This window comes from Triturus cristatus, chromosome 3_2, assembly GCF_964204655.1.
Source record: "Triturus cristatus chromosome 3_2, aTriCri1.1, whole genome shotgun sequence".
NCBI lineage: Eukaryota > Metazoa > Chordata > Amphibia > Caudata > Salamandridae > Triturus > Triturus cristatus.
This window is the reverse complement of record NC_140584.1, coordinates 430,674,948-430,819,126: the sequence shown is the minus strand read 5'-3', so window position 1 is coordinate 430,819,126 and position 144,179 is coordinate 430,674,948.

The following is a 144,179-nucleotide window of genomic DNA, read 5'->3' as shown; positions in this document are numbered from 1 at the left end:
CTGCACAGTCATCTATTCCTCAAACACACACACATACTGGTTGGATTTGGCATGAGGGCGAGTGATGGTTCAGTATATAAAATTTTATTAACAAGAGATTTCACAAAAATGATATGCACTGTCAATAATTAAATGGACAAAAAAATGAACCAGTGACTCGAAGCTCGTGAGCTGTAAAGCCACGACAAGGCACCAACCGCTTTACAGGCCATTCACACACCTTTGATACGTGATACACACAAGACCATTCACACCACCAGGCACGAAAGCAACACATTAAAACATTCAAAAAAAGGGACAAGGTACACCCTGCTTCCGAAAGACAAAAAAGAGAAATATTACTGCACAGCCATCTAATCCTCAAGCACACACACATACTGGTTGGATTTGGCATGAGGGTGAGTGATGGTTCAGTATGTAAATTGTATTGACTTCACAAAAATGAAATGCACTGTTAATAATTGAAAGGACGCGAAACTGAACCATTGACTCACAGCTTGTGATCTGTAAAGCCACGACAAGGCACCAACCTCTTTACAGGCCATTCATACACCTTTCATACGTGTGACACATACAAAACCATTCACACTTCCAGCTGCAGGCCAATCACATTACAAAATTCACACCAGCAGACAGCACAATTCAAGGGCCCATCACTTTCACACGCCCACATTCCTGACACAGCAACCACACAAGCTGATGGATTGCGTGGAGTGGCGCTAAGCTAGCAGTGTGTGTAGTGACCAGCAGCAAGTCACTACTCGCACACCGCCGGCCAAGCCAGTCCACGCACACCGCCAGCCAAGCGCCAGTCCATGCACACCGCCAGCCAAGCGCAAGTCCACGCACACCGCCAGCCAAGCGCCAGTCCATGCACAACGCCAGCCAAGCGCCAACCACGCACAACGCCAGCCAAGCATCAGTCCATGCACATCGCAAGCCAAGCACCAGTCCACGCACAACGCCAGCAAGCACCAATCCATGCACAACACCAGCCAAGCACCATTCCACGCACACAGCCAGCCAAGCACCAGTCAACACACACCACAAGCCAAGCGCCAGTCCACGCATACCGCCAGCCAAGTGCCAGTCCATGCACACCGCCAGCCAAACACCAGCCTACACACACCACCATCACATTTATGATTTTTTTTATAAAATTGCAAATAGATACAAATCTACTAACACAAAATCTGAAACTAAATACATTGCACTAATGCCGAACTTGAAACATTTTTTTGGAAACAATACAGACAAGGCAGTTCACTTTACCACTCATGGATGCTCCCAAAAATTATTTTGCGTGTGGTACGCTCTAAAACAAGCAGGCACACACAGCCCAGGGTTAGAAGGACACTCGGGCAGAAAAGACGAGTCTCTTTCCGCAAACCTCTTCGCCAACAGACTCTACATCTCCTAGTGGGAAAGTCTTTTGAAGATGTCTAGGAATGTAATCAGGAAAGTGGCGATCTTTCAATCGAGCCACATCCTCCACAACTCCAACTCTAGGAACACTTGCCTGTTCCACAACAACAAGGCTGCCTATCACAGAGTGCTGAAACTGAACAAATGTCAACTTTGACTCAGGAGAACACTTCTTGAACACAACAAAAGCATTGAAAGTTGCTAAGTTGAAGAGATGAATGGCCAACTTCTTATACCAAACAAAGCCTTATGAATAGCAGTGTAAGGTTCCAACCTCTGATCTACTCTGTCAACACCACCCATGTGCTTATTGTAGTCTACAATGCACACAGGTTTGCGCACTTCAGCACCCTGACCCCAAAGTGAAGTACTCTCATCATGGATGGTAGTCAGCATGTACACATCCCTCCTGTCCACAAATTTCACAGCTAGTAGTTCATCACTACGCAAGGAACTGCACTGTCCCCTCGGAAGTTTTTTGCAAACAAGCTCTTTTGGATAACCTTTACGGTTAGAGCGGATTGTGCCACATGCAAAAGTCTCCACTTTAAACAATTCCTTAAACAATTGCACAGCCGTGTAGAAGTTATCAAGGTACAAATGGTGGCCTCTGTTAAACAGTCTTCTAGCAAGAACCCACACAATTTTCTCTGAAACTCCAAAAGTGGACGGACAACCAGGGGGGTCAATAGTGGAATCTCTACCAGTGTACACACGGAAATTAAAAACATATCCTGTCCTACTCTCAGACAACATATACAGCTTAATTCCATAGCGTGCCCTCTTGCTGGGGATGTTATGCCTTAAAACCAAATGGCCCTTGAACAAGACCAAAGACTCATCAATAGATATTTCTTTCCCTAGAGTATAGATCTCTGAAAATCGATCTACAAAGTGATCAAGAACAGGACGAATCTTAAGAAGACGGTCACAGTCAGGGTGAATACGTGGCAACGTCAAAGAATTATCAACAAAAAATGCAGCATATGTAGCAAAAGTAGATACTGATCACGAGTCATAACTGCAGGAAATATGGCTGTTGCCATCAAGGGACGGAATATGAAAATGTTCACAATCCACTCTACCCCCTGCATCACCGCTAAAGGCAGGCAACACGGGCTGCACCATGTTTGGATCAACCCAGAGTCTAGCACTTCCAGTAGGAAGCCTAGCAGCCTCAGGCTGCAATCCAGAAGCCTCTTGCAACATCGAGACACAGCAGTATCCTCCTCTAAAACAGGTACTTTATCCGCACTGAGAGTTGCTTCATCTACACCAAGAGTACCTTCATCTGCACTGAGAGAACCTTCATCATCCAATGATTCCATGTGGAGAGAAAACTCACTGCCAGAATCTTCCCCTCCCTCCTCTCCCTCAGACGCTCTGTCAGTCTCATAATCCTGCTCAGAGGAAGATTCAAGAAGCATACCAACCACCTGTTGAGCAGTCATTCTACAGCTAGCCATAATGCTTACTAATAAAGGTAACTTGTCAAACAAGTCAACAACAACAAACACTTTGTAAAATAAGTAATAAACAAAAAGCACCTTTATCAAAAACACATATATACTCCAAAACGATACCACTCACTTGCCAGAGGCAGCTAAACTCACCACCACCTTCTCTGCACAGACACAGTATGGATCAACAATATCCCACCAAAAAATAAAAATAAAAGAAATTACACATAAGACCATGCAAAACACATCGCAAAGAATTTCATGCTCAAAACACTAACTAAATATGCTGACATTATGACACCACTTACAAAAAAAATCATTCATACATTACATATTACTCATTTGGAGTAAATACAACAAAAATGTTTTTCTTACCAAAAAAATGCAACTACGCAAAACTGCAGAACAACTACTGTCGAAACCGCAAACAGGAATCAAAAGTTTTACACTAGAATAAAAAGGAGAAAAAAACATTACAATCACATATGCAAATAATGCACTAGTCCACACACAATCCACCAGCCAAGATAAGGGGTAGGTGGACCTAAGAGTATAAATTAAATATTCACCCCCGTAAAAGGGGAGCAACCCTTGAGGCCACTCCCCAACACAAAAAATAAAAAAACCCTGGTGTCTAGTGGCTTCTCTGGGGGCAGATGGGCCTAAAAACATGATGCTATTCTGCCACCCAAAGAGGGCAGAAATGGCCACAATCATCCTCCCATAAAGGAGAGCAACCCATGTCCAAGGGGCCGCTCCCCAACATTTAAATAAAACCCTGGTGGCCAAGTGGGCCTATAAAAAAACAAATCAGCCGATCTGCCCCTCAGGGTGGCAGAAACGGGCAAATTAATGCTCCCCAAAGGGGAGCAACCCTTGCCCAAGGGGCCACTCCCCACAAACAAATCCCTGGTGGTCTAATGGGCCTAATATTTTTTTTAAACATGGCGATCTAGCCCCCTGGGGACCAGAGACATCCACAAATACTGACCCCAAAGGAGAGTGACCCTTGCCCAAGGGGTCACTCTCCACAAATAACTCCCTGGTGGCTTAGTGGGCCCTAAATTAAAACATTGCAAAATCTGCCCCCCCATGGGGGCAAACAGCCAAAAACATATCCCCCAAAGGGGAGTGACCATTTCCCAAGGGGCCACTCCCCACTAAATACTCCCTGGTGGTCCAGTCGGCCGTTTTTAATAAAGGCAGGGTTGTGTGCTTGCACCAACCCTTTTCTCACTCTTTCTTAAAGGGCTAATAGGAGAGCTTCTTGCCGTTAAGGACATTGACTCCCCAAAACTAACCAACCGCAAATTTCCTGCCCTAATGTTTGCAGACGACACCCTGCTCCTCTCGAAATCACCAATGGGGATGCAGCGTGTATTAGAGGAGTTTTGTAAAAGGAGGACTTTGGTAGTAAATATTAAGAAAACAAAATATATGGTCTTTCACGCTGACTCCACAAACTGTCCGCACCCAAGAATGGATGATGGACCTTTAGAAAGGGTTCCTATCTTCGATTATTTGGGCCTCACACTAAATGACAAAACGGGGTGGGGTCCCCAAATTAATAGAGCTAATTTAAAGCTAACTCAGGCAGTCGGGGGGATTTTAAAGGTTCATAAGAGATGCGCCCTAAAGGTTATAAGTCCGCCTATAGAAATCTACAAGGTTCAAGCTAGGGGGGCAACTATGTATGGGGCCGAACTTTGGGGACATAGCTTAGTTAATGCCCTCACTATAACAGAAAATAACTTTATGAGACAAATCCTGTGTTTGCCCAAAAGTACTCCTTTAACTCCCCTAAGGATGGATTTGGGCATCCTTCCTATTGCAGACAAATTGCTTCACACCCACTGCTTTATTGGCGACGGCTGTGGAGTACGCCAGAGTTAGGACATTATAGAGAGGAACTAAAGGCTGTAATGTCCACTCTGGGGGTAGGTAGTATCCCGTGGTTCTCCTTTATCAGAGACTCATTCCGTGCGATAGGAAGGGAGGACCTATGGTCGGCACCAGAGGAGTCATGCTCAGCTATTTCAAAAAAATCCTTGGTTTGTGTATTGAAGGAGTATAAATTGTCATGCATTTTACAGACCGCTAACTCTTCTAGTTTAACCTATTGGTCTCTGGACATAAAACAGCAATATAAATTGGAGCAGGTGTTGGATTTTATTCAACCACCAACAGCAAAAAAACAGTTTTTGCAATTTAGATATGGGACGCTACCGCTCCATGCACTTACCAACAAATGGGCAGGCGCTACCACCCACCTTTGCCCAGGGTGCCTAGTAGAGGAGGAAACTGTAATTCATGTGTTGTTCTTCTGCTTGGCATTAGTGGGCAAGGTTAAAGTGGGTGACTCAACTGTGTAGGAACCTAGGTATTAGAAATTATAAGGAATCCTACAGGGTTTTAAACTCTGATACCAACCCGGTTTTTGTTGTTGCAATTTCTAAGTTCCTCTTTGCAATGTGGTGTAAGCAGAGGTATCTTTTGAAAAAACGTTGTGAGAATTAGTAATACCCGCTCACGCTTGTCAACTATTGTGACCCTAGTTTTGGCAAAAACCTAGCCTGTAAGTGTAGGTATTGTATTAAACAACTGATACGAGATTTATTAAGACCTGCTTTTAATTGGCTGCTACTGTGATTTAGGTTTTATATAAAAACATAGGCTGTGAATTTCTTTTTAACTTAGTTTAATTTATATTTTTAATGATTGGTTTGCACTGATTATATTTCCCATAGTGATGATTATCATTTTATTCCCCTGTTTCCCAATGAGTGATTATTACTGCTATCTATGCTTGTACTATTTTATAATAAGTGGTTCTTATGACATCGTATTCTTTCTTGATATTAATTTTAAGTGGTTGTGTATATGTATGTACTTTTATGGCCGCAATAGTCGAAATAAAGATTCATGAATGAATAAATGAATAAAACTTATTGAAAATCTGCCCCCCCCGGGGGCAGACATATCCAAAATTAATGTGCCCATAAGGAGAGCGACCCTTGTCTAAGGGGCAGCTCCCCCAAACAAAACTGACTATCAAAAACAAAAAAACATGGCCCCCAAAGGGGAGTGACCCTTGCCCAAGGGGTCACTACCCAATAAATAAAACCCTGGTGGTCTAGTGGGCCGTTTTTAATAAAATGTATTGAAAATCTGCCCCCCCCAGGGGGGCAGACACATCCAAAATTAATGTGCCCATACGGGGAACGACCCTTGCCTGAGGGGCCGCTCCCCCAAAACAAAACTGACTATCAAAAATTAAAAAAGATGGCCCCCAAAGGGGAGTGACCATTGCCCAAGGGGCCACTCCCCACTAAATAAAACCCTGGTGGTCTAGTGGGGCGTTTTTAATAAAATGTATAAAAAATCTGCCGCCCCCAGGGGGGCAGACACATCCAAAATTATTGTGCCCATAAGGGGTGTGACCCTTGCCTCAGGGGCTGCTCCCCCAAACAACAAAAACACTCGACAATTAAAAATCTGCCCCCCCAGGGGGGCAGACACATCCAAAATTAATGTGCCCATACGGGGAGCGACCCTTGCCTAAGGGGCCGCTCCCCCAAAACAAAACTGACTATCGAAAATTAAAAAAGATGGCCCCCAAAGGGGAGTGACCATTGCCCAAGGGGCCACTCCCCACTAAATAAAACCCTGGTGGTCTAGTGGGGCGTTTTTAATAAAATGTATTAAAAATCTGCCGCCCCCAGGGGGGCAGACACATCCAAAATTATTGTGCCCATAAGGGAGTGACCCTTGCCTCAGGGGCCGCTCCCCCAAACAACAAAAACACTCGACAATTAAAAATCTGCCCCCCCAGGGGGGCAGACACATCCAAAATTATTGTGCCCATACGGGGAGCGACCCTTGCCTAAGGGGCCGCTCCCCCAAAACAAAACTGACTATCAAAAATGTAAAAAGATGGCCCCCAAAGGGGAGTGACCGTTGCCCAAGGGGCCACCCCGCACTAAATAAAACCCTGGTGGTCTAGTGGGGCGTTTTTAATAAAATGTATTAAAAATCTGCCGCCCCCAGGGGGTAGACACATCCAAAATTATTGTGCCCATAAGGGGAGTGACCCTTGCCTCAGGGGCCGCTCCCCCAAACAACAAAAACACTCGACAATTAAAAATCTGCCCCCCCCCAGGGGGGCAGACACATCCAAAATTAATGTGCCCATACGGGGAGCGACCCTTGCCTAAGGGGCCGCTCCCCCAAAACAAAACTGACTATCAAAAATGTAAAAAGATGGCCCCCAAAGGGGAGTGACCGTTGCCCAAGGGGCCACCCCGCACTAAATAAAACCCTGGTGGTCTAGTGGGGCGTTTTAAATAAAATGTATTAAAAATCTGCCGCCCCCAGGGGGGAAGACACATCCAAAATTATTGTGCCCATAAGGGGAGTGACCCTTGCCTAAGGGGCCACTCCCCCAAACAACAAAACACTCGACAATTTAAAATATGCCCCCCCAGAGGGGCAGACACATCCAAAATTATTGTTCCCATCAGTGGAGTGACCCTTGCCTAAGGGGCCGCTCCCCCAAACAAAATTGACTATCAAAAACTAAAAAGATGGCCCCCAAAGGGGAGTGACCGTTGCCCAAGAGGCCATTCCCCACTAAATAAAACCCTGGCGGTCTAGTGGGGCGTTTTTAATAGTAGTTATTAAAATTCTGCCACCCCCAGAGGGGCAGACACATCCAGAATTATTGTGCCCATAAGGGGAGTGACCCTTGCCTAAGGGGCCGCTCCCCCAAACAACAAAAACACTCGACAATTAAAAATCTGCCCCCCCAGGGGGGCAAACACATCCAAAATTATTGTGCCCATAAGGGGAGAGACCCTTGCCTAAGGGGCCGCTCCCCCAAACAACAAAAACACTCGACAATTAAAAATCAGCCCCCCCCAGAGGGGCAGACACATCCAAAATTAGTGTGCCCATAGGGGGCGCGACCCTTGCCTAAGGTGCCACTACCCCAAACAACAAAAACACTAGACACTTCAACAACAACAAAAACTGGAGCTAGTGGGCATTCCTGCTGCACGATCGCACAATCGTGCAGCAGGAATGCACAAAAAAGGCATTTTAGTTAAATGACCCCCTCCCCATCCCCAAAACTTACCTGTTTGTTCACCGACGTGCAGGAAGCAAATGGCGTCCTGCATGTCAGAGAACAAAGAGGAACCTCCAATGACGTCAGTGCGCCTTGCGCGCTGATGTCATTGATGACGTTTACGGGGCTTCCTCTGCCTTCCCCGGTAAAAATACCAGGATCGAAGTCCCACGGGGAGCGCTAGCGCTTCCCCCATAGGTGGGTGTCATAACGAGCTGGACTCGTCATGAGCACACGCCCACTGTGTGCCATGATGAGTCCAGCTCATCATGAGCACCCAAAGGGTTAAAGTTCACTCAGGTAACTATAACTGCTTAATTTCTATGGTTTTGTATGAGTGATCCTTGAGCTAATTATAAAGTCTCCTTAAGTTTTGTCTTTTTGTGAAATAAGATATATATATATATACATACATATATATATACATATATATATATATATATATATATATATATATATATATATATATATATATTACCTACTGGCGGTCGCCAGTAGGTAGTTATAGTTAGGACCACGTTTCCATAGGAAAACCTCAACATTCTATTTTGAATAACTTTGGCGCCGGTCGACGAATCCTCGCGAATTTCTCAAAATAGGTGGGGCGCTACGCTCCGCTCCTACCTTGAAAGTCTCGGGGGGATCCGTCAAGCGGGGGCTGAGATAAAAGGGGGGTCCCAAAACGCGTTTTTCCCATGCATTTTTCCATAGGACCTTTAGAACGAGCTACAGCCCGAACGGCTGAACAGAATTACTTGAAATTTGGCAGAGAGGTAGTCCCTAGGTCAAGGAAGTGCCTTTTGTAGGTTTGGTGTAAATCTGTTCAGTAGATTCTGAGAAAACAGCCTTTAAATCAATATATATATCTGAGCCCGCTTACGGTACGCTTACCGTACGCTTACGGTAAGCGTACGGTGGCGTGCGCGAGCGCGATTCTGATTGGCTCTTAGATCTTAGTAAACATTCGAATCGGTCGAAACCAGGAAGCGGCGGCCGCCATTTTGTGTATTTCACTCTGAAAAAAAAGAGTGAAAACAAGGAAAGGGGGCAATGAGGAGAGTTACAGACCCCCTAACATTTGTAAGGGGGTCAAAGAAGGACAGAAAAGTACAAAAAAAACATTTATTGATTTTAAAAAAAATCACGGGGTACGCGTACGGTAAGCTTACGGTAAGCGTACGGTAAAATAAATAAATAAATAAATAAATGAAAAGCAGATTTAAGAGTTTAGATATTAGGGAGCTCTAAAAAGAGCTATTGTGTTTATGAAGTCATTTTTTAAGTGGTACCTACAAGTAAGTACCGATGCAGAGTCTAAGGTTCAAGAGGAAGACTCTGTTCCCTTCATCATTGAAGTGCACACCATCTCCTCTATAAATGTCTTGCATGTCATAACGCAAGTTGTTGTGGTAAATGGCACCCATACCATAGTCACGGAGGAAAGCAGAAACAGATTTGTTGACGTGCTTTCTTGCTTTGTCAATCTGTGGACAGAAATGATTGGACCAGTTCCATTTTTGCCTTTGGCATATGTTGGAAAACACAAAGGCAGTTTTAGGGAAAAGTGTAAACAGTTGTGCAAAGGTGTCCTTCATAAGCATTTCCAGACCTACCCCAGTCAAAGTGCCTAGGTCATTGCCACCACAGTGCACTATTATGAGGTCAGGGTGTTGGATTTGAATGAAGGATTTCACCAATGGCATCAATTGGTGCCACTTTAACCCTCTCTGACCAATCCATTTAATGTCTACATTTGGCAAAGCAAGGTCTCTCACCATACCTGTTTTCTCTGCAAACTTTTCACTCCAGAAGACATAGCTGTGCCCTACAATCCACACTGTGAACATCTTCAAAGGAGAACTGGATGCACTCAGGAGGTGTCTTTCAGTAGAATGGCAATATGAAAAGAAAGACAGTTTGGAAATGGAGGCATACATATTTTTTACAAAACAAAAAGAACTGATTGGCTGTTTCATACCATTCTAGAATAAAAACTAGGCTGTATGTGTAAATTAATAGAAGCATGTTTTGTATTGGTAAAAAAAAATGTGTAACCAAAGAACAGTACTATGGATTTGCTGTTAGGTTTGAAAAGTCAAGCACTCTTGCTCTGTGGAATTGAAACATTGTTTGGCGAACTTCTGACCTAACTCAACACAGCAGTGTTCCATGAGCTGTTGCTATGGTAGCAGGCAGAAGTCAAGTTGGGGGAAGGGTACTAGGCAGAAGTCAAGTTGGGGGAAGGGTACTTTTGGAAAAGGGTTGGTTTTCAACCAATAGAAATGTGTGATTACATTTGAAAAAAAGGGGGAAGCACTGAGATTTGAAACTTACAAGTATATGTGTGGAAAAATAGAGGGAAAGTTTGCCATTATCTGGTTCTGCTGAGAGGAGAGAGGTGAACACAACAGAGATCCTGGCTCTGATAATCTGCTGTTTGAGTGTCACATTTCTTTCACAACTAACTAATTTTAAAGGTGAGTTTACAGTTTGAGAGGGGATGTATGTGGTAACTTAAGAAATGAATAATAGAAATGGAAATTGTTTTTGTTGTAGTTACACATGGTGGTTTCATAATGTGTCAGTCTGTAAAAGTGATTTTCACTTGCCCCGAAAAAAAAAAGAGCAGTAAGTGTGCTTTCAAATTGGCAAAGAAATTTCGTTTTGGGACTAATGTGAAAACATGACTCTGTGTGCAGAGAGGAATTATAGGCAGAGATTTATTGCGTCTTGCTCTGGTGATTTCACAGTTGCATTAGATGGAAAGGGGGAGCGAATTTTTGGGGGAAGAAGCAGAGTCTTAGCACACACCCATGTGCTTGCCATGTATAGTCATGCACAGTATTTACAAGCGAGTGGGGTTTTCAGGTTTCAGTCTGTAATGCAAATACATTCAGCATCACTAAGGCTGGTTGCCCTTGCTGGAGTGTAGGCAGTCACCGAGAATACACATGGTGGTGGTCTGAAAAAACAGTTTGGACATGTGCATTTAAATAAATCAAAAAAAGTGGTTTCATAATGTGTCAGTCTGTAAAAGTGATTTTCACTTGCCCCGAAAAAAAAAAGAGCAGTAAGTGTGCTTTCAAATTGGCAAAGAAATTTCGTTTTGGGACTAATGTGAAAACATGACTCTGTGTGCAGAGAGGAATTATAGGCAGAGATTTATTGCGTATTGCTCTGGTGATTTCACAGTTGCATTAGATGGAAAGGGGGAGCGAATTTTTGGGGGAAGAAGCAGACTCTTAGCACACACCCATGTAAATATGTGTACTGTATTATAAAATGTTTTAAAAATATTAATACTTTTTTCTTTTTTTCCAGATAGATATAGAAAATTTTCGAAAACTACAAACATTTTTAAAAATATTTTTAAAAAAAACAAATGAATAAATATTTTTTCAGTGAGTATGGTAAGTCAATAATAATAATTGTAGTCTCTCAAGGACCTTGTAATGTGTTTATTGATTTTTAGTGTTTTTTTTTTAAAAAAAAAAAAAGTACGCGCACCGTACGCGTACGGTAAAAAAAAAAAAAAAAAAGTTTTTAAAAACATATGTAAAAAAAAGATGAAAGATAAGGTTGGCTCTTAAAAGAACCGTTGTGTTCATGCAGGGACAGAGGAAAGGAAGCATGGGAAAATTATTCAAAGCGACAAATGTGTTGATCTATTTTGTTGTTCACTAGGGAAACACTGGTCTCCCTATAGCAAATTAGATCTTGACAAAATGTGCATCGAATATCAACCTTCCGAAATCGAGGGTTGATTTCCAGAGGGCCAGCAAAAGGAGATTCTCCCCCCACAGATGAAGGGCTCACCTGACCTGCAGAAGAAGGAGTCAGCCCTGCAGATGATGGTTCAGGCTGAGCTGCTGTGGATGTACTGGCTTGTCTTTCTGAAGAGTTACCTCCAAAAAGATGACCATGTGTCCTTCTGTGTACATCCTGGAGGTGTCTCTTCATGGTGTGATTCCCAAAGGAATACTTCCTGTTAGGATTACCTCTAGAAAGTACACGCTTACACAGCTTACAAGTCACTAAGGGTGCATTTACCTTTTGCTGGCCTTCAGGAAAAGTAAAATAATCCCATACATAAGAGGGCTTTTGTTTCCTCGATCTCTGCCTCAAGACAGTGCTGCTAGTGCTAGCCTCACTCTCAGAAGAGCTCTGCTGTTCTGCCATCGTATCCCAAAGACAAACCAGCTCCTTCTCCCAAGGGATCACAAGCAGAAATGAGGGGAATGGGTGTGGTGTAGGAGAGTTCTAGAACTGAAAGTAGTTTCAACCAATCAAAAGTTGTGTTTCATGATCACATGACCTACCGTACGCTTACGGTACGCTTACGGTACGCTTACGGCAAAAGTGCGCATGCGCGTAAAAAAGACACGCGCTTGCGCGCATGCGCATAACAATGACTCCCGGCACTTCCGCGTAACGTGCGCGTGTAGCGTACACGCGTACGCGTCCCACGCGGAGTACGCGCGGCTACGCAAATTGCGTAACTATACGCAAGCAGCGTAGGAAAATTACGGACGTTGCGTAAACCGTACGCTTACCGTGAGCTTACGGTACGCGTACTAAAAAAATTAAAAAAAAAATAGAAAAAAAGTACTGCAAATAAATTTTACATGTTTATTTTAAAAAATATATTAAAAAAAACATATTTAAGAATTTTAAAAATTTAATCATAGTCTTTATAAAAGGTAAGAAAATTAAAATAAAAATATGTTAGAAAAAATAGAAGAAAAAAAAAATTAGCATTTAAAAAAGCTTGCAAATTCACTGAAAAAACCATGGGTTTCACACACGTTATAGTTAGGAATTAGCATTTAAAAAACCTTGCAAATTCACTGAAAAAACCATGGGTTTCACACACGTTATAGTTAGGAATTAGCATTTAAAAAACCTTAGAAATTCAGTGAAAAAACCATAGGTTTCACACACGTTATAGTTAGGAATTAGCATATAAAAAACCTTAGAAATTCAGTGAAAAAACCATAGGTTTCACACACGTTATAGTTAGCTGGACATTTTACTCGTAAAAAACCAATGAAATTCCCCCGTTATAGTTAGTTCAGCTAACTATAACTCGCGCGCCCGCAATGAACTGCTGATGACGTCACATATTACATCACTCATGACATGGTCAGTGACATCACTCATGACATCACTGATGACATCTCAAATGACATCACTGATGACCTCACTGATGACATCATCCAGTGAATGTGTGTTTTTCTGAAAATTAAATATGTTTTATATATGTATATCTCAAGGTTGATGGAAGAATAAATGGGTATAATACTGTCTAAATGGATGATTTCTTTTTGAAAAATTGATTATGTAACTGACTGATTAAGTGTATCATAGTGAATACATGGCTTAGTGAGTAATGTTTAAATATATAAATATCTGTATCATTTTTTCACTTTGTGTATAAGTGGCTGCATGGGTTGGTGAGTAGCTACATGGGTGTCTATATAGGTTATTAGTTGGTTTTTTGAGTATCAGTCTGAGTGTCTGCATGGTTCGGTGGGGGGTATGACGTACTGCATAGGTGCATGAATGAGTGACTCACTGTTTGTATGTGTTGAACAGAGCATGTGTGCAGGACTGCATGGGTGGATGAGTGTATCTATGGGTGTGTTAGTGAGTGAATGACTGTCTCAATAGTGTCTTTATGAGTAACTACATATGTTTAAAACTAGTATATGTGACTATTGGTTTATATATGTGAGTATATGTGAGAGTGAGAGATTGAAAGAGTTCCTGTATGAATAAGTATGTATTTCCATAAGTGATTGTTTAAAAGACTAAGTATGTGTAAGTTTCCGTAGAAGTAAGTGTGGTGGTGTGTGTATAACTGTATATGCAAGTAAATGTATGTTTGATTCTTTATTAGCATGAGTGACTATGTGTGTGAGTAGCTCTATGGATGAGTGGCATTGTGTTACAGGATGTATAGGTGTATGAGTACATATGAAAAGTGAGTACATGTATGAGTGACTGTATTGGACTGTTGGTGAATGAGTAGATGTGTATGTGGATCTTAGAATTACTGAAGAGGTTGTTGTAACTGTTATTGGTATGTCCATTGTTTTGTAAATTTTAGTCTCTATTTTTGAATGTGTGTATCAAAGGTTTTATTAGGGGAAGAGGAGGTCTGCCACTCTATCACAAGGATGATGTCATCAGTGAGGTCATCAGTGATGTCATTTGAGATGTCATCAGTGATGTCATGAGTGATGTCACTGACCATGTCATGAGTGATGTAATATGTGACGTCATCAGCAGTTCATTGCGGGCGCGCGAGTTATAGTTAGCTGAACTAACTATAACGGGGGAATTTCATTGGTTTTTTACGAGTAAAATGTCCAGCTAACTATAACATGTGTGAAACCTATGGTTTTTTCACTGAATTTCTAAGGTTTTTTATATGCTAATTCCTAACTATAACGTGTGTGAAACCTATGGTTTTTTCACTGAATTTCCAAGGTTTTTTAAATGCTAATTCCTAACTATAACGTGTGTGAAACCCATGGTTTTTTCAGTGAATATATATATATATATATATATATATTATCTACTGGCGGTCGCCAGTAGATAGTTATAGTTAGGACCATGTTACCATAGGAAATCCGCAACATTCTATTTGGAATAACTTTGGCGCCGGTTGACGAATCCTCGCGAAATTTTCAAAATAGGTGAGGCGCTCCGCTCCGCTCCTACCCTGAAAGTCTCGGGGGAATTCGTCAAGCGGGGGCTGAGAAAAAAGGGGGGTCCCAAAACACGTTTCCCCATGCATTTTCCCATAGGACCTTTAGTCCGAGCTACAGCCCGAACGGCTGAACAGAATTACTTGAAATTTGGCAGAGAGGTAGTCCTCAGGTCAGAGATGTGCCTTTTGCAGGTCTGGTGTAAATCTGTTCAGTAGGTCCTGAGAAAATAGCATTTAAATCAATATATATATCTGTAAGCGCGCTCCGTGCGCTTACGGTAAGCTTACCGTACGCGTACGGTGCCGTGCGCGAGCTCATTTCTGATTGGTGGTTACATGACTGTAAACATTCGAATCGGTCGAAATCAGAAAGTGTCGGCCGCCATTTTCTGTCTCTCGCACTGAAAAACAAAGGTGGATAACGTGAAAAGGGGGCAACGAAGAGAGTTGCAGACCCCCTAGCGTTTGTCAGGGGGTCCACGAAGGACCAAAAAGTACGAAAAATACATTTAATAATTTTTTTTTAAAATCGCGGAGTGCGCGTACGGTAAGCTTACGGGTGTGCGCACGGTGAAAAACCAGAAATAAATAAATAAATAAATACATAACTTAGCATTTAAAAAACCGTACAAATTCACTGAAAAAACCATAGGTTTCACACACGTTATAGTTAGGAATTAGCATTTAAAAAACCTTGCAAATTCACTTAAAAAACCATAGGTTTCACACATGTTATAGTTAGCTGTACATTTCACTCGTAAAAAAACAATGAAATTCCACGTTATAGTTAGATCAGGTAACTATAACTTGCGCGACCGCAATCCACAATGTGTCATTTCAGATGTCATCATTGATGTGAAGAGTGATGTCACTGACCATGTCATGAGTGATGTAATATGTGACGTCATCAGCAGTTTATTGTGGGCGCGCAAGTTATAGTTACCTGATCTAACTATAACGTGGAATTTCATTGGTTTTTTACGAGTGAAATGTACAGCTAACTATAACATGTGTGAAACCTATGGTTTTTTAAGTGAATATATATATAGTTATAGTTAGGACCTATTTTCCATGGGAAATCCGCAACATTCTATTTGAAATAACGTTGGTGCCGATTGACGAATCTTCGCGAACTTTTCCAAACTTTTGGCTAGCTCCGGTCCGCTCCTATCCTGAAAATTTCACGGTGATTTGTCAAGCGGGGGCTGAGAAAAAAGGGGGGTCCCAAAACATGTTTTTCCCATGCATTTTCCGATAGGACCTGTTGACGCAGCTAAAGCCCGAACTGCTGAACGGAATTACACCAAATTTGGCAAAGAGGTAGTCCTCAGTTCAGACTCGTGCCTTTTGCTTAAATGGTGTAAATCAGTTCAGTAGTTCCTGAGAAAATCAAAATCAAAATCACATATATATCTGGGCAGAGCATAACCTCACATCTCATCGTGAGATCTGATTGGCTGTCAGCACTTCATCCAAGAAGTGTTGGCAGCCATCTTGGGACCAATATACATGATAGCACCTCATTAAAAAGCATTGCAGTTAATAGAAGGTTTTAAGACTTTAGTTACATTATAAATCATTTGTTGATGGTACCATACTCATTTTAGGAATTGTGGTGTGTTCTAAGGTGATTTTACCATGTGAAAAAGCCTTTTTCTGTGATATCATGAATCATGTTTGAGAGAAAACCATTTTCTCATGCTTTTCCCACAGAGGTTTGGAAAGTTATCTATAAGCTAAACTGAGAGCATATTTTCTGTAAATTCACATTATCTTTCTCAGTCATGTGAGAATGAAGTTTGACATTCTCAGTAAAACATGTACATCCAACAAGGGCAGAGACTGTCAGTTGATTCCTTTGTGTTCTACTGCAGCTTCCCAGAGTGTTCTAAAGAACAACTAGAGCGCTAACAGTCCTACTTATGACAAACGTATTGCACACCTGAAGCCATCTTCAATGGAATAAAGTGGTAACTCTTAAAATATTTAATTTAAAAAGGAACACAATGAGGGGGCTCATTTTGCCATAGAAAGTATGATTAGTGCTGCAGAAAGAAAAATTAGGGCACATTTTGAGTGACTTCTCAAATCCTCTTCTATTTCATTAAAAAATTCTGACATGCAGAATGAAACATGCACTTTCAATACCAGCAGCAGACTTCCCTGGTGAGCAGCAGCTTTACTACAGTGATCTAATAAGCAACTAGAGTGCTAACATTCTGAATTTATGGCAAATGTGTGACACATCTGAATTAACCCTGGGCGTAGTTCGCGAAGTAGCACTACGCGAAGATACGCAAAGTGCATTTCGCACTACGCGAGCTACGAGTAGCACTTCGCGAACTGCGTAGTACCCTGTTCGCACTGTGCAAGATGACGTTTTCAATGATTGCACAGTGCGGACAAGCATCCGGCACTGTGCAATCATTGAAAACGGCATCTTGCACAGTGCGAGCTGTAGTTTTTTGCTTCTCGAGTAGATTTTTACTCGAGCAGCAGATTTCTCAACGCGGACTGGTAGTTTCTCATCGCGAGCGGTAGCGAGCATACGCGACCACTCGCAATGAGAAACCTGACCTCCTCGTGTTGAGAATCTCGCCAGGATGTTGCTGATCGCGAACAAGGAAAAAGTCTCGCCGGGATGTCATTTTGCTTGCTCGCAGTCGCCAACTTGATGTTGAGAACCGCGAGCAAGCAAAAAATGACCGCTGCACTACGCAATGCTACGCTACGCATGTTTGCACTGTGCTACGTGCTATTCGCGTAGTGCGAAGTAGCGCAAACTTCGGAAACTACGCGAGCGTAGCGTAGTGCTTTGCCCAGGCTTAATCTGAATGCCTTCTTGATGGACTCAATGTAAAAAACTGAAAGTATTTCCTACTGAGGAGACTGTAGTAAACGAGGAAATTAGGAAACTTCATAACATATAAGTCTCTCAAAATGGCCGCCAGAGACAAAAGAGCCCAAATGTAGCCCAAATATCACCCAGATGTAGCCCAAATATAGCCCAATGACAGAATGTCCCAAAGTGTTCTAACGAACAACTAGAGCGCTAAACAGTCTTACTTATGACAAAAGTATGGCACACCTGAAGCCATCTTGATTAGAAAAAAGTGGTAACACTTAAAACATTTAATTTACAAAGGAACAAAATGAGAGGGTTCATTTGGCCATAGAAATTATGATTAGTGCTGCAGAAAGAAAAATTAAGGCACATTTTGACTTCTCAAATCCTCTTCTATTTCATACAAAAATTCTGACATGCAGACTGAAACATGCACTTTGACTACCAGCAGCAGACTTCCCTGGTGAGCAGTAGCTTTACTACAGTGATCTAATGAGCAACTAGAGTGCTAACAGTCAGAATTTATGGCAAATGTGTGACACATCTGAATGCCATGCCTTCTTGATGGAACCAAAATAAAAAACTGAAAGTATTTCTTACTGAGGAGACTGCAGTAAATGAGGAAATTAGGAAACTTCATAACAAATAAATCTCACAAGATGGCCACCAGAGACAAAAGAGCCCAAATGTAGCCCAAATATCACCCAGATGTAGCCCAAGTATAGCCCAATGACAGAATGTCCCAGAGTGTTCTTAAGAACAACTAGAGCGCTTACTGTCTTACTTATGACAAAAGTATGGCACACCTGAAGCCATCTTGATTGGAATAAAGTGGTAACACTTAAAACATTTAATTTAAAAAGGAACACAATGAGGGGGCTCATTTTGCTATAGAAAATATGATTAGTGCTGGAGAAAGAAAAATTAGGGCACATTTTGAGTGACTTCTCAAATCCTCTTCTATTTCATTAAAAAATTCTGATATGCAGACTGAAACATGCACTTTTAATACCAGCAGCAGACTTCCATGGTGAGCAGTAGCTTTACTACAGTGATCTAATGAGCAACTAGAGTGCTAACATTTAGAATTTATGGCAAATGTGTGACATATCTGAATACCTTCTTGATGGAATCAAAGTAAAAAACTGCAAGCATTTCCTACTGAGGAAACTGCAGTAAATAAAGAAATTAGGAAACTTCACAACAAATAAATCTCCCAAGATGGCCACTTGAGGCAAAAGAGCCCAAATGCAGCACAAATATCACCCAGTTGTAGCCCACATGTAGCCCAATGACAGAAGTGTGCAAAACATTTATTTTTTGTGTATTTGCAGTTTTATATAGTGCAGACTTGTCAGGTATTGGAGTGCTTTACATGAGCATTGGTTACATCACACAAGGTCAAATTCATTTTGGTTGTAGACATGGGGAGATTAAGTGATTTGACCAGGATCACAGAATGTTGAGCTGAAGCAGAAACTCCAACCTGGTTCCCCAGTTGCAAAGTCTGCAGCTCTGGAAGTAACACCACATCCTCTCCCCTAGGTGCAACATTTAATCAAGTGGTCAACTGGATAAAAAAAATAAAGATTACAAATAATTTAAAAGTTCTTTGTCGCTCTTTGAAAACTCAGAAAATATGTCCTCATTTTAGTTTTTTAGAGCACTAACCATAATTTTGATGCAAATAAGACCCTCTCAGATATGTAATTTCTAAAGGAAATGCTCTAGGTATTACAGTTTTGATTACATCAAGATGACGTCATGCGTTCCACACTTTTGTAATAAATATAGAATGTTAGCAATCTAGTTGTTCATTGGGATACTGTTGAGAGGCAGAGGCCAGGGGCACGGACTCTGAAAATTGAAGGCAGGTAGGAGAGTGCAGAGGCAACAATTTGATCACACTGGGCAGGCAGGAAGGGCAGTGGCAGCACAACAGACTATGGAGGACAGTGGAAAGGGGGTCAGGGGCAACAAACCAACAATACAGGACTGGCAAGAGAGGCTGTGGCAATATAATAGACCATTGTGGGCAGAAGGAAGAGGCAGTGGTAGTACAACCATACATGCCAACAGACCCATTTCAGCCAGGAAACGTCCAATTTTTTTAAGCTCAAATGGGCTTTATTTGATCTGTCTCCTGTCTACAATCTCCTCTTTTTCAATGTAACTCAAAGGGGAAAATCAATGCCCCAGTTTTTTTTTCAAAATCTCCCTCTTACCAAGTTCAAAATGTTCGCAAGTATGGTACATTGGATCATGGTAGGCAGGGGGAATTGGGGTAGGGACATGGACTTGGATAACAGAGGACAAGAGGGACATGGAGAGGTGCCCCAAACTGACCCTACAGGACAGGCATCAGGGTTTGCAGCAGCACAATACACCACACAGGGCATGCGGGATGGGAGTGCAGCACATCAATCCATAGAAAGCAATAGGGAGGGGACAGGACCATGCGTATGGACAACAGAGAACAAAGGGGAAAGAGGCAATGGCAGCTAGCTGACCATAATGGACAGACAGGAGAGAAAGCTGCAGCATAACAGACCATAAAGGGCAGGAGGGACGGATCAGGGGCATTACAATGGAACAGACAAGCCAGGAGGGAGGGAATAGGAGTCTGCACATGGAAACAGAGGGCTGCGGGCAAGGGGGCAGGACAGGAGCAGCAAGATGACCATGAGGTCAGGCAGGATGGGCACTAGAAACAAGACACACCATGGAGAGCAACAATGAGACTATGATGGCATACACACAGACCATGGAGGGAAGGTGGGTGGGGGTCATGGGCAGCTAGCTGACCACACAGGGAAGGTGGGTGGGGCCATGGCAGCACAGAAGACCATGCATGGCAAGCGGGAGGGTTAGTGGCAGCACAATGGCTATGATGGGCAAGAAGGAGGGTGCAGGGGCATGCACAAATGACCATGGAGGATAGAAGGGAGGGTCAGGACCTGGGCACAGACAAGAGAATTCAGGGGAAGGGGCCTCACAACAGACCGTGCGGGGCAGGCAGGAGGAGAAGTTGCAGCACAACAGACCAGGGAGGGCAGAAGGATGTGGCAGTAAAATGGACCATGGAGGACAGGAGGAAGGGGATAGGGGCATGGCATGTGGACAGGCAGGGTGGAGGTGGCAGGGACAGGTTGCAGTCATCTGACAATGCTAGGCAGGTGGGAGGGGAGTGGCAGCTCAACAGAACACTCAGAGTAGATAGGAGTGGCAGGTCCATGGAACATGGTGGGCAAAAAGGATGGAGCAGGGGCATGCACAAAGACATCGGAGGGCGGGGGGAAGGAGAATAGGGGCAGCAAGCTAAGCACAGAGGCTAAGCAGGAGGTCAATGATGGGCCATAGAATTGGGCAATGGAGGGCAGGAGGAGTGGACTGGTACATCATGCTAAATGGAGGGCAGTGGCAGCACATCAGACCATGCATGGCAGGAGGGAGGAGGCTAGTCCATGGAGTCAGACAACAGAGGATAGGGAGGAGGTGGATGGGGCAGCAAGCTAACTGTTCAGAGAAGGTGGGTATTAGGAACTTTTATTGTTTTTAAAATGTGTGTCTGTGCGAACTACTTAAAATATGAACAAGTATGCAGCATAATCTCACTTTTATTCAGGAAGAAGAGGACGTTTGTGACTGTGACTCTGGGCTCACTTGGCAGAAACACCCCCTGACCCTCCATCCCCCATCGCAAGATGTAATGCCCGTGAAAATGGTAGGTGGACGCAGTTTTATATAGAACATAGTCCTGAGAGCACAATTGAAAATGAAAACTAGATATAGTATATGGTATAAACTATGCACCAAAAAGTGTGATATAAGATGAACCGGGGCATGAAATATAATATGCAATACATTGTGCGCAATGACAGATTAATTGGAGAGCGCGATATAGCACAGGCACTAGCACGTGCTATGCGTTATGCGCCTTGGAGTGTAATATGCACAGGGCAGTGTTGTGTAACCTAGGCAACCGTTATCAATAACTGGCTAGTCTCTGCCAGTAACATCGTCGCCCCCTACAAATTCTCTACACTCAGGCGACCTCATGACGCTCAGCGTTGGTTCTCCGAGGATCTTAAATTAAAAAAACTCTCTCTTCGACAAGCGGAACGCTGTTGGAGACGAAACTACTCTCCAGATAAAAAATGCATCTTTATTGGGCTCCTAAATGAATATAAAAAATCTATCATTGTGGCCAAATCCTCATATTTCCCCTCAAAAATCATGAGCTCCACCACCAAAACAAAGGATATCTTCTCTATCGTGAATTACTTATCTCTGCCCGATAGAATAGCTGTCAAACCTTCACCAACTCAACACCTTTGTGACACACTTAATGATTTTTTTGTTCAGAAAATTATCACTATCAAAAGGAGTATTCTTCTGCCCACCTCTCCCACAGTCTTGGGGACCTTGCCGAAGAATATGCAAGTACTAGATCAAATACCCCTGATCTCCAAAGAGGACTTCTTTACACTTTTAAAAAAGGCCGGCTCTGGCTCCCCTTTAGATCCCTGTCCCCCCCCCTTTCTCCAGGAAGCTTTCTCTTCCTGCCCCGATCCCCCTCTTGCACTCCTCAACAACTCCATAAAATCTGGTGTTGTCCCTGACTCCTTTAAAGCGGCAGAGGTCATTCCCATTCTAAAGAAACCTAATGCCGACCCTGCTAACCTCACTAACTACCGCCCCATTTCCCTTCTTCCTTACCTTAGTAAGATCTTAGAAGCTCATGTTACGCGTTGCCTTAGCTCCTTTACCGAACTTTCGTCTTTTCTCGACCCCCAACAGGCTGGTTTTAGGCCTGCCCACTCCACCGAGCAGGTCATACTTGCTGTCATGAATGAGCTTAGAAAGGGAACCGATGACAGTCGTTCCCAGGCCCTTGTCCTTTTGGATCTCTCTGCCGCCTTTGACACGGTCGATCATAAACTCTTGATCAACCGTGTCAGGGATGCTGGCATCCAGGGCATGGCTCTAAAATGGATCGGTCACAGGCTGTTTGCCTTGATACTTTCTCTGCTAGGAGGGCCAGTTTGACCTGTGGTGTACCTCAGGGGTCTTCTATATCCCCTCTTCTATTTAATTTGTACATGGTCCCTCTTATCCACTCCCTTCGCAACTTCGAGGTAGCTTGCTAACTACGCTGACGACCTCCAACTTGTGTTTAACATCAACTCCTCCCCTACGTCGATTACCAGCTTCCAGGCCACCTTATGTTTCATTAGAGATTGGATGAACGCCAGTCAACTTAAGCTCAACCCGGATAAAACCGAGCTGGTTCTGAGCGGTACCTCCAATCCCTGGAACAACAACTTTTGGCCTCCTACATTAGGCAACCCCCCTCTACCTACTAAGTCCGTTAAAAGTAGGGGTGGGCGGAATTAGCGTAATCGTGATACGCAAATCTCCGCGAAAAGGTAAAAATCTCCGCGAACACGCAGAAATTCCGCGAACACACGGAATTGCTTGTTCGCAATGCTTTTTTCCTGTTCGCAATCGCTGTTTGCGTGCTCGGGGGAAATATCTCGCGAACACGCATTTTGAGAACGCGAACAAGCAAAAAATTTCGCGAAGTCGCGGAACGCAGATTTTTGGGCAATTTCGCGTTCTCCGCGGAATGCAAAATTACCCAAATTCCGCAAATTCCGCGAGCGGAACGGAATTTACCGCCCAGGCCTAGTTAAAAGCCTTGGAGTTATTATTAGTAACGACTTGACCATGAAATCTCAGATCAGCGCAGTCACATCTTCATGCTTTTTCCATCTTCGCAGAATCCGCAAGATCTCGAGATTTCTAACCACCGAGGCTCTTACTGTGGTTCTCATGGCTCTAGTCTTCTCTCGGCTAGACTATGCCAACTCACTCTACGTTGGTATCCCTGTGTATCAACTGCACCGCCTTCGATTGGTCCAGAACCAAGCTGCTCGGCTTATCTTTCATCAACCACGTTCTCAACACATCCATCCCCTGCTGAAACGCCTTCATTGGCTTCCAGTGGCCAAGCGCTGTTTGTTCAAACTGGGCTGTACTACTTTCAAAGCTTTAACCAGTCTTGGTCCGGCATTTATTTCCTCCTTAATTTCTCGCTACACCCCTTCTCGGGCTCTTCGCTCATCTCATGCCAACCTTCTCACTATTCCTCGCTATAACCGGAAAAAACACGGTGGACTCACTTTCTCTTTTTTGGCTCCCCAAATATGGAACTCCCTCCCCTTGGAACTCAGATCTGTAACATCTCTTCCGCGTTTCAGAACCCTCCTGAAAACTCTTCTATTCACTCAGCCTTACCTATAACCTCTTGGCTCAGAACACTGCTGCTACAGCGCCATGAAACCGCTTTGGTGTACGAGCGCTATATAAATAATTTTAACATAATATAACAAGTAGTCTCTAAAGTTGTAATATAAAATATGTGCTGGGGAGTGTAACATTGCATATGCACTGTGACAAAGGTATGGATCCCAGATTGTAATATGTATGGCATAGCGCTGTGCGTTATAACATAGGCATTGAGGAAGGCACGTTAGACGGGGCAATATAACCCATGACATGACATATTCACGGGGTGGTGTTACAGTCCACATGGGCTAGAGAGTGTCATAGCATACGCACTAGCTGGTGGAATACAACACAGAGGTGTGTGGCACTCGGCGGGCACTAGTGGGTGTAACACAGCATTGAGCTCAGCCAGGAGCACGCTTTGACTCTCAAGTGAGGTTCGTCTCCTTTTCAGAGAGTAAAATAAAAAGTATTACACATCCGGCGGTGGATGTGTGTTTTATTAACAGCGAGGGGGGTTTCTTGCATAGTTTGGTCGAATTTTTGTCGAATCCCCTTTGAATGGCTTGGTGTGCGTGTGTATTAAATGTGCCCGTCAATAGCTACCCATGTTTGTATAAATAAACGACAAGGGTGTCTACTTGGAGAGTACCCACCAGCGGGGGTGACGGGATTAGGCACGGTAGTGCGTCAGACACGTCAGAGCTTCACTAGCGGTGTAATTACATTCCACGTGGATTCATTGTATGCATAGTCGCCTTTTAATGAATATCACACAAATCGTCATGGTGATAGGTACATACGGTTTGTCCAGCATGTCCTAGGTGTTTCTATAAATATATATTTTTTTTAAATAATAAAAAACAAAGGCCAGCCCCGGGGAATGGGGTCCCCGGGGCCATAAGTGGCCTGAGGAGGGGGGCAACGCAGCCCCCCTCCTAAAGAATAAAAAAAAAGAAGGCCTTGACCCGGGGTTGGGGTCCCCGGGGCCGATTAAGGTCTTGGGAGGGCCAAATTTATTTATTTCAACAAAAAAAATTAGGGTGCATGCCCTGGGGGATGGGGTCCCCAGGGCCAATAAATTATAAAAAGAAGGGGGGCCACACAGCCCTCCTTCTTAAAAAAATAAAATAAATAAAAGACCGGCATCGCACCGGAGGCCACGCCCCCTCCTTGCAGCACTCTGCAAATGCGCCCCCTGGCCAGTTGTAAGTTGGGGAATTAATTCCCCTTCAATACTGAGGGTCCCTGAGGGCCAACTAGACCAACAGGTATCTCCAGTATGCACCAGGGAGCTGCGTTGCAGACAGGTGTTCTGAGGCCATGCCCCTTTTTACACCTCTGTGCAACACAGTTTTGTGGCGCTTACTGGAGGTACCTAGTGGGCTAGTTTGACCCTAGGGACCCTTAGGATTCAAGGGGACTTAATCTCTCAACTTAGAACGGCCACAGGGGGCGTTTAAACAATGGTGAAGGGAGGGGACGGGGCCTGAGGTGACGTGTGCAAACACGCCCTATGGAGCGTTTTAAGTTTGGGAAATAATTCCCCTTCAATCCTGAGGGCCCCTGGGGGCTAACTAGCCCACCAGGTGCTTCCAGTAAGCGCCACTGAGCTGCGTTGCAGAGAGGTGGTGCAGGCTGTGCCACTTTTTACACCTCTCTGCAATGGCGCTTACTGGACGTACCTAGTGGGCTATTTTGCCCCTAGGGACCCTCAGGATTTAAGGGGACTTAATCTCCCAACTTAAAAAAAGGCCACAGGGTGTGTTTACACAGTGGTGAAGGGAGGGGACGGGGCCTGAGGTGACGTGTGCAAACACGCCCTGTGGCACGTTTTAAGTTGGGGAAATAATTCCCTTTCAATCCTGAGGGACCCTGGGGGCCAACTAGCCCACCAGGTGCTTCCAGTAAGCGCCACTGCTCTGCGTTGCAGAGAGGTGGTGCAGGCCGTGCCCCTTTTTACACCTCTCTGCAATTGCGCTTACTGGCTTTCCATAGTGGGTTATTTTGCCCCTAGGGACCATCAGGATTCAAGGGGACTTAATCTCCCAAATTAGAAAATGGCCACAGGGCGTGTTTACACAGTGGGGAAGGGAGGGGACGGGGCCTGAGGTGACGTGTGCAAACACACCCTATGGCGCGTTTTAAGTTGGGGAAATAATTCCCCTTCAATCCTGAGGGCCCCTGGGGGCTAACTAGCCCACCAGGTGCTTCCAGTAAGCGCCACTGAGCTGCGTTGCAGAGAGGTGGTCCAGGCCGTGCCACTTTTTACACCTCTCTGCAACGCAGCTCTGTGGCGCTTACTGGAGGTACCTAGTGGGCTAGTTGGACGCTAGGGACCCTCAGAATTCAAATGAACTTAATCTCCCAACTAAAAACAGCCACAGGGCGTGTTTACACAGTGGTGAAGGGAGGGGACGGGGCCTGAGGTGACGTGTGCAAACACGCCCTATGGTGCGTTTTAAGTTGGGGAAATAATTCCCCTTCAATCCTGAGGGACCCTGGGGGCCAAGTAGCCCACCAGGTGCTTCCAGTAAGCGCCGCTGCGCCGCGTTGCAGAGAGGTGGTCTAGGCCATGCCCCTTTTTACATCTCTCTGCAACGCAGCTCTGTGGCGCTTACTGGAGGTACCTAGTGGTCTAGTTGGACCCTAGGGACCCTAAGGATTCAAAGGGACTTAATCTCCCAACTAAAAACAGCCACAGGGCGTGTTTACACAGTGGGGAAAGGAGGGGACGGGGCCTGAGGTGACGTGTGCAAACACGCCCTATGGTGCGTTTTAAGTTGGGGAAATAATTCCCCTTCAATCCTGAGGGCCCCTGGGGTCTAACTAGCCCACCAGGTGCTTCCAGTAAGCGCTACTAAGCTGCGTTGCAGAGAGGTGGTCCAGGCCGTGCCACTTTTTACACCTCTCTGCAACGCAGCTCTGTGGCGCTTACTGGAGGTACCTAGTGGGCTAGTTGGACCCTAGGGACCCTCAGGATTCAAATGAACTTAATCTCCCAACTAAAAACAGCCACAGGGAGTGTTTACACAGTGGTGAAGGGAGGGGACGGGCCTGAGTTAATGTGTGCAAACAAGCCCTGTGGCAAGTTTTAAGTTGGGGAAATAATTCCCCTTCAATCCTGAGGGTCCCTAGGGTCCAACTAACCCACTAGGTACCTCCAGGAAGTGTATGCATCTATGTACTATGTAATACCCCCCACCGAACCATACAGACACTCAGTCACTCATACTGATACTCAAAAAAACAACTAATAAGCTATATAGACACTCATGTAGCTATTCACCAACCCATGCAGCCACTTATACACAAAGTGAGAGACTGATAAAGATATTTATATATTTAAACATTACTCACTAACCCATGTAGTCACTAAGATACACTTAATCAGTCAGTTATACAATCAATTTTTCACAAGAAAATCATCCATTTAGACACTTATATTCCCATTTATTCTTCCATCGACCTTGAGATATACATATATAAAACATATTTAATTTTCAGAAAAACACACATTCACAGGATGATGTCATCAGTGATGTCATGAGTGATGTCATTTGAGATGTTATCAGTGATGTCATGAGTGATGTCACTGACCATGTCATGAGTGATGTAATATGTGACGTCATCAGCAGTGCATTGTGGGCGCGCGAGTTATAGTTAGCTGAACTAACTATAACTGGGGAATTTCAATGGTTTTGAAATGTCCAACTAACTTTAACGCCCCTGAAACCTATGGTTTTTTCAGTGAATTTCTAAGGTTTTTTTAAATGCTAATTTCGAACTATAACATGCCTGAAACCTATGGTTTTTTCAGTGAATATATATATGTATATATATTCACTGAAAAAACCATAGGTTTCACACATGTTATAGTTAGCGGAAATTTTACTGATAAAAAACCAATGAAATTCCCCCGTTATAGTTAGTGCAGGCAACTATAACTCACGCGACCGCAATCCTCTGCTGATGCTAATACTGTATTTAGACACTTATTTGCCCATGTCTTCTTCCATAAATTTTTAGCTATACATATATTACAAATATTTTTTTTTCATAAAGACACATATGTCATCAGCAGAAGATTGCGGTAGCGTGAGTTATAGTTGCCTGCACTAACTATAACGGGGGAATTTCATTGGTTTTTTATCAGTAAAATTTCCGCTAACTATAACATGTGTGAAACCTATGGTTTTTTCAGTGAATTTGCAAGGTTTTTTAAATGCTAATTCCTAACTATAACGTGTGTGAAACCTATGGTTTTTTCAGTGAATTTGTACGGTTTTTTAAATGCTAAGTTACACCGCGTGCCCACGTTACGCTAGATGGACCATGTACGCACGATGCGCTTCGCGGCGTGCGCGCCCATTCGTGGCGTGCGCGCCCACTTAACGCAGTTCGTTCTGTGCGCGCACGGTGCGCTTCGCGCACCGTGCACGCACAGTGAGCACGCGGTGCGCTTCGCGCACCGCGCGCCCACTTTACGCAGTTAGTGCCGTGCACGCACGGTGGGCACGCGGTGCGCTACGCGCACCGCGTGCCCACTTTACGCTAGATGGGCCATGTACGCACGATGCGCTTCGCGCACCGTGCGCACATGGAGGACATATGATGCGCTTCGTTGTGAAAGGTAATATTTTAATTTTTCACATCTGTGATATGCCATGCTCAAATGGTGCCCTTCGGGCTCCATTTGCACATGGGGTGGGGAGAGTATGGATAATTTTTTTTAAAAAAATTGTTTTACCGTACGCGTACGGTAAGCGTAATCGGCGAAATTATCGAAAAAATTAAAATTCCGTTTTTGGCCTTGGGGGATCTTTGGGGACTCCCCCAACATGGCTAGGTGCTTAGGAGCTGTCTAAACAGCCCCTTTACATGTTTTGGTCCTTTGTTTTTTAATCCCCACTCAGAGTGCGAGAGAGAAAATGGCGGCCGCCGCTTCCTGGTTTCGACCGATTCGAATGTTTACTAAGATCTAACATCCAATCAGAATCGCGCTCGCGCACGTCACCGTACGCGTACGGTAAGCTTACCGTAAGCGCACGGTAAGCGCACCGTAAGCTGCCACAGATATATATATTGATTTAAATGCTATTTTCTCAGGAACTACTGAACAGATTTATACCAGACCTACAAAAGGCACTTCCTTGACCTGAGGACTACCTCTCTGCCAAATTTCAAGTAACTCTGTTCAGCCGTTCGGGCTGTAGCTGTGTCTAAAGGTCCTATGGAAAAATGCATGGGAAAAACGCGTTTTGGGACCCCCCTTTTTTCTCAGCCCCCGCTTGACGAATCCCCCCGAGACTTTCAGGGTAGGAGCGGAGCGGAGCGCCCCACCTATTTTGAAAATTTCGCGAGGATTCGTCGACCGGCGCCAAAGTTATTCCAAATAGAATGTTGCGGATTTCCTATGGAAACAGGGTCCTAACTATAACTACCTACTGGCGACCGCCAGTAGGTAATATATATATATATATATATATGTATGTAGAACCGAGGCACAAGAAATCCTTGAAAATAGTGAGCAAAACGCAAAAAGGGGGCAGGGTAGAAACACCCTGACCCCCTAGACCTGGGCCCCAATTTTTTTTAAATTTTTTTTTTTTAAACGGGAAGATGCGCTCAGGGTGCGCGGATCCTGTCGATTAAAAAAAAAAAAGAAGCGCGGGCTCCCGCATTTCATTGGTAATTAGCCCCCGCGGGGCCAAGTCCCGGGGGCAATATTTTATGTGAATGGGGGACCCAAAGGGGCCCCCCAGCCCCGGGGACCGCCACCTCCCGGGGCTTCTTTAGAATATATGCAGGGGGCTCACGGCCCCACGCAGCCCCGGGGATCGCCACCCCCAGGGCTTTTCATGCATGTAAAGTAATACGTATGTGTTCACGTATGCGCCTGGAGTTGCATACCGAAAATACGCATCCATCGCACATCCTACGCGGATCCTACACAACAATCCAAAAATGGCAGAGAGGTTCACCGCAGTGATCAAGAAAGGTACGCTTTGGGTGCGTGACTCCCCAAAAATTTTTGAAAAATAAAATAAAGAAAATAATATGAATATATTTAAAAAAATATATAAAACAAAAAAATAATTTGTTTCACTATTTAAAAAAAAATAATTTCCATTTATATTAAAAATATATAATTTAATTTAAAAAATAAAATATGTAAAAATAAATAGTTAACAAAATGTAGAAAATCAGTATCAAAAAAATAAATATAACTATTATTACATTTAAAAATTGTCATTTAAGAAATCTTTGAAATTCACTGAAAAAACTCATAGGTTTCAGACATGTTATAGTTAGCAATTAGCATTTAAAAAACCTTTGAAATTCACTGAAAAAACCATAGGTTTCAGACATGTTATAGTTAGGAATTAGCATTTAAAAAACCTTTGAAATTCACTGAAAATCCATATGTTTCAGACATGTTAAAGTTAGGAATTAGCATTTAAAAAACCTTAGAAATTCACTGAAAAAACCATAGGTTTCAGGGGTGTTATAGGTAGCTGGACATTTAACTTGTACAAAACTATTGAAATTCCTCCGTTATAGTTAGTTCTAATAACTATAACTCGCGCGCCCGCAATCCACTGCTGATGATGTCCAATATTACATCATTCATGACATGGTCAGTGACATCACTGATGGCATCACTGATGACATCTCAAATGACAATACTGATGACATCATCCACATGACAATCTGATACACCTCATCATACACTAGTATAACCTTTGATCACATCATCCAGTGAATGTGGTTTGGTTCGATATTTCACTGACCATGTCATGAATGATGTAATATGTGACATCATCATCAGTGGAAAACCGCAACATTCTATTCCCAATACGTCTGGCGCCGGTTGACGAATCCTCGCGCAATTTTCCAAACTTTTGGCCAGCTCTGCTCCGCTCCTACCCTGAAAGTTTAGTGGTGATTCGTCAATCGGGGGCCGAGAAAAAAAGGGGGTCCCAAAATGCGTTTTCCCCATGCAATTTCCCATAGGATCTGTTGTCGCAGCTACAGCCCGAACCGCTGAACGGAATGACACCAAATTTGGCAAAGAGGTAGTCCTCAGTTCAGACTCGTGCCTTTTGCATAAATGGTGTGAATCCTTTCAGTAGTTCCTGAGAAAATTAGAGTTAAAAGTACATAAATATCTATGGCCCGGGAGGATCCGCGGACCCTACCCGCACCGTAAGCGCAGCCTCCCGAACCAAGCGCACATCCTCCCGATCGCACGCTGAATGCTAATTGGCTGTCGAGAGTCTGTCTACATTCGTAACCAGGAACTGTTGGCGGCCATTTTCTGCCTCGGTTGAAGCGAGGCTGAAGAAGCAAGGGGAATAAGTGTGTAAAACATATAAAGGGGGCAGAGTGGAAATACTCTGACCCTCTAGATGTGCTTAGGGGGTCCTAGAGGGACCCCCTGGGGTCCCCTTTAAAAAAAAAAAAAACGGCGGAAAGCGCGCACGGTGCGTGCATCCTATCGCGTTGGGTGCACGGATTCTCTCGCATTGGGTGCGCGGATCCACGGAATTTTTTGGGGAAAAAAGACAAGAAATCATTGGTTGTATGACTAATTTCTACATTGAAAGGTAGGGTGTATATTTCTGTTTTTAAAGGTATGATTCTTATTGGTTGACAAAAACAGATTGTAAGGAATATTTTATATGATAAGCTGATATGTTGAAAAGTCAAGCACACTTCCTGTCTTGTTTAGCAACATTGTGTCGGTTGACGAATCCTCGCACAATTTTCCAAACTTTTGGCCAGCTCCGCTCCGCTCCTACCCTGAAAGTTTAGTGGTGATTCGTCAATCGGGGGCCGAGAAAAAAGGGGGGTCCCAAAATGCATTTTCCCCATGCAATTTCCCTTAGGATCTGTTGTCGCAGCTACAGCCCGAACCGCTGAACGGAATGACACCAAATTTGGCAAAGAGGTAGTCCTCAGTTCAGACTCGTGCCTTTTGCATAAATGGTGTGAATCCGTTTAGTAGTTCCTGAGAAAATTAGAGTTAAAAGTACATAAATATCTATGGCCCGGGAGGATCCGCGGACCCTACCCGCACCGTAAGCGCACCCTCCCCGAACCAAGCACATACCCTCTCGATCGCGCGCTGAATGGTAATTGGCTGTCGAGTGTCTGTCTACATTCGTAACCAGGAACTGTTGGCGGCCATTTTCTGCCTCGGTAGAAGCGAGGCTGAAGAAGCAAGGGGAATAAGTGTGTAAAACATATAAAGGGGGCAGAGTGGAAATACTCTGACCCTCTAGAGGTGCTTAGGGGGTCCTAGAAGGACCCCCTGGGGTCCCCTTTTAAAAAAAAAAAACAGCGGAAAGCGCGCACGGTGCGTGCATCCTATCGCGTTGGGTGCACGGATTCTCTCGCATTGGGTGCGCGGATCCACGGAAATGTTTTTTGAAAAAAGACAACAAATCATTGGTTGTATGACTACTTTCTACATTGAAAGGTAGGGTGTATATTTCTGTTTTTTAAAGGTATGATTCTTATTGGTTGACAAAAACAGATTGTAAGGAACATTATATATGATAAGCTGATATGTTGAAAAGTCAAGCACACTTCCTGTCTTGTTTAGCAACATTGTGTGCTGAACTTGTGACCTGTGTGCTCAGTGCAGTGTTCCATGAGCTGTTTCTATGGTAACAGGTAGAAGGCAGATTGGGGGAAGGGTTGAAATCTATTTCAGTTGGAAAGGGTTGAAATGTTTAACCAATAGAAATGTGTGTTTGCTTTTGAGTTTATGAGTGAAGGATTGTGATTTGATGTTTACATGTATATGTGTAGAAAATGAAAGGGAAACTTTTCCATTCTTTGTTTTTGCTGAGAGGTGCACAGTGCAGAGATTCTGTAAAAGAAAATATGGTGAGTGACTGATATACCTCTTAATCTACAAAACAACTTGAAAGGTGAGTTATTTAATTGTGAGGGGATGAATGTAGACTATTTTGATTTTAATCAGACTAATGTATTTCTCCTGCTAAAGTGTAGGGAGTACTTTTTTTCTCTACAATCTTATTGACAGTGTGTGTGCATGTAGAAACCATTCTGTGATAATCATTTGTGTTTTTCATGTGTTTGCAGACAGATAACTGTGCTGTTTTTATATTTTGGTAGAATTAGAAACCAGTCATTGTTTATGAATTTGTGAAATAAGTTATGTTATGTTTCTATACTAAAATGTAGTACTTCTTCTAGATGAAGAAATGTGTTTTGGTATAGTGCAAGGGATAGTGTTGTTTGTCTAGAATCACACAGTGAGTATGTGTGCATTTGGGAACCACTGTGAGAGAAGCATTTGGTAACATTGTGTATTTGCTGACAAATAACTGTTTTAAAACCTGTCATGTTGTCAAGTTTTAGTAGCATTAGAAGCCAGTGTTTGCTTATGCATTGATAAAGTAAGTCATGCTTTGAGACTAATGTGCTGTACTTTAATATGTAGAATGTGTGTAGTCTCCTTACCCCTTGCACAGTAGTGAATGAGTTTTGGTAAGCTGCTATGGATAGTGTTGCTTGTCTAGAATCACACTGTGAGTCTGTGTGCATTTGGGAACCACTGTGAGAGAAGTATGTGGTAGTATTGTGTATTTTCTGACAGATAACTTTTTTAAAAACTGTCTTGTTGTCAAGTTTTAGAAGCATTAGAAGGCAGTTTTTGCTTATGCTTTGATTAAATGAGTCAGGCTTTGACCCAAAAGTGCAGTCCTGAAATATGTAGATTGTGTGCAGTTCCCTTACCACTTGCACTGTAGTGAATGAGTTTTGGTAAACTCCTAGGGATAGTGGTGCTTGTCTGGAATCACACTGTGAGTTAGTGTGTATTTGGGAACCACTGTGAGAGAAGTATTTGGTAACATCGTGTATTTTCTATTAGATAACTTTTTTAAAACCTGTCATGTTGTCAAGTTTTAGTAGAATTAGAAGCCAGTTTTTGATTATGCTTTTATTAAATGAGCCAGGCTTTGACAGAAAAGTGCAGTCCTGAAATATGTAGATTGTGTGTAGTTCCCTTATCAGTTCCACAGTAGTGAATGATTTATGGTAAATCCTAGGTATAGTGGTTGTTGTCTAGAATCACACTGTGAGTCTGTGTGCATTTGGGAACCACTGTGAGAGAAGCATTTGGTAACATCGTGTATTTTTTAGCAGATAACTGTTTTAAAACCTGTCATGTTGTCAGGTTTTAGTAGCATTAGAAGCCAGTCTTTGCTTATGCGTTGATTAAATGTGTCATGCTTTGACACTAATGTGCTGTACTTGAATATGTAGATTGTGTGCAGTACCATTACCTCTTCTAGACTAGTGAATTAGTGAGTCTGTGTACATTTGGGTAAGGATTGTGAGAGAAGCATTTGGTAACATAGTGTATTTGATGACAGATAACTGTTTTAAAATCGGTCATGTTGTCAAGTTTTAGTAGCTTTAGAAGCTATTCTTTGCTTATGCATTGATAAAATGAGTCAGGGTTTGACACTAAAATGCAGTACCATGTACTATTTTCTTCACTGTGCCAGAACTGAAAATTTAAAAGCTTTACCCAGGCACTAAGCTAGCAGTAGTCTGATGATTTAGTCAGTTTCCAAGTACTCATGTTGTGAACCATACATTACCACATAGATTGTTTCAAATGTCTATGTAGTATGCATGCAGTCTTCTAACATACTATACACTTGTCTTTCATATTTTCAATTCGCTAGTCAGTATCCATACACTTCCAGGAAACACCCTGAAACTCCCTTTGCAGTCCTCTAGTGACCCATTTAGCATCATGTACTAATCCATTCACTGTACCAAAACCCAAACACTTCATGCACTGAGCCAGGCCTTAGCACATGGACTGCTTCAAACCCCTATCCACTATGTATGCAGTCTTCTAACCACCTAGACACTTGTCTTTCACACTTTCAATTCCCTAGTCAGTATCCATACAGTCCAGCAAACATCCTGTCACTCCCTTTGCACTCCTCTAGTGACCCATTCAGTACCAAGTACTCATCCATTCCCTGTGCGAAAAGCCTTCCACTTATAAATTCACCTAGGCACTCTCCTTGCTCTACTCTAATCATTCAGTCAGTACCCAAGTAGTCATGCAGTGAGCCAGGCCTTAGCACATGGACTGCTTTAAATGCCTATGCAGTATGGATGCAGTCCTCTAATCACCTACACAGTTGTCTTTCGCACCTTCAATTCCCTAGTTAGTATTCATACACTTCTAGGAAACACCCTGTCACTCACCCAGTGTGTCTCCTTATAGTACTGTAATCATTTAGTCAGTTAGCATGTAGTCTTTTAGTGAGGTAGGCTTTAGGGTATGAACTGCTTCAAAGTAGTATGCACTATGCATGTAGTGTTTTAACCATCGGCACACTTGTGGTTCAGGGCTATAGTTTCTTAGTAAGTTTTTATATAAAATGTGTTTGTACAGTAATGGAATAGTATAAATTTGAAAGTTATTAATATACATTTATTTGTGATTCTTTTTTACAGATACAGAACAGGAGTGTTTCTCATCTGTTTGCACTCTTCTCGTGCACTATTATTTGGATGAAGGGTCCTTAGGTGTTTCATCATACTTGCTGTGCCGCACGAGTATTTTTTGTTAGGATCCCCTCGCAACAGAACTCTTTTGCAAATCTTGCGCGTGATGAAGGTGGCATTGGTCTTTGTTTGCCCCTCGAGAAAAGTAGAACATTTCCACATCACTGAAGGAAAACGTTGTGGGCGTGGTGCATCCTCCAAAAATTCATCCTTAGATTCGGTGAATATTTTAAAGCGACAACATTTACAGTTTTTGTAAGTTAAACTTATAAAATTTTGTTAGCTGTATGCATTTTATATATCTGTGATTTGTATCTTGTTTTTTTTTGTGAGAATAGCATGTTGTTGTTTTTTAACAATCTTTGAGATTGTTTTTTTTTTGCCCGCTGTTAAGTGATGAGTACGATTGAAATCACTATTTTTAGTGAAATTTAATATATTCTGAGAACAGCAAAAAAGGCAAAAAGATTACTTTGTGGAAATGATGCTGTGTTGTAAAAAATTTATTATTACATGTTATAATTTTTTTTTCCTTTTCTTTCACAGATCCAAATTTTAAAATAAGCAATTTTTATGACTTTAGATTGGAATGAAAATGTGAAAAAAATGTGTACCATTTTCTATTCCTATTACTGTGAAGGTAACTTTAACTAAGTCTCAATATACAGAATGAGGAGGTCTGCAAGAAGCTACACAGTTGAAACATGTTTCTAAAACACTCTGTTTATACCTTTGTAGTTTTGAAATCTGACCATAATCATATATCATGTGACCTGCAAAAAAAGAGATTTGAGGGGTTCATAATATTTCCTATTTTAGCTATTGAAGGGCCGCAATTATTTCAATCATTCTTCTTTGAACATCTTTGCAGACAAAACTCTGTGCTTACCTTTTATCATTCTCAAGGAATTTAAAAAATGGAAATATGTCACTTTTTGTAACATAGTTATTGTGTAAGATACTCTTTCATATTTACAAAGAGAGGAAAAGGCACTCTGGGCACTTTTTATACTCCATGTAAATACAACCTTATCATGCAGACCAGTTTGTGTTGAAAGGGTGTTCTATAGGTGTTGTTGTGAATGATTGCACTTAATACTCCTAGAACAAGACACATGTCTAGATTTATCATAAATCATAAATCTCGATATGTGTGTGAATGGTGCAACATTCTAAAATTGGTGTAGGAAAGCACAACAAGGAGAATTATTTTAATTTCTCCACATTTGTATAACTTCATTGCATGCTGAAATGTTCAGCATACATTGAAGGAGAAAAATGCATTTTCTCATTGTTTTTGTGCAGGAAGGTGTGTCTTCCTGTAGAAAAACAAACAGCACATGACACAGATATCCTTGCACTATGGTGCAAGGGTGCCTTTGTCACCACATGGCTGCAGTTTAATCAGCCGTGCAGACAGAAGCATAGATTTGCAACATATTTATGTACATATGTTGCATCCCTGTGCTTCGGAAGTACTACAGCACACTGCAGCTAAAGAGGTTACTGTGTGATGCTGCAGCACTTCCTCATAGTTCTGCACTTATACATTCACCATACGCTACTAATGCATTCATTCAGTCAATTACGTACTACACATACATTCATCTAAACTAACACTAACAAAGAAATTTAGCTCTTTTTTTAAACCTGGAAAGTTAGTTCTTACAAGAACTTTTTTTTTTCTTCATTCTTCTTTTATAATTTTTTGGGCGTTTTCTGAACAATTTGTAAATTTTTTGGGTTTTTCTGCAAAAAAAACCCAAAAAACAAAACAGGAGAAAACAAACAATGAACTTCAGGGAACAATAAAAAAAAAAAAAGCAAATGTGACTTTCTTGCCGGCGGCATATCAGATCGATCGACTGCTCACCATAGCACAAAGTCTAATTGCACTTAGTGCAGAGCGCTTTTAAAAATTGAAATTGAGGACGGATGTCCAAGGTTTGGCTTGATGGATGCACTCTTGATGTGCTCAGCTGCGATGAGGTGGATGGCGCAGGAGCAGGAGTGTTTCTCATCCGTCTGCACTCTTCTTGTGCAAGATTGTTTGGATGAAGGGTCCTCATGTGCTTCATCATACTTGCCATGCCGCACGAGTATTTCTTGTTAGGATCCCCTCGCGACAGGACTCTTTTGCAAATCTTGCACGTGACCAAGGTGGCATTGGTCTTATTTTGCCCCTCGGGAAAAGTAAAAAATGTCCACACCACTGAAGAAAAACGTTCTTTGGGTGGTGCCTCCTCCAAAAATTCATCCTCAGAAGTATGAGGAGATGCAGGTGATGCCTGCTGCCCTGAAGCCATTTTTGGTTGAGAAAAGTTAGAGCTAAGTGTAAACTTAGTCTAAAAAATCTTCTTCTCTCCAAAGAGATGGTGCTCTATAGAAGGTCAAAGAAGAATGATTGAAATGGTTGGGGTCTTTCAATAGTTAGAAGAGGAAGTGTAATGAACCAATCAAATCTCTTTTTTTGCAGGTCACATGGGATCCGCGCACCCTGTGCTTACGCAGCACGCACCCAGTGCGCATCCGCGAAATTGAATTAAAAAAAATTATAGGATTAGATGTAAAAATATATTTGTTTTAAGACTAGTTTAGAGTTTGTCTTCAATTAATATTCACATGAAATACATATATATATGTTTTTTTAAATGTTAAATATTTCGCGGGATCCGTGCACCTACCGCGTCATAGAAGCAGATGACGCATCGCAGAAGCACGTAAACGTCGCGTTACGTACATCGAACGTGTTGCGTATAGGCTGGGAGTCGCTTACCGGTCGCATTGCAATCGCGCACTAAACACGTACCCAACGTTTACCAAGCGCGGATGCTACCGCGTAGGGATCAAGAACGGTGCTCTTAGGGTGCGCAGATCCAAAAATATTGAAAAAATATATATAAAATAAAGTTTTGAACATATAGTCAAAAAAATATGTTTGAAAAACCCATTAAGTTCAAATAATATTTTTTAATTTTTAAAAGAATTGATTGAAAAAATAAGTCTAAAAAATGGTGATAAAAAAGTATTTTAAAAAAAACGTAATTAATGAAACTGACACACTGAATTTGAAAAATATACAAATCCAATCAAAATCATTAAACATGATATCTTCAGAGATAAGTTATAGATAGGAATCAGCATTTAAATAACCTTTGAAATTAACTGAAAAAACCATAGGTTTCATGCACGTTATAGTTAGGAATTGGCATTTAAAAAACCTTTGAAATTCACTGAAAAAACCAAAGGTTTCAGGGGCGTTATAGTTAGGAATTGGCATTTAAAAAACCTTAGAAATTCACTGAAAAAACCATAGGTTTCAGGGATGTTATAGTTAGCTGGACATTTGCCTCCTACAAAACCCTGGAAATTCCCCTGTTATAGTTAGTTCAGCTAACTATAACTCGCGCCCCCGCAATGCACTGCTGATGACGTCACATATTACATCACTCATGACATGGTCAGTGACATCACTGATGACATCTCAAATGACATCACTGATGACATCACTGATGACATCATCCATGTGATAAATTACTGCATCATCTCACACCCTAATTTAACCGTTGATACACCAACTCAAAATTTCAGACGTCCATTCTGAAAACCATAGATACTCCAATACCAATAACTACATACCCACTCATTAATTCTTAGGTGTACATACACCTCCACTCACTCACCTGTACAGTCACTCATACTTACAGTCACTCCGTACAAGACTATCATATGCATTTATACACCTACATAGACACTCACACACCACCAATCATCCATAGAGGTGCTCTCACACCTAGTCAGTCATGCAAATAATTAATCACACTCCCATTTACTCACCTATGCAGTTTTACACACTCAAGTTCACTTACTCATAAAAATAGTACCACATTCTTACGGTCTTATACAATCATTGATACAAGCACACACTCATCCATACAGCCACTCTCACAATCACACACTCTCACATATACCCACTTATATACTCTTACACACATATATACTGCCTTTCACATATGTAGTTACTGACACATGTACAACTGAGATATACATTCAATCCCTAACACACCCATACATACACTCACTCAACCATACAGTTCATCACAGATGCACTCTTAAAACCATGCACCCATAGAATCACCCAGTCACACATCTATGCACAGAGTCACACACACCCTACCCACACAAACACTCAGGCACCCATACAGATACTCAGACAACCAATCAATAACCCATATAGACACTCATATAGCTATTCACAAAACCATGCAGCCACTTATACACCAACAAACAGACACATACAGACCTTCACACAGTTTAGTCACTAGTCTGCAGTAAGATACATTTAATGACTCACTTATAGAGTCAGTTACGCACCTAGAAAATCATCCATTCACACACTTGTACACCCACTCATTCTTCCACAGGCCTTTCACTATAAATATATAAAACATATTTAAACTTTACAGAAACACACAGTCACTGGATGACATCATCAGTGATGTCATCAGTGATGTCATTTGAGAAGTCATCAGTGATGTCATTAGTGATGTCACTGACCATGTCATGAGTGATGTAATATGTGACGTTATCAGCAGTGCATTGCGGGGGCGCGAGTTATAGTTAGCTGAACTAACTATAACAGGGGAATTTCTAGGGTTTTGTACGAGGGAAATGTCCAGCTAACTAAAACACCCATGAAACCTTTTTTCAGTGAATATATATAAAGATATATATATATACACCTAAAATAATGTAATTATTACAAGATACTTGAAGATATTCTAATAAAAATTATTACAGTGCAGCTCTTCTCCCCCAAAGGTTCATCAAAGGCAGTATGCAACACCAAAATTATCCTCTGCAAAGGTAATCTGTAACATCTCATGTCACAAATATCTGTCTGTCTGTCCGTCCGTCCGTCCTTCCATCTGTCTATCTATCTATCTATCTATCTATCTATCTATCTATCTATCTATCTATCTATCTATCTATCTATCTATCTATCTATCTATCTATCTATCTATCTATCTATCTATCTATCTATCTATCTATCTATCTATCTATGCACACAGACAGACATATATATATTAATATATATATATACATATATGTATATTTATAGATACATAAAGGGTCTTTGGATCAGCCTGTGTCAGTCTATGGCAGTGAACTACATGGGGTAATGGTTAAGTCCCCATTAGTCATTTGGCTTTCTTGCCCTGTGAATGACGTCATTTTCTAATTTTATGTGTACATCTGCCTAAAAATGAGTGTTCTTCACTGTCATTACTGGTTGTATAGTCCTTTATTTTCTCTTTTTTTAATTCCCCTTTCATTTCTTTACTTGTTGTTTTTTATATTCATGTTTCTTCAAAGGATACCTCAGCTCTGCCGGCAATTCTAACTGGGAATTTGCTTTATGGTCATTTCATCTGCATCCCATGTGGCTACTTCCTCTAAACCATTGTTTTACCATTCCAAGGTAGCCAACATGATGGTTCTAAATGCGGCGGCCATGCTTGAACCTTAAAACAACAATAGCCTACTTACAATACCTTTGGAAGACAGATATCCAATGCGATGTTTAGTTCTGGGATTGCAAGCAGATGCCGGTCGTATTTATATAGCAGCATGTTTAATTTTTGCTTCTTGTATACTTTCAATTTATCTTGCACATGTTGTTGAGTTTGTGTGCATTTTATTGTGGTTGTGTCGGAGTGTGACTACAAGAATGAGTTAGTGAATGAATGAGTGGATGTATGAGTGCAAATTTGATTGACAGGGTGGATATATGAGAAATGTTTGGGTGCCTAAACCCATCAATGACACAAACGGCACCTTCATTAAGAAGCCAGGCTTATTGGCATTGGCAATGCTTGTTTTTATATGAGAAATGAAACCTATAACTTTACGATTTTGGATTTTTAGACTAAATTAGGGCTGCATCAAAACTCCCTATACTATCAGACATTGCATTGTATTTATATTTGAAAAACTAATTATCAATGTCTTTTTGTGCTCCCCACCTTAGTACATTGTAGACTTCCATCAGGCCTTGAGGAGAACAGGAGAATACTAATGTTTAATAGTCTGTATTTTCATTGCCCAGTGTATTGCAACCGCTTTTCTTTGTCACTTCGTCATCACTTGCTGTTACCTGGAATTAATTCAATGTTTTGATCATTGTGATTGGTAGTTCAATTCTCGCCGCTCTCCTTATTTCATACAATATCGAGTCTGTCTTGCCGAGGAACACAATAAATGAAAAATGAAATGGGGAAAAAAAGCAAAGCTGCCGCTGAAGATTATTTTGGTGTTATCTGCCTGTCAGAGTGATCTTCCTGCTTCACTTTAACAGGGCAACCTGCATCTCTGAGGCTTGAGCAGAACCGCGCTCTGTTCAACACGCGCAAAAACAGCAGAGCCATCAGCGACGAGACAGGGAACATTGCTCTGCTACAAAAGTGATATCTAAAAAACCCCTAGTACTGGCCAAGGTGGTAAGCACCTGCGCACAAGACTGACGTATGCAGGGGCATATTTACAAGGGCCATATCTCCGCTTTTTTGTCTTCTAAGGCCAAAAAAGCGGAGATAAAAACATCGCCCTATTTACAAGAGGGTGCTAACATGCATTAGCGCATGTTAGCAACCTTTTTTTCAACGCCCCCCTTTGCATCTCTAATGAGATGCAAAGTGGGCGTCACTGGGCAGTACAACCTTCTAAATATCGCTGATGTGCACATCGCTGTATTTTCAAGGTGGCCCATGCATTTTAGCATACGTTAGTTTTGGGCGAAAAGCGCTGTTTTTGTCAAAAACTAACATCTGCTAAAATCATGACTAACCCATACCTAACATGGGGGGGTATTCTTGTGTTACAACCACATGTTCGTACCAACAAGCATATCGCCGTTTTGCAGGGAACATCGCTGGAAAACCAGCGATGTTCCCTGCAAAACAGCGATTACCCCGCTATTGCTGGAATTTATATCGCCATTGTGCTATGCGTTGTAAATACAGCGCAAGCATGGCGATAAATTCCAGCGATAGACGGCAATAAATAGAAAAGCGCTAAGCGCGCTTTGCGATATTTATCGCCGTCTGTTGTATATATGCCCCTCGGTTTCTCGTGCATCCGTGCCCTTTACGTGCTCCAAAGAAATGTGCTTCATATTTCGAACATCTTTTCAGAAATGGGTGCGAAAATCAACAGTGGTTTGTTTCTGTGTTTTGCCGCCTTACAGAAGCCCTATTTTCTACAGCGGATAATTGGCCTGTTAAATCAAGCATAGATGTCCGTCTTCACACCAGGCATTCAGGCAGGCACCATTTATATTTACTCCGCCATCATCAGTCTTGAAAAAAAAGGTTTAGAGTGTTTTATCTAATCAGAGGGACATGGACAGAAAATTGAAAGACTGGTTGATTATTTGGATGCACCGCAGTATTAATTCCAACCTTTAATCTGTTTCTAAACATACAGAATATTTCACCTGAAAAGATTTAGATGGGATTATAAAATGTGATCTAATATTCAGACTTCGTATTACTAATATAAAGTTAGAAATATCAACCCGCAGTTCTATAGCCGACGATTTAGATTCTCTACTGCATCAACTGCAGACAGGGGTGACCAGAGACTTGACAAAGGTTTCAAATGTCTAGATTCACAATCAATGCAGTGCAGGTACAAAATGGCGTGGAAATGAGAGGAGAAATAAAAGCATTTCCCCTTGATAGAACCTATTTGAAAAGGGCATTATTTTTTTATGCAAAACCCTGTCTACTTTTTTTTAATAGATATTGTTTTGCATTAAAAACTATGGGTGGTTGCATGGTAACTCCCATAAACCACCCATGGAACGTTCCCTTGGCGTTACGTAATGCATGGAATGCCTCCTTGGCGGTATGTTTGCCCTACCTTCAAGTAACTTTCCAACGCAAAATAAGATTTCCACTGGAAAGTAAATTGCATCAATTTTGCATGAATCTCCGCCACTTTTGTGATGCAAACATGGCACAAAATCTTAGTTAATATAAACCAAAGTGTCATAACTGGCCAGGATTGAAGCAAAGACTTCCTGGTTTTCTTTCAAATTTCTAGATGTCTAGAAATAGCTTATGCATTGGGCTTTTTTATGGCTCACTAAATCACCAAGGGGCATATTATCAAGCACGGCGTTAAAATTATCGCTGGGCTTGATAATATGTCGCAGAGAATTCCAATAGAAGCTCATGTTGACACCAGAACCTGGGCTTCTATGGGAATTCCCAAGGGCATATTATCAAGCCCATTATCTAAAGCGGCAATAATTTTAACGCTGTGTCTTGATAATATGCCCCCCAAGTTACTTTGTACTGAAAGCAGGGAAGTTATTCTAAGTGTCAAAAGATGCCGCTCATAAGCAATAGATGCTACCACACACTGACACGCAGTCTTTTACACTGTAAACATGCCATGGATGTAGGCAGTCAACCGCAGGTTGTTTTCTCTAATTGTGGAGTCTCATCTAGCATCACTGTTTGAAGAAAACAAACGAGGCTGTCAAAACAAGCTGTGTTCTCCAGTAGCAGGCAATATGTTGAATCCAAGGTTGAAAATGTGTAATCAACTTTCTTAGACATTCACCAGACAGACGGACAACATTGAAAAGAACCACAGGTTCAAGGAAAGCACATCTGATATTCAGTAAATAAAAAAGACCTTGGCTCAAAAAGGCAGAAATGAAACTGTCTTTAATATAACACTTTGTACCAGGGCTTGTTTTTATATTCAGTGTAATCACATGTCTCCCTTTATTAGGCCAGTTGCAAGTTGCTACTCATTGTACAACATGTGGCATCTGTCTTTGTGTGAAGCGATCAGGGGAGAAAGATAACCTTCGATGGAGAGGCATCATAAAGAGACAGAGAGAGAGCTGAGAATGAATGCAGAAACTTGAGAGGAATATTGCAGAGAGTTTGTAAGGGATCATCTGAAGCGAGAGAAACAGCTTACAAGGAAAGGATGGTGCAGGTAAGCACGGTGGGGTGAGGTGGGTGATGGGTTCACAGATGACGACAAGGGAAAATAACATTTAAAAAAGCACTTACGTTGTGCTCGCCGCTTCGCCCACACGGCGATGCAGCGAGCGCAAGGTTAGTGGTTTTCTTTTTTTTAATGTTATTTTCCCTTGTCGTCGTCTATCCACTCCAAATGGCCCTGTGATTACCTGCACCGGCCGCTCATGGGGCTTACCATATTCACTGTAACACGCATCATGTGGAACGTTTTCCACCAAAGGCAGTCTGTTACACAGGACTTATCCCACCACTCTGAACCTCCATAGTGGGTGGCTGACCATTCTGGACCTAACTAAGGCTTGCTCATTTTTTCAGTAACAGTCTAGCTAACATTTAGCAAAAGGGTAGGTCCTGGGTTCCAATATGCAGACCAGGTTTGCAAGAGTGGAAGAAGTTAAACTGGAGGGGCTGCTCTTGCACTGGGGAGGGGGGGTTATGGATCTTGTTTGTCTTTCTCTAGGGTAAAGGTTATGGCAAGGGTTATGGCCAAGGGTGTGACTGGGGTTTTATTAAGGTAAGAGATGGTGATAGGGCTAGGTCGAAGGTTAAAGGGGGGGGTTAAGTTTAGGGTTACTCATAAAAGATGAGTCAGTCAGCCAATACACAGCTTAATAACACTACATCTGGATGCTCAGCTTCCAGCACCTTTATACCTCCTCCACACACATCTAAGGGATGTTCACCATGGTTCCTGTAGCCTGCACCATGCAACTCACCAGCCTGCACATAGAAGCTCCTGATACTTTCTTGCTCATGCCCCTAGAGTGTTCCTCCATTAGCAGCACCTGCTGCAGCCTGTACCCACAACCTCCTGCAGCCTGCCTACCTCAATTCCGGTATCCGAGAGCCTCTTTCCTCCAGTCCTACTACCGAACTTACAACTTGGCTCCCGCAGTCTGTGTTCAGCTGCTATTCCTCTGACTTTCCCAAGTTGGTACATCTATGGTGGCTTTCTTGCTCTAACTCCTGCATTCTCTGTCCTTTTGCTGCTATTGTCTGCCAGCTTCTACAATACAGCTCATCCATGTCCAGAACCCTTCATCCTAATCTTCTACAATATGAGCCCCTCAGCCTCCTGTAGTCTACCTCATTCCACTTTTGCAATCTGGGCCCAAGTTCCTGCAACTGTTTCCAAATTCTTTAGTCACTGCCCCTTTCTGCTGCCTTTGTTGTTGGCTTTCTTCAGTACCTTACCTTTTCTAGCTCCTTCAGCATGCATCTCTCTGCTTTTGCAGACTGCCTTCCCAGTACTTGCAACCCCTTTACTCCTGCTCCTCAAACATGCATCCGGCTGTTTCAGTAGTCTGTTTCTTCCTACCGCTTGCTGCCTACCTATTTTTAGTCTCCACAGACGGTTAGTTTCCAATCCTCATGGTCCATATTTGTAGTGACTTTTGACCTTGACTGTTACCATGAGACGAACAGCAAGATGAAAGAGAGCTGAACCAAGAGCAGCACCAAGTACGGGCTCTTTCACACGGTAACCATGCTTCTTGCACTAAAAATCAGCGCGAGCCACCAACAGCCAATTTCTTTGAACAGCAAGCATCTATAACCATGGAGGACCATCAACGCGAGGCTCCATCCTGTCTGTCTGCAAAGCCTGGCCTGCATCTCACGTCACACCGACCACCACCAGTGACGCTCTTCTAGCTCCCTGGGGCCCTCTCCAACGTGGCAGAAAAATTGATAAGGTAAACTTTGAGCAGGATATTCTGTCACTGCATCCAACCCACGCTCCATCACTGTCGGCCTGAACTTTTGACTTTGACCTGGTCCAGCATGACCAGATATCCCTGGTTGGGGCTTAATGCTTTTGGGTGCTAAATTCATAACTCTGGTTCCACTGATTGGAGATGTGTTGTTTTGGTCTTGTTTTATTTAATAAATTCTGCTCTATTAGTCCAACCTGCTGTGGGATACTTTTGTGTGGTGGTTACACTGTTTTCCTGTTTGAAGTGTTGCACAAATACTTTATACATTGCCTTTAAGTTAAGTCTGACTGCTCTGTGCCAAGCTACCTGGGGTTGAGCACAAGATAATTTGGGGTTTGCTTGTGCCTTACCCTCTTTGTGGTTGCTGTTGGACTAGGGCTCAAACCCCTGCAAACCAGTAATCCAATTTCTAACAGTGTGGTATATAGCTAGTAGGGAACTTTGAATCACACTGTCAAACATACATTACTAAATCATAGTGTGGCAGTTTGATTATTTACTTTAGCACATTTTCCATTGAAATCTCCTCTAAATGTGTGGAGACATGCAGTTTTACTGATGAAATTAAATAGCAAATGATAATGTGTGGAAATTAGGTTTCATGAATATTAATCATTTGCACATCAGGAGAGCCTTAGGACTCTTTCCCTTTTGCCAAAAGGTTACCACTATAGGTTTGTAGTTGGAAAAGTATTAATTGTTTGCAACTTAATTTTGGTAGCAAAACATGAAAACATACAATTCCAATTTAGGATTTGGAAAGGATGACCTAAACACACCCCTGCAAACCAAAATTGCGATTCAGTAACATGTTACTGAATTGCAATTTTGTTTTCATACATGACCAAATGCCTTTTTGCAGTCACAAACTGCTGATTCTACAAATTGGACCTTTTGCAAACACAAAAAGGCAACATACATCTGGGCCTAAAGTTCCTTATTACATGTTTCCCAATAAGATATGACACCCCAGGGTTTAGTAATTATCTGGTGAGACAATTATAGCCTATTACGGGTTTAACCCTTCTAAATGATGTATAACTTGGATATTTTAGGTACATTTACCACACAAAACAAATGTCCTGCTATTTAATGAGCATTTTCTCCTTTAAGTTTCGGCAACAAGGCTGTCTCGAAGAGTGGGCACCCGGGAATCTTTGCCCCAGGTCCAAAACAGTTTGTGCCCCTGCTTTCCTGTTACAACATGTTTTCAAATAATATTAATATTATTAATACATTTTCTTGCTGTAGCTAATATGACAAAACCACTCGGTGACCCAAAATAAAGCTTTTTTCTCTTTCTCCAGAGTACCTCTTCTTCATTAGAAACTGGCACTTACATCAGAAATCAAAAAGAGAGCCCACAAATGATTTGGCCCCTGGCCCTACTAAAGCTTCTGACATGTTGGATCGGAGGACTTTATTGCATATGGTAATTACCATGTGCTGTAACCGCCACACGAAGTATACTCCCAATCCTTGGGCAAACATGGATTTCAGCAGAGGCTGGAAATATCTAGCCTGCTTGTACCCTTGGTCTTGGAGATTTTTCTTTGAATAACTTTATAGAACGTCGTACACTTGCTTCAGTTTCAGTCTTTCTTATTTCAGTCCTCCCAGTCTGCAAGGCAGTCATTCTGTTTTCTCACCCAAGCTTGCACAGTAAATTTGCCCAAGAATTGAATACAGAGGAAGAGTAGGCCACAACACTTCCTCATGACCCGTTAGCTTGTTAGGTTCTTTTTTTCTAACGCACAAGAACAGGCATGGCTCTTTTTTTCCACATCTATGACAGGAGGGGTTACATTGAATACATTCCTAAAGATTTGTGAAATTATGGATCATGGGCTCACAACTCCTACAAAAGGCCATATTTAATAAATATGCCTAGGTTGCGGAATCCTCTAAACCATCTATGTCCTCTGTGCACAGGGTGTATTTGAGGTGTGTACAGAGTCTGCCATTTAGATGCTCTTAGTTTTAGAGACTGGTTACAGTTTGGAATAGGTGATTCAGAAATGAACTGCTGGTGTAAGGTACGCCATCAACACTGTACACATACCATTCACATATAACTTCCCATGCTGCCTCCGTATACACACTACACCAAGGTGGGGCACTCATATTGGAAGCCAGTTGTGTTTCACTGAATGATCCGAGATAATACCCTGTGTGGTAAGAGAAGCACTTCATACACTGTCCCCAATAAGATCTGACCCGAATAGCACTCGCTACAACGCATGCATTTAAACGCATGTGTTTACAATGCACGTCGTCACAACGATGCATTTTCACATCGCATACCATTACAACGCAAGTCGTTACAACGACTTGCTGTAGAGGGGCGCTGGAGTTTGGAATAGTACAATTTACTATTCCAACTCCTGTGTGTGCAACAGTAGGAAAGGTGTTGGAATGAAAATCCAACAAATCCAACACCTTCTGCCCCTTACAGAAAGTCGTTGTAACTACTCGCATTGTAATGGCATGCGATGTAACAACGCGTCGTTGTAACGACTTGCATTGTAAAAGCATGCGTTGTCAACGATGCATTGTAAATGTTGTTTACCTCTGACCCCCTCTTTGAGGATGAAGCATTTATGCCAAGGCCTCTCACCTGAGTACTCCTACAGCACCACACAAAGGACACACAAAGAGAACCTCTTGTGTGCACATTGAATATCTGAGCTATAATTTTGTATTCCTATTATAGTGCTCATTGGACTTGGCTGTGGAGAGACATCATTCAAGTCTGTCACATGAAGAAAGATAGTGCAGTTTTTTTTCCACTCACATTTAATTGCAATTCTGTCAATCAAGCATCCGTTCATGATTGTTAATTAGAGGGGTGTGACAGAAAGGAGCACAAGGGCAATTCCTTGGTGCTACTATGAAATAATGTCCAAAGTATATGTGCAATTAAAGGTCTTTTTGTGCCTTGGACTCTTGTCAATGAACTACAGTGAACTGTGTTCTCATCCCTAATGTTCAGTAGGCCCTTTAGTGCAAATCTTAAACTGAGCTGTAGGCCCCCTTGAACTGAAGATATTAGACAGAGCATGATGATTATGTGCTTGGACTAAAAGCCCCAAAATGCATCAATCTCCTAAGTACTTCACAGTTCTTGATTTACAGAAACAGTGTGTGTCTTGTACTATACTTCCTCGGATAGATAACAAATTACACCATGTATCTCACTGTGGTCTCTTGTGCCATAAGTTACAGTGAACATGAGGAATTACAGGCAATCATTAGGCAGACCATGTGCACTGTCTCATACTCTGTCTCCTTGAGTTTCCAGTGACATTTTACATACTGCTCTTTGTGATTAAGGTTGTTGGTCATAACTGAAGTTATTACTCTGTGCAGCTATGTGAAGTGTGAGTGAGTTGGTTGCTAAATGCTACATGCACCTGAATCCCACCACGTGTTCTTAGGAAGCAACCAGACTGCAGCGACGTCTGTCCCTCTCAGGATGCATGTTGCTAGAAATGGGGGTCTCTAATTGGTAGAGGTGAGCACCTTTCTCCAGGTAGGGACCCTTCCTTCTAGTCAAGGTAAGGGGATTACACACTTTAGATAATTCCTGCTCACACCCTTGGTAGTTTGGCACGAGCAGACAGGCTTATCCCAAAGGTAATGTGTAAAGTATTTGTACTCCAAACACAGTGACACAGTGAAAACACCGCAAATGGGCACCACAGCATTTTAGAAAAATAAAGTATCTTTATCTAAAACAAACAAGACCAAAACAATAAAAAATCTAATGTATATGTATCAAGATATTACTTTAAATTGGTTACTCCAAAAATAGAACTGTAGGAACAAAATAGCTCCTTCTGGGGCTATTACGACGTCGTCACAGGCACAAATCCAAAGTACAGAGCACAGCCGTGAGGTGCGGGGACTGGCAACAGAATCACACGGACCCCCAAACAACAGTACCTTAAAAATAAAGTTGACAGAGGATGCATGGCATTGTGGAGGTGAGGTGTCAGTGCTGAGGTTAGGCAGGTTCCTTTCTGCCATGGGGGAGGTGAGGCATCAAGTCCGTGAGGAGGCAAGGCGTCGAATCTAGGACAGGGGAAGTTATGCATCATCAGCAATGAGGCATCGCTTCCGGTGAAGCGGAGGGGCATCGAAGAGTTCATGAAGTCACCCTTGTCGGTTATCAACTCCACAATAATGTAATGCTGGTGCTGGCAGTGTTGGTTCAAGCGCTTGCATCTGGAAGGCCGATGACTGCAGGAGTCAGCAGGCGTCATAGGGTGTCAGAGCTGCTGTTCACGAGCGGTGCCCCCGGCCTCGGTGCAGGTTGCGGTGTCACTGACGGTGGTGCTGACTGCATCAGAGTTATTCTTCTTGTTTTGCAGCACCAACCGCACAATTCTCAGGGCCCAGGAACTGGAATTGGCGCTCTTTTGAATAAAGGAGTCCACAGGTCCACAGGTGCTGGGCAGTGGGTGCGGGTGAAGTCTTTGTGGCCCTGAGACTTCAGAACAGGATGCAAGCACACACAAGCCCGTGGAGATTCTTCTTCAAGCAGGTTCACAGCTCAAGTTCCAGTCTTTGTCCTCTCCTTGGCAGAAGCTGCAACTGCAGACCAGCCGAGCAAAGCACACACAGCAAAGGGGCAATACTCCTTACAGCTCTCCAGCTCTTCTCATTGGCAGAAGTTCATCTTGAGTCCAGAAGTGATCTAAATTCTTGGGGGTTTAATGTCTCATCCTTATACCCAATTTTGTCATTGTTCTCTTTGTTGCAAAGTCTCTAAGCTCAGTCCAAATCAGTTCTGTCCTCCCTGGTCCAGCATGACCACAGGGGGGGAGACAGCATTGTGCAAAGGAGACACAGCCTATTCAGGTGCTAGCAAAACTCCTCCCACAACTCTAAATGCAGACCAGGTTGTTCCATTGTAATTACCTTATATTTTCTCTGTATCTTTCCCTTTAATTTCTTGTATATTTATGATTTTAGCACATGCTGCTCTGTTAGTGCATTCCAATTAGAACTGTAATGATTAACAGTTCTCCTGGCCATTCTGCCTGGAGATTTGATTGAGAAGTACTGTGCCTCACTTCATTAAACCTACTTAACCTTATTTTTGTCTTAAAATTGATCTGAACTTTACATTTTAGCGACGAGGAGAGTACCTGATACTTTTGGGAGGCACAGGAGTGGTACATTCAACTGTTGAACCTTTGGATTATTATACTGCTTGCGCTTTGTTTTATATTTGGAGGAAGGAAGCAGTTTTAAACCTTGCACTTTTCAGCGTGTATTTTTCACAGGAATTTGCGCTTTCCTGAGTTGCTGTGTGGTCTTTCTGTGATTTTCTGCAGTTTTGGCCAATTTTCAACAGTCAACAGCCTGCCATGCGTACAACTCGGCGCAAGCTCCTGCCGCGAGTACAACTCGGCGCAAGCTTACCTCATCGGGAACCATGGAAACCTGAAGCGTGTTTTCACCGCAAGGCATTCCGTGTCATTTGAGGTTTGTATTTCATTAGACGTGTGTCACGGGTGTGATGAATGCTGTCAGATGTCTTGACTCTTTTGTCAACTCTATTTGGTGATATGCTGACCTAAGGTCAAGTGTAGAGAATACTGTGGCTCCACCCAACCTACTCACAACTTCATTTATATTTGGTAGAGGATGACAATCAATAATACTATTGGCGTTTAGAGCTCTTAAATCATTCCACATCCTCAAAGATTTGTCAGGTTTCCGTGCAAGAACTACTGGAGAAACCCATTCTGACGATTCTATTTCCTCAATCACTCCACCCCTTAACATTTATTCCAACGTTTCTCCCAACTCTTCCCTAACATTGATGGGGACATTCCTTAACTTTTGTTTAACTGGAGATGCACCTTGTTTGAGCTTGATAGCATGAGTGAAACCTTTAAGTTTCCCTAATTTTCCTGAGAAAACATCTGGAAATTCCCTTTCCACCTCATACCTGTCCATACTTTCTTCAACCACCATAACGGGCTCTTTGTTGCGAGGATTAAGAATGATGCCCAATTTCCATTGGTCCCTCCAACCTAGTACATTAACCCCTTTTTTAGCAACATATAATTTGATTATAGCAGACCTTCCTTTGAATTCAATTTGAGAAGCCACAAATGCAATAAAGTCAATGGCAGAACCATCGAAACTTTGAGCCATAATGTCAGGAGGACACAAATCCTCAATGGAAGCATTTGTAATGTTCTCAACGATTATGGTCTTACTCTCAAAAGTAAGAAATGTAAATTGTACCATTTGAACTTTACACAGGTCTATTCAGACCAGTGATGAATTGCCCAGGCAAGGCAGGACACACCTCAACCCCCCCTGTGACTGTCTAGAATGAATGCACATCTCCAGCTCCTGTCACTCTAAAACCAGACGCTGAATACACAAACAGTCAGAGGCACACAGAATGGTAAAGCAAGAAAATGCCCACTTTCTTAAAGTGCAATTTTAAAAACACTTTAAAAAACACCTTTACTAAAAGGTGGGTTATTAAACTCTGAGTTCAGAGTGCCTAAACTCCATTAATCCATTGTGTCCCAATTGAAAGTTACCCATGTAAAATGTTACAGTGCAGCTCCAATGATAGCCTATTGGACAAACCGCCTTTCAACAGTGAAAAACGAAATATACATATTTCACTATCAGGTCATGTCACACACACACACCAGTACATGTCCTACACTGGGCCTACCTGAAGGTTGCCTTACTTGTAGGAATAGAGAAGGTTTGGACCTGGCAAATGGGTGCACTTACCAGGTGAACATGGCAGTTTACAACTGTGCGTGCAAACACTAGAGTGGTAGGTCTGAAACACGTTTTCAGGGCTACTCATGTGGGTGGCACAACCGGTGCTGCAAGCCCACCAGTAGCATTTGATTTACAGGCCCTGGCACACTCAGTGCATTTTACTAGGGACTCACCAGTAAATCAAATATGCCAATCATGGATAACCAATCATATTCACAAATTTATACAGAGATCATATGCACTTTAGCACTGATCGGCAGTGGTAAAGTGCCTAGAATCCTATAGCCAACAAAAACAGGATCAGAACATTGGAGGCAAAAGGCAAAACGTTTGGGGATAAACCTGCAAAAAGGGCCAGGTCTAAAACATGTCACATTTGGTTTAAAAAGGTCTGATGTCTATCAGATCCATAGGTATTGCCCATGACCTCTAATTGGTCTTCCTAAGTCAAGGCTCCACCCCTGGTCCAAAATGGCGGTGCGGCCTAGTCGTCGCCTGCCCTGTCCTTTCCCATTGTTTCTTGTTTGCGCAGCGATTGTGGGCCGCCGTCCGTTTTCCCCTGTTGGATATTCTCATCAGCACACAGACCGTACCTGTGCTCAGTCTCCCCGGCAAGGCAATAAGAGGCGCCTTTGAGCACCTTAGCCTCCTAAGTCCTGAGGGGGATTGGGTATGCTCTGTGAAATTGGACAGCTTTCTGTCTGCGCCCCAGCTGCGCGCCGGGGGATTTAGGCAGAAATCCCAACTCTTTGCTGCCTGAAATGGCAGCTAGACTAATGATTTACCTTTGCAATCTGTTCCCTTCATGCACTGCTGTATCCACTAAACTCTGGGTTTTAAAATAGCAGAGAAGACATGCTTGTTTTGTGCCCTCCGTGGAAACGTGTGTTGCCGTCTGGGTCTCCGTGTTGGGGAACGACTGCACTCTCTGCATTATTAAAAGCATCAACAGACAGATGTGTGATGAATAAGTGATCACATCGATTACTTGTATTTCTCTTTCAGATTTGAATGTCCATGTTTAGTTAATCTAAATTGTATTTTTAATTGTCTTGCAAGGCATTGGAAAATGTATTTACTTTACTTTGTTATCATATTATAAGGGAATATTTTAAAGTGTGTTTTTATATTTATTTTGTTAACATTTTATGTAGCACAATAGGTATCTTATAAAGCATACATTAAACATTCACTGAAAAATCACAGATGCGTTGATATGTTCACTACATACTTATTATAGTTGTTATTGCACTTGTAAACCAACCTATTTTAATTAAAAGGTTTGAATTATTTCTTACTTATTCAAATTAACATAATGAGCACTTTAAAAAGTTCATGTTGTGCAGGCAGATTGGAAGACTAACAACTCAGGCCCTGTTCCACACTAGCAGAGTCCTTAAACACATGTTACAATATGCGAGGCTGGCACACGCATGCGTTTGCAACTTGTATTACCATGCTTGGCACATTCCTATGTGTTCATTAGATTTTACAACAGACTGCCGAATTTCTTTACACAGATTAATAAATTCATCCACTTTGGCACAAGTGCACAGACATAATATGTAATGCATCTGTTTTTGATGTGTCTTCAAATTAATCGGGTAAACGATAATACACTTTTTTGGATGTGCACAAGCATGTACCAATTCGAAGCTAATGTTTATTTGTAGTGTATATGACCCCCAGGAAGCACACACGCATGATCTCCTCAGATATTGCACCAGACTGGCATGCAACTAATCCTAACAGATAATAATACAGCCTGGCACCGTCCCATAATCTCATAGCACATTATGCCAGGCAATCACTCTCCTATTGTCTCAACCCATATTAAAGTAGGCCAGCATAATATACTTTGATAATTTAATCAGATATTTTATCAACCAGAAAAGCACCTAGGGCTTGATGTACTGTCATTTTGTAGATACAAAGCCTGGTATTTACTAAATCACAGGGGGGCAAATTTACAAGCCTCTTGCGCCTCTTTGCGCCACCATTGCGTCACTTTTTTTTACTCAACGGCGGCGCAAACAATGCGTGCTATTTACAACATGACGCATCTAGGGAGATGCATCACGTTGTAAAGCCCTGCGTCACATTATACCTGTGTCAGGTATAATGTAAGCAGGGGGGCATTCCTACGCAGGAAAGCCTCGTAAAAGTGACATATTGTAGATTTCACTGCGTCACCTTTAGGACGCCACTGCGTCAAGACCTTACGCCTGCTTCAAGCAGGCGTAAGGAGTGACGCAGTTTAGTGGGAATAGGCCACAAAATGCATTGCTGGAGTTGCGTCGTGCTTGTGACACGACTCCAGCAATGCGTAACTTTTGCCCCAACAGATGCGTCAGAATTTCTTACGCATTTGTCAAACCTTCCGCCATGGTGCGCCGTATTGTAAATACGGCGCATCCATGATGGCGCAAGCATTTTTTAGGGTAGCGCAAGGAAAGTGACGCATCTCTATAGATGTGTCACTTTCTTGTAAATCTGCCCCCTGGTTTTTAACCGCAAAATGGCTTTTTGTTGTGCACTAAACTTATTTTGTGATTCGGTAACAGGTTACTGAATTGCAAAATGGGTTTAGAAACACTTGATGAATCACTGTTTGGAAACATGGAGCCAGATGAAATGCTTTAGTACCTGGCGACCTGACGGAGGTGTTGTGTACTGCAGACGGGGTCCTGAAGAAGTGACTCCGAGCTCCGGGGGAGCGCTAGATGGCCCCCTGCAACCCAACCACATAGTGAGCTGTTTTCAGACCCTTAGCCTGGTGAGAGCTGACGGCCTAATTCCTGACCTCATGCAGCTGCCTCTGCAATGATCGCTCGACCTCCAAGGGACGGATAGCCTCTGTTCTTGCCTCACAGCCCTTCTGATCATCGTCCCCCCTCAGCCTCTACTCCCATCCTGACAGCTAACCTCCATCACTGAGCCCCATACGACATTGTGCTGTGGTAGCACAGGTCCCCAAAGGGATATGGAGAGACCACTCATTAAGAGGTACTGGCTTCTAGGGTACACCGGAGATGACTGCAGGGCCTTCCCCTCTCACCCCAACCCTACACATGACGGACAGCAGCACTCTGGTGGCAGCCTACATCGGCCAGCGTGGCAACCACCCTTTTCTTTTTCATGGCTCCCTATGCAGTAAGATGCGGCTAATGGCCAGAGGATCTGCGATTGAGACATTAACCTGCATTGTGATGGTTAAGCTCACACTTAACTTCATCACATGGAATTCTTGCATAAGTTTTTCCTAATCTCATTGAATACCAGACCATCTTGGAAGATGTCTGCTGGGTCTTGGGTTAGAATCTTTTTATAGAACGCATAGGCACGTGTGAACACTGGGTTATAGAATGTTGGAGAAAGGAGGTTTGAAGGAGAGATGCAGTTGGAAGGTTAGTGCCTGTATGTGCTCTGCTCCCACAGGCCCTGTGGTCACTGACTAAAAGAAGACCTACTTACCTTTCTGTTGTGATGACTACTTTCTAGTGATGACAAGCGAGTACAGGACTGGAACCTACATGTGGTGTTGGTGTGTCTTCCCTGTGACTATGAATTCTTTATGCCAGTAGTGACCGGCTATTGCTTTCTAGAGGTACTGTGTGAATGTTGCAGGAAATCATATTTCTCACTAATGTGTGAATTTCTTTCTGTGTGAAGTCCATCCATGTAAAATCTTATTTAATGGGCTTCTCCCACATCAGTGGAACGCACTGACTAATTTGTGGTTGTCACATTTCATATTCTGCTGTCTCCTGAAACATCATTGGAGCAGTACTTTTTAAAATACGTAGCCTCTTCATGGGCGCGTCATTGCATCCGTGTGCACCCGCCATATTTCTTTGGATGGGTCGTCTTTTCAGCATTGTAGCAGCACGTTGTTTGCACATTGTGTGTGGTTGCTATCATTCTTTGGGCTGGAGTTTATCGGTGATGCGCACACTCTCCTTTCTTGTGTGTACTTTGGAAGCCATCATCTTGTCTCCTGATTTGGATGCACATACCAATGACTGAATCCATGATGTGCTCACCTTGAACACTTGATTGTGCTTATTAATCATTTTAGTTTGGAGGATTTTGTAATTCACCTGCACAATTAACTGTTGATCTGTTGAGACTAAGTTTACCTGAGCAAAACTTGATACAACTTAAATTGAGTTACACATGAGTGTATTTTATTTTGCAAGGGATCATTTTTTCTAAGCCATAATGCAACAATCAATTACTCCTCCTGCAGCTTTCGTTCAGGATCCTTCTGCACCCAACAAAGACTGAGAGCAATGGAAGGAAGGTTTTGAGGCGTACTTGGATGCCATTGATGGAAATTCTTTTACTAAAAGAAAATGTGCAATATAGAGGCATTTTTTAGGTTCTGAGGGTAGGAAACATTTAAAGCACACACCCAAAAAAACTGTAATAAGGAAGGTGACAACATAGACGAATATGCTTTGGCACTTACTTCTCTTGACACCAAATGTAACACTAGGAAAATTGCAACTATAGAAAGGCACATATTTTATAGGAGAGTACAAGAGCATTGTGTGTCCATAGTTAGCTCTGTGGGTGCTAAGAAGCTTGAGCCACGGAAGGCGAAACCGGACGCGATGGGGGCCTGGGACAAACGCCGCCCGGGGTGGGAAACATGCCCCCCTCACCCATCGCGGAAGCCCGCAAAAAAGGGGTGACCAGGATTGGTCCCCTCTGGGCAAGCCACGGCACCCCCAATCCCACGGGCGAGTTTTTAGATCGGCCGGGAGGGATAAATATGGAGCACAGGGCCCAGGGTAAAACACTGAACCCCCCCCAGCAGAGATTAATAAAGGAACCCACCCACACCAAAAGAAAGTGGATGTCGCAGCCACAGGGATGGAGGTGAGGCAGAAAAAACATAGCAAAGTTAGACAAAAAGAGAGAAAAAGTACTAAAGGTAGATGGAAGGCTCACACAGTGTCCTTGGGATGTCTCACGGCAGGGGCACTGAGGGAGCTAAGGATGGCACAAAGCCAATGACAGAGTAGATCTGATCCTCCCACAGGGCCCTTGGGATACCTCACGGCAGGGGTACTGGGGGAGTGGAAGGTCAGGTCTCAGCCTCAGGCAGAACAGATGAAAGGCTCACACGTGGTCCTTGGGATGCCACACAGCAGGGACCCCAGAGGAGCAGGGAGGGAGCAGCAAAGGGACCAAGGCAAGCAGAACGGCACTTGCAGCCCAGACAGGTCCTGATGGACACCCACACATTTCGGTAGCAGGTTTAAGCCTGGAACCGCAGACACAGAGGCCCGGACACTTAGGCCCTCCCACAAATAGACTGTGTGGGAACGCATATCGACAAGGAGTGGACATTCACAATTGCAAAGACAATGAAGCATGAGTTAACATGCATGTTTAAGAATAACCAAGGAATTTCAAATGTATGACCATGTTAGGTTTGAATAAACTGCGCCCTTTTAAGGCACCATAGCATGTTGCCACGTGGTGTAATTTGAGGTAAAGGGACGCAGTTAAAGCTCAGGGGAGGGGGAGGTGGACTCACCTCTGGGAGGGATTAAAAATGTTGCTGTTATGTGATTATAAAGAGTTTGAAGAACAAATGATTAGAGATCAGCTAATTGAAAAGGTCAGCCATAAGAAAATTCAAGAGGCTTTACTTTCTATTTATGAATTAACCTCAGAGATGGCTATGGCTATTGCTTCTAGCATTGAAAGTACCATCAACTTTATGCAACAAATGTCTCTAGATGATGGGAAAAATTAATTGGAGGGTGGTCAAACTGTGTCGGTAATGCCTGGTAAAGGTAGTTAGAAACTTGACAGAAGACAAACGACTGGTAAAGCCACAGTTTTAGAGTGTTATAGGTCTGTCACTTCAGCACATTTGGTTAACGCCCAGGGTTGTTCTGCAATTGATCGTCTAAGTACTGATTGTTAAAAAGAAGAGGCATTTTGTTATGAGTTGCAGATCTTCGTCAGAAAATGTAACTGAAAAGTTCACAAAGTGAACTCTATGACAAGAGGTGATATTAATACGACTTCTAGTGAGGATGATGTAATTCTGGCAGAGGATAATTATATGACTGGTCAGGAAAACACTGTGCTGTCAATGTCAAAAAATGTAGTAAAACAATCGTTTTGTGAACTATAAATTAATGGGTTGGTGCAAGAGTCATGGCTGATTCTGGGTCACCATTCACACTAATTGCAGAAAAAGTGTGGGCTACAGAGTTTTGTAATGTTGCACTAAGTGAATCCCTCATTCGGTCAGTGTGTTATGGTGGAAATCCCATTAATTAATAGGTGAATTTGATTCAAATTTCATGTTCAAGGATAGTTCTGCTTCAGGCATAGTTTACGACTAAATCATGAGGAGCATAATGAGAGGGTGAAAACAGTTTTGAACATACTGAAAGAAAACACGTAACTCTTAAGTTTGATAAGTGACAATTTGGTGTTTAAAGTGCTGATTACTTTGGTTGTAAGTTGTCAGCCAATGGTGTTAAACTTAAATCTATTTGGTAAAGGTGATAGAGGATTTTCTGATTCCCAAGTATGAGAATCAGCTCAGGTCATTTATGGAACTGTAAGAGTTTTATGCAAGATGTGTTCCCAGATGTGTTGACAAAACTCACAACATGCATAAACATTTGTAGAAAAGTAAGAGATTTCTAAGGAATGATGCATACACACAGGAGTTTTCACTTGTAAAAAAGAGGTGTCTCATCCATTCCTTTGAAACCTTATGACACTCATGATGTAAGCATTGTAATGATGGATGCAAGTCAAAGGGGCTTAGGGGCTGTGTTGTTACAAAGACATGATGGCAAGGAAGAAGTTGCGGCTTTCGCCTCAGGTAGTTTAGTGGTGTTGAGTTCTCATATACAGTTATTGAGATAGAGGCTTTCATTTGCTGGTAGTGTGTGACTCATTTTAAAACATATCTGTGCGGAACCCGATTTGTGGTGTGTGTTGATCAGAAGCCCCTAATAGACTTGTTTACCACTAACAGTGCTTCTAGACCAACTCCCAGGATAGCCAAGTGGCAGTACGGGTTACAGGAATATGATTATGTGTTGGAGTATGTTCCTGAAGCTGGGATCATTTTGGCGGATTGTCTTTCCTGTCTTCCAGGGAATCATGAGATTTTAGATGAGAGTTGAGATAATGATCTGTTCAATGTGTGTTCAGTGCATAGTCACACAAAGATGGTTTTGTGCATGAAGAGTGACTGGAGCTGGTGAATTCTGATGCAGTCCTTGGAATACATTGTGCAAGGTTGGCCTGAGCGTAGACTTGTTGATGAAAGCACGGCAAAGTTTTGGCATGTGTCTGAGGAACTTTCAATTAATAGTGATTTGGATTTTTGCTCAGATTTGTTGATTGTTCAGTCAGGTTTGATGGGAAAGCTTTTATTTCTTTGTTATTTCTGACACATGAAGGGCACATTTGTATGCGAGCAATGAAAAGAAGAGTACAGGAAAGCTGTGGTGGCCAGGTTTGGACAAAGATGAGGAGCATTTAGTGCGAGATTGTGTTGCTTGTACTGTAAGTGATAAGTCTGAAATGATGGTTCCCAGCCCCATTGAATCAGTGTTCTCCCAGGAGAAGGAGTGGTGGAACCACAGATATCTTGTTCCAACATCTACCATCGTCTAAAGTCACAGTGTGTGTTCCAACACTTACTGATCTCTTGGGGATAGAAATACGACCGCCATCTTTACCAAAACCAACCTTTCTAACCAGAACCACGTTACCTTCTTTAACCAACAGTGCTTTAGATGCACTCTACGCATATCAGTTTTGAGCAGAATCCTCCTCTCACTCACACTCTCTAAGGTTTCTTTACAAGGCATTTCCTTCTACATTCAAATATGGTTTAACCTTGATCCTGGTAATCTTCCTTTCATCAGGATGAAAGGTAAAACCTTGGTTTCTGAATTAATGGTAGTGCAGATTGCTCATAACAACTTCTTCAATTCCAACATCCAGTCCAATCCATTCACCAAAGACAATTGAAGATTCTCCTTTATCACGCTATTACAATGCTCCACAAGACCATTGCTTTTGGGATGATATAATGATGTCCTGGGGTGCCTGATGCCAAGACCCTTAAGGAATTTTTCAAACTCAATCAATCAATGAATCAGTGGGTTTATAAAGGGCACTACTCACCCATGAGTGTCTCAAGGCGCTCAAAGGTGACAAATTGCAGCCCATTATCAGAGATGACTTCATCAGGCACACCTTCCCGCATGAACAACTTCTCTAACATATTATTCACTGCATATAAAGTAATGATGTTCACAAATGCCACCTCAGGCCATCTTGAATGATAATTAATTATCACAATGCCATACTTGACTTGGGTGTTACCTACACCCAAAGGACCAATTATATCAATGGCCAACTTGGACCATGATTTATCAGGCACAAGAAGGGTACTCACACCACTGGGAATTGTCACATGTGACTTATCACTGACCACACAATAAACACACGCCCTGACAAAATGTTTCATCCCCGGCCACAAAAACATGCCCCTCCCTCTCCTTTTCATAGCCCTCATCCCTATATGACCTTCATGCGGCAAAGATACCACTTTGGACTTTAGCTTCTCATGAACAACTACAACATCCAACCTGTACAAAAACATTCCTTGACTACTGAAAGATCTGGCCCATTATGTCAATAAACCAAATAAGGGGGTCACTGTTCCATTGGTGTGGGTGCAAAAAAGTCACCCTCACACAAAGAGGAGAGGAGAGAAACGTGTCTAGATCTGGGATCCATTATGTAAGGGGGAGAACACACTTTGTCTCTTCTTGTCCTCACACACCCTGAGAGGTTTCATGCTTCATCATCAGGCATTTGCTCCTCGTTGGGCCAGCGCTGCAATGCCCAACGGGTCCTCCGAAGGGTCACTTTGTCGGAGATCTTTAAAGAGAACAGCCGTTTGATGAATGCAGGTGTGTTGGTGGGGTGGGTCCTATGTGCACAGTGAGTGTGTGTGTGATAAAAATGGCTAAAGGGTACCGAAGAAGGTTTATTACTGTGTTGGTCCCTTTGCCATGCTAAAAAACCAAAAGGTGGTGTGTTACGTCTTTGGGCCCTAGGTAACTGAAATGGTCAGGTCGACATGTTTCGCGCCCAGACCGTCAGACAGATCCTTGGCGCTTCCTCAGGACCAATAATAAATAGTTAGTGCAGTGCTAAGTGAAGTGCAGAGGGGGTATTGGCCCCCGTGTGTTAAGGGCGGGCTCACGCTGTGTGCAACTCCAGCTCAGCCACAACTTAGTCGTTTTCATCAAACGGCTGTTCTCTTAAAAGATCTCCGCCATGTTTCTCTCCTCTCCTCTTTGTGTGAGGGTGACTTTTTAGCACCCACACCAATGGAAGAGTGACCCCCTTATTTGGTTTAACGACTTGATAGTGGAGCACGGGCACTGGACCGCAATCAGCTCCTGGCTCCCATCTCCTTCTTTGATACTCCATTATGACTATAGACATCCAATAAAGGATCTGACATGACCCTGCTTGGCCATCCACTGCCTACATAAGTCATTACTTGTTTTAGAGTATCATCCTACTGCAAAGATTCTATCTAAACCTGCTCAGTAATGGCTTAATGGACAGCGGTTGACAACTCATTAACTACAATATCATCCTCATCCTTCCAAGATGTTCCATACTTCCGACCTTCAACTTTTAAAGGTAAACTTGACAGGCAGTCAGCCATTACAATTTTAACACATGGGTTATACACTATCCGAAAACAATAATCTTGTAACCTGTACTGCCATTTAGTATTCCTTGGTTAAGATCTACCTGCTCCTCTTATGGTAATTTATACAAATTGACCATTGGTTTGTGGTCCACCCGCACCTTGAACTCTGATCTCCATATATACTGCTTGGAATGATCAATGCCCTACAGCAAGCTAGCGCTTCACGCTTCACTACTAAATAGGATGCAGCAGCACCCCTCAAGCTCTGATTAGCGAAAGCAACAACTTCATCCTCACACTTTCTTCTTTTCAATAAGACTGCCACTAGCCCATGCTGGCAGGCATCTGTGACCACAATGCTGGAATCCATGGTATCGAATTGCTTGAGAGGAATAGCTTCAGCCACCACATGCTTGATGTCCTCAGCCTCATGACTACACTCCTTATCCCATACATATCTTTCACCCCTTTTGAGAAGGGCACGCAAAGCATGTGTTTTCTCAGCACACCTGGGAATAAATCATGCATAGAATTCCATAAGACCCATAAAAGATTTTAACTGATTCTTGCCCTCTGGAATAGGGGCTTCAAAATGACCTTCACCAAGTTCTCCTTCAGTTCCACACATTACGCAAACAAATTGTGTCCCAAATATGCCACACTTTCCATCCCAAACTTGCACTTTTCTGCTTTTAGAGTAACACCATACTCCTCCAGAATGGTCAAAACCTGTGCCAGTTTTCTATCAAGTTCAATCTTGTTCTCCGCATACACCAACAGATCATCTTGGAAACACGTAACTCCCTCCCCTTCTCTAAACATGTTATCCATTAAATACTGCAGAAGCTAACCCAAAGGGCATCCTCTTGAATTGAAAAGCCCCTTTCGGAGTTATGAAGGAGGTTAAATGCTGTGAATCATGCTTCAAGATGACCTGATGGTAGGCAGACGCCATGTCCAATGTAACAAATATTTTGGCAGCTTTTATCAGGGAAAGCATTTGATGTTGGGCAGGGGATGACGGTAAACCCAAATTCTGGAATTCAAGTCCCTCAAATCTTTGCACATCGTAAACTACCTTTGGGTTTGTGAGCCAAAATAATGGCGGATAACCACGTTGAACTTTCAATATGCTCAATTATGTCCTGTGTGCAAAATGTGTCCAATTCATTCTTTAACTCTGGTCTAACCAACAGTCATCTTGCGCCCCACAGGTTCAGCCCATCCCTTGAGCTGTGTCTTGTGTCTGAACCCCTTGAACTTTCCCAATTAGTCTGTAAATAATTTACTGAATCATCTCTCTCATTTATTTTCTTGAAAAGCCCACACTGTCATATACTCCTTCTTCAGGAGCACTTGTTCATTGTTATTTGAATCCAAAATTATCTCCAAATTGCGCTGTTCTAGCCAGCCTAATAAAGAGGATTCATACTTGGCTAAATACACATTGGTATTTGCCAGATTTGCTTTGAAAGATACCACAATATCAAACTCACAAACAAACTCTATGGACTTTCCACCATATGTCACCGGTTTGATAGTAGAAATTCTAACAACATTCTTATTTTAGAAGTATTTCCAGTCTTCCTCCCCAATTAACATGAAAGGCAACCCTGAGTCAGCCATCATGTTCCCACTCACACCTCCAACAACCACCTTACAATAAGGTCTTCTGATGGCAGAAATATCAGCGGAAATACTCTGAATCTGATCTTCAACATGCAAAATGACACTTTCATTACTAAATTCAGAAGATCCAGGATCATCCAAAGCACTGACAACTTTTTGTTTCTACTTTTCCTTCTCTTCCACTTTAGATTTGCATACCTTTTTTTCACAAATAGCACATACTTTACCAATGGTTGGGTAAGCAACTGCATTTCCTAAATGATAGGTGCTCCCAAATCTGTAACACTTCAAACTCTTGGATTTAACCTTGCCCTTCTTAGAATTGTTGTTTCCTATTTCAGCCAACACTTCTTTAGCTGCGGATTGGGATACAGATATTTGCGCCATGAAATTCTCCTTACTTTCAATCTTTGGGGTACAAGATTCTTAGGCTCGACCGCCCTGTCAAAACCGGCGGCGGGGTCGCAGTAATCTATAAAGACACTCTCACTGTCACCTTTCTCGACCAATGCTGTACTAGGGACATTGAAATCCTTGTTTTCAGAATTGGTTCCTTGTCACAAGCTTGCTGGAAGGGAGCACTGGTGTACCGTCCCCCTGGCCCTTGTGGGGAGGCTTCGACCCTCCTTCTGGAGACATTAGCTCCTCATATCAGCGTAGGGACTAATTTTGTACTCCTTGGAGACTTCAATGTCCACAGTGAATTGGTTGACAATGCAGATGCGCGCAACCTGCTGGCTGATCTATCTGCCCTTGGTCTTAAACAGTGCAACCAAGGTCCGACCCATCGGGCCGGTCACACCCTCGACTTAATCCTGTCCAACTCGCACCTCCTGACGTGTTATCCTCCTACGCAGGTGGAATGGACCGATCACTTTGTAATTAATTTTTCCCTCCCCGCCCTCTTCACAGAACGCTCCCAACCTGCTCCCCTCCCGTTATGGCGCAGGCAGTGGTATAAGGTGTCCGCTGACACTTTTAAATCTACTTTCGTACCTCCCGTTTTTCTCCCCTCTGACTCCACCAGTTCGGCTCTGTCTAAATACAATGATGCCTTGATCACGGCGGTCAACCTAATTGCCCCTTTAAGACGCTGTAATCGGCGCTCTGACCGCAGGCAGGAACCATGGTACTCGGACGTACTGCGGGCGGAGAAAAAGGCCTGCAGGAAGTTGGAGAAGGCCTGGAGAATCTCACGCAGTATGACCGATAAAGATCGCTATGGCTCAGCCATGAGACTCTATCATAAAAACATCAGAGCTGCCCGTAAATCCCACATTGTCTTCCAACTGTCTGAGGCTGGCAACGACCCTAAACTACTGTACCAGGTTCTTTACACATTTACCAAGCCCGTCGCCTGTGACAGTCCTGAAACGCTGACCCAAAAACTGTGTGAGGATACCGCTGGGTTTTTTGCCAATAAAATCGATTCCATTTATCGTAACATCTCCCAAATAAGCCCACCTATTGAGGAGATGGTCCCCTCTTTTAGCCCCCAGCCCGGAACAGTCGGTGCTGTTTCCGCTGCGCTGTCCTCTATTCCCGAGATTAGTTTGGACCAAGTCAACTCCCTGATCGGGACTATTAAATCAGGCAGCCCAGTGGACCCTGTACCTGCCCGTGTCATGCACCTCATTGGGAGTGTCCTCAGTCCTTCTATTCAGACGGTGATCAATCGCTCCCTCTCTGAGGGACTGGTCCCCCGGGAGTGGAAGGAGGCCATGGTCAAGCCTATCAGGAAAAACACCTCCATCCCCTGGTCTGATATGACTAATCTGAGGCCTATCTCCCTCTTGCCGTTCATCAGCAAATTGATGGAGAAGCATGTGAATCACCATCTTTCCAGCTTCATTGAGCAGTCCGACTGTCTGGACCACTCTCAGTCGGGGTTCAGGCCCAGGTATAGCACCGAGACGGCTCTTCTTTCCGTCACGGATGCTATACGCTTGTCCCTGGACAGAGGGATGTCAGTGGTGTTGGTGCTGCTGGACTTGTCCGCAGCATTCGACACCATATCCCACGCAATTCTCCTTACCAGATTAAAGGAGATTGGTATTGATAGATCCGCCTTGGCGTGGTTCACCAGCTTTCTCTCTGAACGTACCCAGAAGGTGAATATGGGTTCCTTCAGCTCCCCCTCGGCCAGCATCACCAGAGGAGTCCCGCAGGGCTCCTGTCTCAGCCCTACGTTGTTTAACGTATATGTCTCCTCTTTGGCCAACATTGTGAGGTCTTTCGGGTTTATGCCTATCTCCTACGCTGACGATACGCAGCTACTGTTCACTTTTAAAAACTTTACCCCGGAGATAAGACAAGCTTTCTCCAACGGCATGACTGCGATCGCCAGCTGGATGGCCCAGAACTTTCTCCAGTGTAATGTGGGGAAGTCTGAGGTCATGCTATTCGGAGGGGCAAAAACCCTGTGGACCCCTGACTGGTGGCCCTCCAGTCTGGGTCAGGCCCCATCCCCTAAACAGGTGGTGAAAAATCTGGGGGTCCGTCTAGATCATGATCTCACCCTTGCTCATCATGCCAGCACCACGGCGGGTTCCTGCTTTCACATTATTAGCCTCCTTCGGAAGGTGTTCCCCCTTCTACCAGACCATACAAGAAAGACCTTGGTCCAGGCCCTCGTTTTGAGCCGCCTGGACTATTGCAATGGCCTATTCTTAGCAGCCAATGAAGGAGTGCTTAATAAACTTCAGGTGGTTCAAAACACTGCGGCCCGCCTGGTGACCAATGCCCCCCCTAGAACCCCATCCTTGCCCCTCCTCAAGGCCCTCCATTGGCTTCCCATCCGGAAACGGGTGGAATTTAAGATTTGCTGTGTGGTGCACAAGAGTCTTCACAACCTCGGTCCTCACTACCTGGCCGAGAAATTTGTATACCACCGCCCCTCCCGCATTCTTAGGTCCAGCAATCAGCTATTACTTCAGGTTCCTAGACATAACAAGACCAGACAGGGAGGTCGCGCCCTCTCCATCATGGGCCCACGTCTGTGGAACAGTCTTCCTCTTTCCCTCAGAGATTGTCCTAGCCATCTAGCCTTCAGGAAACACTTAAAGACTACCCTGTTCTAGTTGGAGCGCTGCCCTACCTGTTCTTCACAGCACCGCGCGGAGATACACCTTCGGGTGTGATGCCGGCGCGTTACAAGCCCATAAATAAATAAATAAATAAATCTCAGCAGCTAACTCTGTGCCTTTATTAAAAGTCACATTTTGAGTGGTAAGTAACACTTCTTGAACTTTTCTCTACTACTTGATCCCTAATCAATTTGTCTTCAAAGTCCTTGTACTCGCATGCCACTTCCAATGTTGTCAGAGCACCTACATAACTTTCCACTGATACACCTGGCAATTGATGACGACTATGGAATTTATGTCTCTCCATGACTACATTGTTATGGGGTTCAAAACTCACATCCAACATCTTGAGTGCGGTTGTATACTCATTCACCCCTCGCCATTACTGCCTGGTGTGGAAGATGCTTTAAAATGTTCCTGCCCTCCGGACCCAAACAATGTTTTAATAATGCAAACTTTTTTTGTGAGTGAAATCATCCACATCAGTTGCATTCAGATATGACTCAAAACGTTCATTCCATTGCTCCCAATCAACTGCAGGATGTCCAGGACTTGAAAGAAATGAGGGTGGAGGAATTTTAGTCTGCTGCATTTTCACCTTTCTGCTGAATAACCGATGCTGTAACCTTACCAAATCTTCAAAACTAATTCAATCAATCAATCAGGGAATTGTAAGCGAGCTACTCACCCATGAGGGTCTCAAGCTGCTGTAGGTGTGTGGGGGGGGGGGTCAGCAGGTCTGTTTAACCATAGAGCCAGGTCTTCAGGGCGTTCTTCAAGGTGTTCAGGGAGGGGGCGCATCTGATGTGGATAGGGAGCTTGTTCCAGGTCTTGGCTGCAATGTAGGAGAAGGTTCTTCCCCCTGTTTTGACTCTGCAGATGCATGGAGTTTCTGCGAGCGCGAGGTTGGCGGATCGGAGGTTCCTTTTGGGTACGTGGAAGGTAATTCTGTCATTGAGGTATTGGGGTCCGGTGTTGTGTAGGCTTTTGTAGGCGTGGGTGGCATCTTGAAAGTGAGTCTCTTCTCGACCGGGAGCCAGCGGAGATTCCATAGGTGTTGGCTGATGTGGTCATGTCAAGGGATACCGAGGATGAGTTTGGCGGCGGTGCTCTGTATCGTTTTGAGCTTGCAGAGTAGAGACTTGTTTATGCCGGCGTAGAGGGCGTTTTCGAAGTCCAGTCAGCTGGTAATGAGTGCATGGGTGACTGTCTTCCTTGATTCGGGGGATCCATTTGAAAGTCTTACGGAGGATGTGGAAGGTGTTGAAGTAGCTGGAGGTGTTGGGTTTGACCTGTCGGTTCATGGAGAGGGAGGAGTTTAGTACGATGCCGAGGTTTCTGGCATGGTCGGTGGGGTTCGTTCGGGGTCGGGGGCTGCTGAAGGCGGTGGGCCCCCAGGTGTTGTTCCAAGCCGATGGGTTGGTTCCGAGGACGGGGACATCTGTTTTTACCGAGTTGAGCTTAAGGCAGCTATTGCTCATCCAGGTTGCAGCATTCTGCATTCTTTCCTGGAAGTTGAGTCTGGTGGTGGCGGAGTCCTTGGTGAGGGAGAGGATGAGCTGGGTGTCGTCGGCATAGGATACTATGCTGAGGCCGTGCTTGACGGATGATGGCGGCGACGGGGCCATGTAGATGTTGAAGAGGGTTGGGCTGAGTGATGATAACTGGGGCACTTCGCAGTGGATTTCCGTGGGTTCGGAGAGGAAGGGTAGCAGTCTGATCACTTGTCAATTAGTATCCAACTTGAATATACATACAATAAGCACATACTTCAATAACAAGATCATGAATAATTATGATTCAATATATATATATATATATATATGTGCACACCTGTGCATTTACAGTAACCTGCAGAAATCCACAGGAGTTATGCTGCATTAACCAGCTTATTATCCTGCGGCGTGTATATTAAAAGTACTGTTAATCAAAGGGTGTGGGTGTCACTGAACACACAGTGAATTTCAGATCAGGTGTGCACATCACCGATGCACAATTCCCCGTAATAACATCAGCAATGGAGCACATTTGGCGGCAACCACAAAGAACCACGCAGGACCCGCATTAGAAAACTGCTGTAACAGGCTCTCCAATTCCCAGCACACTGGAAACTTAGCTGGTCGATTCATCAACAATGAAAGAAAGCACAGGAACCAGGTAATTTTATCTCATGTATTGTGTTCCTCTGTACATGACCGGCATGGACAAGAGGTTACAGCAAACTGCAGGTATTTCATATAACCACATTCCAAACCCATTATGATGCTCTGGATTCCAAAGCAGAACTCAACAAGTGTACTGTTATGAAGTACAACTTTGTCTTGATTGATTCCTGTAGTCAATGGCCGGAGGTTAATTTTTGGGACATTTTGGGACATTAGCCAGTGCAGGCAAGATTTTAGAGTTATTGGAGTTTGTCTTTACTAGGGAGAAATTCCAGAAGAAACTCTGTCTGACAATGGCACTCAATTTACCTCCCTGCAATTTGACTTATTTTTGCAACATTTGGGAGTGAAATACACAAAAACCTCATTATATCATCCCGGAAGTAACATATTGGTGGAAGGGTTCAAAATGGTTTCCAAGAATAATTTGCAATTGTCTAAAGCCAGTATTTTAGATAGTATGCAAGAGTTAAGGAATTTTCGCTGGGCTGCCACACTCCGTTCCACTCTCCCCCACCTGCCTCGACCCGCCCTAGCCCAGCTCCCAAGGGTTACTCATACTATCGCCTCCCCTCCCTGCGTCCCCGCTGCCCACCTCCCCCGAGGCACCTCCCTCTACGGCGCCTCTACAAAGCATGCTCTCCAACTTTCCAAAGAAAGTACTAACCCTCTTCCTAACCGGAACCATCCACCTCAACCCTGTGAACAAGCTCTGCCGACAGTGACCCTTAACCACACTAGCGCTCGCACAGATCTCAGAAAGCTGAACCCACACATTGAGCCAACTCACCCCCCTCGCTTGATCCCAAAAAGCGACACCTTGTCCTACACAATGAAGGATAGGCAACATTCCACCAACAAGAACTACAACACACAGGACGAACCCCCCCGAGACGTCCCCACCCTCGCACACAACTCCACGAGACAGCGGCTCACGTCACTAGAAAACCAGATAGACTCGATCGCCCGGGGCTTAGCCGAAATTATCACCAACCTAGACAAGGAACGCAGGTCCATCCAATCCCCCCCCCCTGGGTACCCTCTACATCTAACACCAACCACCACAAGTGCCCTACCTGCCCCTCAGCAATCACCGGGTCACGATTGCAGAGGCTACCAAGACCGGTTGCGGAAACCTGGTCACAAAATTCCCTGAGAAACTCAGCCCCCTCCACTAGGGCTCAGAGACGCTCATATTCAAATACCGTGCCTCTGACTTCAAGACCCACTAGGACAGAAGCTGCAATGACGGACAAAGAAGCAGCTGATCTAGCCTCCTCATATGGCACACCCCACACACCTCACACCAACTCCCCAAAATCCAAAATCCCAGTGATCACGGATTTCCGAAAAGACCTGCCGTGCATAAAAATCCCCAGACTGCCCTGCCTTTCCACCCTACCCAGGGCCCCCATAGCAATGATCCCTAGCCACGAAGAGCCTTCCACCAACTGCTTGATCATTAATTGCAGGTCGGCGTCCATGCATGCTACGGAACTAGCAGAAGCCATCCTCTCACAGGACATCGACATTGCATTCATCACGGAGACCTGGCTCAACGAGCTCTCCTCACCATGCTTGGACATACTTGTGCCACCAGGCTTTTCCATTATCAACAAAGACAGAAAAGACCAACGAGGGGGAGGGGTAGCTATCATTCATAAAGAAAACATGGTCATCTCGGTAATAGAATCCTGCAAATACAACACATTTGAATGTCTCTCAACCAACATAAAGACCAAAGATAATGGTACTCTGCTCTGCCACCTTCTTTACCATCAACCAGGCAATACCTCCGTATTCGGTGAGCATCTATCTGACCTGATAGCTCAATGTGCACTAGGAGATGCCAACTACCTAATCCTTGGTGACCTTAACCTGCGGTGGAATGAAACTACCAACCCGCTAATTCAAACGCTATCCAATCTCCTCCATGACAACAATTTAATCCAACACTGCGCGGAGGAGACACACTACAAAGGAGCCATCCTGGACGCCATCATTGCTCAACGAAATGCAATTACAATCAACCACATACTCCCCGTGGACTGGTCGGACCACCACTTGATCCTATTCCACATCAACCAACAAACTGTCTCCCAACCGCCTAGGCAAGCCCCTTCCAAATGGATTAGAAACTTCTCTCAGATTCCCATGGAAATCCTTGAAGACAGGATAAACTCGCTTCTTCCCCAAACCAATGACCTCCTCTCCACAGCTGAACTCACCGATCGTTACAACGCAAAGCTAGTGACCATGCTTGATCAGCTTGCTCCCCTAAAACTGAAAAAAAGCAGAACAATCCCATCCAGGTCTTGGTTCAACTCTGACCTGAATTCTGAAATGAGAAAACTAAGAGCCAAAGAAAGAAGCTGGAGGAATAACCCTACCTCCATCCTCCGCGAACAACTCAAAACAGCCCGCAGGAAGTACAACAACCACATAAAAAACAAGAAATCCAGCTTTTTCCGCTCAGCGCTCGACAGCGCAAAAAATAGACCTAAAGAGCTCTATAGCATCATCAGGAAACAAACCTCCAATCCCGTGAACTCCTCTATACAGGCGTCCAAAGAACTCTGCTACAACTTCGCCAACTTCTTCAGGGATAAAATCAATAAGATCGAACTTACACTCGACACCCCCAATACACACCCTTCAAGAAGCATCACGTCCGGGTCGCTCAACTTCTCTCCCGATACCCCCGCCAATTCCTGGCTCAGCTTACGCCTCATACAAGAATCCGAGATTGTCATGCTGATCTCCTCCTCCAAACCATCAGCACATGACCTAGACCCCATTCCTCCCCTATTGACCAAAAAACTGAAGCACACCCTAGCCCCTCTTTGGTGCACAATCATAAACAGTTCCTTAAAAAATGGAGTCGTTCCAGACTGCCTTAAAATGGGACAAGTCACACCTCTGCTGAAAAAACCCGGCCTTGACACTACGGACCTGAATAACTCAGACCCGTTTCGAATCTCCCTCTTCTGTCCAAAACCCTAGAAAGATGCATGCTCCAACAACTAACCCAACAACTGAACAACATCAACCTACTGGACTCCCACCAATCAGGCTTCAGAAAAGGCTGTAGCACAGAAACCGCAATCCTCAACATCATTGACGATATCCACAGATCACTCGACTCTGACCAATGCTGCCTCCTCATACTCCTTGACCTCTCGGCAGCATTTGACACGGTAGATCACAATCTGCTCCTTAGGGCTCTCCAAGAAAGAGCCGGCCTTGGCGAAGTGGTCCTCCAATGGTTCTCCTCCTTCCTGCACAACCGCACGCAAAAAATTAAAATCAAACACTTCACTTCCGACCTCCACCAAGTCAACAAGGGTGTCCCGCAAGGCTCAGTGCTATCCCCACAACTCTTCAACATCTACATGGAGCCTCTCGCTAAACTACTCAAAAAAGCCAACGTCCGCTTCCATCTCTACGCTGATGATACCCAGATATATTTGGAAACTACCTCCCTCAAAGACATTGAAAGACTCAATGACGTACTGAGCGATGTTCAACACTGGCTATCTTGCAACCACCTTAAACTAAACCCGGACAAAACTGAGACACTCCTCATCTCGAATAAGGAAGAAAACCCCCAAATTGCCAAATGGCTAAAGGCTGTCAATGCGCTCAAAGGAAATCTCACTCTTGCAGATTCTGTCAAATCACTAGGCATCACTCTAGACCCGTAACTGAACATGACCAGACATATCAAAAATTCGGCAAAGAGTGCTTTCCTTAACCTCCGACTACTAAACAAAATAAAACCCCTCATTCCTCCCACCGATCTCAAACAGGCCACCCAAACTCTGGTACTGTCAAGACTGGACTATGGGAACGCAGTCCTATCTGGAATTCCAAAATCGCACCTGGCTCCCCTCAAAATGACGTTGCATGCGGCAGCCAGAATGACCACCGGTATCAAGAAATTTGACCATATTTCTCCTGCACTCAGGGAACTTAAGTGGCTTCCGGTTGAAATGCGGATTAGCTTCAGAACAGCCTGCCTCACTCATAAAGCACTACACACCGGCAAACCCTAATATCTGGCAAAAAAACTCAAAAAAGCCGGTGAGGCTAGGAATCTCAGAAGCTCAAACTCACTTCTACTCATCCCACCAAAAACTCGAAAACAAAAAACTGCAGATCGGTCCTTCGCCGGTAGCGCTCCAAAAATCTGGAACTCTATTCCACCTCACATCAGAACCATCCCCTCCTTTGCAAAATTCAAAAGCCAACTCAAAATCTTGTTTCTCAACCGTTCCCTAGGGAATGGATAGGATCAATCGGAGCAGCGAGCCGACACTGCGCTCTGCTCCAACGCCAAGGCCCCGAAGGACTACAATGACTCAGACTGTCTTGCACTATTATTCTGTCACTCTACTGTTTGTCTTGTTGAATCTATGCAATGTTTCCCGCTGTAAAGCGCTCCGATACCCTAGGGTCTGGCCAGCGCTATAAAAAACTTCTTAAATTAAATAAATACTCTTAATGTGGACGAGGATGTTTCACCATTTGTCATACTTAGAGGTAGAGTACTCATGTCTAAATACCTCAGATCTTGATGGGTGAATATTCTGTATCCAACTCCAAGTTATAGATGCTTGCAGATTGGTAACAGGAGGATTTTGGCTCTATCAAAATATGTGCAAGAAGGAAGAGGAATATTGAATATGGTTGTGGGTGATGTGGTAAGACAGAAGTTGTAGAAAGTTTTACCCAAGAGTGAATCTATGTTTTTCAGTGCCAGAAAAAGTGGTTGAGGTGTGGAGGTGTGTGGTCAAGTTGAATGATGATAAGAGGTGTAACAAAGAAAATGTATCTGTTATTATGAATACAACTGTGAAAGACAGTGACGGTAGAAAGGAAAAGAAAGTTGAGTATGGAAGCAACAAATTTTCAGATGAACACATGGAATTTAACTAAGGAAGATACCAGAAGTGGCTCGTATAGGTAAGAGGGCTGAGACAGTGGGGTGGGGCTGGGGTGGGGCAGGGAGGAGGGTGGTGGAAGTCAACAGACGACTAGATAAGTAATATCTAAATAAATAAATAAAGCCACTTACATTGCGCTCTCCGCATCGCTGACTTGGCAAAGCAAGTGTTTATTTATTTATTTTACTTATCTCATCCACTGACAACTTCCACCACCCCGCACCCCTGCCCAACTGCCTCACTGCTCTTACCTGTGCGAGGGCACTAGTGCCACATGATGCAAAGATTACCAGCAGTGATCAATCGAGTGCATCAAACATTGTTGCCAGCAGTATTGTAAAAATGGTTTGGCAATGTGAAATGCCTTTTCATGGGTAACACGTGACAGTCATTGCTGCAATGACCCTAGCACCAAGTTAATATTATTAGGAATAAGTCTCCCCAACACCTTTTGATTTTATCACTCTATCAATTAAGTATATTTTGGAAATTCAACCATTTTTCTCCAAATATCAGCTTATGAGCTCTGAAAATACACACGTTTTCATCTCAACTACATGCTTTTTAATTTTGGTATACATACATAAGTGAACTAAGGGAAAGCTTCTAATTTTCTAGACTAGGCTGCCCGCAGGAGAGCTACTTAAAATTAGCTGGAGAGATACCAGTAGCTCACGAGCTACTGTTGGAGAAGCCTGGTTTAACTATTATGGTGGAGAAGCCAATGTGGGATGTACCAGGGTGATGCTTTTGCTGGAAACTCATTCTGAATGCAACAGCACTAACCTATATATTGATGCACATTTCAACAGCAACAGTCATGCACAGAAAAATATTTCACAAGGATAAATCAATTTTGAACTTTACGCAATTTTATGATGGCAACAGAAGGGAAATTGGCTGTGTGGGAAGAACTCCATGTAATCGGTTGCCTGGGCAAAGAATCAAAGCATCCAGATAAATCTCTAATGTCTATGGGGCATATCATAAAGGCCCCGCGATAAAATTATCGCCACTTTAGCGTCCGTTTTTGGGCGAAAAGCTGCGATAATTTTATCGCCCTATCAGCAGAGACACGCCAGCGCGTGTTTCAATGCCTTTGAGGCCGTTTCCTCAACGCTCATCTTTGCATCGCTAACGAGACGCAAAGTGGGCATTTCTCCCCAAAAGAACAGGAGAAATGTCGCTAACAGACATTTCTCCTATCAGTAAGCTGCACGCTAACCTGCGTAGCGATAAGAAAAGTATCGCTAACCGCGGTTATTGCTACTTTCTTTAAGCCTGTTTTCAGTCTGACTTAGCCATTATATCCAATGGAAAGTGGATATAATGGCTAAGTCTGCCCTGCCCTATCATCAAGCTATCGCCAAATGTTGTGCGATTATCGCTGGATTTCCAGCGATAATCGCACATTTGCAAGCTTACGCTTGGAATTTTATCGCTTTGGAGATAAGCGTCGCTGATAGCGCGCTATCTCAGCGATAAAATTCAGCGATAGTCAGCGATAATTATCCTCTCGCTAATTATCGCCGGCCCTTGCTGATATGCCCCATAGTTCGATATTGCAGCTTACAGCATGACACATGATGCATACATCCTATCTTCTTCAGCAATGGCTAAATAACTTTAAAACATTTTCTCAACGGAGTCAAAATCCAGGTCTTACTTTTGAAGGATATTTTTTTTTTTTTTTTTTTTTTAAACCGTTTATTACAAGACTCAAAAATATACAAATATGGGCCTACAACCTTCCGGCCGGCCGCTAGCAATGAAAAGAGCATACGATATACATTTATAAAACACATGGTGCTGCGGATGAGCATGCACAGGAGTTAACATCGTTGAGAGCCACACCATCCAGACCCCACTATACGGTTCCATTTTAAACTTAAAGAACAACAAGTACAAACAAACCCACAAGGCAATCCTCAATCGGAAATAGCAACACGTGCTCCCCTAGAGGGGGGATCCTAGCCATCCATAGGAATCTCAAGAGGGGGGAGAGATCAAAACTAGGGCTGGGTGAACCCAATGCCCGGTACCGGGGGGATGAGTTGGCTAAGGGGACGGGGCCGGCGACGGATCGGGCAATAACGGTGGAGCACAGATTCCCCCACGGTAGGCGTTCCAGGGGCCCCACACTTTCACCCATGTCCCAGGCTTACCTCTCGCCACATACACCACCTTTTCCCGAAACATGCACCAATCCATATGTTCCTTCCAGGCCGAGACAGTCGGGGGCCTCTGGGATCCCCACAGTTGAGCAATATCACGCTTGGCAACCATATACCCCAGAGTCACCCACCACGTCTGCGGCACCGAGTAATCGGTAGGTTCCCACACATTCAACAGGCATCTACTCGCTTCGGGCAACAGCGCCACATGCGTAACCACTCGCAGCACCTCATGCACACCACGCCAGAACCCCTCCACCTCCGGGCACTCCCACAAGATATGCAGAAAAGTCCCCAATGCACCACACCCACGCTTACACAAACCGTCCTCAGCATAGCCCATACGCAGGAGCTTTGGCCCCGTCATGTAGACCCTGTGGAGTATCTTGAGCTGGACGAAACAAAGGCGAGCCGGTATGGCCACCTCTTTCGGGGAGGCCACCGCGGAGATCCAGTCCTCGTCGTCCAGCTCCAGCCCATCGGCTACCCAAGCCTCACGAAGGGCAGTCAACAAGCCTGAGCGGTCGTTGATCAGTTTTTTGTAGATCAGTGAGATCGTGCTGTCAGGGACGTGTCCATCCAGCACTCTATCCTCCAGGGGGGAATACTCCGGGATGGAGGCAACGTCCGGAAAGACGGAGCCCAGTGCATGACGGACCTGCAAATACCGAAAGTACTCGCTGCCCTGTAACTGAAATTCCGCCTGCAGCATCTCAAACGTTTTAAATCCTCCCCTCGTCCAGAGATCCCCCACTTTGCTAATGCCTATTATGTCCCACTTCTCAAAGCCCTTCGAGGTCCACAAGGAGCCCAACCGCTCAGACGCGTATAGTGGTGACGCCCGGGTCAAACGGTCCTTCCACCCCATAGCTGCATTGGCCGCGTGCCACACTCGCACCATGACACGCGTGGGGCCCGTTAGGCGAGCGTCGGGCGCGCTAGAGTAGAGCGCTCGATTATGGTCACCACCTGGAAGTAGCATCCTATCCATCTCAAATGCCGGGTTTAAGGCGGGCCCATATGGGCCCTGATTAATCGCAGCTAGCTGGGAGGCCCAATAGTACCGTTTAATATCCGGGAGGGCAGTCCCCCCGCCATACCATGGGAGCGTCAGCTTCGCCAGGGCAATACGTGGCCTCCCGTCCCAGAACAGGCGGCGCTGCAAACTCTCCACCTCGCGGAAGTAGCGCGCTGGGACGAGGTCCATAGTGTTCTGCAACGCGTACAGGAAACGCGGCAGCGACATCATTTTAAACAATGCCGCCCGGCCGAGCGGCGAAAGCGGCAAGCGCCGCCAGCGCTACATCCTCTTTCAGACGCTGGAGGGGGGGAAGCAAGTTCCGATCATACCGGGCCTCCGGGTCCAGAGTAATGAAGACACCCAGGTACCTAAATCCCTGCGGGGCGCCCTGGATCGGACAGCCCCGCGGGAGGATAGGAGCCTCCCCGGAGAGAACATACACACACGATTTAGCCCAGTTGATGACAAGACCGGAGTTACGACCGAATGAATGCAAAACATCAACCAGTACTATGAGTGATTTACGTGGGGAAGCTAGGTACAAGAGGATGTCATCAGCGTATAGGGATACGCGGTCCTCATACTCGGGGGTCCAGCGGAGACCACGGATGGAAGGCTCCCACCGCAGCCACTCCGCCAGGGGCTCCAAGGCAAGTGCAAAGAGGAGCGGCGATAAGGGGCAGCCCTGCCGTGTGCCCCGGCCCAGCTCGAACGGAGTCGATACTCTTCCGTTCACCACCACCTGCGCCAATGGGCCCGAATACAGCAATTTGACCCAACTAATGAACCCTGGGCCAAATCCAAACTTCGCAAGCATCGCCCAGATGTATGGCCATTCAAGCGTGTCAAACGCCATGGTGGCGTCTAAGGACGCCAAAATGGCCGGCTCCCGTATGAACGGGACACGTGCGAGCACACAGTGCAAACGCCGCAGATTAAGGGCTGTGTTGCGATGGGGAATAAAGCCGGACTGGTCCTGATGAACCAAATCGCCCACCACGCCGACCAGCCGATTGGCCAGTACCTTGGCGAGAATCTTGGGCTCCGCATTCAGAAGCGAAATGGGCCGATAGGATGTAACCCGGTCCCGAGGTCTCCCCTCCTTGTGGATGACCACGATTGTAGCCAGACGCTGGTCCAGCGGGAGGGAGCCCACCGAGTGTGCCGCCAGGAACATAGCCCGGAGGTGGGGTGCCAGCGTATCCGGTCGCAACTTGTACAACTCGATAGGGAGACCATTCGGACCCATGGCCTTGCCGGAAGCGACCGAGCGTATGGCGAGGGCGATTTCGTCGGAGGTGGGAGCGGCGTCCAGCGACACCCTGTCATCCCCCGAAAGGGACGGCAGCGCGATATCCCTGAGCAGGGCACGGGAATCCTCTTCCGAGCAGGGAGACACCGGGGAATACACCCCACGGAAATAATCCGCGAAACAGGAGACGATTTCTTCTGGCTCAGTTACACACACACCATCCGTTTTCTCAATCAGCGGGACCACACGATTCGCTCTCTCTTTTTTGTCCAACCACGCTATCAGTTTACCAGCCTTATCACCCACATCATACAGTCGCCCCTGTTGCTCTCTACTGAGGCCCCTGGCCGCCTCCGTGACGAGGGCCCTATAGGCCGCTTGCTTGAGTTGGAGGACATGTAATGCGGCATCCGTCACCCCTCCTTCTAGATTACCCTCCAACTCGGCTATTTCAGCCTCCATCCGGGTCACCTCCTCCCGCTCGCGCCTCCGGGCGTGGGAAATAAGGGATAGGGCCTCCCCTCGGAGTACTGTCTTAAAGGCCTCCCACAGTGGTACAGCCGAAGGCACGGACCCCACATTCTCATCAAAATATCGCTGAAGGGATTTAATCAGTTCAGCGCGAATGGTGGGGTCGCGCAGGTACCAAGGATTGATTGGGACCACCCTACCCTCACCCCTCGGAAAGACATCAAAGTGTAGTAGGAGCGGGGAGTGGTCCGAAATACCCCGTGGCAAATGGCGCACCTCTCCCACCCTCCCAACATAGGCCGCCGGGACAAGGACATAGTCTAGTCGTGAGAGACTACCATGGGCTCCCGAGTGGAAAGTGTACTGCAGCTGCGTGGGGTGTTTTAAACGCCAGCAGTCCACTAATCCAAATGTATCCAAGAGGCCGGATAGCCATGTCTGTGCCCGGGGGAGGTCCCTAGGGGGGTGACGATCCACAGTCCCAGATACCACCGCATTGAAATCCCCCCCCCACAACTAAAAGCCCCCCCGGAAGGCCAAGGAGAAGGCGCCCCAGGTCTGCAAAGGTGGTCGACTGCAGCCCCGGTGGGATGTATACTGACAAAAAGACAACCACTTTGCCCTCCAGTCTTCCCACCAAGACCGTGTAACGTCCCCTGTCATCGTGGAGCACCTCATCAATCTCCAACGGGAGCGAGTTTTTCACCATGATGCCCACACCCCTTGAGCCAGACGTGAAGCCCGAGTGGGCCACTAGGCGATAGCCACGCCGATTCATGGCGCAGAAGGAGTTGCCAATGAGGTGTGTCTCCTGCAGAAAGACTACATCGGGCGAGATTCGCTTCAAAAACTGCAGGACCACACCTCGTTTGATCCTGTCCCCCAGTCCATTCACATTCCAAGACAACAAAGTTAATTCCCTACCCCCCATCATATACAGAAGCCATCATTCGTCCCCCGGAGAGCACTTTAGAACTAACACAAAAATACGTTTGCCTTGTGATAAAAACGAACAACACCCCATCCCTACCCACCCACTCCAACAGAACTCCCCCCTCCCTGCACCCCTGCATGAGCCCGAACAGCCCCCCCAACGTGCAGTGTGCCTGTCGCCCCATATATAGTTAAACTAACTAGACCCCCTAGAGGAGGAGGGAGAACCCCCAATAGACCCAACACAACCTCCATAGGAGGGGAACTTACAAAGACTGACGCAGAATCGAAAGTGGCATCATTTTCATCCAGAGTGAGGCCCAATATTAAACCCTCAGTCCCGATCCAGCGTGCCGTCTCCCCCCGCCGCCCCCCCCCCCGCCCCCCCCGATCACGATCCCCGGACAGAGTATCCAGCCAGTCCCCGGCCGCTTCGGGACGATCAAAGAAGTGCGTGCGACCATCCACCTCCACTCGCAGCTTGGCTGGGAAGAGCATGGCGTATTTGAGGTTTAGGTCCCGAAGACGGCGTTTGACGCCTAGGAAGCTCAGTCTCTGCTTCTGGACCGCTGGGGTGAAATCAGGGTAAAAATTTACCTCCATATTGTCAAACTTGACTGGTCCATGCAGTCTGGAGGTTTGCAGGATAGCGTCTCTGTCCCGAAAATTGAAAATCCGGGCAATGAGAGGTCTCGGAGGGGCTCCGACCTTCGGCCTTCCCCCGGGAACCCTGTGGGCCCTCTCCACAGCGAAGAGTTTACTCAGCCCCCGTGGCTGGAGATGAGTAGCAATCAGGTCCTCCACAAAGAGATCCGCCGCCGCCTCCTCGCGTCCCTCGGGCACCCCGATGATGCGGATGTTGTTCCTCCGTGCCCGACTCTCGGAGTCCTCCAGGCGTCGATCCATAAGCGCACTCGCCTGACTAAGCCGGCGCACCTCTGTTTGTAAGGCCGCCACATCTGTCGTAAGGCCCGATGCGGTGTGGGCCAAAGAATCTACTCGGTCGTTGGTTTTGGAAAGATCGGCCCTCACCAGGCCAACATCCACGAGGACCGAGTCAATCTTCTGCGCCAGTGTATCGAACCGCTGGCCCACCGAGGCCTTCATCTCGGCGATGGCGCCCATGCCATCTCGCAGAGTCAGATCTGCGGGCAGGTCTGGGGCATCAGGAGGGCTCTCAGGGGACTTGCGTGGTCCATCGGGAGATCCCTTCTGGAGGGTATAGCGGTCCATACTGTTGGCCTGATGGACGGCGCCACGCCGGGTCGATTTGATCTTTGCCCGGTCTGCATCTTGTTTCGTGGCCATGGCCACCAGTCTCCCAGTCGCACCAGCCACGTCGTGTAGGAAAGCAGGGCCACGAGCTCCGGGGGGGGCCACCTCAGAGCAGCGGGGTGGATCACAGCCTGCAGGCAGGCAGGGTCTCCCAGCAAGGCCACACCAACACCAAGAGCTCCGCGACCCAACCTCGCAGAGACAGCAAGGGGGTGCGAAAGCAAAAGCAAAAGTGCGGGGTACGCGAGTCGCCAGGCCCGCCTGCCGCTGTTGTTCACTTTGTCACTGGATCACCCCACAGCGCAAATCCGGGGTCCGGCGAGGGGAAGGCCGCAAACCTCAATCGGTGCTCACTCCGGTGTCCGAGGTCCGATTCGGAAGCGGGAAACGGGTGCCACCTCAGCTCAGGTTCACCAACATAGTCCCCTCATCCAGGGCAGGATAATTTCAGGATAATCGTAGGAGGTTGCGGAGGTCCTCGGGAGCCTCGCACCTACGCGGCCATCTTGGTTGCGCGCTAGGCCCTTTTGAAGGATATTGATGCATTTTTGCTCCGAATATTCATTTGGTCCAACTCTATTGTACAAGTCACTGTAGGTTCCAGAGGACAAGATTTGTTCCAGATAGCCAGGTTAATCCCTGGTGAGGTATTTGAGCACTGTTTACATTCAATATATTTAAATGTATCTTGACTGAATATATTGAAAATGTAGCTTGAATGCTGCCCTCCTAAACACTATGTGGCAGATCTACAAGAAAGTGCCGCAGCACGGCACCAAAAGCCCTTCGGCTGCGCCACGCTGCGGCACTGTAGAATGCAGCACGCATTGAAAGAGTAAAAAACGAGGAGAAATTAAAACATTTCACCTCTAGGGTGGCGTAGCAAACTGACGCATTTCCAGATTTACGATTTCTCGTAAATCTGGAAATGTGTCTGGTTCCATGGGTGTTGCGTGGAAACACCCACAGCAACATCCATGGAACGCCCCTTTCACGCAAAGTGCTGCATGTAAAGGGGCCATATTTACAAGGACAGGAAAACCCAGGCAGGGTGGCTTTTCCTGTCCTTGTAAATATGGGGGAGAGAAATGCACTACCAGCACATCACAAAATGTGACGTACTGGCAGAGCAAGGGCTTGTAAATCTGCCCCTATGTTGGTCTCTCCTATCTATATAGACCCCATTGTTTTCAGAGCAAATGGTGGCTCTAAAAAGCGAGGAAAACAAATACCTACACAGGTGTGCACAGAAAAGTCGAAAGGGGACTGTCATAACACAGATCACAATACCATCATGAGCAGGGGCTGAGTGGGTACTCCATGGTCTCACTGGGTCCTATGTCATCTGTCCCTCATGCTGCATAAGGCTCATATTTGTGTAATTTGTGGTATGCATCACTTCCTTGTTTTCTGGCGTTTATGTTTCTAGTTCTGGCAGGCATGAATGGTGTTTCTGGTTAGCTGATGAAACTGTAAAGTGTACAGAAAGCTGCAATTTTTGAAGGTGTGATAAAATAATGGTCACGAAAGTGGGCTGAACTCGCAAAACCCGGAGGTTCTGGGTGGAATTGTTAGAATGGGTTAAAATAAATGGAGGGGTGTGAAAGAAATCACAGCTTTGGAAAAAGTTTGGAAGTGCTGACCACTTTGGAGATAGTCGGTTGTTTCTTGTCGAAAATAATTGACAAACTATCTCCAAAGTGGATAATATTTCAATACGTTTCCCAAGCTACAACTCTTTTCACACAGCTGCACTTAATTTTCAATGAATTCCACCCAGAGACTCTGGGGTCTGTGATTTCAACACCTTCTCACCTGCACTGATCCATATCTTATCACACCTTGAAATGGGCTGCCTCCTGTACAGGGGGAGTGTGACACACCAAACATTGCACTGACCTTTATCCCACGCCACTGATAAGCATGAAAGAACGTTTCTGTTCTAAAGTTGCACCCCTCTGACATATAGGACCTCACTGTTTTTAAATGAGACTTCATTCATGTCATTCATGAGGCAATTTCTAATAATGTATTCAATTAACTAGAGGACCTGCTCCTATCTCCAGGACTCCTCCTCCTTGATTAAAATTATTAATATTAGTTTCAATCTTTTTTTGCACCATGAGTGAATCTCCTCTCTCCCAATCCTCATTCAAGCTTTCACTTAGCACCTCACCTTATTTGTATCCTCGCATAAAGGTTGCAGTGCCACTGATTGTTGTGCCACCAGAACATGAGTGAGGCATCTAGTTTTTAAAATGATCTCAGTTTATTCTATCTTTCAATTTTAATATATTGAAAACCATATTAATGCCTCACATTTTTAGCCTAGAGAAAGCTCCAAGCTCATCCATCCTGGGACGAAAAGTGTCGGCTGAGTCATTGAACATTCACCACAGGATAAAGCATCATACTCTTTGAATAATGGAAGAAATGTTGCTATGTGACTAGAATGTATAATGAAGTGAAAATAAACAAACTGCACAGCAATCTGCAGTCTGCAGAACAGTTCTTTCATGAATATCAGAGAAACCACCAATATCAATTTAAGAACTTTTGCTTGTAGAAAAATATGTACCATGAACTCTGCATTTTATGTTGATTGCCCATTTTCTTTACCTTTCATTGTAAGTTGCATTAAGCAGCAAATTGGTTATGAATTTAGTGCAGATTTCTCTAATTAACGAATCTAATATTGGTACTAAGCAAAGGACATACCCAGGGCTGTCTTTAGTGCTAGTGGCACCTACCATGACAGTCTTGGTTTGCGCCCCCCAATGGCCTCCTTCTTCATGGATACCTTCACTACTACCTTTCAACAGTAACCCTCATCTTTCCATAGCCCCTCTCTCTCATGTATTTCATGTCTTTTATTGCCATACTCAAAGGTTCAAAGCGTGCGTACTTTATTCGATTGTTATATATCAACTGTAAAAGTACAATAAAACAGATAAAAATAAATCCCTTTACAATCATAAAGTGCATATAAACAACTGGATACCAGTAAATAAAATCCATACACAATCAAATAGCAAAATATTAGCTCGCTCTATTCCTTTAATTATTAGCATGGTGTAAAAAATGTACCACAGCCTTGCATATGCACTTTGATGGTAAGGATTGCATATACACCAGAACTTCCTGACATTGCCTGAGATTGCCATCTTTCAAGATAGGCAGCAAGAAGTGTTGTCTAGAAAATACATACATTTGCCAAAGAACAAAAACATTAGTATCGATTTAAAAAAGGTTCATGGCCACTAAGATAAGAGAGAAAAATCACATGATATAATATTGGAGTGGGAAAAGCCACCATGAAGTTGACAGTAAATCGCAGGTGTGTTAACAGGTACATGTAAAAGCTAATTGAGACCCAAACAAGATACAAGTTTGTGAATGGACTAGCAGTATGCAGGCTATAAGTGCTCACAGAAACCTTCATAATTTCCTAACACATTTTCAAAGATCAACATTAATCCAGAAATTTCTCTTTTAAAACATACTCAATTTTTGGGGGATCATATCGTACTCCTGTGGATCCCATAACACGGCTCCATAAGTGGCAATAAAAATACACTTGGATTTATACACCGTAATAAATTCTCTAATAGCTTTGATGCCCATCTTTAAAGCAAATTTAAAGAGTACCTCTATACTACTTTGAAACATGGCAGCTCCACTGCGGCCCAGAATAGACCAGCGGCAAAGGGTCATGAAAATTAACACCCTGAAATTGTAAGCTAGAGACAGGATAAACTAACAGTACATGACCTATTCTTAAACTTTCTAAGCTCAAAGACCATTATATTTGTCTCCGGAGGCCAAGCGGGATCCGGGCCATGAGCACAACATCATCCACATATAAGAGCGAATGAATAGGTCAAGAACCACATGAGGAACATCAACAGGGGAATTGAGAAGATGATTTTCCAGACCATAAATATGCAAAGTAAACAAAAAAAGGGCTGGAATAACTTCCTGCATTTTCCACTATTCTATGCGGTACGTAGTTTACTGCCTCTACTGAGGATTGTTTGAGGATTGGGTAGCGATAGACCCACTTCTCTCTATTTCAATATTCTGTTGTTTGTTTTTTATTTCAGTCCCTGGCTGCCATTTTTAAACCTGTAGACCGGCATAGTTTGATAGGAGGGTGTCCCACTCAATTAAGAATTGGTTTCTTGGCTCGAGTTTCCAGCTTGCATTGTCCTACTATGTGTAAAACTGCGCTAACACTTGTGGCCAACTAGTTTTTGCCAGGATAATTCTCTTGATAAGTACGAAAACTTTCTTTATGCATCACTCTTTTTTCTTTATTAAGTACTTGGCTAGAACGCCACTTTGTTTATATTGCCACCTTTATCCTGCATCTTCACATTTTTCTTTGGTGATGGATTCCCCCTTTTTTAGTTTTGGTCATCTCTTTTTTTCCTGGGATTGCTTCCTTGCTCTAAACAGTTGTTGTGTTTATGCATTTGTGTCACTATGCTAAATTTTGGTTTTGTGCTCCGCAGACCTACCATTTGCTATGTGGCTGAAGCCCGACATGTAAATTATCATTCAGTTTAAAACAGTCCATTTGGCTACTTCTACTAATACGGCTATGCTATTTGCGCCCTGAACAAGGAGCTTATTGAATATCTTGGGATCTCCAAAACGCGCATCGGCGCTTTCTGTCTTGTTTATTGTTTCTATGTGTGCTACATCGTATTGTGTATTTTTTTGATTGTTTTGTTATTATATGTATTGATTCATTATATGCATTGTTTGTCTATTTAATTGATTTTCCTGCGTCGGGCACATCATTGCTTGTCTCTTTTTAAATCACTTATTGTGTCAAAGTTGAATTTACAATGTGTTTGATTTTATATGAAATTAATGAATATTAGTAATGATTCTACCATAGCATTTATATGTATAATATTACACTTGAGAAATAAATGAAAATGAAAGAAAAAATAATTTAAACATTTTGCTTGGTCTGTGGGCACATCTCAATCTATGGCCTGACAGCCTATAAATATTGTACTAGTGGAGGGAATGTACTCCTGTTTTTTGTATTGATTATTCCCTGACTTCTTTCCCCTCCCACTTACTTATTCAGGGTCCCTCCATGTTCTCTCACTGGAACACAGCCCTGCCTTTAAAAATCTAGACAGATTTGGTAGGCTCCCATTTCTACCATATCTAACAATGGCAGTCACGTCACTATATGGTTGTCTTAAAAAACAAATAATATCGGCCTCAGCCCATAAGTCAGTCATGATAGTTCAAGTTTACTCCAGTTCACGTGGTCAAGAGCCTAGCTATGATGCATTAGTACAGTGTATACACATCCGTCTTTTGCTACTGAATATTTATTAATTAAAAGGTAAAGATCTAAACACTGCTCTAATGTACCCACACCCTGTTTGAGAACATATTGTAGGTCCGAGATAACATCATTAGCCTTTGCCCAAGGTTCCAGCCAATCCAGGAAGATCCTACCCATTAATTTAGCAGTTGAATCATTCAAGGAAATAGGGTGGTAACATTTGGGGTGACCGCTGTCACCTTTTTTGAAAATCAACACTATTATGGCATGTGATGAAGACCGGGAGGGGCACCCTTGACAGCAACTACCCACAAGTCAATATTAACCTTAAAACGATTAATCGGAACCCCTCCAGGCCAAAGTCTTACCTACAGATCATTTGGTAATGTCTCTTATAACATTTTCATTTTCTATTAACAAACCACAACAATTGGATAATACTGTCCCAGAGAGCGTATCAAGAAAAGATCCACCATTATAAACTCCTCAAAAAAAATAGGAGAACCAATTCTTAGCGGAAATGACCACGTCTAGCTCTGACTTAGTTAAATAATTAAAAAATGAATGATTAACCACCTGCCTGAACCCTTTACTGTCCTCCTCTCTGGTCTGTTTTTTCTGGGGAGTAACTCCATTTTTATAGGCTGGTCGGCGTAGCCAAACCACATCCTGATTTCTGGGAGTTGATTTCATGGCCAACATCAAGTTTCTGTGAGCCCTAGAACAGTTGGCCTCAAACCATCGCATAGGCTTCACCTTTTAGGGCTTACAGGGAATCGTCAGAAACTCTTTAGGTAAGCTAGCAATAATATCATTAACATTTGGTTTCTCACCTACGCAAATTAAAACCTCTGACATATTTGGAGTGATCAAAATGGAAAACAAATGTTATCTGTATTTGCCCATTTTTGCACAACTCACTCATTTGTAACACATGTAAGAGTTAGAGTGTTTAACCTGAAACACCAGCCTCAGCTAAAATCCTCCTCCCATGATACATCATTAAGAGCAGACAGTGATCGCTAAACGAGGATTTTATGACTAAATATTTGGAAAAAAGAGTTATTGTATCTGATGAAAATAAAATCCAATCTATTAAACTTTCCGTGTTCCTGCCAATGTGTGTTGGTTTTAAGAACAGATTAATGAATAATGAATGCAGAGCGAAATGCAAACTGTAATTAAGAAGAAGGTGATTAAATGCATCCCTATAAGGTAAGTGGCAACGATGAATGAGTGCCGCTCCAGAAGGGTCCACCAGACCACAAGATAAAGAACTAGAGAATGGACAAAGTGGATGTATGATGGAACGTCGCATTCTGTTGCAACGCATGCCTTTACAACGCATAGCCTTTACCATGCATTTTGTTACGAGTGCGCCTTTACCACGCATGCCTTTACAACAAATTTCAATGTGAAGGCGTGTATGTTAAAGCCCTATGCATGGTAGAGGTTTCCATGACCCCTGCATTCAGCCCTCAAACCAGTCCCCAGCACCCAAAGGAGCCCTAAAAATAGACCCCAGTGTGATCCACCCGGCCCTTAGCTTTTTAAAAAAAATACCTGACCCCTGCCCTAAGCCCTAAAACTAGATCCCAGCGTGAACCTCCCCCGTCCCCAGCTCTTGTTAATACTAACCAACACCTGCTTGGACCCCTGCACATCCCCCTTCCCCGGCCCCCAGCCCTTTTCAAAATCACCCAGCCCATGCCCTTAAAACAGACTTGCACCCTCCTCCCTCCGCCCCCAGCCCTTTTAAAAAATACCCGTCCCCTGCCCTCAACCCTAAAGCCATACCCCGAGTGACCAACCATCTGCCCGCAGGCCCTAAAAAAAATTCACCCTTGTCTAAAGCCCTAAAACAATACCCCCCCACCTCAGGCTCAATCCCCCTTACCTTAGCAGGATAGCCAGGCAACTATTCTGAGGCACGGCTCACGAAGTCAGAGGAAGCAAAAGGGTCTCTCCATTTCCTATAACGACACTGACTGCCTTGACCATGCCAACGCTTTTACCACAGTTACCAGCATATGCCCCTACCACCAGTACAACATATGTGCCTTTTGCCATTCATACCTTTACAACGTTAATTCGTTGTAAAGGCATGCGTGGTAAAGGCATATACGTTGTAAAAAATGCAAGGTAAAGGCTATGCATTGTAACAGTGCATGCGGTGTAACACATGCGTGGTTCAGGCTCTGTGTGGTAACAGCAACGTTGTAATGGCTGTTTCCCAGATGAAGTTTGATATTAAAATCATCCATCTAAAATGAAGCTACTGAGAATCAATACATCTGACCAGTTCATTCATAATGCAGTTACTACAGCTGTACCCTAAGCATTAAAATAATTATTATAAACAAATAATTTTGAAAAATCATCAGACTGAATATGAACCACAAAAGTTGAAAATAAGACGAATCTAAATTAAATCCTTTTAACCACAGCAGGACACCCTACCCTAACTAAAGTTAACAGGCCACACTTTGCTCTACCAGCTCGTGAAGGAAGTGCAGATGTAAAAAGTGAGCTGAATCAATCAATGGAGATATGTACTAGGAAGTGGCGGAGAGTGTTGTTTGCCTCCTAGGCTTAACAAAACGCTCTGCCACTTCTGAAACGCAACGGTTGCACCAAATTTACAAGAATGTGGTGCTGCCTTGCATTTCCCCCAGTGATGGTGCTAAATTAAACAACTAAGCGCCAACGCAGGCACCCTTGCACCAGAGTGCAAGGGTGTCTGCGTGCAGAGGAGGGTTGGTTATGTGTAGGAAGGTGTCCCTTCCTTCACATAAACAATCCTAAAATGCCATTTTGTAACTTTCATGTGTGCTGCTTTATGCAGCACACTTGAAAGTTGCAAAATGACATTTTTTTAAAAGGTTTGTTTATGTACAGGAAGGGACACCTTTCTGTACATAAACAAACCATGGCATTTTGCACAAGGCAGCACACATGGAAAAAGCAAAAACGAGTAGAAATAATACATTTCTCCTCGTTTCGCCAACTTAAGACCAGGATTTTGGTGTTGCTTCCTATGTACGCCACCCTGGTACATAAGGGGCAGCGTCAAATACAATGGGTGTTGCGGTGGAATGCCCACCACAGCACACCTCTTTCACGCTGACCATAGCATGAAAGGGTGCCTTATGTACAAGGCAGTGCTAAGCCACGTTAACGCTGCCTTGTACAGAAGGCACAGCCCCTATCGCCACCACACCGTCTGTAAAAGTGAAGTTTTGGTGGCGATAGGGGTTTGTACATATGCCCCTTTGTGTTCTGTCTCAATGGTACATGTTTCCTGACAGCATATAATGCCGAAACCATTGATGAAATGTAACCAATCTGGATTTTCCATTTTTGAACTTATACCTGACACATTCCATGATGCAAAATTAAGAGCAGAATTACCACCTATGGTCCTAGTGTCCCCTGCTAATACGAGGGCCCAAGGAATTAAGTACCGTTATCGGACCAGTGATAACTGGCTCCAATGGAGTAAATACATCTGTGGCAGGGTCAGCCCTCAAGATGTCATACCATGGTGGAGCTTCCCCCAACAGTTAAACAAACATTCATATGAGAATGGGGACTCAAGCTTTACTGTCTATCATTGGCTTCACATTGAACTAGTCTTCAAGCCTGCCATCAACTGGTATGGGGATATGAGAGGCCTCAACGCCTTCCTTTTGAATGTTATGACTACTAACTAGCTTGAATAAATGCAGTACACAGCGGAAGAAATAACCTAGTAGGTGAACTATGATTCTACTGTCATTCAACTGGGTGAAATTTAGCCTACTTAACAGATCTTTAACAAAAAATGTATTCCCAGAACTAATCACAGCACAATCATTATTATCCATTTTATGGAATTACTAACCCATTCCACCCTCCTCACCATACATATGTTGTCATGCAGTGAGTATCTAGCCCCAGACATTCTCAAAAGCCAATGAACCACCTTATTTACCGACTGTTCATGGTTCTCAGTTTGGGATGGTCTGTGTTTAGGAAAGTAATGGTGCAGAGGGTAGCAACTGGTGGTAGATATAAAGTGAGATTACATTGTACCACAGAATTTGAAGCTATGGGAGATGTCATGGTGATATTACCTGATGGAGGACATAAAACATGCATGTTCACAGACTGAATCATGTCAACACTTAGTCTGACTAGGGGTGATGGAATTTGCAACCCAGGAATCTATCTAGGCCTGAGGTTAGTTAAAGTAGGAACATCTAATTTAGTGAAAGTGCCTGAGGTGGCAGTAAATTAGTTAGTTGCGGTTCAATGGAGGACAAACTGTTGAGAATACAATCCATCAGGAATGTAAACTGACACTGTAAAGATTCCAGGCTACAATTAGCCAATATAGCATCCTTCATCCCTTTAGTCTCCTTAAACAATTTAAACAAGTCAGCCTATGCGGCCATTTCGACTGCACTAGGCGCCCTTTTCCCTTCCCCCCACTGGCTGTGTTTGATATTCTTTTTCCTTTAGCTGGAGAGGATGAGCAGGCCAGGTCACAAATTCCCCTATAACCTTGTGTGGGACTAAGAACAACTGCAAGAGTCTATAAAGAGTCAGAAGAATAAGCTGATTGGCCACCACGTGTTGCCTTTATAAAAGCATTTAATACGGGTTGTTGGGGGGAAACCCAGGTGCCAACCAATTTCTCTTTGGGTTTGGAAAAGACTTGGTTTGGCAGTTCAGGCTGGACTGTGCCCATCAGGAACAGGGTCAAAACTGATTTGCATAAAGCTGGGTCTGAACTGGAGTGACGAAGTGAGCTAAAGAATGATGATGGATTCAACACAGATCTGTGACTGGGCGTGAGTGTCTGAAAAGTTTCTGTCCTCCGTCCATCATCTCCTTGTGTTTGCTTTGTTCATCCTAAATTGGCAGGGTATGCCCAGACGTGGGTCCCTTGCTCACTTTGCCTCTGAATTCAAGCTAGCCTGGCTGATGAGGGGTGTTACCCCGAAACCGGTCCCAGGATGCTTGTTTGAGGTCCAGGAAAGGCCTGGCTTGGCAGTTCGGGCTGGACTGTTCCCAGCAGGAACAAGGTCAAGACTGATTTGAATGTGGCTTTGGTCTGAACTGGGGTGGCGAAGTGAGCTAAAGAATGATGGTGGATTCAACCCAGATCTGTGACAGTGGGAGTGTCTGAAAACTCTCAGTGATCTGTCCATCATCTCCTTGTGTTTGTTTTGTTCGCCATAGGTTGGCAGGGTATGCCCAGACATGGGTCCCTTGCTCACTTTGCCACTAGATTTAAGCCAGCCTGTCTGATGAGGAGTATTTATCCAAAACTGGTCCCAGGATGCTTGTTTCTGCTCCAGGAAAAGACCTGGCTCGGCAGTTCGGGCTGGTTGTTTCCCATCAAGAACAAGGTCAAGACTGATTTGCATATGGCTGGGTCTGAACTGGGGTGGGGAAGTGAGCTAAAGAATGATGATGGATTTAAACCCCGATCTGTGACTGGGGGTGAGTGTCTGAAAAGGTTCAACGTTCCGCCCATCAACTCCTTGTGTGTGCTTTGCCAGAGGTTTTACTAAGACCCTGCTTGGCCTTAATGGAGAGTCGTTCCTCAAGAGAGTGAATTTCTTGGTCACTCTCACCCATAGCATTCGTCAAAATACTTAGTATGGTATTTGAATTTCCTGGGTCCACCCTCACTAACAGGGGAAGATGATTTCCTCTTTGCCATCATCCTTATTAAATCAAAGATGTTGTATTATGATAGGAATCACTTCATGATGGGCCAAGCAACAAAGAGAGGTGTTCCAGCCTAGCGTAGTCTTGCTGCGGATGGGTGTAGACGGGCCCACTCTTGGCCCGTACTTTGCCCGTAAATGCCTTCAGGTGCTTCCTGAGCTGAGGGATTCATGGGTGCCTTAAAAGTGCGCATTGGTCTCCCCACTTCCTGGCGGCAAAGACTCCTGGGGAATGTAGTCTCTGGCTCGCAACCCCAATGGAACAGAAACAAGTCACGTCCTGTGCTCAAAGATTCAAGGATGCCTTAGGTTCACGTTGGTTTCCCCACCCCCTGGTGGCAAAGACTACTGGTGAATGTATTTTCCGGGCTCCCCAACCCACAATGGAGCAGAATCAGGGCTGATCCTGCGCTGCAGGATTCATGGGCACCTTATGTGCATGTTGGTCTTGCCACCTTGTGGCAAAATCTCCTGGGGAATGTAGTCTCCAGCCCCTGCAGCCTGCGATGGAGCAGAAGCAGGCTGCTTCCTGTGCTCTGAAATTCACAGGCGACTTAAGAGCACATTGGCCTCCCTACCTCCTGGCGGCAAAGATTCCTGGGAAATTTAGTCTCTGCCCCATCCCCCAAGATGGGGCAGAATCAGGTCACGTCCTGTGCTGCTGGATTCACAGGAGCCTTAAGTGTGCCTTGGTCTCTCCTCCTCCTGGCAGCAAAGGTTTCTGGGGGATGTAGTCTCCGGTCCCCACAACCCCCAATGGAGCAGAATGAGGTTGCATTCCATGCTGCTGGATTCAAAGGCACCTTAAGAGCACATTGGTCTACACACCTCCTGGAAGCAAAGACTCCTGGGGAATGTAGACTCTGGACCTCACATCCCCCATGGAGCAGAATCAGATTGAGTCCCGTGCTACCGGATTCACGGGTGCCTTAAGTGTGTGTTGGTCTCCCCACCTCCTGGTGGTAAATACTCCTCAGGAATGTAGTCTCCAGCCCCTGCGGCCATGATGAAGCAGAATCAGGTCACGTGTAGTGCTACTCAGAGAACTTTACATCACATTATACAGAGGCAGTGAATCATACGTGTGTAAATAAGTGCATAGGAAATATTACATAAGACAAAGAGGACTGCAAGGTGGAGTCACGTAGCATCCACACTGGTATGCAGTGAGGTTTAGGAATGCTTCGCCTGGGGGCTTGGTCTCGCTGCGCATGGAGTGAGACGCACGCTGAAGGAGCTCCCGCCACCCGCTGCCTTCTGCAGCCTGTATCGTGACACCAGGGCATTATCGGCAGCACTACCCGGAGCACATGGGCATCGAAGGCAATGGAGAACCCTTTGCCCGCTCGGCGCGCCGCTTTGACTGCCGGTGGCGGTGTTATTGGCGGCCCGGGTGCTCGAGGCCGCCATCTTGAAACCCTCCGGCACCAGGGAGCGCCCGAAGAATGAGGGTCTTCTTCTGGCGCAGAGCAGCACACCGGGGGAACCTTGCTGGAACACCTGGAGTCCGGAGCAGAGATACAGCGACTTGCACTCGTTGCTTGGGTGCACAGAGGGTGTGTCCCGCTGCGGACTCTACAACTGTCGCATCTTGAATCTCTCGGCGTGGTGCAGGAGAGTGGCCCTGGCTGATTCTTCATTACTTCGCCGGTGCCCCGGCGGTCCTGCGAGGCTGCGCCATCTGTTGTGAAGTGGGGCGAGATGAGTGAAGTGGCAATCCACGCCGGAATCCTCCCCTGGGCCCACTACCTCCTTCTGCTGATGGCACACGCTGTACTTAGGCCCTGGAATGGCTCTACTACCTCCCTGGTCTCTTACTCCTGAGGACTCGCTGGAGGTGCGTCTCCTACTGGTTGTGAACACCTGAGGCCTTGGGACTCTTTTGGGCCCTTACCCTCTGGCTGGGGAAGGGCCACTGTGTGCACCACTGACCCTACCCTCCTGGTTCCTGCTGCTGAGACACGCTGGAACCTCCTGGAGTCCTGCAATATAGGTCTGATACGACACGGGCTCCGTGCTTGAGCTTTACTGTGGCACCCTCTCCCACGCACTCCCACCGGGGACCTTTCCCCTGCTGTATACCTTGCTCTGGTTCCTGCGGGGCACCATACGTGATCACTGGGGGAGCCAACATTTTGCAAGAGCTTAAGTCGGAAATTGGATCTCTCAGATCCGAAGTCCAAACCTGCATCAAGGAACTCAGGAGAGATGTCACCGAAATTGGAGGAAGAGTGGACAATCTCGAGAAGACGGTCGATGCTCGCACGGAAGACCAAGAGCAACTTTGGCAATGATTGGCCCACCTGGAGGAACAACATATTGCACTCCAAGTTAAGCAGGAGGACTTAGAAAATCAGAGCCTCCATAATAATTTGCGCCTGAGGGGTGTCCCGAAGGGGGCAGAGGGGTCTGGCATTGGGACCTTTGTTGCGGAGCTGCTTCATGAAATCAGAGGGGAAGATGATGCCTCTCCACCTGCACTTGATCGGGCTCACCGTGTGGCTGGACCCTCTGGTCGCTCTGGCATTGTTCCAGATGTATTGGCCAGGGTCCACTTTTTCACAGAGAAGGAGGCCATCTTAAAGGCAGCACGTTCCAAGTCGGAGTTAACCTACAAGGGCTCCCCCATCCAGATCTTCCAGCACCTGGCTCCTACCACGCTTCATCGCTGCAGGGACTTCAAACCCATCACTGACAAGCTTTGTGAGTTGGGCATCCTGTACCAATGGGGCCATCCCTTTGCGCTCATCTCTCAATGGGAATCCAAACACTGTGTGCTGCGATCCCTCCCAGAGGCCCCTCAACTGCCTCACCTCCGAACTCCTCTCTGCCGCCTAGCCCTTCATGATTGCCTCCTTTGGATCGAGAACCTGCGAACCGCAATGGGCTAGAGCGCTCAGACCATGGAGGCTGCCTAAGCGTGGGGAGCACTCCTATTCTTAAGCCAGACAGGACATTATTCAACATCGTTGCTCCCTGTACAGAGGGCGGTCCCCCTCCTGTTCCTAGCCATAGGAAAACTGAACAACCATTTTAGAGTGGCCATTACTTTCTGTCCTCAGCAGTTCCCCGCGGAGACGGGGTTGGATTCTCATGCTCTTTGTTTATTCTTTCCTTGCCCTGAACATAATGTAGCAGCAGTGCCGGTGTGCACCTCCTGACACCGGTGCTGATTTTCTGAGCCTCGCCCTCCCTACTATTCATAAGAGAGTGACATCTCTGGTATGGCTTGTGCCACTGAGCCTAGCCTGCTCCTAGACTGGAATAGGTCTTGTTGGCCACGTTGGCCATTGTTCAATTTTGATATTTTGCTTTCCAATTTCCCTTTCTTTTCTTCTTTTCTGCTTCCCCTTCCCTTCTCTTCCTGCCTGGAGAGATAAAACCTGGCAAACATCTGGGGTCCAAGCCCTATTTTATGCAGGACGGCCCATAGGAAGGCCCAGTCCACCCAGTCAAATGCTTTTTCAGCATCGAGTGACAATAAGCATGCAGGTCTGTTCCAGTGGTGAGCCTTCCAGACTAAGTGAGCAACATTGCCACACATTGTCCGCGCCCTGTCGGTGACGAATGAAGCCAACCTGATCAGGCTCGATAGGCCCGGGCAGATGTGGAACAAGACGTTTGGCCAGAATTTTAGAGTAAAGATTGAGATCCGTGTTTAAAAGCGCGATGGGGTGAGGGCAACGGCCACGCTTTTCTAATAAAATACTTATGCTACCTCGGGACGGGGGGGTTGGCCCGCCCTCACTTAATGGAGTATTATTGGGCCTCCCATCTCCCTTTTATTTCAGAATGGGTTGTGCGGGAGAGCGAGAAGGTTTGGTTCCATATGAATAAAGCTGTGGCCTGCGGACCCATATGGGATCTCTCCTGGCTTTCATGGGAGGCACGGCTGCGCAGCGCCGATATGGCCATACCAACAAAAACTGGTTCTGGACATTTGGGACAAGCTGGCACTATCCAGGGGCCTCACTTTCTTCCTGTCACCCCACACTCCCATTGCTCGCAACCCACACTTTCCACATGCTCTATATCCACACTCTCTCCTAGCCTGGTCAGATGGGGGGTATTGGACGCTCCGGGACCTCTTCGAGGGAGGCACCTTTAAATTCTTCGAACAATGCAAACGGGATTTCCAGCTCTCTGAGGGGGCTAGATTACAGTATCTTCAACTAAGCACTGGGTGCAGGCGTTGTCTTCCACTCCGGGAGTCACTCGTCCTTTCACCCCCTTTGAACGGCTGGGGCGCTCCTTTGATGAATCCAGGGGTCTGATATCTCGCACATCAAGTACTTCAGCATGCCTCCCGTCCTACTCCTCATATATATCAGTCATGATGGTAGTCCGGCACTTCTGTCAACATCACGCCTAAACAAGGGGAGCAATTACGGTGCGATATCCCGAGGGGTTTCCGCAGCATCTCTCAGAGGGAATCCGCATACAAAGTCATGACTCAATGGTATTACACTCCTCATAAGTTGCACAAAATGTTCCCCAATGTCTCCTCCGTTTGCTGGTGCTGCACGAGCGCTGCTGGAGATTTTCTCCATATTTGGTGTCATTGCCCGCTTTTCACCGCTTACTGTAAAGATGTCGTTAGTCACATCAAACAGGTGATTGCCTACCCATTGCCCGACCACACTCATCTTAGGCCTCAAACCTGCGAACCTACTTGCCATGATGCACAGGGACTGGCGTCTAATTTTACACATGCTTGGCGCTGCTAAACAAATCATAGCATTATACTGGAAGAAGGCTGAAACACCTCCAGTGAATGTCTAGTTCACCCGCTTCTGCCATACCTTTGCAATGGAGTTACTCACGGCGCAATTACAGTTTCGCGACACCAAATTCACGAAAATCTGGCAACCATTGAGAGATTATTTTTCCAAGCTGGATAACGCCCATCTTCAGCCTCCGAGGCTCTGGGCTCTACACCTCTTTGAGGATAACGTACTTCCCCTTGACGCGGACCGACTCTGGGGGCCCAATAGAGATGCTTACTAAACTTTCCACTGCATGGTGTTGTTCCTGTACGTTGCCATGTTTTTTCTTGGGTTCTCTTTCACTATGTCTACCTCCATTCACACGGGCTCGGTCTCTAGCTGTGGGACATCTCTTTCACTTCGTCTGCACATTACACACCTCCTTCCTCCTAATGGTGCCCATCACCACCTAGCCCCTGCCCACAAGTTGGATACTTTTTCTCTCTCCCAGAGTAATGCCCTTTATCAATGATAGCTTAGTAACGCACCATTGCCTTGCTTTTTGTGCTTTCATTTGCTGAACTTTTGCAATGGTTAATGCTGCGCTCCTTCCTCTCTGCTCCTCTTTTTTTGGTCCTCTCTTCTTTTCCTTTTCCCACTCTCTCACTCTTCATCATATCTTGATTGCTGTATTGTTTTTTGATTTGTATTTTCAATAAAACAGATTTGAAACGGAAAGGAGAATAAAAAAAGAAGGCTTCGCCTGGATAAGCACAGACTCAGAATTTAAAATGTAACAGTGGTTGGGGTTCCTTTACTAATAAGAATTTTCTGTTAAGCAACATTAGGATAATGTAAGACTAGAAAAAAACATAACATTCAAACCTACACCATGCAGTTCTCTGACAGTTCACAGCTCACTGTCCTATATTAGAAATGTAACTTATGAACTTCAAGTAACAAAAGCATCACAGTAACAAATGCAGTAACCCACTGAGCTATCTATATAATATACAATTCAGAGATCTGCGTGGTACAGCTGTTTTGCAGCATGCCCATTAACCCTTTGTGCTACTTTATGATGAGTCAAAACTGCCACAAGACTAAACTCCAATCTCTCCAGGGGGGACATTAATTGCAGTGTGATCTTGACATTTTAATCGTTGCCGAAACATTTCTGGACATACAAGGAACTCTAAAGCAGGTGCTTTTAAATTCATCCTATATTCCAAAATATAGCACACCACCCTCCCAGCAACCCCTTTCACCCCTGATGTTGGCGCCCAGTGGGGTGACACCAGTCACACTGTCCTAAAGCTTGCCTTGGGCACAGTTTTTGGATATTCCTGGCCCCACTACAGTTAGTTATGACTCATACTGGAGAAAAATTAAGAAAGATTGAGCATCCGCGTGCCCTCTGACACAGAGCAAGTTTGCAGGTTCTCCTAGCGAGTTTTGTTTTCATATTTCATTTACACATTACATGGTCATTAGCTTCCTTGCAAAACGCATCCTTTTAGAGATTGCCCACCTGTGGAGGGCGGGACTGGAACAGAAAGTACACCTGGAAACTAAAATAAAAGTGGCCCCCACTGCGAATTAGAAAGCTAAAAAAGTAGATAATGTTTGCAAATTAAGGCAGTTTTGAACTTGTAAAAACACAAGGTATGAAAGACAGCATGGATTTTAGCTTCCTAGCAATGTATGTTTTAATACCAGGGAGATAAATTGTAAAATCTGGTACAGCAGACGTTAAAACCGGCAAAAAGTAGCCAAAAAACCGACCCAAACTCTAACCTGTCACGCCAGTCCATCAGGCACTCCCTGATTACCTTATTGGTCAGTCCGACCCAACACCTGTGCCAGATTAAGATAGACCTGCCGCAAGACAGCAAAGAGCCTTGCAGATTTTAGCAAGAGGTCCAATGACAGCTGGAAAACACATACTGTACCATGGCACCCCATTTGACATCTATCAAAAAACAATCATATCTTTAAAGAAATATACATGCCTTTTAAATGTTCTTGCATAATAAGATTGTTTGACATGCTTCTGACATCAGGGATCCACCATGCTTCTAGAACAATGTGAAACTGCAAAACTTTAAATGAAATGTTCAAACAAACAATGAATGAAAAGTTTGTATTGATAGGGGGATATTCTCAAGCACATGTGATAACTATCGCAAAATTTGCTTAACGCAACTTTGCACATCGCAGTCTATCGTGGGAAAATAACGCTATGTTAACGTTGTATTCTCAACCCGGCAGCACCATGCGATAGTCTCACGATAACGCACCAAATGACCGCGGTAAAACGAACATGAGGCAGAAAAACGCGAAACACGAACGCCAAAAAAGTTGCGATGTGGCCAATCGCGTTACAAAAATCAGCGATAACCAGCGACCGGCCTGCCATTCCCATGTGTCATGCGGGAAAATGCACTATAATAGAGAAACAAAAAAAAGGTCAAAAATAATAAACCGCGTAGCACCATGGATGCACCCGGATCGAGTGCAGAGGACAACCCCACAAGGCCCACAGATGGCCAGCAAGGATCCTTGGGGTCGGGGTAGGCCTAGGAGAAGAGGAAGAGGAAAACGCGGTTCAGTCTGCAGGAAAACAGGATCATCTTTACAGAGGTGATAGAACACTACCAACAACTGTTCGGCACAGCAAATGTGTCATTGGCAACAAAGACGCAAATATGGCAGACTATCTTGGACCATGTGAATGCAGTTGCAGCGTTGAGGAGGACAATGGAAGAGGTCAAGAGGTGCTGGAATGATGTGAAGGGCAAAACCAAGAAGAAACTTGATGCCAACATGAAAGCAGCAACGTAGATTAGAGGTGGGGGTCCAGTGGCACACCAGGAGCTGGATGACATAGAGAAAATGGGGGCCACAGTCAGCAGTCAGGATACGGTGCCAGGAGTTGTGGCACCGGACACTGCTCAACATGACTGGACACAACATCAACAGGGTGAGTACCGACCAAGGACTGGGGGGATGAGGGGAGATAGGCACAACGGCTCACATGCACAATTAAGCAGAGCACACTGCACACCCACAATGACTCTGGATCATGTCCCTGACACCTGTGGCACACTGCAGCACACATACAAACACCATGTAGGCCCCCGTCCACAACGTGCCCAAAGGGGTCCTACCCCACACATCACCAATATCACAACCAACTCATGCACATGTGCGAAACCCAGCAAACCCAGCAAAGAATCGTATTTGTGAGCCACACTGACAATGCAAGTGACACTACACGACGATTAGCATGGCTGCAGTCCAATCATCATGACATTGTGCACGCCACAACACTGAGGTAGCTGACTGTGGACCACATCCGGAAAGGAGCAGGCCACACTCCGACATATCCACGTGCACAAACCACCCCCAATGCAAAAAAACATCTGCCGACAAACCATGCCCAGGAGTCACAACTCGACCAAGAGCCCAATAAACCCAAGTCAGAAACATCCCAGCACAGTCGAAGCCTAGAAGTCAAAGGCACCCCGCCTGAAAGGGATAAGGGTCAGCCAAATCTGAGCAGCAGGGGCGGCTCACCCACAATGCAGCACACACACATAGCAATAACAGCACATCAAACATTGACGGCAATGTGGTACCAAGTGCAACACTCCCACTACAGAACAGAGGACACTACTGGTTCTGCCTGTGTGTGGAAACTGGCCAATTACATTCTGGCATAGCAGGAAACTGTGAGATGAAAATGTAAGTGTACAACCTCACATCCGTGATGTAGTTCAAATGTTCACTGTCCCGCATCAAATACTCAGCTCCTCCCAAACAGTCACAATGTACATTGTCATGCAGTCCCGAGGTAAACATGAACAATGCATCAACATACATTTTAACACAATGTTAAAATGCATCTCCCCTTCACATAGCAGAGGGACAATCAACACCTCCTGCAGAGCAGACCAGACAACTCATCAGTGATGATGAAGAGGACCTCAACACCTTCAACACCGATGGCTTACAACAGCTCATGGACATCTTAGGCAACCCACCTTCAGGAGCAGGGCATCCCACCTGCATCCAGGAGACCCCACCCCCTGCACAGACCACACAGCAGGAAGCACACAGCACCACGGATGGCTCCCAGCACCTCACAGAAGCACACATCGCATTCCACAGCCAGGTGTTAGACTGCCAGAAGGAGGTGGCTAAACAGGTGCGGGTGGGGTTTGAACTCATGGCAGCCGAACTCAGTTTCATACGTGGGTGTCCAATTCCCATTAGGGATCACTTACACTCACCAACGGACACACACACTGTGACACAGCCACATGCATTTGCACATTTCCAGTACAGAATCACGCCCAGAGCCCCGGGACAATCATTCACACCCCTACACTCGACTTGCCTATGCCGGCCCAGTCCAATTCTCTTACATATGAAGTGGGACGACAGAGCTATATGTACAAGGCCTTACCCACTACCTGGGGTGACATGTTTGCATCCGCTACACAACGCACAATGTAATGTGGTAGGGCCCCGGGCCATCATACATACGTAATGAGCACACAGACACACTTTGATAGTCAGTTGAACTGGCTGTCGGTACGTGCGCCCGGCCTCTCTTTATTACCAGGGTCACCTGACCAGTGACGCCTTTGCTGGATGGGTGTGGGGTGAGTGTGAGCCAGCCCTCAGGGAGTGGTTGGTGCTGACAACAACTTGAACAGTGTTCACCATTAAAGCGGAAACAGAAAACACCAACATAACACAAACAACTGCGAAGCATCATGTTGGTAGCCGGAGCGCGTATAGAGGTCACCCAATATTCAATTAGAAGGGTCGGCGAGCCGCAGTGCACTGAGGTAGGGGCACCAGAGCTGATCGTGCTCATGTTAAGAAATTACCCGAGATTGTGTCCCTTCGGGATATTCTTGCTGCAGCTGCAGTAGGGTGTGTTACACCTGCCACATCTTCCCCATCATCATCCCAGCTCTTGTCCACTGCCTGAGGTGACATAGTTGTGTCCGCAGTCCACAGCACGTACCTCATTCATAGCTCCTTGTGTGCAGCTGGACTACCACCTCCAGTCTGCATTGCTGCCTTCTCATTGTTGCCCCCTGCCCTCCCATTGTCCGTGTCTTCACACCTCTGCACACCGGCCTCATCTTCCCCATGATCGTCCCAGGTGTTCTCCACTTGCGTGAGCTGTACACATCAAAAAAGATCTATTGGAAAGGGACCATGAGTTGTGGTGCATTGAGTTGGTGGCACCTGAAGAGCTGAGCAGGGTACCAAGCTGATGATGGCATCCAAGACATGTGTGAGCAACTCGGATAGTCTGGCTGTAAGTCTCTTTCGACTCTGGCAGTTGTTGGTTGTAGGTGGTCCTTGCGGTGGTGGCGTGTGCATCCTGCGGTGATGCGTCCTCAGGGCAGGTCAGGACTCGATTTGATGTGTGAGCCCTGGTGGTCCGCAGTTGAGGCTGGAGGCAGCGGACAGCGCAAGGCCACAGACAGATGGCGTTGATGAGCCCCAGTGCCATCAACACAGAGGCCATCCAATATTAATTTAGAAAGGGTCAATGACTTGAGCTGCACAGAGTTAGTGGCCCGGGATGCACTGCGGCCGGCAAAGGCACACCGCCACGGGACGATGACTTGCATCGTACTGAGGAAGGGCCACGTGAGCTGAGCATGTCCTCGTTGATGTCGAAATGAATGTTGCTGAGTATTTCGGGGGACAGTGGACGGTGTCCTTCCAGGGCATGATGCAGAGGGCAGAAGCAAGCCAAAACAGGCAAATGGAGGAGGGGAAGGCTACAGACTCCTTTTTACCACCAAGTCAGTATCAGCTACATGATGATGGAGACGACCCCATGGACTCAGATGCCACCAAAGTTCAAGGAAAGAGTGTCTATGATTTTCGGGGCACAGAGTCAGTGGCACCAGGTCTGAAAGGGGATGCAGTCTGCGATGAGGCCTGTGCAATGATATCAACTCTGCCATGAATAAATCAAGGCTCAGATTCAAATGTTTGACCTACCTGACCACAGTGTAGGCCGGAGGCAGTGGTCCACATGGGCCCACAGCCACGTGTCGTTGGCTTGCGATGCACAGAGTTGGTGGCTCCACATCGAAGAGAGTATAGTGATTTAAACTCTGCATTAACATGTGTACTCAGCCATTGTATAATCAAGACTCAGTTCCAAATGTGTGACCTACTTAACCACTGTGTAGGTCGGTGGAGTACGTCAACGAGAAAGGAGTGCTGCAGGCCTGTCTCGGGGAGGACAGCGATGGTCTGAGGAGGCTGCCAAGGTCGCGGGCCTCGGGCTTGGAGCTTGCACAGGCATGTGATGGTCCTTCTTTGACACACGCTGGTGTCGGAAGGTGAGCGGTGTGGCCTGGTTGTGCAGGGGCAGCCAAGTCGGGTCTAGGGAGCTGCGGCCTGGGGTGCAGCAGGCCCACTTGGTCGCAGGCACCGTCGATTACGGTGTCAGCCTCGTGATATGCGGGGAGGCGCCGTCCTGGCAGACATGTTGGCTATTCCGGAAGAGAACCACGCCCAGAGCTATGGGCTTTTTATTCACACCCCTAAGCTGGCCTGGCATACGCCGGGCCAGACCACCCCACTCACGCTTACAGGGGGGGATGTAATGAGCAACATTCCGCGCTCTTCTCCACTGCCTGGGGTAACATGGTTGCGTCCACTGTTCACTACACTCCAAACACCAGCAGTGTATGTCGACATGGATATGTCTGTGGTCTGCATACTGCAGTCTGTCCAGCACATCCACGCCACACTTGGCATTGTGTACATTCTCATTCATGGGTCAGTTGCCTCCTTCGCACATGCCTGGTTCCCAACTTCCCACCGCTCTCCACATTCTGCTATTGTGTGGCTGAGGTGCCATGCCATTGATGGCTTGTGTACATGGCTCGCCTCACATCACCACAGTAAGTTGTGCTATCGTGTCTGGTAGGTGGGCATGTAGTTTGGCATGTTCTGTGTGAGTTTGTAACATGTGCATTTCCAGAGCTGTGAGGTGCATGATTGTGGAGTTTAGGTGTGTGGTGTGTTCATTTGGTACTTACCAAAGAGCAACACATTCCCATAGGTGCCAGCCTCAAAGCGCTGGTGGATGATGGGCTGTCGGAAGATGAAGGAATCATGCACACTGCCTGGGTAGTTGGTGGCGACATTGGTGAAGAGTCCACGGTGATCCACTATTGTCTGTGCATTGATGGGATGCATGTGCTTCCTGTTGTGGTAATTGTGTGCAGTGGTGGCAGGGGGCACAAGGAGTACATGTGTGCAGTCGATTGCCCCCAACACGTGCGGGAAGGCAGCTATGGCGTAGAAGCCCTGCTTGGTTTCCAGCTTTTCCTGCACAGTGGGTGGGAAGTGAAGGTGCTGGGGTACCAAGCTGATGATGGCATCCAAGACAGGTGTGAGGAACTTGGATAGGGCTGGCTGTGAGACTCCTCCGACTCTGGCAGTTGTTGGTTGGAAGGTCCCAGAGGCCAACATGTGCAGCACAACCAGCAGCTTTGTCTGCGGAGGAATGTTGGTTGTCCGCTATGTTGGTACCATCAGCCTGTGGACAATGATGGTCAGGATGCGTAGGATGGTTGTCCTTTTGTGCCTGTAGTGGGCAAGTCCTCTGGTGTTAAGTCTGTGAGGCTGGTGCGGTTTCTGAAGGTCACCTGTCTTTGTCTGCGCTGCCTCTGTGGTGGTCTAGGGGGACAGGGAGGGTCCGGGGGGTGGCGGGCCTGGGTGTGGTGGCAGTGGGTGTTGTGGCCCTCTTGGGGCTCCGAGCTGCATGATGAGTAGCTCCATGGCATCTGTTGTTCTTCAGGTGTAGCTCTGGGCTGGGCTCCCTTTATGGTGCAGGCTGTCGTCCAACTTAACACCAGGTCGGAGCAGGTATTACATCCCTGCTGCTAACCAGCCTTATCGGATGTTTTGTATACTTATCGCCGATCTGGCTGGTCGTTGATAATGTTGCAAAGTGGTGTTGTCTGCATCTCATTAGCGTTAGTTGCCGGTGACATCTGTGGCGATGTTTTTTGCGGCTGCTATCGCAGGAAAACTGGTGATATCGGCTGTTAGCACCAGCTTGTGAATAACTTGATGAATGTATCCCCACTTAGGCGGCGATAAAGTGCCGCTAACTCGGCGATAGGTCCTTGAGAATATCCCCCATAGTTAATTAAAAGAGTAGCGAACAATATTTAAAATCTAGTAAAATCCATTATTAGATAGCTTGATTAACCTCCTTAAAATATACTCTGACAGTGTTCCGAATTTGAAGCTATAATCTTCATCAGCTTCACATACCCTCTTGTAGCACTTGAAACATGTAGAAACTCTAGGGCAGTTATAGTAAGATTTTGCATTGAGGTTGTGCCACTTTTGTGTCACATCTCCATCGCAATATCCTTTTGGGCATTTACTAAGAGGGATATGCCTAAAATAATTGTTTTTGTGCAGGAAGGTGTGCCTTACTTTAGAGTATGTAACTTTAGAGTGAGTAACTGCAAAAATGACACTTTGGGTGTTTCCTTTCCAGAAAAGCAGAAATGTCCTAGTTCAAATGGACCGAAGTGAGGCCACAGATATTGTATTTTGATATTCCTTGGCAGTTCTAAATGTTTCTTAATCTGTGGTTGTTTAATGTCATGCCTAGAGGATGTAAGATGGCTATGTCAAGTCTTGTTTCATAAAGAACCAGGGGGCATATTAGCAAGACCGGCGATAAAATTATCGCTGTTTTAGCGGCAGGAAACTGCCGATAAAACGGCGATAATGGGCTTGCTAATATGCGTTATAGAATTCCAATGGAAACCCAGGTTAAATGTACAGGACATCTAACCTGGGCTTCTATTGGAATTCTATAACGCATATTAGCAAGCCCATTATAGCCATTTTAGTGGCAGTTTCCTGCCGCTAAAACGGCAATAATTTTATTGCCGGTCTTGCTAATGTGCCCCCAGGTTATTGGGAGTTAATTATGACATTTTAAAATATTTTTTTGAAACACGAGTATGATGAGCCATGGTCTCCGCTAGTCTCCATATTTATCTGATGCAACAATAGACCTGTATCGTTGTGCCATGGCGTTAAAAAGATTTTGATGTTTCCATGTGTGGCTTGCTTTTGTCTAAACCACTGTCTGGGGTTTGCTGGTGTGGGTATAGAATACTGAGTAGGGAAAATAATTATATCTTAATATCATAGCCAAAATATTAAAAACCAAAAATATCGACAGGTAAGTATTGAATTTTTATTGCTGTTGCACATAATGATAAATATATCTATATATGTCTTTTTTTGTTCAAATATGTTATTGTTTATTTAAAAGAGAAGTACATTGGTAATACAATAACAATACAACAAATCAGAATCAAAAATATAATACATTAGTACCGAAGAATTTTTAAGAATAAAAAGATTTCATAACAGGAATGAATGGACTGGGATTAAAAGAATGGTAAACATATCAGTCTTGAAGGTATGTAGAAGTAGAGATAAGAATAGGAAATGTATACTTAAATAGAACATCGGAGTGCTCCGGTAGAAGCCCTGAGCTCCAACATTCTAATGTTTGTTCACAGCTGAATATTCCATCGGTTGTCAACACCACCTCTGCTCCACCTCACCCTACCCCGCCCCACTGCCCCACTGCTCTTACGTGACCTGCTGCGCCTGGTAGCTCGGAATGTGTAGAAACATGTCACAAGATTATATATTTTCTAGAACTCCTATACAAGTTTTAGAAAATAAACATGTAAATGTGCCCTTTCTGCTTGTAATGGTAAAGTTATGAACACATAGCAGAAGAAAGAAAAACTATGTTTTGTTTTTTGCTCCGTACATTGTGACATCATAACAATTGAGTTCTGACTTCATTTCTTTATACTTGCCAACTGGATCTATCATAATTCACTGATTATGAAGAAATTAGAGACAGGCTTCTAATACAGGGATTGCAGAACCTCATGTATTATACATTTTTAACAACATATCTTTCATACATTTGTATAAATATGATAGTTGCCAACCTGGTACTGTATTGCTTTAAAGTGGTGGGCGGTCAGTATCGTTATTGTGTGCACCCTCTTTGGGTGTGAACAGTAAATACTATGACGTTGCACCATTACAAAAATAAAAGCTGCTGTCCACAGCGCAGATGACAACTCCGCTTGAAATACCAGTCTGTCTTTCAATGCAGGGAGGCAGGCGTGATTTTAAGTAGGTGTCAGGATCTCTCTTCAGGAGGCTGCATAATGTGATTGTGCTCACCTGCACAGTAGCTCTCTGTGCTCGCTCCAATCAGCGCTCTCGGTGAGGCTCACTAACACTGCTCCATTCCACTTGTGACACAGTCGCCATGCTTCCTGACAACCTGTATGCCACTGCTCCCACATGTGCAGTTAGGTGCAGGGTAAAGGTGCGCCCTCATTGCATGAAGACAACACCATCCATATATGAGAGAACATCCTCTCAGATCGCACAAGCGGAAATGTGTTGCCCAAGGGATTGATATTGCTAAAGAATTGCACAAGAGTCCGATTCTCTTTGTGTAAAATGCCTCTGTGTGCAATAAAATGGATCCATACACGTATTGTGCACCCTAGCCACTCCAGTGATGTATACCCCGTGGGTTGGATAACATTTCACATTTTGTGTGTCCAACACAGAGACTAGGACAGTAGACCCACTCCCCAGTGATAGGATATAGTGGTTTTACTGATTGCACCTGCTTCCATGTTTTTAGGGAGTTCTGAGGGCTGAGGTGTCCCCTTCCAAAAGAAGCCCCCGGAGGTACACTTTGCACCACTTCCTAAGTGCCACGCAGTGGTGTGGTCCTCTCACGCTTTTTTGCCTCTGATCTCTCCTCACTAATACGGCATGGGCACAAGGCAAGGACATTCCCTTATGTGAATGCAGTGCTCCTCTAGGACAATAACGGAACGCCCCTTTGAGATCGAATAATCCTATTGCCTAAGGGGTCACCCAAGTATCTCTGGCCCCTTCTGTAAACAAGGGCAAAAAAGCGGGCATAAATGCACACTGGCTCCTCAAGGCGCTTCTGCAGTATGTTTCTGCCATATTTAACAAACAAAAAAAGATTTTTTTGCATGCCATGCACATTCTGTATCTGCATCATAAACACTATATCGTTCGTGCCTTCATAAAATATGAAAACGCACGTCCTTAATGGTGCAAGATAATACGCCTGTCTGACAAGTTCTGTAAAAATATATCTGCCATACCGCTCTCAAGAACTTTAAAAATACACCCACTTGGTAAGCTTCTATAAAGATATGAGATTAAGTGCCCATCTGTCACAATTCTATAAATCAGTCATTAACAACTACAATTTGAAAAAAAAATGCGAGAGAAAGCGCAAACCAAGAACACATATTAGTACGACGGAAAAGTGCAGCCTCGCTCGTCTGAACAGAAAATACACGGTCTGACACTTTTTAACAAAGTAAATTATCTCATCTGCTGCATGATCATTTAGGTAACAGGCAATGTTTGAAGAAAATCACACAAACTAGGAATGTTCCCATTTCCTCAATACGATGTGGTAGCTTTGTTCAAAAGTGTTCTGGCACAGAAAATTCTCCCTGGGGTAGGGGCATTAATTAGTTGATACATTTTCTTTTTGTTTGCAATATTTGTGAAGTTCTTTTAAAAACTGTGCACACATTTCAAAGGTTTACACTCTCCCACATTTGGGCTAAAATATTTTGTTCGTGAAAATGTATTCTGAAAAATATTGTTGTCCAGAGAAACGGCAAACAAGCAAGATGCTAAGAAGTATGAAGATTATCTCACATTGATTAGAAAGATTTTGCACAGGTAAATACGAAATTAACCCTGGAAGCTTTGTGAAGGGCGAAAATCGGTAACTCTGCAGTATTTTCCCAGTGGGAAAACGAAACTTTGCGCTACCTTAACCCGGAGTTTACCCAACAGTTTGAGCACCATTTGCCAGCAATTAGAGCAATGTTGTCTGCCCGCGGTCTACGAAGGGGACCCTCTTGCCAGTTGGGAACTCTGGCCAGTGAGGGGGCTGTGGATGCGGGGGGGGGGGGGGGGGGGGCAGCAAGCCGTTTGGTCGTGCCTCTCTGTTGCCTGCTACTGCCAACGGGCCGCCCTGGCGCTCACCAACTGTTGCAGCCATCCCAGGCCCTAGTGTTCTCTCTCCTTCCCCTTAGCTGTGGGTTGGACTCACCATGCGACTACCGAGCTGTGAGCGATGGGGGGAGGAGTGCTTGCAGGGCCACGAGCTTTCCTCGGCAGGTAATGGTGGGGTTGGCACACCATTCGGCCGTTGCAGGTCCCCGGGCCGCGTGTGTGCCTTGGCGACTGTAAGTGCCATGGCACCCAGGGCTTACTGGTATGGCCGTACGGGCATGGTACCTAACCATGTATGACCTGAGCGGTGGGGGGGGAAGGCAGCGCTCCTGCCCTGCAGGTCCCCGGGCCTCCGGTTTTGCGCTGGGGGAGGGTCCGCTGTGGGTACTCGCCCCCCACTTTGTGTGTGCTTAACAAGGCCAGAGCGCATGGGTGATAGTCCGCTCGGCAGATCACTCTTTTGCAGGGGCAACAAGCTCAGCCTTCTGGGCGGGCTTGTCAGTGGAGCTCATCATGCAGGTGGGACGATGGGAATCCCAATGATTTAAAAGATACTTCTGTCCGAGCCACCCAGGGGAGTGGCTGGAAGACAGGTTCAGTGTATTATGTACAGGCAAATTTTGAGTATACCAATGGCACCCCTGTGATGCGCCAGAAGAAGAGGGGTTCACCTGTCAAGAGTGGGCATGGAATTGTTTTGCTGGACCTTGGAGAGGTTCAGGAATCAGCAGGATGTAGGTAAGAATGCCGGCCTTGGTGGGGGGGGGGAACAACCTTTACAACGCAACTTTTACAACGCACTACCATTACAACGCATTTTTTACAACGCATAATCCATTACAACGCATGACATTACAACGCATGACACTACAACGCATTTTTAAAAACTACCTTTACAACGCATTCCATTACAACGCATACTACCATTACAACGCATACCATTACAACGCATAATATTACACTATACTATCCAACACTTACCCTACTGATGCACCCCCTGGAGTTAGAATAGTAATTTTTACCCCTACACTATCCAACACTTACCCTACTGATGCACCCCCTGGAGTTAGAATAGTAATTTTTACCCCTATACTATCCAACACTTACCCTACTGATGCACCCCCTGGAGTTAGAATAGTAATTTTTACCCCTATACTATCCAACACTTACCCTACTGATGCACCCCCTGGAGTTAGAATAGTAATTTTTACCCCTATACTATCCAACACTTACCCTACTGATGCACCCCCTGGAGTTAGAATAGTAATTTTTACCCCTATACTATCCAACACTTACCCTACTGATGCACCCCCTGGAGTTAGAATAGTAATTTTTACCCCTATACTATCCAACACTTACCCTACTGATGCACCCCCTGGAGTTAGAATAGTAATTTTTACCCCTATACTATCCAACACTTACCCTACTGATGCACCCCCTGGAGTTAGAATAGTAATTTTTACCCCTATACTATCCAACACTTACCCTACTGATGCACCCCCTGGAGTTAGAATAGTAATTTTTACCCCTACACTATCCAACACTTACCCTACTGTTGCACCCCCTGGAGTTAGAATAGTAATTTTTACCCCTACACTATCCAACACTTACCCTACTGTTGCACCCCCTGGAGTTAGAATAGTAATTTTTACCCCTACACTATCCAACACTTACCCTACTGTTGCACCCCCTGGAGTTAGAATAGTAATTTTTACCCCTACACTATCCAACACTTACCTTACTGTTGCACCCCCTGGAGTTAGAATAGTAATTTTTACCCCTATACTATCTAATACTTACCTTAAATGTAATTTATTATTATGCGTTGTAATGGTATGCGTTGTAAAGGTAGTATGCGTTGTAATGGTAATGCGTTGTAAAGGTATTTTTTAAAAATGCGTTGTAGTGTCCTGCGTTGTAAAGTCATGCGTTGTAATGGATTATGCGTTGTAAAAAATGCGTTGTAAGTGCATGCGTTGTAAAAGTGTGCGTTGTAACGTCATACATCCGTGGGGGGCCCTGGTTGTGACGGTGGCCACACCCTGAGCTGTGGCAGAGATACGGGGCAATCCAGATGCTGAAAGGTACATGGGGTACCCCCTTCAGGAGCACAACAAGGGTGTAAAGGCCAAATATCCCCAGGTAGGTCCTCGCGTTAGACCGCGGAGGAGCAGCGGCGCCCCGTTAGTCCTACGGGCGATTGCGGACCTAACCAACCAGGGGTTGCCTGGAACGCTCTTCCCCCTTTGGGGGGTGTGAGTAATGGGTTGGACTGGTGGTCCACCGGTGGGAGGGGTTGCCCCTCCCCAAAAATTGGTAAGCACCGATTGGCTAAGGCCACGGTGTCATTTGGCTCATCAGGTGGGCAGGCGGCGGAGGGGCTGCCTGCCCTTGGATCACCCATAAGATAACCCACCATGTTGGCATATTTGGTATGCAAATAAACCTGCAGCAATTTTCTCCATGACAAAAAGGTGTCTTGTCTGTTTATTTCTTCAGGAGATTGCTGTATGGGGGATGGGGAGTGTTGCTTTTATTGGCACTATGTTGGCTGCCCGCTGTCCACGAAGGGGACCCTCCTAAAAGGGCAGCCACCTTAGTGCCACATGAGGGCACACGAGACAGCCTAGTGTTGGGGGAACCCTTAGGGGTCCGCGTATCTGCGTCACATCCAGACAGGTATAAGTACCCCTCCCGCCCACCTGGTGACCTCTTTTTATTTCTTCAGGAGATTACTGAATGGGGGATGAGGAGTGTTGCTTTTATTGGCACTATGTCCTTTCATTAAATATCTTGGACACACAATACTTGAAGGGGGCACAGCCCCTGTTTGCTCAGTGGCATACTTTTATATTGGTATGTCAGGCATAGCCTGTGACAGTGTGCCCTATTTAAGTGAATGCACTGGCATCATGTTTGCTTGGGGAGCAGTGCGTTAGTGAAAGGTGGAAAGCCACACGTCTGCTTTTCAATTTGCTGACAGCAACTGGACAATATTTGAAAAGTTGAGCCAGATCCCCTGCATTGAGCCTCTGTACCTGCCTGCAGAGAGATGTCTGGAGGGAGGTCCTTGGGACCTTCCCCATATTCAAGCTGCACCATCAGGGTTGTGCATTCACTATGCACCTCCACTTTGTGCTGCATAATCTTTGCTTCTGCTGCCCTGTCTGCAATACACCGTGCAAGTGGCAAATGTTTTCTGATTTGCATGGAGTCACGCCCCCTACCCTCCCCACCCCATGCAAATGAGGGTATGCTCCCTCGAGATTGCACCAGCACTACATTCGCACAGGCATGATTTGTTTTACGGATTGGTCAGCAAAAGCATCTGCAATCTCCTTTGTAATTCCAAAGTGTCGTGGGGAGCAAAAAATCTGACATATATGCATTTTGCACCCCCTGGGCACTTTTGAAAATACATACCCTGATAAGAGTGGCAATGGGTATAAAGTGCTATGGAATCATACTCCTCTCTAGGTGGCTCCTCACATTAATGAGTTGTAGCTATTTGAGTCTTACTCACTGTTGGACTTGGCCCTTCTGGCAGGTTCACCCCTGAACTTTTTTGATTTTTACTGGTGACTTGGTGTGGTGATTGTTTGGTTTCTGCGCACTTTCCCTGTGTCCCAGGGTAAAGTGCGTGCGTGCTCTGAGTGCATGTGGTGAGATAGGCCTGCCCTCCCATAGGAATGCATGGGGAATGTATGTGTCCCTAGTAGTTCCTGATGCGTGGGGTGTGCAGGCCCGAGTTTGGTATGTGCGGACTCGTGGGAGTGAATGCTGCGCGATGATGTGTGCGGCGTGCATGTACCTAGTGTGGAAGTGCCACTTCTAGAAGTGGGCACTTCTGTGTGCAGTGTGTCTGTCGCGTGATTGGCTGGTCGTGTCATGTGACGGGCTAGGGATTCCCCAGAGTCAGGATGAGTCACCCAGTGGTGAATGGGGAGATCAGCAGCTAGATGGGTGGGAGGAGTACACCTGGGTCCTGAATAGGACAGGGTTTTCCACACACAATGCTGGCCCCGCCCCCTGTGGTGCGACTGACGACCCTAGCCCTGCCAGTGAATAGAGTGAGGGGCTGAGCACATCAAGGGTGCTCCCCAACCAGCTGCGACTGGTTTTCCCCCTCACCCTGAACCCAGAACAAAGGGTTTGCCTGTATAAAAATGGGGCTGTGTCCCCACAGAAACTGTTCTCTGCCAGGATCTTACCTGAGGGGGGCTGCTGCTGCTGCTGGACCAGAGGACCGCCACCTGGATTACCTCCCTGCCTGGAGGCCCAGTGAGCTGGCTCTGGGTCCAGCCTTGCCCCCCCCCACCCCTGCCTTGCTGCCTGCAAGGGAGAACTGTCCTGGACTTTGCTGTTATCCGCTTTAAAGCGCTGGGAGCGCTTTATTTGCACCCCTAAGCGCCTGGAAGCGCTTTTCTTTTTCCTGCGCGCCTGGAAGCGCTCTGGGTTTCACCTCTAGCGCCGGGAGCGCTTTATTTGTGGCCAAGCAGCGCTGCGCTGCAATGATCGGCGAGGGAACCCCGATGTAGGGATTCCCTGCTATTTCCGTCCTCTTCAAAGCGGGTGCCCACCCCGCATTGTGGTGCTTGCGGGAGCCTACCCCGCTTATTGGTAAATTAATATCCCTAGCGGGTGCCCACCCCGCCAGGGACCTTGCCGTAGTGAATTTCACCCCCCTCGCGGGTGCCCACCCCGCGTCACCACGATCGCAACTCACCGCCGCAGCCCAGGAAGTCAGGCAACGCTGACTGGGACGTGGGCGGGGCCTGGCTCGGAGCAAAGGAAGTCCGTCGCCTGGCTCGCGGGCGGAAGCCGAGCCCAGCCGGAGGACGGGAGGAGACGCACCGAGAATCCCTCAAGGGAGCCCCGCAAGCGCAACCAGAGTACCGGTGAGTGGGGGCGGCCCGGGTCGTGCTCAGAGCGAGTGAGCTCCACCGGGGGTCTTGCCCTTGTAGAGCCCGTGAGGCTCACGAGTTTCACGAGTTCCCCAGAGTGGAACTCCGACGTCGGGGGCAGGATTTGCATAGAGCGCTAGACGCTCCAACAAACGGGGGCATTTTGGATAAGAGCTCCGTGTAGCTCCATCGCTGGGGGCATGATTATTTTGTAGAGTCCAGAGGGACTCCCCTGCCGGCCAGCATTATTTGTTTAGAGTCCAGAGGGACTCCCACGGGCCTGGTGTGCCTAAGAGCTCCGTGTAGCTCCAACGTTGGGGGCATTCTTCCGATAGAGCCTGTGAGGCTCCAACACGTGGGCCCATTGTTTGTAGAGCCTGCGAGGCTCTGGGGGCATTTCTTTTGTGACTGAGTGGCCCCAGATGGCAGCGGGCCACTCCCACCTTGCCCCACAGTGACGTTCAGAGCCACGAAGGCTCTAGGGGGCATTTTGTACAGTTAGAGCCCAGGAGAGGCTCCACGTGAGTACTACATATTTGTTTAGGAAGGCACAGTGGTGCCCCAGCATTTCTCCAGTTGCCCAGCACTTAGTGGGCAACTGCCACGTTTAGGTGGTGCTTTGTGCGCGCTGGTTTGCGCAGCCTGCGCCGGCGCGCCCTGACTTGCTGGACACAGGGCGTCCTTACCCCTCCACGGCCAGTTGGCCTAGGGACTGCCACAGTGGTGGCTAATGTGAGTTTGGCGTTATTGTTCCCCTTTCCTGCACCTCTGAATGTGTTTATGCGTCATGTGCCATTGCTTTACACCTCTGAATGTGTTTTTATGCATCATGTGTTTTCCTTCCCTACACCTCTGAATGTGATGCATCATGTGTAACGTCCTATTACCCCTACAGGTATTGTGATACTTAGGTGGTTGTTTTCTCCCTAACACAGGTGGTGCTAGTGAGGTCCTGATTCCCTGCGCAATATTTTCCTAAAGGTGGTTAGGGTTGCGTAGGTGGTACTTACCTGATGCTAGTGTGATGACGCTGAGGTCATTATTGCGCCAGTAGTTACTGGTTGTGTGTTATATGTTCTATTTTTAGTGCTACAGTGATTGTATGTGCTATGTTCTAAAATATTATTCCTATTTCTAAAGAGTGCTAATTCCTGACAGTGGTCCATGTGGCCCTGTCCCCTGTATATATAATCCCTTGTAAATTCTGCCCGTGCCTGTTGGCACATTGTAAAGTGTGTGTTTTTATCTAATGTGTTGTGTATAATACAAAGGTTATTTTTATATAATACCTTGTGTGGAGTTTCCTTTGGGGTGGGCCTTGGGTGTTGTTGCTGGGTGCGCGCGCAAACGCTTTACACATCGCCTCAGGGATAAGCCTGTCTGCTCGTGCCAAGCTACCAAGGGGGTGAGCAGGGGTTATCTTTGGCGTGTAACTCCCCAGCCCTGACTAGAGTGGTGGTTTCTGTCTGGCTTTGGCGCAAGCCCTAGCCAACCAGAAATCCCATTTCTAACATTGGTGATCAGCGGTGGGATTTGGACTTGCGTTTGCGCTGTACCGCAGCGGCAACTGGCCGTACTACAAAACTCTGCATTTAGATAAATCACATGGTATAGGGATTATTGTTCTAAGTTTGTTTTTAATTGTCATTTCTTTGGAAATGTGTTTTTGTGCACTGTGAGTTAGGTGTCCCTAGCTCGGGAGGGTAGATCATCCCCCTTAGTGCATTGTGTTTCTGGATTCACCAGAGGGTGGGATCCAGTGGTGGCAGCGTAATAGTGTCCTGTACATTTGTCCCCCGCCCTGCGCCCAGAGTTGGTACCTGTGTCACGTGGTGGTCAGGTTGAGGAATCAGGGGTGGTAGAAACTGCCTTACCAGTCCGAGGGGAGGGTTGTGTGTGGATGAGTGGTGAGTGGCACTAGGCAAGTGAGTGTGAGTTCTCTGGGTTAGAGAGCTTGCTGAATCTTTTTGTGAATTGAGTACTCCTGTTAAACTCAGACCCCTAGGTTCCCTGTGTGATCTTTTCTCTAGAACGTCTGCCAGAATGGAGCCTGCTTTTGATCTCAGTGATCTAGTTTATTACAGTATGCAGGAGTTGGAAAGGTTCTGTAGAGAAAGAAACATAGGGGTGAGAGAGTCAGACACTGTGTACGAATTGAGGAACTACATGATTGGATGGCAAGCAGATGAATGGAAACGTGAGCGCAGTGAGGAAGAAAGGGCCCGGGCCTCACACCTGGAGGGTGGTGGGTCTGTGGGGAGCCCTGAAGACTCAGAAGAAGATGACAGTACCTGGACGCCAGTAGAGAGTGAGGACCCCGTAGGTAGGGAGTCCCTTGCTGGGTCCAGCGTAGAAGATAGCGCCTCACCCCTTTCCCTGTCCCCTGAGCGCAGTAGTAGTTTTCTGGATTCCCCAGTGAGGGTGGAGTCCAGGGGGGGCAGCAATATAAAGTGCAGTATAGAGAGTCCCAGTCCCAGTTCCCCGAGTGTGGTACCTTGTTCCCGAGAGGAGGAATGTAGGTTGAAGTTCAGGGGCAGTAAGAAGCTGTCTCACCAGTCTTGGGAGGAGGCTGTGGAGGAATGTCATGATGCCCTGGTGGACTGGTTGGTGTTTAACCCGGAGCAGGATTTGGATGGAGTACTAAATATGATTATCAAGGAGCAGATGCTCAGTAGTTGTTCTCCAGGGTTGCGCCAACACCTGTTGAGGTATAACTCTTTTTGTCCATTTGAACTTGCAGAGGAAGCAGACCGCTGGGAAAGGGCCAGAGGTTCTCTAGTGTCATTAGTGAGTGATTCCAACAATAGTGGGTCAGAGATCCTCCAGCCCAGCGTGGTGGAGGAGGCTCAGTGTAACCCAGCTAGGTCCCAGGATAGCGAGGAGGGGGTAGGGGCTCACTGCCTGGCTCAGTGGAGCAGGAGTGAGGGGGTGACCGAGGGTCCCCCGACGCCCGAAACCCTGCCTCAGGACTTGGATGGTTTCATGAGGGAACACCAAGTTGGGGACCTAGGCTGTCCTGTTAGTCCACTTGAGGAAGATCTCTTAGTGAGTGGAGGACCTGGAGCACCTGTAACCAGGGCTCCTGTGGTTCTGGAGTCTGGCGGTACCGCTCCGGTAGGGAGGGTACAGGAGTCCAGCGTGAGTGATTGGGGGATGAGTTCCCCAGTGGAAGAGCCGGTGGGTCAGGGACTTCCCAGTTGGGCTAGGTTCCCGTGTAGTGACCAGGGTGGCACCACTTCTGTTCTGGGGGATCTCCGCGCACTGTCAGGTGGACAGGGGACGGGAGATCAGCGCTCGACAGACAGTCGTTCGACATATGTGTCCTTTGATAGCCTCAGGGGGATGGAGTGGAGATCCCCAGAAGTCCTGGAGTGCCAGGCAATTATTCCACCAAAGGTTCTAGGCCGGAGGTTGGAAGGCCAGGTTCGGGATCAGCCTGACCTGAAGGGTGGGACGTCTGTAATCAGCGTCCCGACCAGTTCTTCTTCCAGAGGTACCGCCCAAGTTGGTAGGGAGCAGGGTTCTGAAGGGGGTGCAGAGGGTGGGAGAGCCCACCTCTGCCCCCGGTACAACCTGAGGGGTTAAACCCTGGGTTGGAATGGCGTTCTAGGTGTACCCCTCGCCAGAGGAGGAGGAACCCTAGGAGAAGAGGTAGGGGGAGGAGAGCCTTCCCTGAGACTCCTGGTCCGCCTGAGGGTGTAGACCCTAGGCTGGAGAACCAGTGGCAGTCTAGTCCTGTCTTTCAGAGAGGAAGAGTGGAGAATGGCCGCTATGTGCCAGGGGTTACTACCCCCCACTCTGTGGTTAGGCAAAGACCAGTGGCACCTGGGTGGCCTAGGGCCTGGTCTTGGCCGCGGACAGCTTGGGAGTACCAGTGGGGTAGCCCAGTTGGTCCAGACAGTAGTGTTAGAAAGAATTCCATGGGTTCACCGTGGCGTAGAACCGGAGGGTGTCCCTGCAGGTGCGGGCCCGCGTCCGTGTTCTATCGCCCCAAGCAGGGAAGTCCATCACGGTGGTGATTGGGCTGCCCTGCGTTTTGGCTGGAAGGGGGTTGTGTTGGACTTGGCCCTTCTGGCAGGTTCACCCCTGAACTTTTTTGATTTTTACTGGTGACTTGGTGTGGTGATTGTTTGGTTTCTGCGCACTTTCCCTGTGTCCCAGGGTAAAGTGCGTGCGTGCTCTGAGTGCATGTGGTGAGATAGGCCTGCCCTCCCATAGGAATGCATGGGGAATGTATGTGTCCCTAGTAGTTCCTGATGCGTGGGGTGTGCAGGCCCGAGTTTGGTATGTGCGGACTCGTGGGAGTGAATGCTGCGCGATGATGTGTGCGGCGTGCATGTACCTAGTGTGGAAGTGCCACTTCTAGAAGTGGGCACTTCTGTGTGCAGTGTGTCTGTCGCGTGATTGGCTGGTCGTGTCATGTGACGGGCTAGGGATTCCCCAGAGTCAGGATGAGTCACCCGGTGGTGAATGGGGAGATCAGCAGCTAGATGGGTGGGAGGAGTACACCTGGGTCCTGAATAGGACAGGGTTTTCCTAACACAATGCTGGCCCCGCCCCCTGTGGTGCGACTGACGACCCTAGCCCTGCCAGTGAATAGAGTGAGGGGCTGAGCACATCAAGGGTGCTACCCAACCAGCTGCGACTGGTTTTCCCCCTCACCCTGAACCCAGAACAAAGGGTTTGCCTGTATAAAAATGGGGCTGTGTCCCCACAGAAACTGTTCTCTGCCAGGATCTTACCTGAGGGGGGCTGCTGCTGGACCACAGGACCGCCACCTGGATTACCTCCCTGCCTGGAGGCCCAGTGAGCTGGCTCTGGGTCCAGCCTTGCCCCCCCCACCCCTGCCTTGCTGCCTGCAAGGGAGAACTGTCCTGGACTTTGCTGTTATCCGCTTTAAAGCGCTGGGAGCGCTTTATTTGCACCCCTAAGCGCCTGGAAGCGCTTTTCTTTTTCCTGCGCGCCTGGAAGCGCTCTGGGTTTCACCTCTAGCGCCGGGAGCGCTTTATTTGTGGCCAAGCAGCGCTGCGCTGCAATGATTGGCGAGGGAACCCCGATGTAGGGATTCCCTGCTATTTCCGTCCTCTTCAAAGCGGGTGCCCACCCCGCATTGTGGTGCTTGCGGGAGCCTACCCCGCTTATTGGTAAATTAATATCCCTAGCGGGTGCCCACCCCGCCAGGGACCTTGCCGTAGTGAATTTCACCCCCCTCGCGGGTGCCCACCCCGCGTCACCACGATCGCAACTCACCGCCGCAGCCCAGGAAGTCAGGCAACGCTGACTGGGACGTGGGCGGGGCCTGGCTCGGAGCAAAGGAAGTCCGTCGCCTGGCTCGCGGGCGGAAGCCGAGCCCAGCCGGAGGACGGGAGGAGACGCGCCGAGAATCCCTCAAGGGAGCCCCGCAAGCGCAACCAGAGTACCGGTGAGTGGGGGCGGCCCGGGTCGTGCTCAGAGCGAGTGAGCTCCACCGGGGGTCTTGCCCTTGTAGAGCCCGTGAGGCTCACGAGTTTCACGAGTTCCCCAGAGTGGAACTCCGACGTCGGGGGCAGGATTTGCATAGAGCGCTAGACGCTCCAACAAACGGGGGCATTTTGGATAAGAGCTCCGTGTAGCTCCATCGCTGGGGGCATGATTATTTTGTAGAGTCCAGAGGGACTCCCCCGCCGGCCAGCATTACTTGTTTAGAGTCCAGAGGGACTCCCACGGGCCTGGTGTGCCTAAGAGCTCCGTGTAGCTCCAACGTTGGGGGCATTCTTCCGATAGAGCCTGTGAGGCTCCAACACGTGGGCCCATTGTTTGTAGAGCCTGCGAGGCTCTGGGGGCATTTCTTTTGTGACTGAGTGGCCCCAGATGGCAGCGGGCCACTCCCACCTTGCCCCACAGTGACGTTCAGAGCCACGAAGGCTCTAGGGGGCATTTTGTACAGTTAGAGCCCAGGAGAGGCTCCACGTGAGTACTACATATTTGTTTAGGAAGGCACAGTGGTGCCCCAGCATTTCTCCAGTTGCCCAGCACTTAGTGGGCAACTGCCACGTTTAGGTGGTGCTTTGTGCGCGCTGGTTTGCGCAGCCTGCGCCGGCGCGCCCTGACTTGCTGGACACAGGGCGTCCTTACCCCTCCACGGCCAGTTGGCCTTGGGACTGCCACAGTGGTGGCTAATGTGAGTTTGGGGTTATTGTTCCCCTTTCCTGCACCTCTGAATGTGTTTATGCGTCATGTGCCATTGCTTTACACCTCTGAATGTGTTTTTATGCATCATGTGTTTTCCTTCCCTACACCTCTGAATGTGATGCATCATGTGTAACGTCCTATTACCCCTACAGGTATTGTGATACTTAGGTGGTTGTTTTCTCCCTAACACAGGTGGTGCTAGTGAGGTCCTGATTCCCTGCGCAATATTTTCCTAAAGGTGGTTAGGGTTGCGTAGGTGGTACTTACCTGATGCTAGTGTGATGACGCTGCGGTCATTATTGCGCCAGTAGTTACTGGTTGTGTGTTATATGTTCTATTTTTAGTGCTACAGTGATTGTATGTGCTATGTTCTAAAATATTATTCCTATTTCTAAAGAGTGCTAATTCCTGACAGTGGTCCATGTGGCCCTGTCCCCTGTATATATAATCCCTTGTAAATTCTGCCCGTGCCTGTTGGCACATTGTAAAGTGTGTGTTTTTATCTAATGTGTTGTGTATAATACAAAGGTTATTTTTATATAATACCTTGTGTGGAGTTTCCTTTGGGGTGGGCCATGGGTGTTGTTGCTGGGTGCGCGCGCAAACGCTTTACACATCGCCTCAGGGATAAGCCTGTCTGCTCGTGCCAAGCTACCAAGGGGGTGAGCAGGGGTTATCTTTGGCGTGTAACTCCCCAGCCCTGACTAGAGTGGTGGTTTCTGTCTGGCTTTGGCGCAAGCCCTAGCCAACCAGAAATCCCATTTCTAACACTCACACTTTATGAACTGCTCTCGATCAAGCCTGGATCTAAGCACTTTACTGAAAGAGTGGAGTTGTTCACTGGGCCCCTGGAGCAGATTGGCACACATGGTTCCCATGAACTATAATGTGTCCAGCATGAGCTTAGAGCTCATAATCGTGAACTCTTGAGAAACTGATATTGGAGCACAACTTCATGAACTTTGTGATGCCATAATATGCCGCCCATTATCATGAGCAGTCCAATCCTGGAATTCATCATCATCATGAGTTGGGTGCCTGGTCCTGCAACTGACATCCCTGGCAGGCTGCAGTCTGACCCTGCAGCTCGGCAGCATGGACTAGGTGCAGCCTAACCTCGTGGCTTTTTTGTGTGAGCTGTGATCAATTAAGGGAGGATGGAACACACTGCGAGGAAGTCAACACCAGTTCTCCCGCTGCATCATGGTAGATGCAGTTCATAGTGTTTTTGAATAACTCACAAGTGCAAACGTGTTTTCCGCCAGTATGTGCACCGTCAATGCTTGTATTTCTGGACACATGTTTCTGGGTTCTTATCTTTCTTCCAGCAGAAAGTAGCAGGTAGAATTTGGAGTAAGTGAAATGCACTTGTAATAATATAACAGGTAAAGTACCAATATAAAGGAGGCAGCCTGATCCTGGCTCTCATCAGCAGGGATTTGCTGCATCCTGTCGCTAGAGAATAACATGGTGCGTGCACTGTGCAGCCTGACCTTGGACATGGGCTACACCTTGGATCAAAATGATTGATGAGCTCCATACCGCTTAGCAATGTAAAATACAGTCAAGTTCTCTACACAGTTCATGTAATTGAATCCTAGAGCCATCATCAGTGGTGTTCACATTACACAAGGGATCCTGTCACACTGGAATACTTTTACAAAATACGAGAAGGCAATCTCACTACCCCACTCATGAAAAGAACACAGGAAGGCGCTCCAAAGGGGACTACAACCCTACTGCCTGCCCAATGATTTCTTTTTACGAAGGATATTTAGGAGTTTTAGAAGAAGTGGCCTAGTACAGTCAAAGTTCTAATTGGCGTCTACATATTTTGATAAAGATATCTTTGCCTGGTAAAGTTATCCTTTAATTTTTTTGTGAAAATTCTCTTACAAAAGTACCTTTTTGAATTGAAAATTCCACTCAATGAAGGAAAATTTTGCACTGTGTCTTATAGTGACCTAAATAGGAACATCTTCAGAACGTGCTGTGGCTGTTTGATTTCAAAGAAAAGTGGATATGGTTACATATTTCCTGGTAAACTAGAGACGGTTTGTTTGCAGATTGTACAATGTGTGTGTGTTGCCTTGCAGGGTGTTTGTGTTTACATGTCCCCCATCAATCACTGCTGTTTAATGGAAGGTGTCCCGCTGTTTACTTTCTAATAGTCTTTTATTTAGTGAAAGGCTAAGAAGAAGGGCAAGGAAGAGTTCCAAAGGCTGTTCATCTTTGGACAGATCATGCCTCATGCCATAGCTAGAAGGGCATCCTGTACTTTCTATGGTGCAACTTGTAGCGGGCAAGCAAGACTCAGAAGTCCCACTTAGGAACTCCTTATTGTCCTGCCCATAATCTCCCTACTTAATTCCTCAGAGGCCTTTCCTGTATCATTCACAAATGTAATACTTTCTCTCTAGTCGATTTACAAGATTTTCCAGGGAAAGAAAGGATTTTAAACAGAGGGAACACAGTATTAAGACAGGAAGATCTGCAACACTTAGGTTGCTCCTTGTGTGGAAACATTAAAAAAAAAAATCCATATGAAAATGGGGCTTCTAATACAACCACATGTGTGTCAGCTGTCATTCCATGAGTTCTTAAGAAGCCCTACCACTGTAGAGGAAAACAATTCTTTACTTTACATCTCTAACAATGACTCACAATAGGCATATCAGGATGCTGCTTTATTTGATGAAGTCTGCTTGGGTTTTGAGATCTATTGTAACATAATTTATAAAATCGCCTTTTATCTTGCTTTGTTACATGACATCTGCTTGGGTTTTGGGATCTCTTTTGACATCAGTCACCTGCCGACACCTAGAGTTGTTGGTATTTTAAACAGAGGCTGGGGTAAACAAATTCTATGTAATTTTCATGTTGACTGGTCTTTGAAACCGCCTGTGTAAGTGTGTTAGAAGGGTTAAGGGAGCAGCAAGTGTGGTATAAGGGCGACCAGCGGGCTGACTCACAATCTTTTGCTGAACTGCTATGATGTGCAAATCAGAGACACTAGGTTCAAATAAATCTAGAATACTGGGATTTCATTAAAACTGCCAAATACATTTTTCAAGAATCTGTTCATTTTTGTGAATATTCAAATCCAGATTAAAAATTTCTTCAAAGCCATAGAGGATTATCTCGGTAATTACCTATATGAAACCACCTTGGCCAATCACGATTAATTGTCACAGGTGAATTCAGCCTGAACCTGTCCAACTTCTGTCGCAATCTAGAATCCACGAGGCAGTTGGACTTAATCTGGCATATTCCACCCCCTCTTATCATTGCAATAACGAAAGGCAATAGGGGACACTCTGTTGAAGCCCTTCACTCACTTGGGCTACATGCTTTGAATAGCCACCATATCCTTGATCAACCTGCATCCTTTACTCACGTAGCCCCCAAGTGTGATGCTGTGTTGGACTGCACCTTCCTATTACTGGCCCTTTTCAACCAGTTGCTGGAATTTCAGTAGAACATCACTCAGAAAGCTACCACTTCCCGTGGAAATCAGTGTTTCTGATCCAAGGCTATAAGATAAACTGTGCCACTCACATAGGATATGGTTTAGTCACCCCAAGTGCAGACCGAATTAAATGGACCAATAAAACTGAAAAGCAGCTGGTTGCTAGGAGGAACTCTTTTAAGGATGAATGAATAAACTAAAATCAATTGCTTTCGATAATCAGCCCTTTAGGTCTCTATCCTGGGTCAGAGCAATGTCGGATTTACGCTCTGAGCTAAGGGTTATGACTTACAAATGTTGTAACCATCACCGGCTTTAGATTTAGGGCGCCTAGTACAACAAACCTTTTGGGTGACCCCACCCACCAATAACCTCCTTCTCCACAGATTCCCTCACTACCACCTTCCAACAGTGCCTTTCATCTCTCCGCAGCTCCTCTCTCACATGCATTTCTTTTTTTTCTAGCACTACTTATACCAACTCTTGGATGTCAGAGCACTTTACATCACACGCCGTTATACAGAGGCCATACATCTTGTGTGTGTTAATCAGTCGATAGGAAATGTTACACGTACCAACGAGGATTGCCATTCTGTAATCTGCATTTACATGTTCTTTGCAGCAGGCATATTAACCCTACATGCTCCTTTATGATAAGTCAAAACTGCTACTAGACAAACTCTCTCCAGCAGAAACATTCATCACCTGCCTTATCTTGGCATTTTTATTTTTGCCTAAAATCTGCTGGACACCCAAGGAAACAGCAGGTGCTTTTAAAACCAAAAGTTATTTCTGAACACAGTGCCTCTCCTGGGGGGCAGCCCCAGATTCAGCTGCACTGGTCTGACTGCCCTTGTTGTAACCCTTTAGTAGCTCCATTAAATGGTGTAACATTATGATATACAATCAGCTTGCAAAACGAAAAGAGGAAGATAGATTAGTCGCCAAAGCAAGTCAAGGAATAGATCAGCATAAAGCTGAACTTTCCTAGCAGTAGAAGCATTATAAAAAGCTAGTTTGGGAAGCTAAGCAAATTGTAAATAAACAAGTTTGTATTTTGTCAAATAAGGATGCCACGTCTTCTAATAGTGGACAGTTGTGGAAGTGGGTGAATCTGCTCACTGTTTCAACAAACCCTCCGAGGCAAAACCAACTAAATAGTATAAATAGGAGACTGTGTCACTGGTTTGTATAGAACCAAGGCTGAGACTGCAGCAGTGTCACCTGCTCCATTGAAGAAAACTCCACCAATACTGCCTTTGATCCAGTCAATGCAGATACTGTCATCCCACAGTACATACAGGATCAAGCCCATAGCCTAAGAAAAGATCATCATAAAAGGAAGGAACGACGGAGCTCCAGGGCCTAATTGGCCGCCTAGAGCTAATTTCAAAGTGTAACCTCATATTTGGACTAATGAAATGAGTAATATTTTTGATAATGTCCTACTAATCTGCCTTGTTCCTCCATCGTGGCTGGGGTTGCACATAGTCCCCATTCATAAAATGGGAGCAGGGATGATCAAACTAATTAAAGATTGTTAGGCTTGGTTGAATTGGACTCCACATTTTATGACTCGTTGAACCTGCAAGATGTACACGATTGGGCTACTCAGGCAAATATAATACATTGCTTCCATAACAATCTTCCCCTCAACACAGACACCCTTGCACTATTGTGCAAGGGTGCCTGCGCTGGTGCTAGGCAGCTAAAGCTAGTGCCAGCGTAGGAGAAAACGCACGGCTGCAGCATATTCTAGTAAATATGGCACTGCCCTGCTTCTGTAAAGTGATAAAGAGTGGCTTTAGCCTTCTTGGCTTAATGACACATTTCGCCACTTTATTGTAAATATGCTCCTTAGACTTTAAATTGAACAGGTGGATTTACAAGTCTCCTGGCTTGAACATTGTCTGCAATATAAGTGTAATTAGGGCTGTTGAGGCTCTCGCAAAGCATTGGCAGTCCACTCCTCCAGACTCGGTCTCATCATGCACTCCATCCTTCATTTTTTCAACTGTATCCGCCATACTGACTTGTGATGATTTATGACTGATTGAAGGTTAAGGTGTGTTGATAAGATTAGATCCATTCCACCACTGTCCGTTGTGCCTTTTTTTTCACCATTCATCTGCGCTCACTAAACTTGCTCATTTTCATTCTCTTTCTTGGTTTCTGCACCCTAACTTTGTCACCGTAATTGCTATGTATTTGTCTCTGTTTCTTGGATACCAAGGATTGCATTTTGCTATCCTTAAATTTGGAGTTCTCGCTTTTCCCATTTATTTCATTTTACTGACCAGTAGGGTTGCAGCTGTGTGATTGCTAACCTACCCTTGCGTAGTTCAAAATGGGTTTGGCCTGTGGTTCTATGGGGAGTGGTGCTATATGATCATAATCTGGTTCTGAGTGCTGCATCAATCTGAATAAGAGAGCATAGTGCAGTGTAATTGCTTCTTTAATTATGCAATTTACGCACTCATCTTGCCTGTTACTTTGTGGGTGATACAAGGAGGACTTTAGGTTGTGTATCTCATTTACCTTCAAGAAACTCACCATTTCTAGTCATACAAAGTGCAGCCCGATGTCATTAAATCATTGGTGAGAAAACCCTTCTCTACAAAATAAATCCCTGTGAAATTCAATTGCATTAAATGTAGTTGGTTAGGGCACAAACTTATCTTCAGTTCACTTGCTGAAGTAATCCATTAAAACAATGGCATAATGCTTATTAAGGGGAAAGGCATTCATAGGTCCTACGAAGTTGATTCTGACTTTTACCCAGGAACCTTCAGCTAATTCAACAGATGTTGAGGGACAATTATGTCTAGTCATGGCTTTGGCAGCATGGCTACCAGAGGCACACTGACTGACGTATATATCTACATCGCAGTCCTTTGAGGGCCACTAATATCTTCCTCTAAGTTTTCTCTTATTACCCGTCATACCTACATGACCATTATGGGCTATTTTTATCAATCTTCCCCTTAACTTTGAGGGTAAGATCAATGTTTCACCTTGCAGGACAATTTCTTCAACTATGCTGAGATCATCATTTACCTTCCAGTAGAGTCTAAAAATGTCATGCAACATTTTTTCACGGGCCCAAGCCTTTAGAATATTTTTCAGCACTTCCCCTAGTATATCATACTTTTTTTTTTTAAAACTTTATTTTTGAAATAAAGAATGTGAATCACATAGCATTACAAACAATCACATTTCAAATAGAAAACATTGCCCCTAACGGTTGAACAACAGTAGTAGTTAAGTTAGCAGTCCATGTTATGGTTTTGCATGTCACTTCACGCCATCCCCTGCTCATCCCCCGCCCAAACCCCCGTTTTCATGCGTATAGACATTGCAATTATCTTTAGAGCACAATGAGAGCTACTCGAGCGTGCATTCTCCTGACTGGTGTCTGCAGAAAAGTCTTCAGAGTCCAAGAACAGCCCCCTTCACACCACACCCTCCGGTACTATGATGTTATCTGCCTGAGTGTTGGAAGCCTGATGAACGGCAGCTCAATAGTTCCTTAGCGGCCCCCAATATCTCTGGGCCGTGATGTCGATGGCATTAGACTGACGTAGGGCTCAGCGTTGATGTTGCAATACAGTAAGCTATTAAGACAGTCTTGTAATTTTGGAGCGGTTTTCCTGCCGCAGTGGATAGCAATTTCTCTTTCTTACTTTTTTGGGGATCTGTACCGTGTAGCCCAGTAGCGCAATCTCAGGGAGAGGATTGAGCAGAAGGCCAATCATCTTCCCTAGTGTCGTGTGCACAACCGACCAGTAGACCTGTAAACGGGAGCAGGACCAAGCCAAATGTAGAAAGTCAGCGTGTGGGGCAGTGCATTTTAAGCATGTATGTGGCCTAGTGGCGTCAATCCTGCCATCCTGTGCGCCATGTCAGGTGGGAAGTAGGCGCGGTGAAGAAATTTAAAGTGGAGCAGTTTATGGCGGCTATTCAGTGAAATTTCCTTAGTGGCTTTACAGCATTTTGCCCATTGATCGTCTGTTATAGGCCCACCTGTATCCACTTCCCAGGCTTGTCGGAGTTTGGAGTCGTTCACGGGTTGCATATTGGCGCAGGCCTTGTACATTTTGGAGATGATGTGTGCTCCTTTCGGGTTCTCTATGACCAGAGTGAGCGGGGGGAAAGAGACAGGGTCGATGGGGAATGTGGAGATCTCAGCCCGCAGCGTCGATCTCATGCGGATCATAAGAAAACGAGTCATGAAGCTGCAGTCAGTGAATCTGGAGTCTTCGTCCAGTGAGAAAATATGTCCCCCCGGGAAGAGATCCCCCACCTTGACAATGTCCAATGCGGTCAATGCGCACTGTACTAGGCCCTCCCCAGTGATTGGGAACCATCTGGCGTTAGGCAGTGGCAAAGTGGAAGAATTTGGGGCCGCAGCACCCGTGCGTTTCCTCAATTTGCCCCACGCCCAGGAGGTGGTGGACACTGTCTGGATGTCGTGTCTATCTCACGGGAACCTCAGCCAATTTGTCAGGAAGTACCAGGCCAACCTCCGGCCTCAGAAACGGAATGCGTGCATCTGGATGGAACCAAGCGAACGCATAACGGCATTGCGCCACTAACTAATACAGTTGGAAATCCGGAACAATGTACCCTCCTCTGTCGTACGGTAAGGTCAGGATGGACCAGTGAATACGCGGCCGTTTCCTGCCCCAGATCAAGCGAACCATGTATGTTTGCAAAGTACAAAAGAAACCGTCCGCAAGGGGTATTGAGATATTGTTAAATAGGTATAGAAACTTAGGAAGGACCATCATCTTCCATATAACCACTCGGCCTGCCAGAAACAATGGCAATCTCAGCCACCTGTCGATTTGGTCTTCTAGTGCTTGGACAGCCTGCCCATAGTTTAGGCGGATGATGTGAGTGGTATCAAGGTGGATGTGTATTCCAAGATATTTCACCGAATCGTGGCACCTTTCAAGGGGGAATTCACAGTCCCATTGGACAGTGCTCGCAGTTAGTGGGAATATGACGGACTTGTGCCAATTTATTCCCAGCCCTGAGAATCTATCAAAGCGGACAATTTCCTGGATGAGAGGCGACAGGTTGAGAATTGAGATGTGTGATAAGTGTGAATTGATTTAAATTAGTATACACAGGCCAGATCTCCCCTGCTGCTCACTTCTTTTGCCCTTCCTTTTCAGATTCCATTGTCCTCTTAACCTATTTTCATTTTTTCAGATTCCTTCACTCTCTTGCTCCTTTAATCCTTCCTTCTTTGATTCCACCATCCTCTTAACCCATTTTCCTCTTTCAGATTCCCTCTCTCTCTTTCAGCTCCCCACCCAGCTGTTATTCACACCCCCTGCCCACCTCCGAGAAACCACGCCCAGCGCCCTACACCATCCCAGTAAACATACTTAAGGGAGGCCGTAGCACAGCCCCTTTGAGCAGGTCCCCAGGCCAGCTCTTCCCTGCTGCTCTCTCCTTTAACGCTTCTTTTTACAGATTCCACCAATCTCCTAGCCCGCTTTTCTCTTCCAGATTCCCTTGCTTTTTAACCCTTCCTTTTCAGATTCCATTGTCTTCTTAACCCGCTATTCTCTTTCAAATTCCCTTGCTCTCTTGCTCCTTTAACCCCTCATTTTCAGATTTTATCATCTTCTTAACCCGATCTCTTTTCAAATTCCCTCGCTCTCTTCCTGCCCAGCTGTTCCCCTTGCCTGCTGGCCACCTCCGACAGACCCCACACAGTGCCTCACCCCCATACAGGTAACCTACTTAATAGAGGCTGCAGCACGGCTGCACCAGAGGCGCGCCGGAGGAGCGCCAAAGGCAAACCTATCTGTGCCCATCCGCGCCTAGACCGTGCCCAGTGCCTGGACCTCTGGTCACCTTTTGCAGATACTCAAGCAATGAGCTCCGTGCCCTCAACCCCATTCAACATGACAACAGCTACGTTGCATCCCCACGAACTACAGTGGGATCTTTCTTCTGCCAACATTGCAACACCACACCATGCACACTCCACTGCAACACTGAACCCACAGCCCCGGAACACCCATCTAGCGTCACCCTGGCAACTCAACTGCCAACTAATCAATACTCACTCACTCCACAAGCAGGTCAGCAAAAACTGAGACACCATGACCTCCCTCAAGATGGACATTGTTTGATCTCGAGACATGGCTCAACCAGGCATCAGCATCTGACATCACCACCACCACCACGCGGATAAAAGTTAATCCACCGAGACCACACTAACAAGCAATAGCCATCTTCCACAAAGAGCGCATTAACTGCACAGCCACTGCACCTAAGCCCCCATCATGGAACACCTCAATTTCCAGATCAACACCAACTATAAAACCACGTTTGGAGACACCCTCGTCTACAGATCCCTGGGTCAATGCCCTCCTCTTGTGAGGCCGTGGCTGAATTCATCACCCTTCTGGCCATCAACTCCAAAGATTTTCTCCTCCTCGATGACCTAATCTTCCAATTGGAAGACCCCACTGACATCAACACCAACAACCTACTTAAAAGCATGGAAATCCTGGGACTCTCTCAGCTGGTCAGTGACCCCACACACATCGCCAAACACACTCGACCCCATTTTTTCGGCCACAGATAAAATCAGATACAGGCACGACACAGAGATCACCAGGTCTAACCACTCCACTGTCCACTTTCCAATCACATCCCCCCATCCTTCCCCACCACCCCCTCTCACTGCCCCGTTCAGGCGCTGGAGCAAAGTAACAAAAGACATCCATACCAACTCCCTCAAAACCTTAAACCTTATACCACCACCGACCTTGAAGATGCAGTCAGAAACTTCAACACATGGATTAACACATGCGCTGACAATGTAGCCCCTTTTGAACTGACTAAAAACCAACAGATCCTCTAAACACTACAACTGGTTCACACCAAACACAAGTCCTCCTGTAAGCGACTTGGGAGGATCTAGTGATCCAGCAAAACGAACAACTGCGCAACAAATTCAAACTGGCCCTGAACAGGTCCCACCACTTTCTCAAAGCTGCAAAAAAACACCCTTGCCCGTAGCCTTGACACCAGCTCAAACCACAGCAAACCACATGCTTTTTTGCATCATCTAAGAATTCTCCGCCCTGATCCTCCTTGATCTCTTCACGGCATTCAACATTGTCTCCCACCACACCCTCCTGCAAGGCCTCCACCTAAAGGGGATACAATGGAAAGCTCCTCCTTCTGCATCCCTCTTTTCACCTCCGGACCAAAAAACATCATCTGCGGAATCCCGCAAGGATCATCTCTAAACCTAACCTTCATCAACACACACATGGCACCTCTGGCCACCCTGGTCAGATCCCATGACATGAACATAATCTCCTACATGGATGACACCCAGCTTATCCTCTCACTCTCTGCAGACCTGACTAACACCAAAGCCATCTTCCACAGGTGCATGACCAGCATAGTCAACTGGATGCACAGTTGATGCCTCAAAAAAACTCAGACAAAACCGAAATTCTCAACTTCGGTAATTGCAAATCCCTGTGGGACGACTCCTGGTGGCTAGTGGAGCTCAGCCCAGAACCCACACCCACAGAGCACCAATGAAACCTCAGAATAATTTTCAACAGCAAGCTATCCATGAAGAGGCAGATCAAAGCAGTATCTTCAGCCTGCATCCTCACCCTGCGTCTGCCCAGAAAAATCTTCAAATGGCTCCCCTTAGCAACCAGATGCAACGGAACCAAGGCCCTCATCACCAGCCACATGGACTACGGCAACTCCCTATATGTGGGAATCAATGCCCAACTGCTCAACAGACTCCAAATCATCCAGAATGCAGCAGCCAGGTTTCCCTCGACCTCCAGAAGCAAACTCACATCTCCCTTCACCTAAAAACCCTACAATTGACCCCTGTCAGCAAACGAAGCCAATTCAAACTACTCACCCACTACTACTAGGACCTCCACAACAAGGGGCCAGTCTACCTCAACCACAGGGTAAACTTCCACCAACCCACCCTCATCCTCCACTAGAACATTGTTCGTAGACATTGTTTTTTAAAATCTTGATCCTACCTCAAAAGCACTTGCACTTTTCTTTGCCGGTCCGCCACAGCCTTCCGACCAATTTTTGCAGAGGGACGTGGCTCCTACCCTCAGCCCCCTCATTTACGGTGGCTGTATTTCGTATTTAGAAGCAAGGCAAGACCGCACCCACAGCGGTAAGTAGCAGGGAATTATTGCAGAAGTTGCACATGTTTTTATCCACCTAACTTTTAACTATTTAATCCCGCACTACAATTGATCAGGGCATTGTTTTTTAAAATCTTGATCCTACCTCAAAAGCACTTGCACTTTTCTTTGCCGGTCCCCGGTCCGCTACGGCCTTCCAGCCAATTGTTGCAGAGGGACGTGGCTCCTTCCCTGAGCCCCCACATTTCCTGGGGCTGTATTTCATATTTAGAGGCAAGGCGAGACTTAATTTACAGCGGTAAGCAGAAAAAATGTATTGCAGAAGTTGTACCTGTTTTTAACCATCTAACTTTTAACTATTTAATCCAGCGCCACATTGTTCAGGGCATTGTTTTTTAAAATCTTGATCCTACCTCAAAAGCACTTGCACTTTTCTTTGCTGCTCCCCGGTCCGCCACGGCGTTGCGGCCGATTGTTGCAGAGGGATGTGGCTCCTCCCCTCAGCTGCCTCATTTACGGGGGCTGTATATCTTATTTAGAGGCATGCTGATCCAGACGCGCAGCGGGCGGGCCAAAGGTGTGCCAAAGGCAAGCCCGTCTGCGCCCGTCCGTTTCTGGCCAGGGCCAGGGGCCAGAACCCCTGTATCACCCCTCCCCCAACAAAGCATTATTACAATGCAGAAGAGCTGCTCCAATTAAAGGGACCTACTATGGATAATTGTCTTCACACTATCAACCCCGATAGCAGTATTATGAAGTGCTCACACTGCTCTTTTAAACTGTGAACACCCCTACATATTAACACCATTCTCCCTAATTCCTATAACATGTTTCTCCTTAACTGCAGGTCGCTGCCTAAGCATGCTGCAGAAATCTCAATTCTCTGGAAGAGGAAGGGCCAGAGGTGCTTCTCTTAACAGAAACCTGGCTCACCTTAGGATCTGACCCCGATCTTGTTCAAGCCCTACCTCTGGGCTACAATATCCAGAGATTAGATCGGACCTCCTATAAGTGTGCCGGGATCGCCATTCTCTTTAAAATCACCTGACCTGTCATACTTTCCAGATTGTGAAAACCTTGTATTCTCTATTAGTTTTTCACCCACGCTAACCCGGTGGGGGATCCTAATCTACCAGCCCCCTGGGTCTGCGGGACAATTTTGTAAATCTATACCTGATATAGCCGCTAACTTGGCCAGTACCCCCACTAACTTTAGATTATTGGGAGATTTTGATCTTCATTTTGATAACCCCTCTCAGCTGTCTGCAGCAGAGATAACAAATGACAGTGAAGGCCACCAGTTCCTTCAAAAAGTTGATTATCCAACATACACGAAAGGACACCTATTAGATCCCATTTTTTCTAATCTGGAGGACGTAGTAGGAGGGATACCCATTCCAGTACAATGGTCTGACCATTTTCTCATTCCATTCACTTGGTCCCCCAATCTTGCCAAGCCTCCTTTTAAGGCGATTATAAAAAGGTCTTGTCCCAGGCCCAAACTCTCGATAGACCAATGGATGTCAGAATTAGAAAATACTAAGCCAGTTCATGATCCTTTCGCAACAATTGCCAATGAATATTTTAATATGTGGATAGAAGGTTCCTTAAACCAAGTTCTCCCTATAAAATCTATCCAGATTAAAACTTGAATCAATAGAGAGACAAGGTATTCTCCAAAGCTGCGGGCATTGAGGCAAACTTGCAAAAAACTTGAAAGAACCTGGAGGAAGGATTTTTCCCCTAATAAGAAACTAGAATATAGTGAAGCCATCAAACTGTATGGAACAGAAATTAAATCTGCTCAATCGGCCTATTACGAAGAAAAAATATACTGGGCTGGGATCTCCGCACGCAAGATTTTTCACATAGCAAAAATTCTGCTCAGAGTCCCCCCCCACCTGTGACCTCGTAAATCTCAGGTTCAGGCTGTAATAAATTAGCAGACTTTTTCTTCAATAAAAGAGAAGACATTTATATGTCTTTTCCATTGATTGATGGCCAAACATGGGATCTCAGTCCCCACAGTCTAGATTCCCATCTGGAGGCAATTCCTCTGATGAATCTTGAAGAGCTGGAAAGCACCTCTTTAAAGGTAAAGACTGGCACACCTAGATACCCAGCACCTCTTTACATCATGAAAAAAGCTACCACAACCATCTATCTCCCCACTATACTGGAACTGATCAATGCCTCACTTGCCACTGGAGTGGTCCCCCCTCCTTGGAAGAAAGCGATGGTGAAGGCACTCCTAAAAAAGCCTAATCTCGACCCTGACTCCCTGGGAAACTATCGCCCCATCTCACTTCTCCCAGGGATCAGTAAAATAGCTGAAAATATGTTAATTCTGTGCTGTCTGCCTTCTTAGAGATCCACAACCTCCTCCATCCATCACAGACTGGCTTCCAACCACTTCAAGGAACTGAAACGGCCCTACAATCTGTGGACGCTAGAGGCACCACTGTCATCATCCTCTTAGACCTCAGTGCCGCCTTCGACACGGTCAACCATCAAAACTTGGCCCACAGACATACAAGATTGGGGATGACTAGGGTCGCATTGACATGGCTGCAGTTCTTCCTGGTTGATGGATTCTTCCAGGTCTTTAATGTCGAAGTGACTTCAAAACAGATGCCTCTCTGCTGCGGAGTGCCTCAGGGATCATCCCTGAACCCCACTCTATTTAAAATTTACTTGAGTCCTTTAGCGGAGATCATACTGTCTTTTGGGGTACACATAGTGACATAGGCAGATGATACACAACTCATGGTGGGACTCAACCAAGCACACAATTCCTCCTCCAGCCTCTCTCCCTGCTTGAAAGAGGTTGCCAAATGGATGAACGTCTCTTTCTTGAAATTGAATAGAGAAAAAGCTGAGATGATGGTTCCGGGGAACCTGTCTCTATTCAATCCCAATATAATGTGGCCGGCTGACCTGGGTTCCGTTCCGGTCCCCGAGACCCAAATAAAAAGCCTGGGTGTCTGGCTGGAGTGTGAGCTGACTTTCAAGGTCCAGGCACGTAATGTGGCTGCCTCATGCTATGGCATCTTAAAGGTGCGCCGCAAAGTCCTCCCACTCCTCCCCTTTCAGGCAAGGAAGCTCATGGTTCAGGCACTCATTCTATCACGTCTGGACTATGGGAATGCCCTTTATCTTGGGCCCCATGCACTACCCTCACAAAAGTTCAGACGGCTCAAAATTTCGCAGCCAGAATCCTTCTGGATATCCTGAAGTGCCAATCGTCAAAATCCACCCTGAAATCTCTCCACTGGCTACCCATTAGGAAGAGAGTTTATTTCAAAGCCTTAGCCGGAAAGGGCCCTTCTATCAATCATTCTATCGTTCGGCCCTACCGGGCTAACAGACGCCTCCGCTCAGACGATCTACATCTTGCGGTAGTTCCTAGGATTCGGAATCCTAGAAGAGGGGGACGTCTGTTCTCCTACAATGCCACCAAATTCTGGAACACCCTCCCTCTTAATTTGCGCAAGGAATCCAATCACCTTGCCTTTCGTAAGTCGTTAAAAACCTGGCTCTTCCCCTACTTGGTTGGTTCTCTACTGCTTGCCGCTATCAGCGCTGGGATGCCCTTGGGTAGCCATGCGCTCCATAAATGCATTTTTCATTTCACTTCAATTCTTCCTGGCCCCCCCACCCCAAAATCACAAAAGCAGGAGAGGCAGCTGTGTCTTCTCACACCTGGCTACCAAGACCTTGAACTTCCTCCACCTCCACTCATCACCCACCATGCAAGAGTTCAAGAAAGACCTGAAGACCTTTCTCTTTGACTAACTCAGCCACGCAGCAATTGCCCCCCCCGCCAACCACCCCCTCCCCCAGCGTCTGGATATCCTCAGGGGTGATAGGCAACACTATTCAAATCCTTCTTGGTTGATTGATTGATTGTCTGCATGTCACCAGTTGTGTAGGAACGAGGAGACAAGGTAACTTTCAATAATGCTTAAGAAGCTCCAGTTGTAAACTAACTGTACTAACAGTTCCAACATCACCCAAAAAAAAACATTCACATTCGAGAATGCCAGCGCGATGCAGTGCTATGCGCACAGATATGAAAGGGAGTAAGGACAAGGGACAGGCAAGTGACAAGGAACACGACACACAATCAGGGCATATGTAAACAAGCACATGTATAACTATAAAGCATATAACGGCTACTTTCAAATCTCTTCTGGCAAGAGCAGTGAAAACTTTGTCAGTAAAAATGTATCTTCAAACGCTCAAAGTCTCAGAATCGGGAAACGGCCACTACAACGCGGCCGTTACCACGCATAACCTTAACCACACATGCATTACAACGCATGCGTGGTTAACACGAATAGTCTTTACCACGAATACCTTTACTACGAGATATGTAGTAAAGGCATATGTGGTAAAGGTTAAAATTAAAAAAGGGGGCTTGGGGGGTACCCTCCCCAAAAAATTGGGTGTGAAAAGAAAAGGGGGCTTAGGGGGGTCTCCCACCCAAAAAACGCACCTGATAAAGTAGCGGTGTGGAGGCAAACGGGAGGCAATCAGCGTCGTTAGAGGAAACGGCACTTCCGTTTCCTCTTCACGATGGGCAATGTGAACTCGGGAGATCATAGAGAAGAGACGACAGACGAGATGACGTGGAGAGCTAAGGGGAATTTTAGAATTAAAAACAAAAAGGAAGGGGTGCGATTTTAGGGTTAAGGGCAGGGGAGGGGTATTTGTATGAAGGGTTTAGGGGCGGGGGAATAACCTTTACCAAGAGTATGCCCTTACCATGCATGAATTAACAACGAAAATCATTGTAAAAGTATGCGTGGTAAAGGAATATTCATGGTAAAGGTTATGCGTGGGAATGGCATTTGCGTTGTAACGCATGCGTGGTAAAGGCATGCGTTGCAACGGAATGCGTTGTAACATCATACAACCCTCACAATCGTAATGCAGCAGCAAATTGTGTCGAGCCAAAGCCCCAATCCTATTTTACGCTGCACCTGCCAAGACATTACAAGTTAAGGATTTTAAGATTTCAGATGGGCTTATTTGACTAAGGGAAGTCGTCCAAAGATGGAAACAGGCACGTGACGACACCTCCTGTCGCTTCTGACATTTTCCAAATGAATCCTCTGTCCGCCTACCTGTACCTGCTACTGTTTTGAGTGGGAAAGACGATTATGGTTAAAGCCTATATTTAGTGAACTGAATATTCGTTTATGCATTGAAGCAATCGATCAATGCTTCCAGAGCAAGGATTGTAGACTTATTGTCCATTTTAGAAAGTTTATGGACAAGGTCGCCGCGACAATTGGCTAACAAAGTAGACCCGAGAGCAAATAATTGTGCAGCACAAGCACTCATTTTTGCATGACGCACATACCACTCTAATTATGGATTTTCCCGGTGGTAAGTCCTTCCAAGGTAAATATGTTGGTAATTTCCTTAATGCAACAGTATGATGGCACTGTTGCACTATATACTTTTAAGATGCCCAAGTCTCAATGTATTTTCTTGTGCTCTAGATTTTATAGGCGCTAATTATATTATACATGAAATGTATACGTTTTTGTAAAATAATTGAATGGTTTTAATTAACTACCAAATAAAAATTGATTATTTTTATTAATAATCAATTGTGGTATATATGGGGCCATTTTTGTCAGTTTTAGTCCTGGCACAATAATCAGTAGGCAGCTAGGCGGAGGTTTTCCTTCACCTAGAGAAGATTGGAAACGTCACATGTGCACATGTGGGTGAAATTTCCTGATTTTCTACAAATTTTTAATTAAGTTCAATAAATGTACGAAATTTGCAGATTTTGCTACAATCAAGAATTTTTGCATTAAGCAATTTTTAATCACTTTTTGCTTCATTCAAGCAGAAAATATCTCTCCAGTCTTCTGTTTCTGTTTTTTTGTGTATTTTCTATGCAAAATATGCCCTTAAGTGAAAATTGTATTTGCTACCGACAACCACCATTTTGAGCCATCCACGTAATTCCATGTAATTCATGCAAAATGTAGAAAAAGAAAAGACCCGATTTTGCACACCCTAAAACCTACTCTACACAATTATGGTAGAATGCCCAGGAAAGAAACAACATTTACTAATTTGAATAAAACTATGTTAAAGTGCTGTTAGCCTGCTTTGGCCATGCCTTAGGGTTAAGACCGAGCTTAATGCGGCAGTAAATTCAAGAGGCTCACAATCCGGGTCATCTGTTCCTCTGCAGACTGATCAGATGCCAGGCTCTGCCTTGGTAAGTGAAGGCTCACTGGCATTCCCCTTTCCATGCCAAAGGTTCGCTAACGTAGCCCTACACTTAAAGGCGCTGGACCATGGATCCGTCCTCGTCTTTATCCAGACCATTTCACCATCACTCCCACCTACATCCACAAATTGTTAAGAACCAGGAAAAAACGAGGGATAAATACATAAAAACAATGCATCTTCACGACTAGTTCCACTTTTTGGCAACTGGGAATCTCGCACAGAGAGCTCATGAGAAACGATTTCTCAAGTTTCAGCCGCAATGTATTCTCTTTAATTATTGATGTGCTCAGTTTCAGACGCGGGCGTCGAGGAGATTGGACCGATCGTCTGCCCTGTCCATTTCCTCCATTAGGAGAAATAATATTCTGTTGATGCGTCGGAGACTAGGTTATATGTGCTCGCACTGACAGTCCCGAAAAATGACTGAATTTGGCTCGGGAGAAGATGGATAATGAGACCAGACAGATCTGACGGTGATGGACTTGAGAAGAAGGCTTGGCAGGACATTTTGAGAAATTACACGTCCCTGCCAACGCGCAGCCATCTTCAAAAAGACGAGTTGTTTTGAGGTTTGAATAAGAATGATGCTCCGTATTCACATCGTTTCCAGAATTTTTTTCTTATATATCATTTAAGGCTATGTAGTCATGGTGACCTTATGATGCTGAGAAAGGGAAACGAGAGAGGACCATGCATGCTCTAAATTGTTTTAGTCTTGCTGGGCTTAAGGAATAAAGTCTTTCAGAAATTCCAACTCTTCCCCTCAGATGTATATTCTGTTCAGTGTCTGGTAGGTGAGTTAGAATTGAACAATTCCAAACTAGAATTCAACAACGTGTTACTGGTGAACTAAAATAGAAATCAATTAGCTACAAACAGCTTGAACACCTACCCCATGGTCCTCATCTAAATCAGTAAGAAATTACACATTTCCCCATCTTAAAACGCCACCATTGGATCCATTTCAAATAGAAATCTCCGTCAAACTGTTCCCCGGTACACACAAACTCACTTATGGAGACAGACATCAAGAACTGAATTAGCTTTTGGAGTGCAGAAACCAATCTACACCTAAAAAAACCCTCTCTTGAATAACTCGATTCACTATACTATCTACATGTGGAGAATGTTTGTAACATCAGCTTCCAACCACAGGGTGACCCCTTGTGAAGAACGTTTGGAAAAAAGCCACCCAACAAGCCAACAGAAAACAACTCATTCTCATTATTTCCAGCAATGTCTAAATAGATGCCATCATTTAGAGTTTGCAAAAGACACACAATTGATGGACGGAATGCAGAACAAATCAAAACATTCACCCCCAGTCAAGAGATCGGGGTTGAATCCATCATTCTTTTGCTCACCATGCCACCCTAGTTTAGACCTGGCCATATGTAAATCGGTCTTGACCCAGTGCCTCATGAGAACAGTCCATCCCGAACTGCCAAAGCCAGGTCCTCTCTGGACTGGAAACAAGTATCCTAGGATCAGTTTTGGGGTTTCAGCCCTCATCAGCCAGGGTAGCTTGAATCCAGTGGCACTGTGAGCCTGGGACCCACCCATTTAGAGTTTAACAAACAGCTCACCAGCTCACCATATCAAGAGTTTTCTCACCTGCCTGGGGTTGATCTCTGTGAGGATATGGTGTATGCCCTTTTATCAGTGTCACTGCAGATTGAGCTCCACATGTGTTTTACTTTTCGGGAACCAACCCCCCAATGCATATGTTGTTTCTGAGACAGGAAATAACAGTGGCCCTGCCGCACATGAAGTTTTTTCGCTGCATCTATGGGCCATTGATTACTTTCCCTGCGCAGGCCTCAAATGGTGGTCTTGGGTATGAAGAACCAGTGGTGGTCGCAACACTCTAACTAGGGTGGGATGATCATCATTATGAGCTGGTGGCCTAGCGGCGGATGGCCATCACTCGAGGGGTCTCCAGCGGAGAAGCAAGTGACGATTCCGTCAGAAGACACTTAGAAATTTCCTACTTCTAAAGGGGGCAGAGGCTCCATACGTTTGCAGTACAGGGCACCTGACACTTTTTGAACAGATTCCCGAATCTGCAAAACTTTAAATGACCCACAGATAATGGAAGGCCATGTTTACAGAATACATCGTTGCCCCAGTGAGCTTCAGCACTAATGTATTTAGAGCATACAAAGAAGACAACATTTAATGAAACCCAGTCGACGACGCAGTTTATCATCAAGTCCAATTTCCAGGGGAACTGCATTAGGCACTGGAATAGCAGTGACACCATGTGGCCAGTTACCGCATGACATAAGTTAAAGTTTGAGAGGGATCTGCAGTGTGCATCACAGAAATAGGTGACATAAAATTTAGATAATACTGTACAGCAAGCATACCAGACTACCATATTGCCCCTAGTGGCTGCGCAAATGCCACGGTAATATGTGGAAAATATTGTACTCGGTGGACCCTACTGAGCAATATTGCTGCCACTTTATAATAAGGGCATTAGTGTACAATGTGAGCGTACAATATGACCACCACTGTAAAATATATGGACATTACTATATAATCTGGGTAGTATTGCTTAATACAGATACAGAGCACTCAATTATAATGTGGTTAACACTATTCAATACAGTCACCCCTATACAATGCGAGTAGCACCATATAGGAATAGTATATTTCTCTAGAAAGAATACAATAGTGCAAGGGTGCCTGCGTTGAAGAGGATGATTGTTTATGTGCAGGAAGGTGTCCCTTCCTGCACATAAATAATCTGAAATGTCATTTTGAAACTTCCTGTGTGCTGCTTAATGCAGCACACATAGAAGTTGCAAAATGTCATTTTTTTTAAATGATTGCTCATGTGCAGGAAGGGACACCTTCCTGCATATAAACAATCAATGGTGTTTTGCTGTTTCTCTGTGTGCTGCACAAATCAGTGCACATGGAAACAGCAAAAACAAGCAGAAATTAAACATTTAATCTCGTTGCGCAAGGTTGAGACCAGGTTTTCCCTTGTGTTAATTTTGGCGCTGCCCCATGTTTCCACCACTCTTGTAAATATGCGCAGTGTCAAAATCAATGGGTGTTGTGGTGGAATGCCCACCACAGAACCTATTGCCCGCCCTTTTAACGCTAAGTATAGAGTTAAAGGGTGTCTTACTCACAAGGCGGCGTTAAGCCACTTTAGGTGGCTTAACGTTGTCTTGTGAATAATGTAATGCCCCTATCACCACCACAACGTTGAGAAAAGTGAAGTTGTGGTGGTGATCGGGCCTTGTAAATATGCCCCTGATTTTACTAAAATTGTACTTATAATATACTTCCTTAAAGGGGCTTTCATCCAGCTCTCTTCATCCATTGGTCTGATGTTTTATCATTCACATTTTGCATCCACCTACTACACCGTACTCCATGGGTCAATAGGTCAGCCTACTTGTAATGACTACAGGTGCAAGAAGGGGAGACGACGGTCATGTTGATAAAGTTTTAAACCCTACACCTATAAACGTGCCCCCTAATTGTTGCCCCTTTGTTTTAATCATGAGTGTGGTGCCACCGTTATAAGAGAACCAGTCAGAGTCTTGGGCAGATCTACAAAATTAGGTCACACATTGGCTCAGTGCACATAACAATTGTATCCCTGCAGAGAGTCAGGAAATTATTAAGACTAACTGGGTAGGATGGGTTGGCCCTTCAAGGAAAAATGTTGTTAACGATTTTGTCATAGTCAATTTTAGGTGCCCTGAATATGTGAGGAAACTATTTAATGTGCTGACGAGGGCGTCACCAATGGCTCAATGATTGTTACATTGTCCCAGGGCTTCTTTTACCAGCCGATGAACCAAATATTGTGCATGCCAGCCGGGGGGCTCAATTATAGCCAGAGTGGGAGCTGCCATGTGAAAACAGATTTGCAGCACTGTCGAACTGCAATGACGTGGACTGACTGGAAGTTCCAAAAGGGCATGCATTGGACCCGGGCTACAAGATCAATAGTCAAAGTCTTTTAAATTAGGACTCTGAAGATCCAGTATGCTGTTGCCGCATTCAGCTTATGTTGCAGATGTAGAGGCACATTTCCAGTATGAAAAATATTTTGGACAGGATCGCTACACAGAATCCTAGATGCTCTTTCTCAACTCCTGCCCATACTCTCCCACTTGATAAGGATCAAGAACATTGCAGGAATTCGCCCTAAGATATTCCTACCTTTCTGGCAAAAGTTTGTTAAGCTATATGATGTTATTTTATTGCAGGAAACCTGGGAAATTAATTCTACTGATTTTGAGGGTTACAGGTGCTTGAGCCATCCGGCAGTACCATCACACTCTGGTCGTGGTTCGGGAGGCTTTCTATACGGTTTACATTGTCAATTGGTGGTTCTGCAGTAGTTGTGAAGACACCTGGTACAGATTTCAAAGCTGTTATGGATAAGGGGGCGTTGGCTATATTGTTTACTAATTTTCATAAAAATGATTTTCTGCATGTCCCTAATCAAACATTCCCAGTTGTATTCACATTTATTTCAACATAGGTAGAGAAGTAATCCAAGCAGGGCCAGCGACTATACCTCTGCCTGGGGTGTGACATTAATGCTAGATTACCATGCTAGAAGCCTGGTGGGGGCGGTAACGACTTACAGCAGAGCATATGAGTGGTGCAAAGAGCTGCAGGCTTTTGTTCATCCTTTGGTCTATATACCACACTGGAGGGGGACGCTTTTGCAATGCAAGGTCTGACCACTTTCAGAAGGAAGAATAGTTCCATCATTGACCAGGTTTTTATTTCTAACAATCTACGGCACTTTTTGATCCATGGTACAATTGTTGGTGCGAATTTTGGTGGCCATAATCAAATGAAATAACTTTGGCAGCATACCATAGAGCGACTCACGTGGAAATCCCAGGGCTTATTATTAATTTAACATAATCTACAGATAATTTAAGGTAAAGCTGCCTAACCCCCCAACATTTCTTAATAGGGTGGTAGCAGTGAACCTTCAGTTAGTGATGGGCTGCCTTTTTGAATATACCAATGAGGAACCAATAGTTTCTTCCTTTACGTCACTTTGTAAAAAAAAAAAATATATCTCTGCTATTACCTGTTGAATCGGTCCCCCAGTGTCCTCGCTGGTTCGATCATCAAGGCTCGCTTGCTAATCGTCATTTAAGAGGGGTCCTAAACACAGAGCCCAGAGACTTTCAATTGGTGACCGCTTTACGGAAGGATTATAAAGCAGTCACAAACAAGAGAAGGGCTGAAGTCATTAAACAGCAGTGGTCTTTATCAACTGTTACAGTCAAATCATGAGACAGTAAAACATTTTAGAATGCTGTGACTAGTATGTGCTCCTTTGACCAGGCTGGAACATCAGTCTGCTGCCACATAAGTGGGGAAGAGTGGATGTTACACTTTGAAGACATCTATAGAGATGATAGACCTACTCTCTCGTGGCTTTGGCAAGGGGCCGTTTGGGTATCCCTCTTTCAGGTGTTATGGTTGCCATTCGAGAAAGTGCAGGAGGTAAAGCACCGTGGCCCAATGGTGTCCCCATTGACATCATCAAATGTAATGTAAATCTGCGGACCCCACTGCTGACAAATGTGCATAACAGTCTAAACTATTTTTCGACTCCCTGCTCTTGGACTTCTCCGGTTGTTGTT